The 142,261-nt window shown below is 41.0% G+C and overlaps 11 protein-coding genes, 1 long non-coding RNA gene and 1 other non-coding gene across 16 annotated transcripts; 8 read left to right on the top strand and 5 right to left on the bottom strand.

Moving 5' to 3' along the window:
• Window positions 1-17,659: 17,659 nt before the first annotated feature.
• On the top strand, window positions 17,660-19,313 carry LOC102715402 (WRKY transcription factor WRKY28-like). The gene is made up of 3 exons (XM_040525377.1): window positions 17,660-17,850; window positions 17,944-18,351; window positions 18,444-19,313. Exons 1-3 carry the CDS (start codon window positions 17,713-17,715, stop codon window positions 18,906-18,908), a joined length of 1,011 nt encoding a protein of 336 aa, XP_040381311.1. The 5' UTR covers window positions 17,660-17,712; the 3' UTR covers window positions 18,909-19,313.
• An 8,211-nt stretch (window positions 19,314-27,524) lies between these two features.
• Window positions 27,525-27,606, bottom strand: TRNAS-AGA. Its single transcript has one exon. It is a non-coding gene; the product is annotated as a tRNA-Ser (tRNA).
• Window positions 27,607-31,404: 3,798 nt separating this feature from the next.
• LOC102715124 (protein POLAR-like 1) lies at window positions 31,405-34,120 on the top strand. Its single transcript, XM_040525191.1, is given in 6 exon segments — window positions 31,405-31,450; window positions 32,074-32,148; window positions 32,151-32,591; window positions 32,820-33,295; window positions 33,368-33,669; window positions 33,794-34,120. Coding segments are annotated over 6 exon segments (1,341 nt in total). The 3' UTR covers window positions 33,795-34,120.
• A 4,263-nt stretch (window positions 34,121-38,383) lies between these two features.
• LOC121054760 lies at window positions 38,384-41,339 on the top strand. The gene is made up of 2 exons (XR_005812063.1): window positions 38,384-38,528; window positions 38,608-41,339. It is a non-coding gene; the product is annotated as an uncharacterized LOC121054760 (long non-coding RNA).
• A 3,722-nt stretch (window positions 41,340-45,061) lies between these two features.
• Window positions 45,062-50,602, top strand: LOC121054759. The gene is made up of 2 exons (XM_040525366.1): window positions 45,062-46,084; window positions 49,994-50,602. The coding sequence occupies exons 1-2, from the start codon at window positions 45,305-45,307 to the stop codon at window positions 50,000-50,002; spliced, it is 789 nt and encodes a 262-aa protein (XP_040381300.1). The 5' UTR covers window positions 45,062-45,304; the 3' UTR covers window positions 50,003-50,602.
• A 20,498-nt stretch (window positions 50,603-71,100) lies between these two features.
• LOC102714840 (lysosomal Pro-X carboxypeptidase) lies at window positions 71,101-76,996 on the top strand. Of its 2 annotated transcripts, none has more exons than XM_006657129.3 (10): window positions 71,101-71,593; window positions 71,720-71,900; window positions 72,414-72,547; window positions 74,654-74,766; window positions 75,358-75,481; window positions 75,620-75,775; window positions 75,851-76,003; window positions 76,109-76,188; window positions 76,305-76,354; window positions 76,439-76,996. In XM_006657129.3, exons 1-10 carry the CDS (start codon window positions 71,111-71,113, stop codon window positions 76,573-76,575), a joined length of 1,611 nt encoding a protein of 536 aa, XP_006657192.2. In that variant the 5' UTR covers window positions 71,101-71,110; the 3' UTR covers window positions 76,576-76,996. The 2 variants fall into 2 exon arrangements, with proteins under 2 accessions (XP_006657192.2, XP_040381558.1); XM_040525624.1 differs by having other exon boundaries at window positions 76,349-76,354; window positions 76,439-76,561.
• Window positions 76,997-77,173: 177 nt separating this feature from the next.
• On the bottom strand, window positions 77,174-82,382 carry LOC102714567 (two-component response regulator ORR25-like). Its single transcript, XM_015838170.2, has 7 exons — window positions 82,303-82,382; window positions 82,014-82,151; window positions 81,717-81,869; window positions 79,706-80,092; window positions 79,542-79,618; window positions 77,764-79,164; window positions 77,174-77,540 (listed from the first exon to the last, which is right to left on the bottom strand). Exons 2-7 carry the CDS (start codon window positions 82,138-82,140, stop codon window positions 77,484-77,486), a joined length of 2,202 nt encoding a protein of 733 aa, XP_015693656.1. The 5' UTR covers window positions 82,141-82,151; window positions 82,303-82,382; the 3' UTR covers window positions 77,174-77,483.
• A 4,393-nt stretch (window positions 82,383-86,775) lies between these two features.
• On the bottom strand, window positions 86,776-88,819 carry LOC102714300 (50S ribosomal protein L35, chloroplastic). The gene is made up of 3 exons (XM_006657127.2): window positions 88,454-88,819; window positions 88,239-88,355; window positions 86,776-87,027 (listed from the first exon to the last, which is right to left on the bottom strand). The coding sequence occupies exons 1-3, from the start codon at window positions 88,715-88,717 to the stop codon at window positions 86,950-86,952; spliced, it is 459 nt and encodes a 152-aa protein (XP_006657190.2). The 5' UTR covers window positions 88,718-88,819; the 3' UTR covers window positions 86,776-86,949.
• A 1,757-nt stretch (window positions 88,820-90,576) lies between these two features.
• Window positions 90,577-94,610, top strand: LOC102714653 (homogentisate geranylgeranyltransferase, chloroplastic). Its single transcript, XM_006656241.3, has 14 exons — window positions 90,577-90,848; window positions 90,957-91,013; window positions 91,712-91,754; window positions 92,037-92,220; window positions 92,313-92,396; window positions 92,543-92,617; window positions 92,716-92,799; window positions 92,905-92,994; window positions 93,097-93,198; window positions 93,438-93,533; window positions 93,619-93,690; window positions 93,789-93,884; window positions 93,987-94,091; window positions 94,181-94,610. Exons 1-14 carry the CDS (start codon window positions 90,767-90,769, stop codon window positions 94,220-94,222), a joined length of 1,212 nt encoding a protein of 403 aa, XP_006656304.1. The 5' UTR covers window positions 90,577-90,766; the 3' UTR covers window positions 94,223-94,610.
• Window positions 94,611-100,927: 6,317 nt separating this feature from the next.
• LOC102714022 lies at window positions 100,928-107,264 on the top strand. The gene is made up of 5 exons (XM_015837923.1): window positions 100,928-101,478; window positions 103,266-103,346; window positions 103,968-104,030; window positions 104,116-104,175; window positions 106,547-107,264. The coding sequence occupies exons 1-5, from the start codon at window positions 101,071-101,073 to the stop codon at window positions 106,712-106,714; spliced, it is 780 nt and encodes a 259-aa protein (XP_015693409.1). The 5' UTR covers window positions 100,928-101,070; the 3' UTR covers window positions 106,715-107,264.
• A 5,061-nt stretch (window positions 107,265-112,325) lies between these two features.
• On the top strand, window positions 112,326-115,043 carry LOC102714194 (homeobox protein knotted-1-like 11). Of its 3 annotated transcripts, none has more exons than XM_015838248.2 (6): window positions 112,326-112,738; window positions 113,233-113,353; window positions 113,825-114,015; window positions 114,091-114,222; window positions 114,309-114,445; window positions 114,542-115,043. In XM_015838248.2, the coding sequence occupies exons 1-6, from the start codon at window positions 112,415-112,417 to the stop codon at window positions 114,579-114,581; spliced, it is 945 nt and encodes a 314-aa protein (XP_015693734.2). In that variant the 5' UTR covers window positions 112,326-112,414; the 3' UTR covers window positions 114,582-115,043. The 3 variants fall into 3 exon arrangements, with proteins under 3 accessions (XP_015693734.2, XP_006656302.2, XP_006656303.2); XM_006656239.3 differs by having other exon boundaries at window positions 112,415-112,738; window positions 114,545-115,043; XM_006656240.3 differs by having other exon boundaries at window positions 112,415-112,738; window positions 114,553-115,031.
• Window positions 115,044-115,656: 613 nt separating this feature from the next.
• On the bottom strand, window positions 115,657-118,775 carry LOC102713916 (ATP synthase subunit O, mitochondrial). Its single transcript, XM_006656238.3, has 6 exons — window positions 118,594-118,775; window positions 118,279-118,332; window positions 117,555-117,798; window positions 116,667-116,779; window positions 116,159-116,245; window positions 115,657-116,077 (listed from the first exon to the last, which is right to left on the bottom strand). Exons 1-6 carry the CDS (start codon window positions 118,648-118,650, stop codon window positions 115,958-115,960), a joined length of 675 nt encoding a protein of 224 aa, XP_006656301.1. The 5' UTR covers window positions 118,651-118,775; the 3' UTR covers window positions 115,657-115,957.
• Window positions 118,776-122,430: 3,655 nt separating this feature from the next.
• On the bottom strand, window positions 122,431-127,800 carry LOC102713642. Its single transcript, XM_006656237.2, has 9 exons — window positions 125,247-127,800; window positions 125,006-125,154; window positions 124,866-124,934; window positions 124,636-124,788; window positions 124,399-124,562; window positions 124,130-124,277; window positions 123,431-123,553; window positions 123,245-123,332; window positions 122,431-123,119 (listed from the first exon to the last, which is right to left on the bottom strand). Exons 1-9 carry the CDS (start codon window positions 127,519-127,521, stop codon window positions 122,950-122,952), a joined length of 3,339 nt encoding a protein of 1,112 aa, XP_006656300.2. The 5' UTR covers window positions 127,522-127,800; the 3' UTR covers window positions 122,431-122,949.
• Between the last annotated feature and the right edge of the window lie 14,461 nt (window positions 127,801-142,261).

Genomic DNA, 142,261 nt, shown 5'->3' with positions numbered 1-142,261 from the left:
CCAACTGTACTGTACAGTGGTAGCAACGACAGCCACTACCACTCGGTCATTGACTCATTGTACGAGATTTGACGACGTGCGTGCATTCATTCACGTGATGATAATCGTTAAGCATCGAGATGAAACTTTTGAAAACAACTTTTTATGGAATATTCTCTAAAATCGTATTGGTAACTATTTGTAATAAGTTGGGAAAAGGGGCAAACAACACATCCTGCCAATTGGTAATTTTGAAACCTAAAATTGTACTGCTAAGCATGAAAAAAAAAACAACATATTACCAACAAAAATGTAATTTATAAATAAAACTTTTATATATGCGCTTAGTCATCAAAATATAAAAAAAACTTTAAAATTAAATTCAAATTTAATGGTGAAAATTCAAAATTTAACATATAAATATAAATTTTAGATAATGGTATTGTTTTTACTCGTTCCGCATATCCGACGCACTCGAATAACCTAATTATAAATTCGTTTCTGTGTAAATTTAAACTTATGATATTCACTAGTCAAATGTCAATTTTATGCCGCGAATGCGAAGGAAGAAGAGGAGGGAGGTGTCAGCGTACGGCCGACCTGAACTCAGGAATTGAATGGCCTACTCTACTCATGAACTGGTTTCGAATCTGTCGATGGCGACGGTAGCTTTTGACTTTGACACCGAAAAGTCACTCCCGCGCGCTTCTTGCTTGGTCGTCGGTTGACCCTGACCCGCGCTGGCTGCATGCGTTGACTTCCAGATAGTTCGTCGCGCACGTGGGCCATAGCGTTGACCCTTCTGCGAGAGATCGACGGCCAATCCAACGTTGAAACTTGAACACAAAGTGAGAATATGGGAAACGTTAACACTGCCGCTTTGCCGCAAGAACACAGTTTAAAACTTCGATCGCTATGCACTAGAAATTCAGTGTCTGCATGGGGAACGTTTGACATGGCTGCGCAATAAAGTCACGGAATATTTGCAAACAAAGAATAAAGAATAATATGTAAATAAAATTTTTATATATATTTTTTAGCGATTGAAAAATAGAGACTAAAAATAAAGCATAATAAAAAAATTTAAAGTTAAAAATTAAATTTTAGTTTACGACCATGAACAAAAACGATGCAACAACCGACGAAGTCAATACTCCATACTACTTCTCTAGGTTGTGAATATGTAATTGATCGATATAATATCAACCGTGCAGGTAGCAACGCAGCGTATGGTACGGTGCAGAGCGTCAAATTAGTCAGGTTTGAGAAAATTTATCATCGTTTGACCTAACTAATTTCGCTGGTCAATTATTTTTCTGCGTGATGCAGCAACTAGTTTATACTAGAATTATTTAAATGAACTGTTGCACCACTTAGGTCTTTAAGATTATGTGCCGAACTCGGTTTCTCGATCTGTCGGTGGTGGTTTACACAATTATTAAGGTACTCATTCGTTTTGAGCAAATTTAGTAGCATGCTAATTAATCAAATACTCTTAGAATAAGTTGATTTCTATAGCTTAAAATTTAAGTTCAAATAAGTTCATTTCCAGGCTATTGCTACTCCGTTTCCATATTAGTGTATTTTTGGTCATTTAATTTATTTTCCTATAAATAACTGCACCTACCCTATGATTCAAATTTCTTTCCATCCTCCTGCCAATTATTCTTCCACTCCCAACCACTTGTCACTAAGGGACATCTGGGTCAGTTTCTTCTCCTACTAATTTAGGGCATGATCAAAGATAAAGTTCACTAGGATAGTCTTATCCACGTCACAAACAATAACCTACTTTATAACAGTACGTGTGTAAAGGAAAGTCATGTATGTTTTTTATTAATACAATAAAATATTATTTTTACACTACTTTCTTATTTATCCACCTTCATACAACAAAATTTTCTTTAATAAAATGTCAAGAGTCGATCTTAAGCTGTTGTTATGCATAACAACGATTTTTCTCTCTACTTACCTCTCTTTTCTTCATATCACCAAATTTTTTTACATAACGATTAAGAGAATCAGCTAATAAACACATATGTATATGGCCTTATGCTTTAAGTGTTAGAAATGTACTTAGCTTGTGTTTTTGGTAGACGAAGATGAATCATTTTCCATTATTACAATAGTTATTTAATGGTAAAAATAATGCAAATAACTATTACAAGGTCAAAATCTATTTTAAAAATATCAGATGATAAATTCTATATAAAACTTTATGAAAAAACATATCATTTAGTAAAAACGATAAAAAAACTGACAAAAATCTGGATGAACGAACACAACCTTATTCAAGGACTTATGCAACATTATTTAACATTGGTACTCTATAAATTGATATGTTTTATCTATTTAATACTCCATACATCCTAAAACAAAACTATTTCTACCACTCACCATGTGTCCTAAAATGAAACTACTTGTCTACCCACATCGTCATTTCAGAAAATCGTGATCATTCTCAACTAATCAGATCATCTCTCCTATTAATACCTATTTTCTTAACCATTCGTATCTTGCACTAAAAATGGTTACATTTTAAACGGATGGAATATCTTTTATCTACTCCAATAAGGACTTATTTTCTATTAATAATAAATATTTTGGTCTTTTCTCTCACTATTAAATTAATTATAAGATAGGGTGAGTAGTTCCTCCATCGATCTTAAAATACATTGAATTGTAGGATTCAAAATTATATCAAAATATAACTTCTTCTCCGCTTACATCCTAACTTGTTTCAAATAATCACAATCATTCGTAACCCCATTCCTTAATTTCTCCTATATCTATGCTCAGTTAGTAGAAAACGTGATAAACGGCACCGGATTAGAGTACAGTATCATACATGTGAAGCACAGATTCCACGTGCTCGATTGGAGAGATGAGATCGTTAGCTACTCGTGAGAGATGAAAAAAGAATCTTCAAGTACTTATGTTTGGTAGCTGTAGCTGCTCTACTAGTGATTTGATATGTTTGGAAGTACTACTAACTCCTCTGAAAATAAGATCGTTTTTCAGTTTTTTATAATATTTTGATTCTTCGTCTTATTTGAATTTTTTTACGATTAATATTTTTATTCTTATTATATGATAAAATATGAATAGAACTTTACGTGCGACTAATTTTTTAAAGCTTTTTACAAATTTTTCAAATAAAACGAATGATCAAACATTGGATATAGAAAAACGAAAAATAAATTTATTATGTGACAGAGGTAGTATGCATTACACCTGCAGCAATTAGTTCTTGCTGTTCGTTTAATTTGATCGTACACATGCTACACGTACACAGCAATGAGAAGATATGGGTGTGTTTGGTTGCTCGCATCATCCAAGCCTGGCTCATCTCTCTCATATAGGATGAGTAGCTACAAAGATGCAGCCGTACTTGTTTGCACTTGTTTGGATGTTTGCATCGTTCTGGCCTGGACAACATGAGAATATGTTTGGTCGATTGGATAAGAAATACGGTTGAACAGAGATTATGTTTGGTTAGTTGCATCTATCAAATATATGGGATATATATATTTTTTGGTTGAGATGCCAACTCTCATATATATATATATATATATAACCATACAAAAGGATAAAAGAAAAAACAGAGATCTGTAGTAGGTTGGAGAATTTGGTGTAACTTACATGAAAATTACTTAAATATTTCCGAGATAAAAAAATATATGCACACTGACATGTCAGATAACAAAACCATTACTCGCTCTGTCAAAAAAACCAATCAACGATTTCCGTGTTTAACATTTGACCATCCGTCTTATTTGAAAATTTTTAGAAAATTAAAAAAATAGTTACACGTAAAATATTATTCATGATTTATCATCTAATAAAAAATATCAATTAAAAAAATTAAATAAAATGAAAAGTCAAAAATTATAGATAAAATAAAAATTAATTTATTTTAGGACGGAGGGAGCATATAAGTATACACAACTGTTTTGGTGTAAATTATTGCTATACTAACTCTATACTAACTCCATCATTAATTTTCACAGGATGGCTAGCAGAGTAGCAGTAGTAGTTGCCTCCAGCAACTGGTCGCCGCTGCTGCTTGCCGATATCTCCGCCACCGCCGCCGCCGCGAACGGCCACCGGCCGGCGGTGCCGTCTGCGGCAGCGTCGTCGACCTGTTCATCCCGACCGGCTGCCATGTTCTTGACATCCTCCGCCTGCATACCGCGAGCTGCTGTCTTTGGACATGGCAGAGTAGTACAGGATGCACAACGGCACAAGCTATAAAATGGAGGACGCGGTCTAGGCCGGTGATGAGCGGCGCGGCCGTGGTGTCCACGACGGGGCGGCGTCGACCGGTGACGGCGGATCCGACGCGGCGTCGAGCAGCTTCGGCGGTGGCGGATCCAGTGGTCGAGAGGTTGTGCTGCCTGCTGCAGTTGCCGAAGAAGTGGGGGATAGGGCTGCACGCATTCACCGGCGAGGGGATTCCGTTGGACGACGAGGTGGGGAACGATAAATCAGGGAGCAAATGGTGGGGAGGGAGGGGACGGGATGCGCGACCCCCTAGCGCCTGCTGCACCAGCGCGTCCCGCCGTTGCACCCGCTCGTCCCCGCGCCTGCACGAGCTCAGGAGCGTGGCTCTGAGGGTCTATTTGCATGAGCAGAACCAGGACGCGACATCGGTGCACGGCAACCAAACAACCCTCGCCTGCATGTGCGGATGCGTGCCACGCTCGATGCACGCAACCAAACATCGAGGCCGTATATGTAATGCTTGCATTATCGAAACGACGGGTATTATATACAATCGAGTATAATCACGTGAAACAATTTCATTAACTAATTAATTACTATTGCTAATCAAAAGTGATCTGGCATTAGTTTGACCTATCGATCGAGGGTCAAAGTCGTCAGAGGCTAGTCCACCGAGGAAAAACAGAAAACGCACATACGTACACGTACGCCATACGAACTACAAGGGACCATGATATCCAAACGGACTTTTCTCCGCGTGTCTACGTTCGTATAAACAGATAGAAATACCTCGTCAAAACAGTGTGCACATAAGCCGCCCTTTGTTTTTTTAAAAAAATTTGAAGTCACTGAAATTTATATTTAAGTCTAACCATTCGTTTTATTTAAAAATTTTATACAGACATGCAAAATAATAAGTAATACTTAAAGTTAAATTAAATTATAACAAGATAATTAATAATCATATAAACTTTTTAAATAAAATAAATAGACCCAAAAGTTAAGAGCACGTAAAAACGAACGGAGTACACTCGTCGTCGTCGACGACGACTTTGATTAATCGATCGATAAAAAATAACGTGTCAACGCTCGAGCTACTGAACAACAGAAGAAGCATGGGTGCACACGAGCGAGGGCAGCTGGAGAGAAGACGACGACGGCGACGAACGGCAGATCATCAGCAGTAGTGACCGCCGGAGATCTCGACGACGACGACGGAGGCGTACGTCGTCGCCGCCGGCCGTCGTGGGAAAAGTACGTGAGTACATCTATCGTGAATTCGATCGCCGTAGAAAAAAGAGTACGGGGACAGCGACGCGACGGAGAGGCAGGTCGTCGCCGGCGGTGTGAACGCGCGCCTCTGCTAGCCGGCCATTTTTTCCGCAATGGACGGACAAAATAATGCTACCCTCTATGCAATAATTTCACTGGTCATCGCCTGCAGGCTGGCTAGCTACCATGATGGTCGCCGGTGACACTGAAGCTATGCGTACGGTATAAAATAAAAGGACTTGCTGCATGATATTATTGTTCGAGAAGAAAATTGGACAGTGCTACGCAGAGTCTTAATTAATAATTTTGCGGAATGATATTATTCGAGACAAAAAAAAATTGGACAGCTGTCATAGTGTCTTAATTTTGTTAAATTAATATTACTTTTTTTAGGTTATAAGATGTTTTATTTTTCTATATTTATATGGATACTAATTAACCTGAATATATATATATGGAAAACTAAAATATGTATAAGTTGAAACAGAGAGGGTATATTATTCAAGACAAAATGGACAGCTGCTATATAGTATCTCGTGTGTATGAAATGGGCTAATAATATAAATAGTGTTTGGTTTTATTGTGAACATGTATGGTCCCTTCGAAGTATTAGTTAACTAATTAATGGGGAGCTAGATAAATAAATTGTACACGCGGATTGTATACATATAGCTATATATATTCTTACATAATTTTATCCTAACTGTTAATGAATAGTACTACCTTTGTCTCATACGGTTACCTTTATCTCATAATAACCACCGTAGTTATTGAAGTGAGATGGTAAATCAAGAGTGACATAATTGCCTCCTGTTAAATGAATGACGCTTGAGATTGGGATGACAGTGAAGGGTAACATTGGAAAAAAAACTAAGTGTCAAATGGTTGATGGGACAGTTAGTACCATAGGATTGTAAATTGTTTTGAGACAAAATTTAAATATAAAAATATACTTAGTTTGTGACAGTGGTAGTACTAATTGTATCCCAGAAAGCCAAATCAGCACAAAACAAGTTTATGTGTAGAGAGAACAGATAGATCGATTGAGTCAAAAATTTCATATGTAACAGAAAAGCCTATTGTCATATACTTAATTATGATCACTGATGTGGAGCCTCCTTTGTAATGTCTTCCTGCCTGCTACTGATGTGATACATATGTAATTGCTTAGAATAACGACTTGTTAGTGATAGGAAAAATCCAAAAAAAAAAAAGGTAACAAAGAAGAAACCAAACCAGTGGAAGAGGAAAGAGAGAAGTAGTTACTTTTTAAACATAAGTTGTTAGATTTTTCTGCTGATCACGTCGTCGACGAGGGTGAAATAGCCACTTATCGTGTGGCATGACTGGATCATACATCATAAATTCAGGGTGTGACTGGCTGACTTTTTCATTAAAAAACCCAAAAGATATATTTACAAACAAAGAGTAATTTATAAATACAAATTTTATATATGTACGGTTAGTGACCTAAAAACCAAAACTTTTCAGCGAAAAAATTTTTAAAATCAACTTTAAAATTAAAATCAGAAATTTAAATTTTGGCTTATAAATATGAACAAAAGCGAAAAGATATCCGTCAGTGCGCTTATTGATTGATGATCCGAGTCCTAGCTGGATTTCGTGATTTTGATAGTCCGGGCGATACATATATAATACTCGCCCACGACGAATTCCACGTTGAAAACGACAGTCCAACGCGAGCGACCAGCAGCTTCGATTAAATTTTGCGAAGAGGAAATCAAGAGAGCTAATTAATTAAGGTAGCCGCCGCCTGCTGCGTGCTAAGCTTGCTTGGTCAAGACATGGCCTGGCCGGGAGTGTGTTCTTCTTCTCCATATATCGATCGTCATTTTCTCCGTTTCTTCTTGCTTCCACGGCGCCATAGCTTTCTTTGGCTGACCTTCGGTTTAATTTAATTTAATTTCGTTTCATCCTGCAGATATATGTGTTATAGCTGGTGGTCCTAAACAAGCTGATTTAATTTACTCCAGTAATCGTGCTGCACTTGACTCAGGAGTGCGAGCTACACGTTTTTCTAGAACATGTACTTTTTGTACGAATTATTCAACTGCTTCCAATATACGGCCAAATCAAATAAGTATTCCATCCGATCAAGAATATTTATGTTTAGGACATGATTTTATAAATCTTTTAAAATTTTAACCATTAATTATTTCTTAAATGCAATATATATATATCGAAATATATTATTATAATGTAGTAAACTAATTTGATTTTATAAATTTATTCTAACAAAAAATGTATAACAAACTTTTAGACGTTTAACTGAATCTTATTCTAAAATAGTAAATATTATACGGCCAATTCTATCGAAACAGGAGTTTCAGATTTGATGCGTTAGGGTGGCAGCAGGGCGTTGGTGTTTATGTCAGTGGCCGTTTGGATTCAGGATTTTTTATAGTCCGACGTCACATCGAATGTTTATCATTAATAATGTTTATTATTAATTAGAAGTATTAAATATAGACGGATAATAAAACTAATTGCATAAATAAATGCTATTTCATTAGATAAATTTTTAAGCCTAATTAAGTCACGATTAGCAAATATTTATTGTAGCATCATATTCGCTAATCATAGACTAATTAGACTCAATAGATTCGTCTAGCGAAATAGCCCAGCATAATTAGACTCAATAGATTCGTCTCGCGAAATAGCCCAGAATATGGGTGAGTTTTATTAATAATCTATATTTAATCCTTCGAATTAATGTCCAAACATTCGATGTGACAGTGACTAAAGAAAGTTATAAGAATGGCCTTAGTCCTAGGCTTGGTTTGCATTTTTCCTGGCTTAAGATCCCCTGAGTCTAGCTATTAGTGTTGAAAAGTAATACCATACTCCGGAGTTAAAATGAGATACACAAATTTCCAACTTAAGCTACCAGTCATTGTTTCTATTTTACAACGATTATTAATTATATTCCGATTATACATTGTACAGAAATGATAGAGGATTTTTTACTGTTTTCATATTGATTTTTTTAATTACTGTATAATACCGACAACGACAAGAATAAAATACTTAACCATAACCCTTATGTGTATATTCAAGATAGTTGCTTGCTCATTTAATTTGCATCTTAATAATAGTTATATATTATGTTAATCTATATATGTGACTTTTGTACTTCTGATACGTTATTTCTAATGATCTATTTAGGTAATTTTGTTTCTGATAATTTCCCTTCTCCTATTGTATTTTCATCTTTTCCGTTCCAATTTTGTTTCTAAGAAAAACTATATTAATAAAAACAACTTAAAGCATTTTAATTTCCGAACGTCTTCGTCCCGAGCCGTACTACTGCAGTTTAATTGAGCCACAAGTGGTACAGGATTATTGGTCATCTTGGCTGTAGGTAAGATCTGAGTGGTTAGTAGGAAAAAAAGACTGGACTAGTACAAATAAAAGTACAAGTTGTTACTAATCATGGAACAGTATAGTTTAGAGAGAATATATTACATATTATTAGATTTGTTCCCGTTCCACATTTTACTACCGACTTGTTTAGTTTTATAACATATAATCGATTCTTGTTTAACTTTTATGATTTACCATAGCCGTCTAAGTATCTTTCATGAGTACTGTTTAATTTTTTTTAATGACAAATACCTTGAGGACAAAAACTTTCAAAATGTATCCAAATATTCTAAAATTTCATATTGTAATCGTAAAACATCGGCCATAAACTTAGAATTTGACGTATCGGATTTTTCTCCAAATTTTGGAAGTTTTGATTTAGTGGTATTTCAGTAACTGTAACAATAATTACCGATGCTAACTAGACGATGATATCACTATAGAAGTTAAATAAAAATCGGTGACATATCTTGGACTTTGTGGCGAACCGTGGAATTGGGCTAAAGTCATAATGTTTTTTTCTTGTATTTTAGCCGCTAATAAATGACTCGAATTTTTTAAGACAGACCCGATCCAGAGCTTACAGATTCTAGAAAAGCGCAACCAAATCGACCACTGACCACTTTGACCTTGTCCCATTGTCAATTCAATTGACCAGTCCCTTGTTTAGTTTTTAATTTTTTTTTCCAAAAATATCATATTAAATTTTTAGACTAAATATAGGTGAACTAAAAAATTAATTATACAGTTATGAAAGAAATATTGAGACGAATTTTTGAGTCTAATTAGTCCATGATTAGCCATAAGTGCTACAGTAACCAACATACGCTAATACAGGATTAATTAGTCTCAAAAGATTCGTCTCGCGGTTTCTAGACTAGCCGTGAAATTAATTTTTTCATTTGTGTCTGAAAACCCTTTGCAACATCCGGTCAAACGTTCAATGTGATATTTTTGCCAAAAAATTTTGGCGACTAAACACCACACACCACCTTACTAGTCAGGCAGTGCAGAACAAGAACCAGTAGTAGTAAGCACATTTAATTACAGTTTTACTGCCGCACGCACGTGCCTAATTCATTCGATCAAAATATGTTGAGTAATCCCTCCGTAGCTGAAAAAACCAGCTTTTTAGTTTCTGTGTCGAACAATTGATCATCCGTTTTATTTAAAAAAATTTAAGAAATTTTAAAAAAATTAGTCACACATAAAATGTTATTTATGTTTTATAATCTAATAAAAATAAAATTATTAATTGTAAACTTTTTAATAAGACAAAGAGCTAAACATTGAATTTAAAAACTAAAAAGTTGATTTGTCTTGGGGCGGAGGTGGTTAGTGGCAGGCGCGCAGATTTGTAATGGGATAAACCAAGAATGTAATATTTTGATCAAAGATTTGTGATTTTTAGAGCATGTTTCGTTGGGAGTAAACATTAGTATACATTTTTACTAAGGTGACTAGCATTAGTCCTGATACACTTTTATGACAAACAAAATAACAAATTAAGCTTATATAAAGTTTGGTAATAGAAAACAAAATTAGAAAAAAAAAAGAGTGAATGAGGTGTACAACGAATGACTAAAAGTAAGATAAGTAAAGTTATAGCAGTTTACAAACGCTATCCATCAAACCGCATCAAACACTTTTGCTTTGGGGGGGTTTAAATGAAAATGAAAATTTTTTAGTATGGCATCGGACGTTTGATCGGATATTGAAGGGGTTTTCGGACACGAATGAAAAAATGAATTTTGCGACTCACCTAAAAATCGTGAGACAAATCTTTTGAGCCTAATTAATCCGTTATTAGCGCTTGTGGGTTCTTCTGACTAATCTAGTTAGCTTCAAAAGATTCGTCTCACGGTTTCTCAGGTAACTGTTGCAATTAGTTTTTCGTTTTATCTATATTAATGCTTTATTTAAATATCAAAAAAATCCAATGTGATATTTTTTAAAAAAAAATTTTAAACTAAACTGGCCTTATTCGGGGAAACATGTGCAAGTACTAGAATGGCATCCGGAGGAACCTTTCTGGAAGCAACGAAACTCCAACAGTCACGTGACAGGGATGACCGCCCGCCCGTTCCTTCCCAGCGAGTTTCAATCCTGGCGTGCAGGGGGCGCACGTGAGTTTTGGCCGGTCATATCTTTCTTTCGTCTACTTATGTTTATAGTAAAATTTAAAATTAATTTTAAGTTTTTATTATATTATATTTTTATATTATATTTACATTGCTCTAAATATATATATATTATTTATAAATTAATTTTAAAATGTCAGCAAGATATTGGGTATTCCTTGATAACCCCGTCCACCGCACCACCAATCCACCACTAACAGCAACGATTTGACAACGAAGACCGTCCACCCACCACCCGCCGCCGCCGCGAGACGGTGAAGCCTAGTCAAGGTCCAGGACCGGCAAGTCGCTGGCCGGCCACTCGCGGAAGGAATCCCCTCGGTCCCACTTGCCCCCCGGCCGTCTCCTCGTCACCACGTATGCCCGCCTTCCTTGCATTTTTTTTCTTCCCGCGACCCGCTGCGTTGGATTAGAGATAAGGCTAATAACATAGTCAATAAGCTAGCTATAAATTTTTTTATAGTTTTTTTATAGCCCACTTATATAGCTCTTTATCTTTAATGTAGGATCCACATTTCTGTCTCACATGTTTTCTTGGTTTTGTGTGTGAGCTGGCTATAAGCTTATAGCCAGCTTCTTCTCTCTCCTCCATTGTCTCTTTCACATCAGTATTTAGTTGGCTTATAGCCTGCTATTATACTTTCTCTTATTAGGAAGAGATAGCGACATATGGCTGCGTTCGTTGCCCCTTCTTAATTAACCTATTCTCTCGTTTTCCGTGCGCACGCTTTTCAACTACTAAATGGTGTATTTTTAACAAAAATTTTCTATAAAAAGTTATTTTAAAAAATCATATTAATTTACTTTATATTTTTAATAATTAATAATTAATTAACCATGTACTAATCTATTACTATGTTTTCTATGCCGAGGTAAGTTAACTTACCTTCTCTCCAACGAACACGGCCATATTCACAAATCAAAAGTGTACTACCTCTTTTAACTTTTTTGGTCGCAACGTTTGACTATTTATCTTATTTAAAAATTTAATACAAATATAAAAAACATAAACCATGTTTAAAATTCTTTTGATAATAAAGTAAGACACAAGCAAAACAAATGATATTTTCATAATTTTTTAAATAAAACAAATGGTCAAACATTGCAACAAATATCTTACATTATGAAACGGAGGGAGTAATAAACATTATGGATGTGTTCTTCCGATCTAAAAGTAAGGCTGAAAAATATTTTTTTATAAAAATATCTTAAAATCTATTTTAATTTTAAATTTAAAATTTAGCTTATCAACATAATCATAAGCAAAAAGACAAGATTAATAAACTATAAATTGACTATACACGGCAAAATAAAAAAAAGGCAATGAAAAAATATGGTAGACTTCTTATGCCAGAACTAAATATATAGTACATGCTAATAAATAATACAACATATACAAAGGTGAGCACAAGAGATAGAACATAAAACTTATATAGACATAGATATATTGACTCTAATATGGACTTGCGGCTAATACATTTATAACGAGAAAGTTGGCTTGAGAATTAGACCAATTTCAATGCATGTTTCATGGGGGTGTCATGCACGTTAAATAGGGTGAATATCTGAAAAAATGCTGACTTGGCAGGGTCATCAAATGAGAGAGTTTCATGAGATGAGAGATGAGTTTCATCCTCACAGGACTCATCTGGCTCGGTTACCCAATTTACCGTCTCGTCTTGGTAACTATGTCATAAAATTCTTTACTGAGACTTGGCTTAGAGCAGGTATAATAACCGTCTCGTCTTGGTAACGATGTCATAAATTTTTTTATTGAGACTGGGCTTAGAGCAGGTACAATAGCAGGCTATAAGTCAGCTATAAGCATATTTTAAAGAGATAAGAGGAGAGAGAGGTGGACTACTAATTTTGTAGACAGCTACATACGGGTTCCGAGATAAAATATGTGTATAACATGTAGGGCCATATATTAATATTTTGTAGCTAACTATTGTATGCATTGGCTATTAGATTGATTAGAGATGAATTGGAGCTAGTAGTCGGCTATGCTATTGAACTTGCTCTTAGGCCAATCTTAATGGGAGTTTTATTGATAATAAATAGGGTGTTATAATAAATAGGATGTCATATAGACATTTTTGATGATGTGAGAAATTATTAACAGGGAGGGACATGAAATAAGTTTCATAGAGATGAAACATTCTTTTAGTGCAATATTAACTAGATAGTTTATGTTTTATATGTAACCTAAAAAATAAAAATAGATGAAACTATTGGTGTGTTGGCCGTAGTAAATCGCTCGGAGGGGGTCCACGCGACGTGACCGGCGCGCTGCCGCTGCGTGCGCAACCCACCACCACCACCACGTCGATCCGGTCGCGCGGCGACCGCGTCTTCCGTCTCGCTGGCTACTGGGAGTAGCTGCTGCCGCCACGTGGAGAGCGCACGTGTTCCACGCGAAGCCAACCGCTAGCTGCTGCGTTCCGACTTCCGTGCAGGCGCCGGCAACTGCGCTCGAAAGTGGTGGCCCCAGTGTTTCCAATACCTTGGATTTATTGGAGCTCAACTTGAAGTGAACACAGACACTGAGAGCAATTTTAATAGTATAGTCAACTAATAGCTCCAATTTATTTATAGTCAATCCAATAGTCAATGTATATAATAATTAGCTATAAAACATTAATACATGACCTCATGTCATACACATATTTTTCTTGGAGCCCGTGTGCAGGGCTATAAATTATTAGCGCACCTCTCTTCTCTCTCCCTTCTTATGTCTTTAAAATATGCTTATAGCTGGCTTATAGCATGCTATTGTACCCGCTTTGATTATGTCCCCTTTGGTACAAACTAATGTCATATTGCTTTGATTTATATTTATAAGCTATAATTTATATTTATAATATTATATATATATAGTAAGCTATAAGCCAGCTATAAGCATATTTTAAAGAGAAAAGAGAAAACAGAAAAAGAGAGGTGGACTACTAATTTGTAGCTAGCTGTATAGGGGCTCCAAGACAAAAAATATATATGGCATGTGGAACCATATATTGATGTTTTGTAGATAACTATTATATAAATTGTCTATTAAATTATTATAGATGAATTGTTGACAGTAGTTGTTATGCTATTAAACTTGCTCTTACTTACTCCCAGCGACAATGATCAGCAGCACAGCATGGTCAGTCGGTGACTACAGTACTACTCCTACCATACAAGTCCATATCCCCTCCAACTAAGTGCAGATCAGCAGATGCATATACCAAACGTGAGAAACGTGAAGATAATGCTGCACATAGATTCGACACACACACGGTAGACTACTGGAGTAGCAGCTGCATTTTTCTTGCTTAACCAAAGAAAAAATGTTCACTCGCAACAAGGGGGGCACCAGAATTACTCTGTTCGCATGGCGGCTGGCCGTGGCCGGCACACAGTTTTTCGGCGAGGCTGAGTTTACATGTGGCCGTAAGAGAGGTACAATAGTCGGCTATAAGTATATTTTAAAAAGATAAGAGAGAAGAGAGGTGGGCTACAAATTTATAGCCAGCTGCACGCAGACTCTAAGACAGAGTGTGTATATGATATGTGGGACCATGTAGTAATGTTTTGTAGACAACTATTGTATCAATAGGCTATTAGATTGACTATAAATGAATTGGAGCTAGTAGTTGGTTATACTAATGAACTTGCTCTAAGGTGTGGTGCACAATGCAAATTCAGGGCAGCACCTTTTTTGGTCCCCAGTTGACTAATTAAGTGTCTGCAAATTAGGTTAATCTCAATAGAAATTTTATGGACAATAAATAGAGTGTCATGTAGATATTTTTTATGATATGTCAAAATATTAATGAAGAGAGACGAAACGTTTTATGCACTGTTACCTGAACAGATTATGTCTTACATGTAACCTAGTAAACAATAATAGATGAAACTATGTATTGAGAGAGATGTTTTATTCTAGTTTCGAACTTTTTAGATGGCATATGGCCTTACAATCAATTTTGTGGTCAAGACACAGGAGTAGTAGAGTACAGTGGTACAATGCATCTTCTACAGGCACAGGAGTTTTTTTTTTTAGGGACTACAGGCACAGGAGTTGAGCAGAGTACAGAGCACAGTGGTACAATGAACCTTAGAAACTTAAATCTCTAGCTGCCTTCTCTTCTGATGCTAGGTTTCTGAAGTACAGACCAATTTTGCCAGTTTTGGTTTCGTCCTGTCGAATTCAAGAGCCATTTGAAGAGAAGAAACCTGTCGAAACCATCCAACCAGTTTTCGTGTGATCTGCCTCCTCAAAAGCCTGCCTTTTTCAGCATTTTCAACAAACTTTCAACTTACAGCCATACCAAACCACCGGCTAAAATGGTTAAACAAATTCCTTGTGGATAAAGTCCATGGCAGCTATTGACTAGTAGTAGTACAAATGCACAATCAATCTCCAGATAACCATGATGCAAGCATGCATGCATCTTCCAGGGAAAATTGAGCCAGATTCAGAGGAAAAGATCAACAAAACTGACCTGGTCTCCGTGGTTTCTCTCTTGCTGAGCCCTTTGCCCCGTTCTCTGCTGCCTCCATCGAACAATGCGACGAGATCAAGCCAAATCTGTTCTTGGCAACCTGCTGCGATCGAGTTCTTGTTTTTTTTTATATGTTGGGGCTACCGATTCTTTTCTCTCTTCTTGTCAATTGAAAGTCTCGGTGCGTGCTGGGTCCTGATCCAGTGACAATCTAGGAGAAACTGGAGGCGAAATCAAAATGCGAGGCTCTAACCCGTTCTTCTTCCATTCCTTCGTGGGAAATCCGTGATGGGATTCGCAACTCTCAGGCAATCCAGATGTTCCTTTGCACGGTTTGAAAGGTTAAAATCATCTCAAAATCATTTTAAACATGTGGCTGCTGAACACAGTAGCACCGGCTTTGTATTCATTAGTCCTAAACAGGGGAATTTTTTTATTGTTTTTTGAACTATTTTATTTTAAAACTAAACCTTCAAAAATTTTGTTTTTGATTTGAACATTTTAGTCATTTCACCCTGTTTTCCATGCCTAAATATCATTTGTCATTTCATGAGTAGTTAGCATGAGAGTATTTTTCTACTACATGGCTAAATAGCGTTGCCGTGCTAGCGGGATTGACGTGGCAGAAGAAAATTGTGGCACCATTCAAGTTGCACGCCAAGAGGGGTGCTGATGGCGTGACCAAAAAGTTCCTATGAAGAAGAAATAATTGTTGAAGAATTTAGTTTTAATTTTATAATAAAAGATTCAAAAATAAAAAAAATCTAAGCAGAGTTAACAATTAGTTGAGGGCACAAAATTTGGGGTACCAGTTAATCCGAAATTTTTGAATATTTGGCTCAAAATTATTTGTTTTTTGAAGATTGTTTGGCCAATCGTGAATAAATTTTGTTAAATTCATACAAAATATAAATTGTTTCATGATTAGGGTTGGCGGCGGGGGACGAATTTTTGGGAATTGAAACATGCTGCTAAAGTGTGCATAAAACAATGTCTTCTTAAAGAAAGCTAATTATACTGAACTAGCATATTTCTCAAAAACAAAATGAGAAGAACACAAAACACAAGCACTACAGTTAATTAACTAAAACAATAGCTGCCAGTGACCCCCAAAAGGTACTACTAAAGGGAGTCAACAAATCAATCCAAATTAGCTTAGCCTAAATTCTTATCTGGAGTGCCAAATTCTAACCCTCCTGGTTGTTGGCATGTGGTGTTTTTCCTTTACCCTGCTTGCAGATGCAGCCAGCCAGCCAGAAGACTCTTCTTCCCTCATCAGCTAGCACACCACAATCCAATCCAATGCTAGATCTAATCAAGAACACAGTTTAATACCATCACTACTAATTAATTAATCGCAAGTGACATCAGAGCAGGTACAATAGCAGACTATAAATCAGCTATAAACATATTCTAAGGAGAGAAGAGCAGATACAATAGCAGTCTATAAGCCAGCTATAAACATATTTTAAAAGGATAAGAGAAGAGAGAAAAGATGTAGACTACTAATTTGTAGCCAGCTGCACATAGACTCCAAGACAAAGTGTGTATATGACATTGTATGAATTGACTATTAAATTGACTATAGATAAATTGGAGCTATTAGTTGGCTATACTATTGAACTTGCTCTAAGAGATGAGAGAGAAGTGTAGTGAGCTATAGATTTATAGCCAACTGCAGTACGTACTCGAAGACATAATGTATGTATGATAGATATGATATAACAGTATATATTTTATAGGTTGGTATTATATGAATTGGATGGCTATCGTATTGAACTTGCTCCTATTGGCTACCTTTAGCCATATGCTGAAATGAAAACCACACTGATAATTTAAAAAGAGAAAAAAATAATTGATAGCTTTTCCTGATCAGAAATGGTACTAGTACCACTAGTAGGAATATTATTCTACTGGCAAGACCAAGACGGCGACAAAACCCAAGATGCTTCCTCCTCCGAGCCATCGTTCTCCAACCCGGTCTCTTCTTCCTCCTCCTGAATCCCTACCGAACTCACATGCGTCCTCGGTCCTCGATCTCCCCACCACCACCACCCTCTTTGCCTATATATTGCTCCCTCCTCGACGCCATGGCACCTTCACTAGCTCGTGCGCATTTCGGCTCTCGCTCGATCGCCGCCTTCTTTGTCTTGTTTATTTAGTAGTGTTCAATTGCGAGGTGCGGAGAAGAAGAGTTCTTGCGGCGGCGTGGTGGGGGGGAGGACATGGATTCTTGGATTGGGCAGTCATCCCTGAGCTTGGACCTCAACGTCGGTCTGCCGTCGACGGCGAGGAAAGCTCCGGCGGCGCCGATAAAGGTTCTTGTGGAGGAGAACTTCTTGGCGGTAAAGAAGGATCACGAGGTGTGTGGGCAGTTGTGACGTCGGAAGCCATGAACTGATTTGGGAGGAAGGCTTGAGTTTTTCCTTAATTGGTTGCTGGTCTTGTGTGTCCAGGTTGAGGCGCTGGAGGCGGAGCTCCGGCGAGCGGGCGAGGAGAACAAGAAGCTGAGCGAGATGCTGAGGGCGGTGGTGGCCAAGTACACCGAGCTGCAGGGCCAGGTCAACGACATGATGGCGGCTGCGGCGGCCGGCAACCACAACGCCGGCAACCACCAGTCGTCGTCGACGTCGGGGGGCGGCTCGGTCTCGCTGTCGAGGAAGCGCATCCGCAGCGCCGACACCCTCGACGACGCGCACCACCGCAAGCCCTCCCCGCCGTTCGTCGCCGCCGCGTACGTCTCCCCCGACCAGATGGAGTGCACGTCGGCGGCCGCCGCCGCCGCCAAGCGCATCGTCCGCGAGGACTGCAAGCCCAAGGTGTCCAAGCGCTTCGTCCACGCCGACCCCTCCGACCTCAGCCTCGTAAGCGACGAATCGCACTCAATTAATCTCCTCGTAATCATCATCTTGTTAATGGTGGTGAACTAAACCTTGGTGGTTTTTGGTTGGATCAGGTGGTGAAGGATGGGTATCAATGGCGGAAGTACGGGCAGAAGGTGACCAAGGACAACCCATGCCCGCGCGCCTACTTCAGGTGCTCGTTCGCGCCGGCGTGCCCGGTGAAGAAGAAGGTGCAGCGGAGCGCCGACGACAAGACCATACTGGTGGCCACCTACGAGGGCGAGCACAACCACGGCCAGCCGCCGCAGCACGACGGCAAGAGCTCCTCGTCGTCAGCCGCAGCCACCGCGAAGCAGCAGCAGCAGCCGACGCCGCCGAGCGAGGGCGCCATCCGGCTGCAGCACCGGCAGCAGCAGGAGCAGCAGGCGGCGGCGGCGGCCGGGCCGTCGACGGAGGTGGCGAGGAAGAACCTGGCGGAGCAGATGGCGGTGACGCTGACGAGGGACCCCGGGTTCAAGGCGGCGCTCGTCACCGCCCTCTCCGGCCGGATCCTCGAGCTCTCGCCATCCAAGAACTGATTTTTCATCATCGATCGCCGGAAATCAACCCGACGACGGATCAACTCGTCCAATTAGCAACGTTATTAGCTGAGATCGCATCGATCATGCATCGATCTGCATGCATATATATGAACAGGCGCACACGCGCGCGCTGCTCGGAGTTAGGTTAGAGATATGATTAACTTTATGTACATATAGTGTTTGATTCAATTAGCTCAATCTAGTGGCAGTATGATGCAATTGAGAAGCAAAACGATGTTCGTGACAATTGTGATTCAGTTAGTGCATTATATTCATAGAGATCTATTCAGAGTCCCTCAGATGTATGTGTAGAGCACTGATGTTATCGCATGCTTGTTGTTGCAATCAATTTAATGGGACGCGAGTAACCTTTGCCAGATTATGTAACTGACCAAACTGATGAATCAGGATAGATGGAATTTTTTTTATGTTTTAGACATTTTTAATAAATAATTTTATTACTAAATCTCAGGAAAAAAATATGTTTTCACCACATGAATTTTTTGGTCTCGCCACAATTCTGGCACCGTGACACTAGCGTGGTAGCATTGTCTTACCCAAACCTGTCACACTAGCGTGGTAGCATTGTCTTATCTAAGCCTATCACGCCAACCAACTTGTGTGGTGGTGTTATCTTCCCACGCCACTAACAATGGGGTAACCAAAAGTTTTATACGATGAAAATATTTTCGTTCGAGGTTTACTAATAAAATTATTTATTAAATAAGTTTAAAAAATAAAAAAATTGAGATGTTCCATCTTTTCGCGCAGACATAATAATCTATGCGTGACCAAACAGATGGACCATTCGATGTGATCTATGCGTGCCATAGAGGCCACAGATTTAAATCATGTTTTCGCTGTTCTATAAAAAAATCGATCGATGTGAATTTAGATAAAAAAAATCATTTGATGCGATTATTTTCCAACTCCAGTTTCATGGGTAGGATAAGGATAGGTAAGAGTAGCCGTTTTTGTTTACGTCCTCGTTGGACTAGTCGACGACAAGACGAAGACCAAAGACGGATCTGACGGCAAACTGTGATTATTGTTTGGTTTTTTGAAAAAAAAACAAAACACCAAGTTAAAAAAACCCGTAAATAAAATTTTTATATATGTTTTCTTATCTATAAATAAAGAATAAAAATAAACTAAAATCAAATCAAATATATATTTAAGATAAAAAAATTTAAATATTAATTTATAAATGTAATTACTAGTGATAAGAAGAGCCTTTTAAGTTAGGAAATTTGTTACCGTGTCATTATGATTTTGCAAAATAAAAGATATGTCACTGGTATACTTATGACATATGAGACACACATAAGTCAATTTATTGTGACAGTCTTTTAATTTTTCCTTAAGTTTTAAGAAACCAGTAAATTCGTACAGTGAGCTGTACCCGGCTGACATGGCATGGCAGCTCGAGAAAAGGTGGGCCCCACAGCTGGTCCGAGAGAGAGCTCGTCCCGGCGTTTATTAGTCAAACACGTGCGGGTGGCGGTCCGGTCAATGGTCAACCCGTCCACGCTGGGCTGGCTGCCCCAGTGCCTCCCCCCCCCCCCCCCCCCGCATGCAACCCCATCCGTCGCGCGCCCATATGAATTTCGGTTTTCTTTTCTTTTTTTCTTTCGTTTTTAAGGAAGCTTCGATCTCTCACCTTCCTGCCCCGGTTCGGATTCGGCTTGTTTATGCACATTTTCGTTCAGATTTGGAGTGGATGCAAAGTTTGCTCCAATAATTTCACCAGAAACTTCAGACCACAGATTTAGTTTCAGCTTTTGAATTTTTGGAGTATTTTTAAACTTTTTAAAATTTTAAGTTTCAAAAGTAAACTTTATCCGATGAATTTGATAACATTGTCTGGTCATGCAAGATGGTGATGCGCTAAAGAATATTCATATCTATAACTAAATATTAGTAGAGTTTATTTTTAAAATTAAAAATTAATAAGAATCTTCGATTCAGATCAGCTAATAGTTGGTACTTTAAGCAAGGCAAAAATGAGCCAAGAAAACATAGCCTAATTAATCCAGACAGAAATAAGTTAATCTGCAGCTCGCTTAATTAGCTTAATTAGGTGGGGTTTAGATTGAGAAAATTTTTGAGAGAAGTGTCACGTCAAATGTTTGACCGGATGTCGGAAGGGGTTTTCGGACACGAATAAAAAACGAATTTCACGGCTAGCCTAGAAACCGCGAGACGAATCTTTTGAGACTAAGTAATCCGTCATTAGCACATGTTGGTTACTGTAGCATTTATGGCTAATCATGGGTTAATTAGGCTCAAAAGATTCGTCTTAATATTTCTTCCATAACTATACAATTAGTTTTTTTGGTTTATCTATGTTTAATGCTTTATTTATATGTCCAAAAATTCGATACGATGTTTTTAGAAAAAAATTTTGGAAGGCCTTAGCTGCCTCGCGGTCGCTGTCCCAAGCTGGTCTTCTCCTGGCCAGCTACCACTACCAGTAGCTGCATGCGTCGATCCAGCGAGAAGCTTCTCCCGTCGTCGTCGTCGTCGCCGTCGCAGTCGCAGTGAGCTCGTCGCAATCCGGGGGATCCATCCATCCGAGCGGAGCTGCCGGCAGATCGATCCCTGCATGCATGCCCAGTGTGTGTGGTGGACTGAGCTGGTGTTTAGATTGAGAAAATTTTTACGAGAAGTGTCACGTTAAATATTTGATCGGATATCGGAAGAAGTTTTCGGACACGAATGAAAAAACGAATTTCACGACTAGACTGGAAACCACGAGACGAATCTTTTAAACCTAATTAATCCATCATTAGCACATGTTGGTTACTGTAACACTTATGACTAATCATAGGATAATTAGGCTCAAAAGATTCGTCCTAAGATTTCTTTTATAACTATGCAATTAGTTTTTTAATTCATCTATATTTAATGCTTTATTTAAGTGTCTAAAAATTCAATGTGATGTTTTTAAGAAAAATTTTAGAAACTAAACAAGCCCTGAATGTCTGAAACACACTTTCCGCTGTAACTTTCAGCTATTTTCTCCCTCCTGCAGCTGCTTGCCGTTCCTGCTTGACCATGATATGGCCGTAGTGAGTCGAACGTCACATCGGGCGACTGCGTCCATCCAGTCATCAACTGCTTCGTTAGCAAACGTTAGTAATCCCATCCGTTAATATAAGAATTTTTAGGGTTTAAATTGCATCATAATATAAATATTTCTGCATTGATAGTATCGATTTCACTCACTCCAATTATTTAAGAGTCAATCAGATGCTTGGAAGAAAAATCTAATCAATTCAAAATTAACCATTGAACTAACAATAATTTTGTAATATATAGTTAGTCTATTTAAATAAAAAATACTTATATTTTGAAACGCACTCAATACAAGCCTCGAGTTGGTCCGCGTGTGACAGTGGCAAGCAGGAAAAAACAATCGGACTTAGGGGGTGATTGTTCAAATGAAATATTTAAAAAAAATATAAATAAAAATTTTATATATGTATTGTTAGCGATATAAAAGTTAACGCTGGAAAATAAACTTCGGTAAAAAGATCCAAACTCAACTCTAAATTTAATATTGAAAATTAAAGTTTTAACTTATAATACTACCTCCGTCCCTAGATGTTTGATGCCATTGACTTTTTTATACACGTTTAACTATTCGTCTTATTTAAAAAATTTACATAATTATAATTATTTTATATCATTTTATTTATTGTTAAATATATTTTTATGCATGTATATAACTTTACATATTTGACAAAAAAATTTAAATAAGACAAAGAGTCAAACGTGTTAAAAAAGTTAACGGTGTCAAACATCAGGGACGTACTTATTAGGAGAAACGAAAAAGATAGAGAGATGCTACACATCACACATCCAAGTCATCCATGCAGAGATTGGAAATTTACCGGCTCTCAACTATTCCACGTCAACTGGCAAATTAGTAGTAGCGTTGATACGATCTTGGTAAATTAGTAGTACTCCTCCTGATCCGGAATCCGGATCAGTCAGAGAGAAGACCAGATTTATCCACTGCAAATCTTGGGACGAATCAAAGTGAGTGGAATAATGCATGTGCGATATAGCGAAAGATGTGTACGTTCCTTTCATGCATGACTGACCTAGCTAGCTACGAGCAGTAGAATAGTAGTATAATTAACCTAGCAATGAACTTTGGTAGTACCACTAACTTTGAAAGTTTGCAGAGTAAGAGTTCGTTTTGGTCACGCAGGTTAACTCATACCGCTGTAACGTAAATCGTGCAGTGGTTAGTAATACACTTTCCAATTAATTAGTGTAGAACTGGTGTATATGTTGCTTCTCCTTACTAATTCAGATTTTTCTCGTTTTTCACGTACACGCTTTACAGACAACTAAACGGTATGTTTTTTATAAAAATTTTCTGTAGAAAAATTAATTTAATAATCATATTAATCTATTTTATAATTTTTATGATTAATAATTAATTAATCATGTACTAATATATTATTGTGTTTTGTATGCCACGTAGCTAACCCTTGTGCCGAACGGTTCCTATGTGCTGGGAGTAGTTTCAGTGTATTGGTTACTGGCCAAATTTCTCTGATTTCTTTCATGTGACCATTGACCAGCAGGACAGAGCATGAAGGCTAGCACAGAAGGAAATGGAGTTACCCAATCCATGGGGAAATGGAATCACTAAGGCCTTATTTAGTTTCCAATTTTTTTTTCCAAAAACATCATATCAAATTTTTGGACATCTAAATATAGATAAACTAAAAAACTAACTATACAGTTACACAAGAAATCTTGAGACAAATTTTTTGAGCCTAATTAGTCCATGATTAGCCATAAGTGCTACAATAACTAACATGTGCTAATGACGGATTAATTAGGCTCAAAAGATTCGTCTCGCGGTTTCCAGTCTAGCCGTCAAATTCGTTTTTTCATTCGTGTCCGAAAACCACTTTCGACATCCGGTCAAACATTTGACGTGACACTTTCTTCTGAAGATTTTCTCAATCTAAACAACACGTGAAGCAACGTTTCACGTTTGGATTATTTAGGTCCGAGAATATTCTTGCATACATGCATATATGGATAGCCTGATACGGTTGCTTCTCCACTAGCTTAAGCTTAATTAGCTTGCGTACGTAGTTGCGTTTCAGTTGTTAGCTGCCAGAACTTCGCAGGATTTAGCTACGTTTTTGTTGTATTGACAGATAGTCCATCGGCTTATAACCAAGTACTAAATAGCGAATAGCGGGATGGTAGCGGATTAGGGTGTACGTAGGGATCGCAGATAACAGATGCTATAGCATGTGCTAAGTTCCAATAACGATATTTAACAATCACACTTATATTTCATCATGTATAAATGACTAATGACTTTCGTCTTTCTAACACATTACAAAGCAACTGACAAACAAATTAGTGATAAATCACAATACACTTATAACTGAAGAACATAAATAGACATTTATGTACACTTAAAAGTTAATGTCATTCCACCACGAGCCACAGCAGCCTCCACTCACCACTCCACGTCTAGTTGGTGCGCCGGTGTTGATCCATGCACAGCACAAGGGATGTAGTGCTCGTGAGTCATGACAATGTGATTAGATGTGAACACGAGAAGACAGGTATGAAGCGATAGGGTGAGATTAGGTTACATACATATTTTTCACTGTGATTATGGTCCGTTAAGTCATTTAGCAGATACTATTGCGGCCCACTAACTGCAATTATGGGCGCTAAGTTCTAAGCCGCTACATGTAACCCGTTACTTCATAACGGTAGCAGAAGTAAGCCGATACCGCAATTGTGCTGTTATAGTGGTCGCTACCACCGCTATTTAGTACCTTGCTTATAAGTCATGACAATTTTAATTTAAATTTTCAACTTTAAATGTCTAGGAGTGCTTTCGTCATGCATTTTATATTTTCCATTTCCATCTTTTATAAACCGCTAAGGTGGTTATCATTTGTATTTGTGAGAGAAAAAACAAAACGACATATTTATAAACGAAAAATAATTTATGAATAAAATTATTATATACATTTTTTAACGATCTAAAAGCAAATTCTAAAAAGTAATCTAAAAAGTAAGCTGCGATGAAAAACCCAAAATCAATTGTAAATTAAAATTTTTAAATTTTGGTTTATAAGAATAAAATGATGTTGTAAGAGTAAAACTACTAAAGTTACTCTAAAAATAATTTTCGGTTGCTTTGTCATTGTTTATAAGCAAGAAGAGGAAAAAAACAACTTTTTTTGAAAAAAATAAATTATTGACATCTTCGATAGATTTGCATGGCATCCATGCTTAGGTACCAGTGGTATACTTTACGTTAGAGCATCCACAATATGGATATAAGGTAGGTAGTAAGGAATAAAATAGTACTAAGCAGCTAATATCAGGTAATATGCTTACTACTTAGTCATAAGGAACAAATAAATGATTTCTCTCTTTTTTTCTCTTAAGCTAGTGATGGTGGAGTCCAGCTTACTAACCACTTTTATTCTTTCATCATTATGGCTACAACAACTAATACACACTAATATATAACCCACCCTTATTCACAAGGTTGGTAATAAATATCGGTGATGCCCTTACAATAGTAGCCGCTCGTGGAAAGTGAACAGCAGGGGTGGGTGATTCCCTGGTTGCTGACTCTGACCTGTGCTGAGTTCGTCTCTGGCAGGGCGGCGTCGCTGGTCGGTCGTTCTCTCGATCGATTCCTCCGTCGTCGCGGTCGCGGCCGGCGATGATCTGTTCGTAGATTTGCTTCCAGAGGGATCGCGGGATTCGCCGGCGGGCGGGCGGATCGGGGGCTCCGCACGTGCGTCGACGGCGAGGCGGTGAGCCCTGGAAAAAGAAGGAAGACTGTCCAGATGAGATTTTACGAGAAAAGTATTTTCTAATTTTATGAGAGCTATTTATAAAATATATAAACAATTGTGTTAGGCTGTTAGCTAATATAAAGTAAAGAGTAAATTTCACAAGGTACGTATAGATGGATCGAACTATCACGAAACAACAGGTTTATTGATATGTATCCCAAAACTACATATTTAACATCAATTTTATCACAAAACTATAACTTTTATAACTTAAAAATAATAACGGTAAAACTCTAAAGCACGTAGGTTTGTAGATAGTTTCACCACTTAATCTGCATTTTATACACAACACCTTAATTGTGTAATTTTCTGATAAATTTATCGCTAAATATGTAGTTTTGATATAATTTGGTTAAATTACCTATAGTTTGTAGATGAGATTTTAGGAGAAAACTATTTTGTAATTTTATGAGAGCTATTTATAAAATATATAAACAACTAAGTTAGCTAATATAAAGTAATGAGTACACTTCCCAAGATAGGTATAGATGGATCAAACTATCCTAAAAGAACGGGTTTATCTGTGTGTATCCCAAAACTGTATATTTAACGTCAATTTTATCGCAAAGCTAAATTAACATCAATTTTATTTCAAAACTATAACTTTTAGATAATAGTACAACTCTAAAGCACGTTGTTGGTAGATAGTTTCACCACTAAATCCATATTTTTCTAATAAATTTATGGTTAAATAGGTAGTTTTAAGATAATTTGGTCGCACATGTAGTTTTATGAATTTAATGTAAAGTAGAATGTTGTTTTAAAAAGATCAGATGAGAAACTTTTATATATCTTTTAAAAAAAACACTCTCGTTTAGATGTTTGAAAAACTTATCTAGGGTAATCTAAAATCCTTTGTTTGATTGAAAAGAAAAAAGATGGGTGTTTTGGTCGGGTACGTGGTGGCGGGATGGGGTGGTGGCGGGATGGGGATGCAGGAGAAATTTAACTTTTTGCCACTGTTACGAGTGGTCAAAACAGATTTATCACTCGTTGTCTATGATACGTGGACCCTCAAATCTATGATAGGTGGAATCAATGATAAATCTGTTATAAATATTTGTAAGAGTGACAAAAAAGTTAAATGGGTTAAATGTCCCAGATGCAGGGGTTGATGTTGAAGTTGAACACGTGAGTGTGACATGAATGGTACGCGAGGTGCTGCAGATGCAGCAAAAATCATAAAATGCACCGAGGAAAGGCCTCGTTAGGCACGTTCTGATGGCCCTCAACTGTGGGCTTTCTAAAGAAGGCCTTCAACTCTGGCTTTATGAACGCTTTATCCCTATTGGCACATTCTAAGAATTTTTCTTTTTTTTTCTTCATTCACACGCTTTCCAAGCTATTAAACGATATATTTTTTTTAAAAAAAATTATATGAAAGTTGTTTAAAAAAATCATATTAATCTATTTTTTAAGTTTACAAAAGCTAATACTCAATTAATCATGTGTTAATGGCTTTCTTCGTTTTACTTGCGCTGATTAGCCATGGTGACATAGTCAACTTCGAACACTCCCTATATCTTTCAGATTGACCGAGATAACACTCGTGCCTAAAAATTAACCATAAATACAATCATAAGTAACTTTACCAGTTGACTACGTTATTTTTTATTCTCCATATACATACCATGAAATGTGGTAGCTATTTTTTTATAGAGAGAAAACTTTAATAGTTTAGTTTACCATTTGTCAGAATAGTTTGAGCATGCCTAAAAAGGTTCGAGTCCAAGACAAAAAAAAACGTGGTCGGCAGGATTCGAACCTGCGCGGGCAAAGCCCACATGATTTCTAGTCATGCCCGATAACCACTCCGGCACGACCACCTGGCGATGCTTACGTTTTCCATCAGTTTTAATTAAATCGTGATTACTGAGGGCTGGTTCAAAGAAATTTCCATCCACAGAAAAGGAAAATGGAGAAACATAAATACACGTATACATCAATACTCGTGAGCTTTTAAGGGAACTTTGAGTGCATAAATTTTTTTTATATGTTTTGTCTTTACATTTTTTTGCTATACTTTATTACTACAAATTAACTAAGCACATTCGTCTTTTAGCTTTTGCTTATGATCATAAGTCAAAATTTGAATTTTTAATATTAAATTTAAAGTTAATTCTGAGGTTTTTTATCACAATTTATTTTTAACCTTAAATGTTGCATACACAAATTATTTTTATTTGTTTGACTTTTTCAACCAACAGGTCAAAAGATGATCCCGGTTTTCTTAGGAATTAAACCTTTAGAATCAAATCATTTATTTATTTTTTTCATTATCTAAAAAAAAAGGAATGGAGACTGCAACAGAACAAACAGGAAAAGGAGCAGAATCTGCATGCCCATGGTCTTATCCTCGTCGTCCAGGTAGCCAGTCGGTCCCTGTTCATCGACGACCATATTCCCTTCAGCTTCGTCTCATCCGCGAAGTAGGCTGCCACTCAGCTTCTTGTTGTCGCATCGCGAACGCTCCGGGGGGTCATCCTTTGTATTTTTTTATATAAAAAAAAGCGAAAGACAGGTATGTAAATGAAAAATAATTTAGAATAAAACTCTTATATACATGTTCTAAATATAAATATAAGGTTGAAAATAAACTATAAAAAACCCTAAAATTAATTACAAATTTACAGCTAAAAGTTTAAATTTTGGCTTATAAATATAAGTTGAATCGGAGAAGCGAAAATGCAAGGATTTCCATCTTCGTGTACGCATTGCCGTGGTGCACAGTAGAAAATTTCTCTAAATAATAATATTTAAATAAAAAATTGCAACATATATGTTAAGTGAGAAAAATTGTAAAAATATGATCATGCCAAACTTTGACTATCAGACACAGGAACCGAGAGGGTTCGACAGGGTTCATACCCGCACCCTCACATTTTTGCTTATGCTCATGCTTACATGATGGAATTTGAATTTTTCAACTTTAAATATATAGTTTATTTTAGAGTTTATCAGCATAAATTATTTTCTAGCTATTGCTTTTGTATCGCTAAAAAACATATATATAAAAAAATATTCAGAAATTATTTTTTATAAATATTTTTTTTGGTTTTTCATTAAAAAACAAACAATCACCCTTGATATAGGCTATATCTAGTGTGGGACATGTCGAACTTCACCAGTTTAACAGACACCCTGTCGAACTCAGCTTACTTCGCACCAGAGGTACCGAACGTTGTTAGTTCGACAAGTTGTTTATTTACCTCAAGAGGTACCTGTTTAACTGGGGTATGTCAACACGCATGTTCGAATGACCCAGTTCGAATGACCCTAATTTTACGATTTTCAATATCTTTTTATGAGTTTTCGTTTAAATGGTGTTTTCTTTAAAAAAAAACGGAGCAGAACCGCAAACGAATCAGAATCAGACCAACCGCTCACCAACACAAGGATGCTTCTCTGCTACAACTGGTGGTTGCCATGGTTAATGAGATTTAGAGACTTGCAGAACAGCATGGAAGATCCGGAGTGACCGACGACAAATTATCATCCTTTCTATGGTTGGTCCATCCCGTCCGTTTGCAGAAGCTTCTGCAGGGCTGGACCGGACCGGCCGCCGGCGGTCGGCAGGACGGCAACCCCGGCGGGTATTAGCCCCCATCTCGACGCCATACTGATGCGCAATAAGCCAATAATTACGAGCACTGTGCTAGTACTAATCTAAGAAGCATGATGGAGCATCAGCATTAAGTAAGATGAGCAGTTGCCATCAAGAAGAAGCGTCTCGTCCACCGTTGAGTGACACAACCCTGTTTCAGCATGGCCAGCTACTTTTAATTAGATTCCTGTAGCACTTATGGCTTATAAATGTAACCAACATATGCTAATGACGGATTAATTAGGCTCAAAAGATTCGTCTCGCGGTTTCTAGGCTAGCCGTAAAATTCATTTTTTCATTCGTATCCGAAAACCCCTTCCAACATCCGATCAAACATTTGGCGTAACACTTTTTGTAAAAATTTTCTAACGACGCAGAGAAAGAGCATCAACAGTTGCCGACGGACGGATAGTTAGCCGGTTGATGCCCAGCCGGCGACGATGGCGACGACTTGTTATTAATCCAGCATTCATTCGCCTCAGGTGTGTCCTGTGTCTTCGTCCCCCCGCCTGTTTCCGACTACAGTACTAAGGCTCGTTTTGCTTTTACATAAAAGCTAGCGATATATATTTACAAATAAAAAATAATTTATAAAAATAATTTTATATATGTATTTCTAGCGATCAAAAGTAAAGGCTAAAAAATAAATTCCGGTGAAAACCTCAAAATCAACTTCATTAAGATTGAAAATTTTAAGCTTAAAAGCATAGGCAGAAGCGAAAAAATTAAGGGTATGTATTACTGTAATATCAAATTAGTAATCCATATTACCTTTATGAACCAAACGTATATAATGGATATTAAAGTGGGTAATTACTATAAAATAACGAAGCACAATGACTCTTTACGCACTTAATAATCTTTAAAAAACATTTAACGGAGCTTACCATAGAAATATGGACTCTAGATTATAATAAACTATCACACTAATCTAATTATTTGTTTTGATATCTCTATAATCATAATTTCAATAAGCCTAAACTAAAATAAACGTGAACTAATACTCTTTGAAAAAAAAGAGAAACAACTTATTAGCAAGAAAAAAAATGTAAATAACATTTTTATATACGTGCCCATAATGATTGAAAAACAAATGCCATAAAATAAATCATGACATCAACTTCAAAATATAATATAGTTAAAATTTAAATTTTGACTTATAAATGTAACGTTGGGAGCTTTTGTAGAAAAAAACTTTACACCAAGAATATTTTCTTTTACAAAAATCCATCTTAAGCTATTTTTAACAACAAATATTTAACTAATTATGTACTCCCTCCATACTTTTTCTATGGCACCGTTGACTTTTTAAATCTACGTTTGACCGTTCGTCTTATTTAAAATTTATATCTAAACATGCAAAATTATAAAGCATACTTAAAAATTTTATAATAATAAATAATATTATAATAAAATAATTAATAATTAAATATTTTTTTAATAAGACGAAAGGTCAAACGTGTACTTAAAAGTCAACGACGTCATATAAAAAATATGGAGGGAGTACTTAGAGCAGGTACAATAGCAGGCTATAAGCTAGATGCAAACATATTTTAAGAAGATAAAAGAGAAGAGAGAATAGGAGCGGGCTACAGATTTATAGCCAGCTGTAACATAGACTCCAAGACATAATGCATGTATGGCGGGGGGACATAGTAGTATATATTTTGTAGATATTGTATGAATTGGCTATTAGATTGACTATAAATGAATTAAAGTTAATAGTTGACTATACTATCGAACTTGCTCTTAATGACCCGTCTTTTCACATGTCACAGTTAGAGCAACTCCAAGAGAATGATCATCTCACTTGCTATAACTAAATTTGGTAATTTTGCATAAAAATTATGCTCCAAGAGAATTGTTAAATGACTTGCCATGTCATTTGAATAGCTAAACTTGAGTTCTCAATGGCTAAATTTAGCAATTCATTCCTTCACTAACACAATTACTATCCGTGGGTTCCACGTGGGTGGGACCCTCTTGTCATCCTCCTATTGCTAGGATTTAAGAAGTGGGGATGGATAGTCTCTTGAAGATGCTATATGAATTTGAGTTGCCAAAACGTATAACTAAATTTTGATTTGGAGAGTTAAAATTTGGCCATTCTCTCCCCCGTGTCGAACGGCGCCGGCTTCTTATTATTCGTCTTCGTATTTGTCCGTCGGGCAACGCATCCACATTTGCCTACATGGCTCCATGTTTCCGTGGCTTGACGCGCTCGACTCGAGTGCTCGACAGTGGCAGGGGACCCCGGAAACACGAGGCTTGCTGCTTGCGTGCTTTGCTAGCCATCAGCTCTGATTGGCCAAACCCTCACCGGACTAATGGACCATCTTAATTAATTTTTTTCAGGCTCGGTGAAACCACAAATTTGGATAGAATAATTCCATGCATGGGGCCTGCAGCGAGAGATCGATGGATGGATGGATGGAATGGAACAGACAAACTTCCCACACCATCAAGCAGAATCCAATCCAGCATTCAAATCGCCAAATTGCAACCCATGACCTACATTTTTTAAAAAGAGAGAGAGAGACTAACAAATCTGATTCCTTTATTTTTTTTCCAGGTAATATAATTTACTCTGAGAATATAAAACCACGGATAGATATGTCTTGCACTCTTGTTCATCTTTTCATTTTTATATTTTTTTAAAATGGTGATATCATTTGTGATTCCCTCCAAGCCACTAATAATGCGGCCGTGCCGTCCCCACGGGCGCATCGCGGCCGTCGATCGGGGGACGGACGGCCAGATCGCGGGCCGGGTCGCTGTCGGGTGGGGCCCACGTTAGCGTCGCCACGACGACCACGATCCACGACGCCACCCGCTCCAATTTGAAAACCCGCTTCGGTTTTGCTTGGCTTCGCCTTCTCTCTCTCGCTCGCTGTGGAGGCGTCGCCTCTGCTTTTGTGCTGCTGCTCTGCTCCCCATCGGGCGGCGCGCGCGCCATGGAAGCGAGGGGGAGGAGGATCGTGGACTACCTCAACGACGGGGAGGAGCTCGGGATCGAGGGCGCGGCGGCGGTCACGCCGCGGTCCCCCGCGCTGGCGGCGGCGAGGTCGCTGCTGCCGCGGTTTGGGTGGGCCCGGGTGGCGAGTAGGATCGGGAGGAAGGGCGCGGGCGGGAAGGGGAAGGGGAAGGAGGTGGTGGTGGTGGAGGAGGTCGCGGTGGTGGAGACCGCCGCCGTCGCGTCCACCTCAGGTGAGTTGCCGATCGCGAGCGAGCTCGTCGCCGGTCTCATTCGCTCAATAAATCGCGGATTTTTTGGGGGGGTTTCTTGGGGATTGCCGCGTCGAATCGTCTTCACCTTGCGAGATCGATCGTGAGATTCCAATTTCGATAGCATAATAATAACAATGATCCGTAGCAATCGAGCGATTAATGGAGGTTGCGAATCCATTGATTTCTTCCCTCTTTTGTTGCCATCAGCGCGCGCGAGAGAGGGCCACACGACGGCGACGGCGACGACTCCCGACCTCGGCGTAGGCATGAGCCTAGTGTTCCTCCTCGCCAAGACCTCCGACGAGTTCAACAAGATGGCGAAGGTGCGGGCGGAGATGGAGACGCTCCTGCGAGAGATCAAAGACCAGGTCAGGCGGAGCAGCGAGGCTGTTGGTGGCGGCGATGGCGATGCGTCGAAGACGCACCGCAACCTCGAGTCCGCCGCCGCGTCGAGCTGTCTCACGGATACGAACGAGAACGAGAGGGCGAGCGGCGGCCACGTGGAGGATCACGCCACCTCGTCCAACATGGAGGAGGAAGCGAGCTGCGAGAAATCGGCGGAGCACGAGCGCTTCCCGAGGATGGATGTGCTGGAGGAGGAGTTCCACACCGAGCTGGAGCTTCTTCAGGTTAACTATGGCTCCGACGTCCGGTTGTTCTTGCCTGAAGAAGACGATGGAGAGGTACACATATATGCTTTCACTGTACTGCGAAATTAGCTGTTGCTAATTCGTGTTTCGATTGCAAATTCTCAGCCGATGGACGAGATCGCCGAATGCCGGCCGGAAGAAGAACTCGACGACGGCGATGCTGGGGGAGAAGACGAGGCGGCGGCGGAGGACGACGAAGACTACGAAGCAGAGTACAACGGCGTCTCCGCCGTGGAGCTGGAGAGAAGGCTGCACGAGCTCCTCCACCAGCGGAACCAGGAGCGGATCGAGGAGCTGGAGCTGGCGCTGAAGCGCGCGGAGAAGAAGCTCGTCGAGAAGGAAATGGAGGCGTCCATGTGGAAGGACACCGCCAAGCTCGCGCTGCGGCAGGACAGTAGCATGTCGTGGTAAGCAATCGATCCATCGACCGATCTCCTCTCGGACTCTCCACTGGATCAATCGCTGCAGAAAGATGCGTTCTTTGTGTCGCCTCCGGATGATTGAATCTGCTGTTTTTGTTGGTTTGTGCAGACAAGGTGATTGCAAAGCTGGCATGCTTCATGTGGCACAAATTTTCAGCATCAGCAGTTTTTTTTTTACATGATTGGTTACGTGCCAAGGAGAGTGTTTAGGATTATTGCTTCATCGCCACGTTTTTTTTTTGTAGAGTTTTACGCTGGTTATAGTAAAGTGTTCATACTGAAGTTTTAGTGTTAATTAGGCTGTTAGCGTTTCATATTTGGAGCAAATGCAGTTCGATTAGTCTGACTGATGTCCGGTTCTATGTTTGTTTGTGCCACGTGTTTCTTCGTATTTGAATTCAGATGGCAATTTGGTTGCCTGTTTTGCGTTTAGCCACTCTTTTTTTCCTTAGCACTCTCGCTCTGTTTATTTTTTCAGGATACTTTAGTTTGTGCTGATGCCGTTGAATTTATTTATGACATTTGATAAAAATAGTGTAAATATAAAAAGATATATATTATGCTTAAAGTTGTTTTAATGATAAGCCATTTCGCAGCAAAATAATGTTACTTAATTTTTAAAATGAAGTGGTTAAACATGATGTCAAATGTCAATAGTGTCACTGCTAAAAAGGGAAAGAATACATGTTTTCATTCGATTGTTGGTTTACTACAAGATTATGCTAAAACCTTTTTTTTTTTTTGGAATACTCATCCTTGATCTAGGTGATCTAAACAACGACTAAGCTAAACTGAGCACACAAGTATCGTTTTGATTACTCTCACTTATAACGTTGAATGTCGTAAGAAATTTCTTGTGAGCTACAAACGTGATCACACTGTTTATCACGTGGGTATTTTTACAGTATCTTGAATCTTGAGTACCAAATATTTAACGTAAAGCTAAGGTACACCGTAAGTGTAGTAAATTTTTATACCGAAAAAGCTAGTACCTCAAGATATTCTTTCAAATATGATAAAAAAAACTCTTACCATGTGTGTAGCATGAATCCAACTCAAATCTTGGATGCAGGGCATTCAACACTGTTGTGTGTACATCAACCTACTGGCTCTATTTTAAAATATAAGTATTTCTAGATTGTTTAGTATAATTAAGTCTCTCAGGAGATACTAAAAGATTTCTTTTTAGTCACTTCAACGATAATTTTTTGAAATTTGAATTGATTATATTCTTTTTCTAAACATTTCATCTACTCTATAATTATTGAAACGACCGGAATCATGGAAATTGGTGCAAAAATACTTATGTTATGATATATAATATCAATTATATAAATTTCTATATTTTGAAACAGAGGAAGTAGTGCGTACCATATGTTCATCTGGTTTATCTCAGATTTCAACATCAAAACAGATATATCAAGGATATTATCTTGGCAACGATCACTGCATAGGAAGGGTTACCAAAAATGTTAATGACCATATTGCGAATTTGGAAGGCAAGAGGTGATTGTTTGGCTTTTTTATGAAAAAAATAAACAATATTTTTACAAATAAAAAATAAATTGTTAATGAAACTTTTTATACATATTATTGATCTAAAATTTAAGCATGAAAAATAAACTACTGTGAAAAAAAACTCTAAATTTAGTATTGAAAATTTAAATTTTGACTTACCAGCTTAAGCAGAAACGAAAATACGGACCGAAGTAATGACCACAATTTCAACTCAAAGAGTTGGGAGCCTATGCAAGTCATACATACAACGTAAGCCATTTTTAGCGTCAGGAGATGCAAGCAGACGAGCAACTACCAAAATAATGTAAGTGATCCTCTCAATTTCAAGTTACCAGCAGGACCTAGATGTTACGTGGACGCTTAGGACATTCCCAACCCATAACATTAGATATGGTTTCTATAAACTTCCTATCATCAAGAAACTAGTACTTGACACTACTCTTCCAATGCAAACACCACAATTCCACATTTAAATTTAATGCTACTTATCTCACAAGATATTTTGGATGTTGTGTAGAAACCATGTCTCATGCAAGACATGGTTTTATTCTCTTTTCTCATTTATTCACTTGCCACATCATTTTTCATCCTATGTGGCAACTTATTTAATGTTATGGATACTATCCTAGTCATTGGGTTGGAAATGCCCTTATTGGTAAGATAACCTAAGAGCAAGTTCAATAGTATATACAACTACTAGCTTTAAATCATCTATAGTCAATATAGTAGCCAATTCATATAATAATTACCTACAAAGTATTAATACATGTTTCATATATGGGTCCGGATCCTCTGCAGTATTAATACAGAGGATCACTATATTAATGCAGAGGATCACTGTTCATGTGAGGGCTACAATGAATTAATGCAATGAATAGTGAACAGAACCCTGTAGCAACAGTAATTCCCAAACACTGTTTGCTACTGTAGTAATAACTGTAGCGGTAAATCTTAGTCATCTATTTTTGATCCAATGGTTGAGAGATGTACGAAATGCAAATTACAGTAGCACCTCGTAGCTAGCTATAAATTAGTAGCTCACTATTCTTATCTCTCATCTTTTATCTTAATAAAATATATCTATGGCTGACTTATAGCCCGCTACCTGCTCTAAGAGGAACGTATCTTTATTCATGGTCCAATTAGCCACAAATCTTTGCTCGTCCATGTGCTCAGTGTATCTTGGTCCTTGGACTTCTCTTTTGAAATTCGTCCCTTTTTCAAAATACTACGTATGGTTTAAAGTAGACTTATATTAGCAATGTTAATTCGTTGTGCCACAAATAAAACATGCAACTTTAGTTAACATCAAATTAATCGTTTAAAGGGTACTAATTATTCAATCTATAAACATAGATGGTCAGACAATTAGGAGACCTCTATCTATTTAAAAATATAAACACTTCAAGGTTAGTATAAATTAAAGTCAGCAAAGAAAATAAGAAATGTTTTATTGTCACTCATCTAGATGAGGAATAGATAATTGTGAGAAGATACGTAGATTAAGATGAACATAAATTTAGATGAAAATAATTGATAATACAACCAATACTTACGTGCTAGAAATGAATATATTAAATAATAGATTCTTTTATTATGGGACATGAGGAGTAACGGGAGAATTTATTATTTGCCACTATGATAATATGATAGGTAGTCCATTTGGCATTTGCAATCATGGTTCACTTTAAGCGACACATATTTACATATCAATGACAAAGAAATTTACACATCTATTTAGGCTTTGTTTAGTTCCCATTTTTTTTAAAAACATTAAATCAATTTTTTGAATAGATGCATGGAGCACTAAATATAGATAAAAAATTAATTGCACAGTTAGAGAGTAAATCACGAGATGAATCTTTTAAGCATAATTAGCCCATAATTAGTCATATATGCTACAATAGTCCATATGTGCTAATAACAGATTAATTAGACTCAATAGATTCGTCTCAGGGTTTCCACACAAGTTATGGAATTAGTTTTTTTATTCGTGTCCAAAATCTCTTCCGACATCGTTTAAATATTTGATGTGATATCTAAAAAATTTATTTCGCAAACTAGACAGATCTTTAATGGAATAAATAAATGAGTAACGAAGAGTAAATGCATACGCGGGAGTAGGTGGAAGTGTATGGGTGCATCGTCCATGCATGAAGTGGCAGTTAGGTGCACGTGGTGTAACCATAGGAGGCCACGAGTGCTATCTTTCCAAATTTTAACATTTTTTCAACTTTGAAACTAAGTCATTCCATAAACACACTTTTAAAATATGAATTTTTCGCTACACCATTCTAACTGATACAGGTAGTTGACCTAGTCAGTTTGGCTAACATGTGGAAGCGTAATTTGGTAGTGTAGGCTAACCTCACCAAAACATTTATATTTAGAATTAAGTTTCAATAAAATGTAGTTTTAAAAACAATAGGTTAAAAAATAATAAACTTCCTTTCATCTTGCCTCCTCCACCAGGCTAGGGGGTGTTTGTTCTAGGCTAAACTTTAGCCTCTAGTCACATTGTATACTTAGACATTTATAATAAATAGTAAATGTAGACTATTAATAAAACCCATCTATAATCTTGGACTAATTCATGAGACGAATCTAATGAGTCTAATTAATCTATGATTAGCCTATGTGATGCTACAGTAAATATTTGGTAATCATAGATAAATTAGGCTAAAAAAATCGTCTCACGTATTAGCTCTTATTTATAAAATTAGTTTTTTTATTAGTCTATGTTTAATACTTTAAATTAGTATCTAAATATTCGATGTGACATGAGCTAAAAAGTTTAACCCTCTCTAAACAACACCTAGATTAGTCATCCCCACCGTCAAGCGAGAGAATCCTCTTATATCGCGGAATTTTATGGCAGTTAACACGTACCATATTCGTAACAAAATATAATCATTTCTATATTGTTTAACATACATTAAAACATATGTTAAACGATTCTATTTTAGTCAGTGTTTAATATATGAGTTTTAAATTGATTAGATTCATTTTAAGTTGGTGTTTGACTCTTCATCCTTATTTAATTTTATTATTATTATTAAATAATAAATTATAAATAATATTTTACGTGTAACTATCTTTTTTTCTCATTTTCTTGGAATGATCAAACGTTCCATACGAAAACCAAAAAACCAAAGATCGATTTGTTTTGGACCGAGGGAGTACAAAGCCAGTGTCTCCAGCCAGAAGAGGAATCCGGTTCCGCCGCCGAAATCTCGCCTCCTCCTCTCCTTCGCTCCTCGTCCTCCTCGCCAGCCTCCGCTCTACTGAAGATCCATCCATGGTTGGATTGGTTTCTTCTGCTGATGGTGATCCCCAGCTCGCCCTCTCTCCTTCCTTCTCTCCGATCCATCCATTTTTTGTTGCGGATTTGTTTGCTGCTTTCAGGCCCTGTTCAGTTCCCCAAAAATGTTCGCGTTCGGCCGGCGGCGGCCGCCTCGGATCTCCCCGTCCCCGGGGGGGGGGGGGGGGGGGGCTGTGCATCCCGCCGCCTGCGCCGATCTCCATCCGCAGCGATGCGGGCGTCCTGCTGCTTCCGCCGCATCCGCATCCCCGCTCGCTCGCTCGCCGGTGAGCATCCGAACCTTCGCACATCCTCTTTCTCATCCCCTCTCCTCTTCACCATTAGTGATGGAGAGTCTCATGGCGAGTCTTTTACCCTGTGCCATTAAAAAAGTTGTTGGCTATATTGTTAGCCTTGCTCTAAAACGAACACAGCCGTGTAGTCGTCTCTCCTTCTCTCCTCGTCCTCCTCGCCAGCTCCGCAGCCTCCGCTCATCTGAGATGGAGAGTCGAGACACGGAAGACCCATCCATGGTTGGATTGGTTTCTTCTGTTGGTGATGATCCCCAACTCGCTCGCTCTCCTTCCTCCTCTTCGATCCATCCAGTTTTTGTTGCGGATTTGTTTGCTGCTGCGCGTTGGAGTACTGGAAAGATGGGTTTAAGCGTGAGGTCACCGCGCCGGTGTGGCGGCGGAGTCACGCGAGGCGAGCGCTCTGACGGGGCCATTCCTTCCCGCTCGCGATGGCTGATGATCGCATCGGGAACGGCGGGGGATGAGGAAGGATGACGTTGGCTCCGGCCGGCGGCGGCCGCCTCGGATCTCCGCTTTCTCGGGGGGCCATCCCCCGCCGCATCGCGCGCGCCGCGCCGGCACTGGCACGGAGGCCATCGCCTCATCGGCGGCCGCCGCGGGGGGGGGGGTGCGATTTCCCCGTCCGTCCCCTCGGCCTCAACTCGTCTCCTCACGAGTTCGCCCGCCCGCCGCCGCCGATCTCCATCCATCCCGCGAGCAGCGGTGCCGGAGTCCTGCTGCTTCCACCCGCTGCATCCTCACTCGCTCGTTCGCCGCCTCGCCGGTTCCGAACCTTCCGACATCCTCTTTCTCATCCCCTCTCTTGTTCACCATTAAACTTGCTCCTAGGGTTCAACTGAATCACATGCCCTGCGAACCATGAGGCGAGTGCTACGATCGGTCATTCTCTCTTGCTAGCGGTGGCTGATGATCGGAAGAAACCGGGGCTTGTTGAAGAGTGGCAAATAGTTAAATTCCCCGCAGCGATGAGGACTGAAGCTGTTTGGCTCCGGTGGCTCTCCCTAGTGGTGGTAGCTGCCTCGGATTTCCGCTTCCCGGGGCCATCCCCTATCACATGGGACATGCTGCACCACATTGGTGTGGAGGCCATTGCTTCGGTTGCCACCAATGGCGTGGCGTCTGTTGCGGCAGGGGATGGGGATTGTGGGGCGGTTTGCATAGCAGGGGATGGGGATTGTGGGGCGGTTTGCATGGCAGTTTCCTGCAGGGGGTTGGCTGGGCAACGCCAAATCTGAGCTGCCACCATTGATAGATTTTGTGCTATGTAGTCACAGTTTTACTACACATTGACACCCCCCACTTCCTCCTCCCCTTACCCTCCTTCCCTCTCTGCACACTTGCTGAGAGAGAACACTGGCGATCTTGTTGGCAATTACTACCTCCGTCTCATATCATATTGTAAGAAGGGAGTATATATAATCACATTTGCTTGAAACCGCGACCCATTTCAATAGTCGCAAATAGTTAGATGCCCCTGCGGTGATGGGATGAGGCCATTTGGCTCCGGAATGGCTGCGGCTGCCTCTGATCTCCGCTTCATTGGGGTATCCCCTGCAACATTACACATGCGGTGCCGCATTGAACTGGAGGCCATTGCTTTGGCAGCCGCGATGCCATGGTGCGTGCTGCGGTGGGATGACTGTGCAGTGGATGATTTTTTTCACTATTTAGTTCCTACCCAGGGGTTAGCCAGGCAATGTGAATCTGAGCTCCCGTTGATGAAATTTTTCACTATTTAGTTCCATTTTACTGTATATTGCCATCCACTTTCCCCTCCCCTCCCACTTCGTGCCCCTGCGCACGAGAGAGAGCTTTCGAGCTTGATCTGCAGGCAGTATGTATGCATATATATGTATGTGTGTGGGCATCTCGAGGAGAACTACTTTCAGGCTCGAACTGCTAAGAGCAAGTATAATAGCAGACTATAATGGCTCATTGACAATCCTACTTCCAACTGGTCGCTGCATCAGTTCTCCACCTCTAGGGTGCCGCCTCTGCTGTTCCATTGCCTTTGACTCATAGCAGCAAAGGCTGGGAACCTACGATGGAGTCTGTTGTGGCTTCTGCATCAGGATTCAGTGGGTAGATGCCAGATCTGATCTGAATATCTGATGGATGGATGTATTTTTTATGATGATGGTTTTGATTTTCTAGTTGCTACTCCTGCTGTCTCCGGCTCACTGCAGCCGTACCTCGACCTGCTTCTCCAAAGTGTTGGAAACCTAGAATGGGATGTGGATGAGGGGCGATGATGATCAGTTTTTTTTGTTTTTTGTTTTTTTTTTTGTGAAAAAGCATGCCTTTGAGCAACCAAGGCAGCAGAACATGCCATTAGACCCGACCCAATCATCTCCTGTAACCTATTCACTCACCAATGTTAGGTGACTCTTGCGCCTAGGATGGTCATTCTGTTGATGATAACCAGGGCAGATCCACTTACATTAAGATGAGTATATTGTGGAGCAAGATATGTGGGGGTTGGGTCTGTATGATTGATTAAAGGCGAATCTGAGCCCACTTTGGTCTCCTTTAGAGTAGAGGATTTTTTGGGAGTATTTTCTCGGGAAATGAACTAATTCCTGTGAATATCTTGAGTTCCAAAGGAGCCCCTTATACCTTCTCTGTGTGAATAGTGTTTCTCTGCCAGCATATTTCTGCTGCACTTCCTTTCCTGTTTGTTGCATTTGCATTTTTTTTCTTATTACTTAACAATGGAGTCGTCTATCCGCTCCTCCCACGTCGCATGAAGCACACAGCTACTGCATGTGGTTGGTGAACAAAAGGACTGGCTGAATCCTGTGCTTTGTGCTTGATCCACACTCCTAGGCCACCCCATTTTGCTTGCATTTTGCTAGTATTGTCTAAAGCAATTTTGGAGTTACTGCAATGTTGTAACTAAATGACCATGGCAATGACATTAAACCTTTTCTTAAAAACATGGCTTTTGAGCAATTGAGGCAGCTGTGGGTATCAAAGAACTGACTCTCTCCTCCCTTGTAGCCTTTTCATTTGTGGTCACTCTGATGACTGATGAGTGATAAACAGTGCAGCTCAACTTACATTACCAAGAGTAGATTGTGCAGCACGAGATGCGAAGGTTTGGTTTTGTATGGTGGAGGAAAGGCGAAGCTGAGTCCACTTAATGCTATTTCACTATTCATAGTGCTTCTGTGCTGGTATATTAAACATGGCATTTCTACGACATTCTTTGGCGCTAATTTCTGACTTAATAATAATGTATCAGTTTCTGGTGATAGAAAATGAGCTACTGGTCATCTAGAGCTGAAGTTAAGTACTAAGTACTCATTGGTGCTTACTACTCGCTACAACGGTGATTTTTTTAAACGGGAGCTCTGAATCATTTGTTCCCTTCTCGTTCTGATCGTATTTGGTGACCTGTTTAAATTTGAATGGTTTTGGATTTCTTGCTTTTTTTTCTTTTAACGTTTTACAGAAGGTTGGCTTGGCATCTTTGTGTAGTAGTGTCACAATTGTCCTACCTTACATGTCTGATTTGTTTGCATGGTATGGACATCAGCATTTGTCATGGGATAAAGGGGCCAAACAATACCTTTCATTTTTCTTTTTTCAAGTTAGTACATGTACAGATGTACTTTTCATCTATGCTGTGATAACCTGCCGTTTTTTTCCTTTCAGCTCAGTGCAGTAGGTTTCATGTCAACTGAACAAATGCCAACAGTTTCCTTTGTTGCCTGCAGTGCAATGTTTGAAATTATTATATTTTTCTGCTGAACACACTCTGTTTGTTCCATTATATGTTGTCCGTAGAATGGCAGTGATGAATCCTCTGCCCTTTGGTGGCGTTGAGAGATCTATTAACACCTCCTGAGTTGGTTCTTTGCAAAATTGATCAGCTAGCCTCCAAACTAGGAGGAGTTGCTCTGCACCCAGTTACCAGTTTATGGCTATGTGCTGGCGATTGTGGTGGAGGTGGATTTCTTATTACTTCTCTCATGAACAATCCCACTAATCCCATCAGATGGTTCATAAAAGAGATAGGAGAGAGGCGGGAGGTTATGCTCCAGATGGCAAGTTTGGTTTGCAAGTTATCTTAAGAATACCTTTTCGGTCAATGGTCGATGATGGCCTCGGAACAATTGTGCAATCTGTTCTCATTGCCAAAATGCGATGGGAAACTCCACGCATCTTCACGTCTGAATTAAGTTCTGATTTAATATCCCTGGGCTTGTAACTTGGGTGTTTTGCTTCCAAGTAGCAATGCAGCGTGGCTCCAGAAAGATGATTTCTGCCGCACTTATAATTCATACTTTTTGTGCAGCGTCTCTGTTTTTACCTGTAAATTTTACAATGTGCCCTCCGCCAGTCCGCACAGGTGATTCTGAGATATTTCCTGTTGAAAATCTGTTCAATTTGCTTGGTTTCAAATGGGTTGAAACTTTAGCATCAGATCTGATCAAATTCCATTCTTTTGAAGTAATATTTAGTGTTGTATCCATGTGCAAGGTTATGTTTTTTTCTTGCACTAATTATCTGTTTTCTGGGCAATATGCAAAAGATACTAATACTAATTTTGATCCAACTCAGGATGGCTGGTTTTGGTCCACAAGTGGATGACTAATGGGGTGTTTGTTTCTAGTGATTTATTTGTCTCTAGTCACATTGGATGATTGGACACTAATTTGAAGTATTAAACATAGACTAATAAAAAATCTAATTTCATAAATGAGAGTTAATCCGTGAGACGAATTTTTTTAAGCCTAATTAATTCATAATTAGCAAATATTTACTGTAGGCTAATCATGAATTAATTAGGCTCATTAGATTCGTCTCGCGAATTAGTTCAAGATTATAGATGTGTTTTATTAATAGTCTATGTTTAATACTTTAAATTAGTGTCTAAACATCTGATGTGATATGGGGCTAAAAAGTTTAGCCCAATCTAAACAAACCCTAAACCAGCTAGTCAACTACCACTGGAGAAGCTGGCCCAGATGGCTTGTGAGCCACTTGCCACGTGTCTACTGGTCGCACCCGTTGTGTACATCTTTATGGTCTTCGCAATGCATCCAAGTGTAAAGTGGCTGCGACATGCATCCTACCTGGCTTGAAATCGAGCCTCCTGTTTACGAGATAATTAACTTTTGCCACAGTTAGAAATGATGCTAATATATTTGACACTGGGTCCACATGTTATAGACATATGAGGATCTACATGTCATAGACAGCGAAGGTCAAATATGTTAGTTACTATTTCTAAGAGTGACAAAAAGTTAAATGTCAAAGACATGCATGCAAACAGGTGAAACAGATGTTTGTGTGCAAGTGAAATAGAGTATATAATTGGTTGATCCAATAGTAAACAGATGGTTAGATCTTGGATGCAACTGGGAATGAACATGAGAACTATATTGCAGGGATTGTTTACTGCTTGTCTTGTAGCAGCATTTATCGTTGAGTTTATGAGATTATTGCAGAAGTCATTCAATTGCACTTAGTTGAATGGCCAGAGGCAAAATCTGAGTGCTATGTCTAACTACCAACGTACCAGTAGTTGCTAAGATTTTGCCCTTCTATTTTATATATTTTTATTAGGAAAAAAATGAGCACACATTTTAATTTAGTTGAGTTAATGCGATGTTCATGTTCGCACGCTTTGTATTTTTTCTCACTTTTTTTGAAAACTTGCTATAGAAAAATTGCTTTAAAAATACCATATTAATCTATTTTTTATTTTTTATATTTAAAAATTAATTAATCATATACTAATTTATTACTTTTTTTGCATGATAATAACTAAAACTACCTAAAACAAACGAGGCCACGTTCGGTGGGGCGCCGGGGGGCTAAGTCATCTAGACCCCTCGTTTTTTTCGTGCGCACGCTTTTCGTACTGCTAACTGATGTATTTTTAAAAATTTTGTATAGAAAAGTTGTTATAAAAATCATATTAATCTATTTTATATTTTTAATAATTAATTAATTATGTATTAATCTATTACTACGTTTTTTTGTGATAGATAACTAACCCTCCTCACCCCTACTCCCGAACACGACCTAAATGTCACGTTCGACGCTAGTTATGTAATGCAGATTTTTTTCGTATGCACGTTTCTTGAACTGCTAAACGGTGTATATTTTACAAAAATTTCGATAGTAAAGTTGTTTTAAATAAATCATATTAGTTTATTTTATTTTTTATAATTAATAATTAATTAATCATGTAGTAATCTATTGCTACGTTTTTCGTGCTGAATAAGTTAACTTACCACACCTCACCATCGAAGGGACACATGTTCGGTGACTTGTCCTGAGACATTCTTGGTTACATTGAGTCATTGACAATTCACATTGAGTCATTGACAATTCACATGGGGCGCACACGTCAGGGACTTAATTTTTACCGAGAATATTACGGGGTCATGTCATCGAATCTGGGTCTCCGCCAAAGGCTCAGCCGTCTATACTCTATTGAACTCGGAACCAAATCATTTGCAGTCGACTCTAGATGAACTCGTCGCTGACATGTGGGCTCAACCTCCTTTGGGCCCATGTGTCAGCCACGACTGCACGAGACAGTAGACTAGAGGGATCCCGATCCATTGAACTCCTCTCCTCCTGTCGCCAGCTCCATAGCCTCCGCTCTTGTGAGATGGAGAGTGGAGACACCGAAGATCTATCCATGGTTGGATTGGTTGCTTCTGTTGGTGATGATCCCCAACTCGCTCTTTCTCCTTCCTCCTCTTCGATACATTCGGTTTTTGTTGCGGATTTGTTTGCTGTTGCGCGCTGGAGTACAGGAAATTGGAAAGATGGGTTTAAGTGTAAGGTCACCGCGCGGTCCGCGCCGGTGTGGTGGCGGAGCCGGAGCACGCGAGGCGAGTGCTCCGACGGGGCCATTCCTTCCCGCTCACGGTGGCTGATGATCGCATCGGGAACGGCGGGGGATGAGGAAGGATGCCGTTGGCGCCTCGGATCTCCGCTTTCTCGGGGGGCCATCCCCCGCCGCATCGCGCGTGCCCCGTCGGCTCTGGCATGGAGGCCCGTCGCCTCTTCGGCAGCCGCTGATGCCGCCGCGCTCGCGGCGCATGCGGCGGAGGGGGGGGGGGGGGGTTGGGGACCCTACGGCGTAACGGGCCTCTGGCTCCTCGCGCCGGCACTAGCCGATCTCCCCGTCCGTCCCCTCGGCCTCAACTCTCGTCTCCTCGCAATTTCGCCTGCCCGCCGGTGCCGGTGTCCTGCTGCTTCCTGCTGTTGTATCCTCGCTCGCTCGTTCGTCGCCTCGCCGGTGAGCATCCGAACCTTCGCACATCCTCTTTCTCATCCCCTCTCTCTTGCTCACCATTAAACTTGCTCTTAGTGTTCAAGTGAATCCCATGCCCCGCGAGCCATGAGGCGAGTGCTACGATCGGTCATTCTCTCTTGCTAGCGGTGGCTGATGATCGCATTCACTTGAAACCGGGGCTTGTTGAAGAGTGGCAAATACTTTCAGCCTTGCCTTGTCTAGAGTCACATGATGCTAATAAATCTAGGCATATATATAAATTATATATATTCATTAATGTATGAATTTAGACCAGGCTAAAGAATCTTACGATATAAAACGGAGACGGAGGTAGTAGATAAATTCCCTGCAGCGATGAGGACTGAAGCTGTTTGGCTCCGGTGCCTCTCCTTGTGGCGGTAGCTGCCTCCGGATTTCCGCTTCCTGGGGCCATCCCCTACCACATAGGACATGCCACACCACATTGGTGTGGAGGCCATTGCTTCGGTAGCCACCAATGGTGCGGCGTCTGTTGTGGCAGGGGATGGGGATCGTGGGGCGGTTTGCACTTGCAGTTTCCTGCAGGGGGTTGGCCGGGCAATGCGAAATCTGAGCTGCCACTATTCACCATTGATGGATTTTGTGCTATGTAGTTACAGTTTTACTACACATTGACACCCCCCACTTCCTCCTCCCCTTACCCTCCTTCCCTCTCGGCACGATTGCGTGAGAGAGAACACTGGCGATCTTGTTGGCAATTAATTGGCAGTACATATGTGCTCTTCTTATGTACTAGGACGGAGGGAGTATATATAATCACATTCGCTTGAAACCGTGACCCGTTTCAAGAGTCGCAAATAGTTAAATGCCCCTGCGGTGACGGGATGAGGCCATTTGGCTCCGGAATGTCTGTGGCCGCCTCTGATCTCCGCTTCATTGGGTATGCCCCGCAACATCACACATGCGGTGCCGCATTGAACTGAAGGCCATTGCTTTGGCAGCCGCGATGCCATGGTGCCTGTTGCGCAGTTGATGATTTTTTTTTCACTATTTAGTTCCTACCCAGGGTTTAGCCAGGCAATGTGAATCTGAGCTCCCGTTGATGATTTTTTTCACTGCTTAGTTCCATTTCACTGTATACTGCCATCCACTTCCCCCTCCCCTCCCCTTCGTGCCCCTGTGCACGTGAGAGAGAGCTTTCGATGTATGCATTATGTATTGTTTTCTGGTCTGTGTGTGGGCATCTCGAGGAGAACTACTTTCAAGCTCGAACTGCTAAGAGGAGGTATAATAGCAGACTATAATGGCTCATTGACAAGCCTACTTCCAACTGGTCGCTGTATCGGTTCTCCACCTCAAGGAGCGGTGTAATGTCCAATTGTCCACATGCGAGGGTGGTAGATATGCAATCTTTTCCTCCATGCCTCCCCTGACCGCTGAACTAGCCGACTCGGCTCTTGTCTCCTCGTCGTCCTCGCCGCCTCCGCTCTACTGATCACTGAGTTGTGGTACGGTGGAGAGAAAGAGTTGGATTGATTTCACTCATCAGCTGGTGATGATTGCGTTGTCTCCCTCCCTCCCTCTCCCAATCCATCCAGTTTTTTTTTTGCTGCGGATTCGTTGGATGCGCAGCGGTCCAGTGGAGTACTGGAAGAGATTTTTGCTATTATGCCATTCTCAACGGAGATACCTGGAATTGAAAGGTGAATTTATGCGTATCATCGCGCGAGTGGGCGGGGCATGCGAGGCGAGCGCTCCGCCCGGCCATCCCCTCCAGCTCGCCGCGGCGACGACGACGACGACGAGTCGACGACGCAGTTGTCTCCGGCGCGTCTCCCTAGTGGCGGCGGGCTCGCATCTCCGCTTTCATTGGGCCATCCCTCGCGGCGCCCCGGAGGCCACCGGTTCGGTTGCCGCCGATGCCCGCGGCGCCTACAGCGGCGACAGCGGGGGATGGGACCAGTGCGGCGGTATCCACGTCTGCTTCCTTCCCGGGGATCGCTCAGACAATGCTACATCTGAGGCGCCAACCATGGATGGTTTTTTTCACCATTTGGTCGCTATTTCACTGCACATTGCAACCCCCCATCTTCCTCTTCTTCCCTTTCCCATCACCGCGCGCTTGCGCTCGCGAGAAAGCTCGTGAGATCGATCTAAACCCAAAACCCTCAACTATATCGGCGCTTCTGCGCTGAAATTCCTCCAAGGGTGTCTGTTTCGAGTTCGAGCTGAGCTTTTGCCATCCTTACTTCCAACCGGTTGCTGCCTCAGTTCCCCATCTCTAGGGTGCCGCCTCTGCTGCTCTATTGCCTTGGATTCATTAGCAGCAAAGGCTGGGTACCCTACGGTGGCGTCTTGTGCGGCTTCCGCGTCAGGATTTGGTGTGTACATGCGAGATCTGATCTGGATGCTGATGTCTGAATCGGTTTCTCTAGATTGTCGGAAACATGGAATGCGATGCGGATGAGGGGCGATGATGATAAACCTTTTCTAACAACCATGTCTTTGAACAATCGAGGCAGCTGACGGTGTGAATTAAACCTAATCCTATCATCCCGTGTAACCTCTCCACTCACTAATGGTAGATGTTTCTTGCACCTTGGACGGTCATTCTGAGAGATGATAACCAGGGCAGATCCATTTACATTAGTATGAGTATATTGTGCAGCAAGAGATGTAAAAGTTGGGTTTTTGTATGGTGGTGGAAAGGCGAAACTGAGCCGGCACAATCAGTGATCAGTCTCTGGTGTTGGAAAATTAGCTACAAGCTCATCTAAAGCTGAAGTACTGAGTACTCATTGTCTGCTTACTACTCTCTGGCACTGCCATGGTGATTTTTGGAATGGAAACACCGAATCATTTGTTCCCTTCTTACTGTCATTGTATCATGTTAACTTGTTCAAAATTATACTATTTCCTTTCAATCAATCCTCTTTTGTTTCGTTATATTTTGGCCCGCGACTGATTGATGACGGCATCCGAAGAATCGTTTCACCTTTGTCATTGTCAACAGTTCAACATACGATGGGAATGCTCTTTTTTTTTCCTGGTCTGGAATTTTAAGTTCCAATCTTATATTGCTGGGCTTGTAGCTTGGGTGATAGCCAAGCAGCAATGCAGAGTTGTTCTGCCTCCAGAAAGGTGACTTCTACTGTACTTTTACTTTCTTCTTTTGCAGTATCTCGTTTCGTCTGTAAATTCTACAATTTGCCTGCCTCATGTGATTCGCAGATAGTTCTGGTTAAAGATTTGTTCAAACCACACAATTTCATGGGAATTGAATTAATTCCTGTAATATCCTGTGTTTCAAAGGAGCCCTCAATACTTCTCTGCAAGTGGTCTTTCTCTGTTGAATGGCTGTGATGAATTTGCTGCCCTTTGTTGGTGTTGGGAGGGAGATCTATTAGCACCTCCTGAGTTGATTCCTTGAAAAATTAATCGTTTAGTTGCCAAACTAGGATGGCTTGCTGTGCAGCAAGTTACCAGTTTTCAGCTATTTGGTGGTGGTGGGGCTGAGGTTTTTTATTGCTTCTGTCATGAACAATTCCATTTGATGGTTCATGCTGAGAGAGAGAGAGAGAGAGATTATATCGCAGTGTTCTGCTATGGCGGCAAACTCCGCATCCGTATTGGATGTAGAGGAGGCCGAGTTTTAATCCATTATTGAAAAAAAAATCGGCAGGCTTCAACTTTGGTGATTCATAATGGGGGTCAAATCCGAGCCGTTCCATATTATTTTTCTAATTTGCAGCGTGTGAGTTCTTCGTTTGTTTGTTGGAGTTGCTGTATCTGCGGTTCTATGGTTTTTGTCTGAAAGTTCTACCATCACTTGCTGCTACTTTTGGGATAAATTACTCCAGAAGCTAGGTAAGTTTATTTTCTTTTCTTTCAAACAACTCACTTCTTTGTTTTGTTATTATTTTTGCCTGTCAGACTGATTGATGATGGTGTCTGAAGAAGAATGGTGCCAATTGTTGTCATTGTGAACGTTAAGGTGGGAAAACTTATGTTCTTGTTTTCTCGTCTGAGTAATTTTGTTGGGCTTGCAGCAATGGTTCTGGCTCCAGAAAGGTGATTTCTACTGTACTTTTTACTTTTGCAGCATCTCGTTTTCGCCTTGCCTCTTACTACTATGTGATTCGCAGATAGTTGCGGTTGAAAATCTGTTCAAACCGCATATATTCGAATTTGTTTATAGCTTGTGCTTCAGATCTGATCAAATTTCAATGTATTTAATTAGTATGTGTATTATGTTAGTAAAATACGTGATACTAAAATGGGAGTGCTATGTTTTTTACTGGCGGAATGCGGACATTGAACCTACTATGGGTTCCGTTCCAACGTAGTCATGGGCTGGTTTTGAGTGGGCTGGCCAGGCTGGCCCGCTAGTCCACTGCCATTGGACAAGCCGGCCCAGGTGGCCTGCGAGCCACCCCATCCGGACACGTGGGACGTGCACTCGCCACGTGCACGTTCCCCTTCTGAGAGCCGTACAGTACAGGTACTCCTACATGGCTACGGCCACCGCTTCTCCCTCCCGAGTTCTCGTGCTAAGTTGGTCTTTAGATTAAGAAAATTTTTTGAAAGAAGAGTCACGTCAAATCTTCGACTATCATAAGGGTTTTTATAAAAAACGAATTTCGCGGCTAGCCTGAAAACCGCGAGACGAATTTTTGAGCCTAATTAATCTATCATTAGCACATATTGGTTACTGTAGCACTTATGGCTAATTAGGCTCAAAAGGTTCGTCTCAAGATTTCTTTCATAACTATGTAATTAGGTTTTTGATTATCTATGTTTAATATTTTATTTAGGTGTCTACAAATCGGATGTGATGTTTTTTTTAAAATAATTAGGAACTAAACAAGGCCTAAACAAACCTTTCCCCCGGTGCGGCGATGGTACACTGGGTCTCGTCGTCTCGACGAGAAATTGGACATTATGCCACTTCCTCCGCCGAAATGCCACTTCCAATTTCTCGTTTTGACGATGCCATAATAGCAATTTTCTCTCCCTTTGAGGTGTCTCCTCCTCTCCTCTCCCTCCTCGCCTCACTTGACTCCTCTGCTAGGCCGCCGCGGGTGGGCGCCGGAGAGCCCCGGAAGTGGGGCACGCTGCTCGCCGCACCTGCGGTGGCCTATGGCATGGCAGGATCGATCGATCGACCTCGGGACCTTCTGTGGGGGGGAAGGTGGTGGTGAGGTTGTACGCGCGGCGGCGTGTTCGGCCCTCCGATCCAGCGGTGCCACCTCCTGCCACCGCCTGGCGACGAGACGGGCACGCAGCGGCTTGGATGCTCCCCCGAGTAGCCGCCGCTGTGGAGAGCTCGGCGGTGCCAGTGGCGGGCGGGGGGTTGGGAACCGCTGGGGGCGGGGGTTCCGTTGCGGGTGGTGGGCTGCCATGGCGAGATCTGATGCCGCCGCGGCATGGGTTCCTACTCCGCTTCTGTTGCATTTGTGATTTGGGTTGGTATGCTCGCCATCACCACCACCACCACCACCCTCCCAGTTTCGCTTCCCTCTGCTCTCTTCTCTCCTCACTGTGTACGCTCGCGTGCGTGCGCGTACAGCGAGATCTGAGCCGTGGTGGTAATTGGTATTATAGCTATTTAAGTTTTCAGTTGCATTTTTTCGATTTGGTTTGGTATGCTCACCATTACCACCACCAGCTTTGCCTTAGAGCAAGTTCAATAGTATAGCCAACCAACAGCAGAGGCGGCACCCTAGAGGTGGAGAACTGACTGGAAATAGGCTTGTCAATGAGCCATCCAGAGTTCCCGTCTCTGACTCAGAGAAAATTGCATAACTACTACAGGGTGAGCCAGAAGGCCAGAACACAATGGGGACACTTGATTTAACTATTTGCCACTCTTTGAGAGATCTGTTTAGGGCCTGTTTGGAGGAATTTCACGGGAATTTTGTACGAATTTCCTATAAACTTCTTGGTTACCCAAAGGAGCACTTGATCTTTCTGCATTCTTGCAGAGTAGCCACCCAGTCGTGTTCAAGGCACCTGCGGGGCCGCTCCACCACGCCCGCTGCTGCCTGGATGCTCTTTCATGGCCAGTGCGGTGGTAGTGGGGGCCGGGGACCGTAGACACAGACTGGTGGTGTCTGATGTGGCTTCCGTGCCATGGTGAGAGCAGGTACAATAGTAGGCTATAATACTTACTCTGATGGGTAGGGTTTGGTCGTGAGACCTCGAGGTCTGGACTCCTGTCAGTGATGAGTGGCTGTTTTGGTCATGCTGTCTCGATTCTGCGAAGTTCGCCGTTACCACTGGCTTGAGCTCTCCTCGTCATTCAGCTGTTGCTGTACTGATCATATATATATATATACATATACACACACGGACATATACTGCTGCTGCTGCTGATGATGATGATGATGATGATTCTGCTGCTGATGATCCAGTCTATAGTGGGTTGAGTGGGGGAGGAGGTGCCTGCCTGGGATTGACGGTGGGAGTGCCATGGTATGTTGCTAATAGTCGTGGTGAAAACACCTAACAGCCATTGGGAGCTCCCTCCCTGCCCGGGTTCTGTGGCATCCTCTCTCATCCCTCTATACCCACACCTTCTCTCTTTGCACGTACGCACGGCGCAGAACTGCAGATATACATGCATGGATTTCTCCTCTAACCCAAAACCCTCAACTATATCGGCGCTTCTGCGCTGAAGTTCCTCCAAAGGTATCTGTTTCGAGTTCGAGCTGAGCTTTGAGCTTTTGACATCCGTACTTCCAACCAGTTGCTGCCTCAGTTCCCCATCTCTTGGGTGCCGCGTCTGCTGCTCCATTGCCTTGGATTCATTAGCAGCAAAGGCTGGGTACCCTATGGTGGTGTCTTGTGCAGCTTCCGCGTCAGGATTTGGTGGGTACATGCGAGATCTGATCTGATCTGGATGCTCATGTCTGGACTGGTTTCTCTAGATTGTCGGAAACATGGAATGCGATGAGGATGAGGGGCGATGATGATCAACCTTTTCTGACAACCATGTCTTTGAACAATTGACGCACCTGACGGTGTGAATTAAACCTGATCCTATCATCCATTGTAACCTATCCACTCACTAGTGTTAGACGGTTCTTGCACCTTGGATGGTCATTCGGAGAGATGATAACCAGGGCAGATCCACTTACATTAGCATGAGTAGATTGTGCAGCAAGAGATGTGAAAGTTGGGATTTGTATGGTGGTGGAAAGGCGAAACTGAGCCCGCACAATCAGTGATCTGTCTCTGGTGTTGGAAAATTAGCTACAAGCTCATCTAAAGCTGAAGTACTGAGTACTCATTGTCTGCTCACTACTCTCTGGCACTGCCATGGTGTTTTGGAATGAAAACACCGAATCATTTGTTCCCTTCTGCCGGGTATGTTGCTAATAGATGCTGCTGCTGATGAGTGCTGCTGCTGATGATGATGATCTAGTCTATACAGTTGGTTGAGTGGGGGAGGAGGTGCCTGCCCGGGATTGATGCTGGGAGTGCCATGGTATGTTGCTAATAGACGTGGTGAAAACATCTAACAGCCATTGGGAGCTCCCTCTCTGCCGGGTTCTGCGGCATCCTCTCATCCCTCTATATCCACACCTTCTCTCTTTGCCTTGACCTTAGGCCCTGTTTAGTTCCCAAAAATTTTCGGACATGCTGTCTCAATTCGGACATGGAGCTGCTGGTGTTTTCTGTTACCACTGGCTTGAGCTCCCCTCGTCATTACACACATATACCGCTGCTGCTGCTGCTGATATGATGATGATGATGATCCAGTCTATACAGTGGGTTGGGTGGGGGGAGGGGGTGCCTGCCTGGGATTGATGCTGGGAGTGCCATGGTGTGTTGCAAGTTGTGAAAACATCTAACAGCCATTGGGAGCTCCCTCTATACTCACACCTTCTCTCTTTGTGTTAACCTTAGTTACTAATAACAGAAAATTGTTCTCCAAAAAAATTGAGGTTCCGAATGGCGGCGATGAGGAAGGATGCCATGGCTCTAGTGCCTCTCCTGAGCGTGGTGGCCACTTGGATGTCCGCTCTCTTGGGGCCATCCCTCCCGCATCTTCCTCGCCTTGCCTCCATTGGTGTGGAGGCCATCGCTTCGGCAGCCGCTGATGTCGTGGCATGTGCGGCATCAGGGGATGGGGACCTTGCAGTGGTATCTGAGTCGACTTTCTGCCTGGGGGCTAGTTCATGCAGCATCAAATCTGAGTTGCCATTGATGATTTTTCCACTATTTGGTCGTGATTTTTACTTTACATTGTCATCCCTCTTCCTCCTCCACCCTTTGCTCTCCGCGTGCTTGTGCGAGAGAGCTGGTGTACGTACGTACTCTGCTTACTCTGGTGTAGTATATATGTTTGGTTTTCACATCTGTGTTCTTGATTATTGTCCACGCCTCCCAGACCCAAAACCCAAAACCAAATCGGTGCATAAACTTCTGTGCCAAAGAGCTGAGCTTTGACAGCTCTACTTTGAAGCGCTGGCTGTGACAGTTCCCCACCTCTAGGGTGCTGCCCCTGCTGCTCCATTGCCTTGGATGCATAGTAGGTAGTAGCAAAGGCTGGGAACCTATGGTGGAGTCTGGTGTGGCTTCTAAGTCAGGATTTGGTGGGTTGATGCGAGATCTGATATACTCATGATGGATGGATGTCACGGTGATGATGCTTTTTATTTGCTTGTTGCTCATCTTTTTATATGGTATGCTCTGCTCTCTGTTTTCCTCTGGGGATTCCAAACTTGAGAAAACCTGGCGGAAGCGCATGGTGCTGTCGAATAATTGCTAGTTCACTCTTGTTTGTATTGTGCGAATGAACAACAGTGATTTGCATAAGCATGGTTTGCTGTTGGGACATTCAAGATGACCATATGATGTCAATGTACTTGGACTGGCTTATATAGAATGTTGAGACATGGAATGGAATGTGGATGAGGGGCAATGATGATCAACCTTTTCTGACAAAGCTGCCTTTAAACAATTAAGGCAGCTGTGGGTGGATCTGATCCTATCATCTCTTGTAGTCTATTCAGTCACGCACTAATGTTAGGTGGTTGTTGCGCCTAGGATGGTCATTCTGACAAATGATAACCAGGGCACTTGCATTATGCTGAGTAGATTGTGGAGCGAGACGTGGGGGTTGGGTCTGCATGATCCAGTAAAGGCAAATCTGAGCCCATTCCTCTAAATCAGAGGACTTTCATGGCAATCTAAATAATTCCTATGGATATCCTGCATTCCAAATGTGATGCTTTTTCTCTGAATGGTGTTTCTTTGCTGGCATATTTCTCCTTCATGTTCTTCCTGTTTGTTGCATTTGCAATTTTTTTCTATCTAATAACATTTTAACCAAATGATGATGGTGTTAAACCTATTCTGAAAAGCTGCAGGTATCAAATAACCATGTCTGAATAGATGAATAGCTTGTGATATTTATTTGAGGGTATAAATGAATAAATTAGCTTTTATAAAGTCTGAAAGATGGATTTAAAGCAATGTTCTAAGAAATTCACAGATAGAATGCTTTTGCAAAATTGCACAGTTTGGTTGTTTGGAAGCGTGTGCATTAATCCATTCATAAGTAGATTATGCAGTAAGAAATCTGCAAATTGTGTTGTATGGAGGAAAGGCGAAACTGAGCTTTCTCAATTCTGTTTCACTATTCGTAGTGCTTCTGTGCTAGTAAATTTATAGGCCATCTCTGACATGCTTTGAAGCTACAGTAGTTCCAAACTTAGTAATAAGCGATCAGTTTCTTGCGTCTAAAATTAGCTACATGCTCATCCAAAGCTGAAATTAACTAGTCTAGTCACTGCTGCTCTCTACTCACTGCATGATGAATTTTTGAAGTGATAACTGTGAATCATTTGTTCCCTTCTCATTCTCATTGTATCTGTCGATCTGTTTACAATTGAATTATTTAGCAGTGATTCAAGATTTCTTGCTTTGTTTCTATGAACATTTCACTGAATGTTTACTTGAAATCTTTCTATAGTAGTGCTACAATTGTCCCACTTCACATGTCTGATTTGTTTGTGTGCAATTGACATAAACCTGTCATGGGACAACGGGGCCAAACAAGACTTACATTTTCCCTGTTTGAAGTTAGTACATGTACTTTTGGTCTGTGCTGTCATAGCTGGGCTGCAAGTTTTTATTTTTGTCTTTTCAGCTCAGTGCAGTCATGCCTTTCATGTCAACTGAACAAATGCAAACAGTTCCTTTTTTCTGCTTGTAGTATGGTGCTTCAAATTAATTTTTCAGTAAAGCACTTTCTGTTTGCTCTATAGTATTTCATTTGTTTGTTTTTTGTCGAATGGCTGTGATGAATTTGTTGCATTCGGTGCTTGGAGATCTATTAACATCTCTGAGTTGGTTCCTTGCAAAGTTGATCAGGGTGTCACCAAACAAGGAGGGCTTGCTCTGTAGAAGTTACCAGTTTGAGCCTGTGAGGTTATTTGCTGCCTGAGAGAGAGGGAGATTTGCTCTTCCAAATAACTTTTTTTTTCTTGCCCCCTAATGCTTCAAGATGCCTTTTGGTTCACCGATTTGATGAGTCCTTTGTACAATTGTCATTTGTTGTCAACATACAATGAGATAACTCAACAGTTTTCTTGCATAAGATCAGCTCACTTGAATGCATCCTAGTGAATAATGTTCAGGAGTATGTCCCGGAATCTTGTCTGGGGTTGGAAAGAACAAAGTTACAGAACAAAGTTACTTCTCTAGAGCCTGATGTGGCAGGTTGACGTTTGTTTCGTGATGCTTTACTTATGTTCTCTCAACCTTTCATAGTGCCTGTGGTTCTGGTGTGACTTTGTTGAAGAGCTGGTGGGACCGGGCCCAAACTGGCACGCTTATTGTGATTACCAATGCTCATAATAGTACTGCTGAAAGAGCCGAGTAAATTCATCAATGGCGACTTCTACCTTTTGACTGGGTTATCCTGCATTATTCAGCTGCACACTATCTCTGTGTCTTGAGAGAGATGTTCCCTAACAGCACGAATGTGTTGTCCTTGTTCCCGTTTTCTGGTTTTGCTGGGCCTGTAGCTTGGGTTATGGTCTGCGAAGTAGCAATGATGTATCAGCATCTTAAGTGACTGAGTTGACACCACCACCTGTGAATATATCAACGCTTTCGATGCATAATAGGAGATAGGACCTCCAGTGCTGGAAGATGAGAGCCAGCTTGTTTAGATTAAAACTATATCTTCATGTAATTCGAAAATTCCGGATTATCCGAGCTTGGCGCAGTAGGTCATATTAATATTATCTGATAAGTCATCGACCTGTGGTTCATCACTATTATCCCTTGATGCACCAATTTTGATATTCCTTTTCTCTTTTCTAAAAGGAAAGAACTGTATCAATTATCAATATACTATATGTCAATATACTGCCACCACGCTTCATCTGCTCTCTTTAGTTAAATATCCATGCTGTATGGTTTATTTTGGTTTGCATTGCCCCAAGAATGCCAATGCTCATATACGGTGGTGTTTACAATAACTGTGATTGCAGCATTGGATGTTTAATTCGTGTGATAAGTAGAAGGATTAGATTATAAAAAATTGAAATAACTATAGAAGGATTAGATTAGAAACTTTTATGAAAAAAACTTCTTATAAAATGAGCCAGTTAGCAGCTTATGAAACATTCCATGAATTTCCAACATCCACAATTGATTGAATGAGCAATTTTCGCGGGTACATTTTTAATGAGATTTTTTGGATTTTCGTGGTACATATTCCAAGCTCCTAAACATTGATTTTATATATATAACTATTATTTGTAAAAGTTTCTTTAGTTTTTAAGGAAAAATTTTAACTTTATATATCTATAAAAATCAGATAACCTAAGTAAAAAATTGAACTTTATAGTAGTAAAATAATTTATTTACCGAATATCTATAAAAATCAGATGACTTTTTTTCGTCGGAGGTCTGAGATTGTCTATGGTTTCGTTGTGTTACTTCGATGCCAGACTAGTTTTTTTTAGCACTACAAACTTGTGTTAAATCTAGCCCAACATGAACTTGAAAAATCCAGGACGTTGAGCTCAAAACTGTTGCCTCAATCATAGATCAACGACAGAGAGCAAGTTCAATAAAAAGACTAACTACTTTTCCAAAATTATTTTTTATGCAGTGGCCTTGCTTACTTAGGCCTTGTTTAGTTCTCAAAATTTTTTTCCAAAAAATCCTATCGAATTTTTGGACACCTAAATAAAGCATTAAACATAGATGAACCAAAAAACTAATTGCACGGTTATGGAAGAAATCTTGAGATGAACTTTGAGCCTAATTAGCCCATGATTAGTCATAAGTGCTATAGTAACCAACATATGCTAATGACGGATTAATTAGGCTCAAAAGATTCGTCTCGCGGTTTCTAGGCTAGCCGTGAAATTCGTTTTTTCATTTGTGTCCGAAAACCCCTTTGGACATCTGGTCAAACATTTGACGCGACATTTCTCCCAAAAATTTTCTCAATCTAAACACCACCATAGATTCTCCTCTTTTTCGTACAGATGCATCCCAAACTGTTAAATATTGTATTTTTTCAAAATTTTCTATAGAAAAGTTACTTTAAATGCCATATTAATCTATTTTTAATTTTTTATAATTAATAATTAATTAATCATGTACTAATCTATTACCACGTCCGTTTCATATCTTTAGAGCAACTTTAATAGTATAGCCAACGGTTGGCTCTAACTTGTCTATAGTCAATTTAATAGTCAATTCATACAATAGTATAGACTATACAACTAACATCCGGTCCTACCTGTCATACATACATGTTTCTTGGAGTTCGTGTTGCGGTTGGCTACTCTCTCTATCCCAAAATAAACCATTTCACTTTTTACCTATAATTTTTGATTCTTCGTCTTATTTAAATTTTTTTGTGATTGATATTTTTGTTTTTATTAGATGATAAATCATGAATAGTACTTTACATGTGACTAATGTTTTTCTAATTTTCTAAAATAATTTCAAATAAGATGGGTGGTCAAACGTTGGACACGGAAACCGGAAAATTGATTTTTTTGAGACAGAAGGAGTATAAATTAGTAGCCTGCCCTTTTCTCTCCAATCTTGTGTTCTTAGGCCCTGTTTAGATCCTTCAAATTCAAAATGGCAAAAGTTTTGCTATTTTGGAGCACTTTTTGGTAAAATGGATCTAAACACTAGGGTAAGAAAATGACAACATTGTATTTGACATTTGGTAGTCTATAGTAGCAAATTTCGTCAAAAAGCGCATAGGGATGCGGACCACCTCTCACTTTTACCCTAAAAATGACAACTTTTGCATGCCTCTAAATACCAAATTGTAAAAATATAATGCCAAAATTTTTGTCACCAAAACTTTTATCATTTACCATCTACTATTCTAAATAGATCTAAACATGCCCTTAAAATATACTTATAGTCCTGCTATGTAACTGCTCTTAGAGAGACTCTCTAGCCTTTCTGGCCAGGGCTGACGTCACCGCCCCGTCTCCCCTCCCGAACCACCACAAAACCCTCGCCGCCTGGGTCGAGCGCTCCTCACTCATCATTAGTTTAAGTGTGAGGCCACCGCGAGCGGCGGCGGCGGCGGCCGGCGTTCGAGCTCGTCTCTCCGTCCGTCCTGCTCGGGGCGGCCGATGATCGCACCACCCGGACGAGACCCGCGGCCCTCTCGGAGCAGCGGCGGCGATGAGGAGGCCCGGCCCTTGGCGCGGGCCCGTCTCCCCGAGCGTTGGCCGCGCGCATCGGAAACCACCCTCGCCTTCCCGGGGCCACCCCTCCCCGTCCGCGCCGCGATGGGGCGCATCGGATCGGAGGCTCCCGTACGGAGCAGCCGCCGTGGCGTCGGTGGATCTGGCGGCGTTGGGGGGTTGGGGACCGTGGGGGGCGGGGCGTGGCGATGGCGCGGGTTCCCGTTCCGGAGCGTGTCGGCCAAGGTGAGATCTGAGCCGCCTCTCCAGTCTCCATGGATTTTATTTTTTCGATTTCGTTTTTGTCATGCTTCGATTTGGAATGCTCACCACCTCCTCCTCCTCCCCCCTCTCTCTCTCTCACACACAAGAGGGAGATCCTATGGATCAAGCACAAGATCCTGTGGAATTCATGGTGTGTTGTGCATGTGTGTATATATGCTCCCAAACCCTAACACTAAGAGCAAGGCTACTAATATACTACCTCCGTTTCATAATGTTATGTAAGATGTTGGATTATCCAACAAGCTCGGCTTACAGCCTGCTATTGTACTTGCTCTAAACCTAAACCACACGAGGCTTGCCGATGACCCATCCTCCGAGAGGCCGCAGCATCCAGATTCCCATCTCTAAGGGGCCGCCACCTCTGCAGTGCAGAGAGGGGACTGGGAACCCTAGAGTGGCGTCAGGAGCGGCTCTTGATCTCGGGAGTTTTGGTCGTCGTCGTTGTGAGCCTGTGTCAAAAAAAGCTCGAAGCTTGTGAGCTGACTTGCTCTGCTCGACTCGGTGTGATGCATCTCAACTGTCGGAGAAGGCATAGAGATGCCAATAGAGTCCCAAGCAGGGGCGGTGTTTGTGATCGCATCAGCATTCTGTATTTGAGGCAGGTACTGTATGTGATCTGGAATGAGCGTGATGGGCGATGATGATCGACCGTGCTGAAATAAGCATGCTTTCAAGCAATTGAGGCTGCTGTGGGTATTAAATTGGATCCTACCTCTGCCTCTCCAAGCCTTTGTAATCATGCGCTAATGTCAGTGGCTCTGTCCCTGGATGGTCATTCGTTTCGAATGATAACCTGGGTAACTCCACTAACACTAGAACAGGTTGATCTGGTAATAAGGGATGGTGGAGGTAGGGTCATATGATTGATCAAAGGCGAAGCTGAGCCCAATTAATGTAGTTCTACTTAGAGCAAGTCTAAGAGCGAGTACAATAAGGGCAGTCACAATGGAAGAAACTGACACGGTTGCCATAGTATAAAAAGGGGGTGTTTAGTTGGGGAAATGAAAATTTTTGGGCATCACATCAGATGCTTGACTGATGTCGGAAGGGATTTTTGGACACGAATGAAAAAACGAATTTCACGGCTCGCCTAGAAACCGTGGGATGAATCTTTTGAGCCTAATTAATCCGTCATTAGCGCATGTGGCCAATTTTGCACAAAAAATGTCCTCCAAGAGAATGGCCATTTGACTTGTCATGTTATTTCAATGGCTAAATTGAAGTTCTCAATGGCCAAATCTGGCAACTCATCCCCCACTAGCAAAATTGCTATCCGTGGGTCCCACGTGGGTGAGACCTCTTGTCATTCTCCCCTTGCCAGGATTTGGAGAGTGGGGATGGAGAGTCTCTTGGAGATGCTCTATGAATTCGAGTTGCTAAAACTAAAATGAATGGCTAAATTTCGATTTGGAGAGTCAAAATTTAGCTATTCTCTTGGAGATGCTCTCAACATTTAACTGGCTGACAGCCTGCTATTATACTTGCTCTAAGTAGGAGCGAAAAGATGAGGGTGTCTAATAAAGCTATGCAACAGTACAATATGTGATGTGGAGGCAATGGCATCTTCTTTTTATTTGATGTAAATACTCTGTTTTGAATTTGCTGTGATGAGTGATAGCCATGTTTTGAAGTAAAGGACTGGCTGATCATTATTTGTGCTGTTCCATACTTTTATGCGTCGATATTTCGCCTTTTGTTTTTCTTCTCTTGAATGGCTGTGATGATTTGGCTGCCCCCTTGGAGATCATTTGGCATCTTTTGGGTTCCTCGGTAATTTGTTCAATTTAGCTGCCACACTAGGAGGCCTTGCTCCCAAGCAAGTTACCAGTTGCAGCTATTTGTTGTTAAGTACATGTTACAACGAATGATTCCACTCATTTGTTCATGTACAGAGTGACGGAGGGAGTACTATTTACATTTTGCTGGAACCATAGGCATTTGTAACTGTTGGTAGTTGACAGTTGGGTTAATCTGAGCCATTCAAGTGAATTTCCTTTGTTTTCAACCATGTGTTTTACTTTATTCAAGGGGTATTCAGCATGATCTGCAGCATGCCATCATCTATCCTACTTCTAACCTCTAAACATGTGGTCTTGCTTTTTCTTAGTACCTCTTGTGATGGCAATGATGTTTTAGTCTCATTCAGAGGTACACTCATCAAATTGGTTTATCATTGAAGAGCACAACACAAAACATCAATAATTGAAGGATGCCAATGAAGAACTTGGCATCATATTAAAAGCAAATAAACAGACACCAAAGTTGAGTCCAAGCCAGTCTCCCACCATGTCAGGCTCACTTCCCAACACATCAACACGGAAGTGGCCCACAAGCATGCGAATCTGGTTTACAGTTTTGCAGGCAACCATTTGAATGCTGAAAGTTACGTGGGATGGCAATGGTATGGCTACTTTTAATTGCTTTGTCCGTTTTCAAATAATTGTTACCATTGATTTGTATCCTTCAAACTTTGACTAATAATATTGCTGAAAACATTTAGTTACATCACATAGGAATCACTTTACTATTATTGTATGCATCTATTGACACCCCAACTGCAAGTTATAGTTTGAATAGTGAAAGCCAATTGTGACTGTTATTTGAAAGTTGAGGGAGGATTCAAAGTTGAGGGACCATTGAAAGTTTCCAAATCTTTTTGCACTCCATATATTTGTCTGAAGGATTGAAATAGTTGGTTGAGGCAGTGTAGTGTGAAGAGACAGAAGCAACACATCACTTATCCAATGTATCTCTTATGATGTCACATGTCGGGAGTTCTATTTCGTAGTATTTATGATTATTTAGCCAACACTCAGCCTCCTGTTTTCAGACATGCATGCAAACAGGTGAAACAGATGTTTGTGTGCAAGGAAAGTGAAATAGAATGTATAATTTGTTGATCCAATAGTAAACATATGGTTGGATCTTGGATGCAACTGGGAATGCACATGAGAACTATATTGCAGGTCTTGTAGCAGCACTTATCTTTGAGTTGATGAGGTTATTGCACAAGTTATTCAATTGCACTTATTTGAATGGCCAGAAGCAAAATCTGAGTGCTCATTTTACTTATGTCTAACTACCAACGTACCAGTAGCTGCCAAGATTTTGCCCTTCTATTTTATATATTTTTATTAGGAAAGAAGTGAGCACATATGCCAATTCATTTAGTTGAGTTAATGCGATATTCACACACTTTGTATTTTGTCTCACTTTTTTTTCAGTCTCCCAGTTTTATTCTTTTTTATATGGCAACTGCTGCTACTAGCATTGATGTATACTGAAATGTAAGTTTGTATTGTTTGCTTGCAGTAAAAGTTAATAATAACCTAGTGTTCTTCTGATATTTTAGTTCATGGCATAGCTAGTTAAACACATGTTCTTGTTGGTTCTTCAAATTTCTGTTTGAGTGCATCTTTAATTTCTTCGCTTTGCACTGTAGTATTCATTTCTGGTATTGTGAAATACTTTTCCTCTCTTCTGCTTCATTTATTTGTTGACATCGTCTGACATCCCTCGTCAGCCTGTGGCTAAGTATGTTTCTTTTTCTGGAAGCTTGTGGCAAAATTTGGAGGTTTGCTCCATGATATGAACCAGTTTTGCCTCTGATTGTTGTTGATGATGCTACATGTTGGCATGAACATGTATGAATGTAATTATTCATTTGGGGAGGCACCGTTAGTGGTGCATGCTATAATGAGCGGTTGTAATTTGTGCAAACGGTTGTATTCCTGTTTAGTTATCAGGGTTACTATTTTCTTAACCATTCTCTCATTTACTCCCTACAGTATTCATACGTGATTTTTTATCTTACGTTGGTCTTGCAAAAAAGATTTACTGATGCGGCAATGCAATTAGCATTTTAACATTGTGTTGGCTTATCTAGTTACTTTTTGCTTATCCACTTAGTGTGTATCGCACCTATCATTATCAAATGGAAGCATGGTTGATCTTTAGATATATTAAAGGATGAACTATGCGGCTTATCTAGTAGAAAAAAGTTGGCCATTAATGCTCACGTGAGGTTAAACATTGTGTAGGCTACGTGCCCTTGTATAGAGCATCATTAATAAGATTGACAGTAAATTCAGTATAGTAATTTTGGAATTTTAAAGCAAAACACAGCAAAGTTACCATTTATTTTTATTTACTTTTGCCCCTCAAGTTGTTTAGATAAGAATATCACTGCACACTATATGGTAGTGTTTAAGATAGCTGAGTTTGAAGGATTGGGTGTCCATTTTTTGTGACAGCTATTGGATGGGTATAAGTGACTGAATTAACTAGTACAAAAAAAAATCTTATTTTAGAAAGATAATGGGGATTTTTATATAGAAAAGCTTACATGATACCAATTATGAGCTTGGGAAGTGCCGGACAAAATCCAAAATCAACAGTTGGGTTGAACAGAGATTTTTCTGGGCATGTTTCTAATGAGAACTTTTAGATCATTGCGGGTGTGTTTCTCAAGCTCCTAAATGGTGAATTTTGTGTAATAATCTATTTAAATGGTTGTCTAATCTTTCTAAAGCAAAATTTCAACTCTGTAATAGTTAAATTATTCAGTTATATATTTAAATAGCTATCACAAAAATCAGATAATTCTAATTCTTCAATCGAGGTTATGCCAAACACCACCTAAGGCTTTGTTATATTCTTTCCGCAGCAGATTGCGGTTTGTACATGTTAGCAAAATAAAATTAGGAAGCCTCGCTCCCAGCAACTTACCAGTTGCACCTATTTGTTGTTAGTACATGTTAGATGATTCTACTCAATTGTTCGTGTAGCGAGTGATGGATGGAGTACTTACATGTTGCCAGAACCATGGCATTTCTAACTGTTGGTAATTGGCAGTTAGGTTAATCTGATCCATTTGTGTGTGTTTCCTTTGTTTTCAACCATGTTCCCCCAAACAGTCAGTTTCTTATGGTTGTAATAATGGACATTTGTAACTGTTGGCTGTGATGATTTGGCTGCCCTTGGGAGACTGTTTGACATCTTCGTTGCTCCTTGGTAATATGTTCAATTAGCTCTAATGATAGGAGGCCTTGCTCCCCAGCAAGTTATCAACTGCAGCTATTCATTGTTAATACATGTTATAATGAATTATTCTACTCATTTTTTACATGTACATTGGGACACAGGGAGTATCTACACGTTACCAGAACTACGGGCATTTGTAACTGTGTAGATCCGTGTTTGGTATTTTTCTGTTTCGTGATAAATTAGTAATGTTATACAGCTGGTTTTGTTGGATTCACAAAACTCATTTTGACATTAATTTATGCAGCTGAATTTGTACTTGCATGCTGCCCTCATCCTATCCAGCAGAAGGCAATAATCTTTCATCTTGTTAACTGAGTTCTCAAGTATTAATGCCAAGGGATAAAATGCATTGAACATTGTCACATGCTTGTGCTGATTTCTTATCATAGATTTCTTATGCTAAGGGATAATATTAATGCCAAGGCCATAATTTTGTGAGCCATAGTTCCAAAGACCAAAAAGAAGCCCTTCTTTTGTGTCTTATTTATCTTCTGTCTTTATCAGCACTTCAACACAAATTATTTCCTTCTGTTTTATTGCTGTTGTCTTCTATCAACAACCGACATTTTATAGTCTTATATTAATTTGACAAGCTTGTCTTGTGATGGCATCCTTTTCCCCATTTCAATAAGCTGTTGGTAATTGTTGTACCTGTACATGGATAAACGGGGTACGTTATACTAGTACATTAGTACTCCCATAGGCAGCATCTGTAGTCTAACTTGTTTATTGTGGCATAATTGGTTATGACAGTACTTGCTAATAAGATGCTTGTTTTCCTAAAATTAAGAAATGGAACCCTACTATGGGGGTAGTGATTGTCAACTGTGCATGAAACAAGCTGCTTGTCGAGCACATGTTGGCTGTGTGTATCAAATTAGAAATACTACTTTCTTGGGAACTTTTGGCCCCAGGAATTCTTGCAGACTGGAGGTTCATTCTGTGGAATGAAACGCTAGCGCGGCATGAATTGAATTGGTTTCATTTTGGTGGCAAAAGTTTTTTGTTATTAATATTGGAGCCTCTAAAGTCAGAAATGCAATTATAGTGCTTACAAAGTGGCCCAGTTTGTTTGGGCTCTAGAGTATGCCTTTTGGCTGCACTGGCTGGCTGCTTGGGCTTTATCTGAAAATTGAAATGATAGATATTCTGGAAGCACACAATTGAGCCTCTTTATGCATTTTTTATCTTCATTGTTGGTCAGAGTTTCAGCACATGTTCCTTCTGTATTATTGCCGTTTTCTTCTCGCACCAACAGTCCACTTTGTTTCATCAAGTTCCGGCAAACTGTCCTTTTTGGGGTTTGTTTTTCTTGAATTGATCTTCTAGCTGTTTGAATTGGTTACTTCACTTAAGTGATTTCACAATGCTAATGGTTAATAGATTGAATTGTGAGCAATGCATGTCACAGTTTTGGGATTTGTTTTTCTTGTAGATACTGTTTTGTTAAATTTGGACTCACTAAAGATAAAAGTTTGAGCTAATCAAAACACTTTATTCTATGTCAGCTCTTACAACTGCCAAGTTCTTTTATATTCTATTAAGCATAATTTCGGATGAACTTCTGAATATTCCAGGATACTTTTTTTTTTCACTTTGCGACTAGCAATTTCTGTAGACATCGTAATCTTTACATTATATGCAAATTTGATCCCTCTTACCTTTGAAAGGCGTGTTTGATGTTTGGTTCCCAATCAGTACACTTGTGGCAGCTAATCATTATTCTTAGAACCACATGAGTTTGTCTGTACAACAAACTATTGGAGTGTTTGTTTATAGGGGCTAAACTTTAGCCCCTAGTCATATCGGATGTTTGGACACTTATTATAAATAGCAATATAGTCTGTTAATAAAATCCATCCATAATTTTAGGCTAATTCATGATACAAATCTAATGAGCCTAATTAATCCATGATTAGCCTATGTGATACTACAGTAAATATTTGCTAATTTTGGATTAACTAGGCTCAAAAAATTTGTCTCGCGGATTACCACTCATTTATGAAATTAGTTTTTTTATTAGTCTATGTTTAATACTTTAAATTAGTGTTTAAACATCCGATGTGGGGCTAAAAAATTTAGTTTGATGTAAACAATCCCTGAGGCTTACTCTTGCATGGATGACTCTGCATCGTGGGTCTGCGTCCTTATCGCTATCATATTTCATCAGTTTGTGCGGGTAAAAGCGCATCACTCATTTGATCCACTATTCTGCTGTACTGATGCATCGTGCAAGCCACTGGTGCAACACGGCATGGCGCCATTGTCTGCTTTCATGTCCACATGATCAGTTGGGCTATCCGGCGATTTCCAGATCTCTGGGCAGGAGTGCCTAGATTTCCACATCTTGGGCACGAGTGTATGGCTCACACCGGTGACTCTGAACTGGCAAGGTCAGTTTGAGTATTCTTTTAGTCGGTGAAATGAAAATTTTCATGTGTCACATCAGACGTTTGATTGGATGTTGAAAGATATTTTTGGATAAGAATGAAAACACGAATTTCATGGCTGGCACGGAAACCGCAAGATGGATCTTTTGAGCCTAATTAATCCGTCATTAGCGTACGTGGGTTACTGTAGCACTTATGGCTAATTATGTATTAATTAGCCTTAAAAGATTCGTCTCATGATTTTTTACATAACTATGCAATTAGTTTTTCGATTTATCTATGTTTAATACTCTACTTATGTGTCCAAAGATTTAATGTGATGTTTTTTGGCGAAAATTTTTAGAAACTAAACGGGGCCCTATCTTGTTGCCTGGTGACCGACGCTGTCACTGTCACTGCGTCAACTGGTAGTGACGAAAACTGCAGCAACTATCAGTGGGGTCTGGGAGGAGTCATGGCCATGAATTAATAACGTAATTCCAAAATATAATTATTTCTATGTATTTCTTGAAATGAATCTAGAGATACCAGATAAAATATGTGTATTTGTCTTAGAATACAAATTGTTTTGTCTGTTTTCTTGAAATAAATCTGGACGTACCCGATGATCTTGGTTTTGGCCTTCGTATTACAAACATGCGGTTGCAGGCTTGCTGTAGTCTTCAGACAGGACAGAACAAGATGCACCTTGTAGCACGGGAGTGCTGTACGGTAGCAGTTAATGGCGTGCGACTTGTCACCGTCTTCGTTGGGACACGAGGAGATTTCATTTCTGACGGACTGACGCTAGAGCACGGGAGGGGAACCCATGGAACGGCACCAAAACATTTTGCTTTCGAGAACTTGAGATAGACCTGTTTAATTTTCAAATTTTTTTCTTAAAAACAATGATTAAATCTTTGAACATTTAAATAAAATATTAAATATAGATGAAAAAAAACTAATTGCATAGTTAGGGGAGAAATCACGAGATAAATCTTTTGAACCTAATTTAATTAGACTCAAACGATTCATCTCGTGGTTTTTAAGATCTATGAAATTCTTTTTTTATTTATGTCTGAAAACTCTTTCATATCTCATCATATGTTCAATGTGACTAGTAAATGTTTTTTTTGGCTAACTAAACGGAGCCAACATAGCAACAAACACTACTCTCTGCATCTCTAGGTCAAAGGTTGAGATCATTGAGACCAGTTGTGGGCCCAATCAAAGCCCACGGGTCCACGGCCACATGATGGGCTCAAACATTAGCCCCATCCGCCTGTCTCGTCGCCAGATTCCGTTATTAGTGCTGGATGGCCGTCTACAGAAATGTCTCTGTCTGATCTGTGCTCGAGAAGTTTATTTTTCAAATTCCTATTTTGAAATTGGAATACATTGTATTGTTACATGACAAGGGCTAGATTTTATGCAGGAAAAGGAGTTTAGCTGTTCCATTTGATCCCATTCAAGCTAGGTGGTGAGGCCATTATGGCTCTCACTCTACTGAAAACCAAACACGATCCTTATTGAAAAGACAGTGCGTCAAACACGTGAGAGACAAGATGATGAACTTTGTGCTAGCAAGCAATCAGCCTAATTTAATTATGGTTCTTCATATGTTTCCATATAAGTTCGTACTAAAACCACACACTACAACACGCACTGGATGCAATATTCCAACCGCCTTTACTTGGACCCATCGCTGAATATGACAACTGCATTTACTTGGGAAGATCATATACCCAAATAACTCCTTTTAATTGTTTTCTTCCCCTCCCAATTTGGGGGGGATTCTTTTAAACCACATGTACTTCATTCACCATGGACAAGTGCTTGCTTGCACCCAAGCAATTTATCTGTCCATGTCCCAATTGTCACTCTGGAAGGGAAGTTTCTATCTTGTTGATTGGTTTTAGGGCATCCGGTTGCGGATTTTTTTTATGTTGTAAACATTTTTAATAAATAATTTTATTATTAAACCTCGAAGAAAAATATTTTTATCGTACGAATCTTTTGTCCACACCAATGTTGGTGATGTAGCTAAAAGGTTCATACGGCGAAAATATTTTTCTTCAAGGTTTAGTAATAAAATTATTTATTAAAATGATTTAAAAAATAAAAAATTCCCGTTTGCGTTAGAAATGATGCCGCCGGTCAATTCTGCAGCGGCACCTTGTGTGGACGATATCCGGACTTGTCTAGTGCTAGTAGCGAGTTCGTTTCTTTAATAAAGGAAAGTGGGGTCCATACGACCATGCTTCAGAATAATTTCTCACCCATAATTTATTCGCTTTTGTTTATACTTATAAGCTAAAATTTAAATTTTTAATCTTAAATTTAAATTTGATTTTTGATTTTTTTACTGTAATTTATTTTCTACTCTTAGCTTTTATGTCGCTATATATATATAATTTCAAAATTATTTTTTGTTTGTAAGTACGTCGTTTGACTATTTTCATGAAAACCAAACAATCACCTTTTCAACCTTTCGATCTTTCAAGACTATAAAACGTAAAATATTTATACTTTCTTATAAGAATTAGTTTATTCTCTGTATAACTCATCCCAAGTTTTGTGTTTGTAAAAAAAAATCCATCCAAGTTTCGTCTATGCCACATGAGGTACAGGAGTGAACCTTTTAAGATCAACTACGACGATGAGTTCTCTTCTCCCATTTTCTAGAATATAAACTTGTTTTGAGCTAGACATAGAGGTTAGGAAAGTTTATGCAATTAATAGGGGAAGTGTTATGATTAATTTTAAAATATGCGATTCAAAAGAGAGTGCTAGTGTATAAGTTATTACTTTTTGGGACAAAATTTAAAATACCATAATTTGTTATATTTTTTTGAACGATATAATTTGTTATATTTTGATACGTGGTGCATGTGCCAACACGAGTCCCCGACATTATCCAAAACCCAAATGACCAATATGGCGGATCCATGATATCCTAGAGCTCAGGGCGTGACACACTATAATCCACGGTTGTCGGGCCCTAACTCCACCAATACAAATGACATATTCGGTCGAATTTTCGACCTTGTCCATATCGCTGGACAATAAAATTCACGAAAACAACGTTAAAAAAGTCATGTCCTCTACTATTATATTAGAGTTTTTTTCCATCTTTGAGAGTACCACGAGAGGTAAAATTTAGTACTTTCTAGTACGTACTTAAGGTACTAAGATGTACCAAATTTTATATAGAAAATAGTGATACTTCCTTAAAAATGGTAAAATTGCTCATTATATTATTATAGTCACTAGAGATTTGCTCCGATCCAACAAGAAGTATCTCGAGATACTAGTACCTTAAGATACCAAATTATTTCCCATTATTAAATCTAGCTGAGTAGAATGTGTACTGTGTTAAATCCAATGATAAAAATAAGGTAGTTTTTATTGAGCCGAAACAAATCTCAGCATATAAACTCATGGAATATGACAACAACATAGTAGTAAACGATCATTTTACACGTACAAGTACTAGGAACTGGATTCTCTACGATCTATCGTAGAGGATATCGTCGCTGACACGTGGATCCGATGCAGAGGGATCCCAATCCCACGTACCACACGCCCTCCTTCCTTTTTATTAAACCCCACACGAGCAAGTGGCCCGAGAGCGGGAGAGGGACGGCGGAGCAGCAAAAATGGCATTACTCCGCCCTCCTCTCGCTGCCGCCGTCGCAGCTCTCCTGCTGCTCGCGGCCTCTGCGGCTGCAGCAGTAGCTGCTGGCACCGTCTTCCCGGGAGACCCTCCCCTGCAGCTGCGAGCTCAGGCGGCGCGGCGGCCTGCGAGCTCCGGCGGCGGCAGGTATGCTGTGTCGGCCGCCGCCGCCGCCGCGGCCGGGAGGAACGAGACGGCGGCGGCGGCGGCCAAGCCGTTCACGGCTCGCTACTTCCCGCAGGAGCTGGACCACTTCACCTTCACGCCCAACTCGTCGGCGCTCTTCTACCAGAAGTACCTCGTCAACGACACCTTCTGGCGGAGGAGCTCCGGCGCCGGCGGCGACACGGCCGGGCCGATCTTCGTGTACACCGGCAACGAGGGCGACATCGAGTGGTTCGCCACCAACACCGGCTTCATGTTCGACATCGCGCCCAGGTTCGGCGCCATGCTCGTCTTCATCGAGGCAAGCACCACATCACGAATCCACAATTAACGCCGGCGTGCTTAGTGACAGTGAAGACGAAGCACTAATCACGCTTTATCTAGTGGGTTAATTAAGTTAATTACTCTTGAGGCTGTGATCGAGCAGCACCGGTTCTACGGCGAGTCGAAGCCGTTCGGCAACGACTCGAACAGCTCCGCCGAGAAGCTGGGGTACCTGACGTCGACGCAGGCGCTCGCCGACTTCGCCGTCCTCATCACCAGCCTCAAGCAGAACCTCTCCGCCGTCGCCGCCCCCGTCGTCGTCTTCGGTGGCTCCTATGGCGGCAGTAAGTCACTCCTAAGTCCTAACTATATTGCTAGGAAGTAGTTTTTTAAGCACAACAGGCGCATGTCTACTCGTTAATTGCTACTATGTCATCTAAATAGTTATTAAAAATATAAAAAAATTTAACAAGATAGATTAATATAAATTATATTGCTGTACAAGCAAGTTTAAATTCAGGTTATAAATATATGTATACTAGTTTTGTTTGTTTTTTTGCTACCGATAATTTACCCTTCTTAAAAAATATCTCTATATATCACAAATTTATAAAAAAGTTAGTATTTAAGATATTCAAAATAACTGATGTACTAAATTTTACGCTAGAGACATTCTGATATTTTTTATGTTCCTAATCATGTGTCATGTGTTCCTCGTCGGTGTCTCCATGTGTTCTGCCTGTCTGACATTGGTCGTAGTGGGGTTTTGTTTCTATTAGGATTGAAGAACGTAAGATGATTGGACCATTTCTTTAAAAAAAAACATTTTTTGTTGTTGTTTTGCTTGTTGTCTGTAGTGTTGGCTTCATGGTTCAGGCTAAAGTATCCTCATGTCACCATTGGCGCTGTCGCCTCCTCTGCGCCAATCCTGCAGTTTGACTACATAACTTCATGGAGTAGTTTCTACGATGCCGTCTCGCAAGATTACAAGGTACCAATATATAACTAATTGTGCGTTTTCTACGGCAAAATGTTTATGTCTAAGGGCAGATTTGGAATGCGTTAGGGCACACTGATTGTTTGAGCTACAGAATAGTGAAATAAGTCATGTAAAAAGCTTTTCTAATTATGCTGCTGTTTATTAATGTTTTATAAATGTCAACGCTGAAAAATAGATGTCGGTAAATACAGATTTAAATTAGCTTTTAAACTAACTTTTAAAATATAATTTTTGCCATGAATGATAAGAGAATAATCATAAGAAAAGGGGTTGGTTAGATGTCCAAGGTCTACTGCTGACCGGTACCGGTTTGTCTGAAAACTGACGAAAGAAAACATCTTAGATGTGGCCCACTGTTCATTGGGCTTGGTACGCACCACCTCTGTCCTAAAATAAATTATTACTTTTAGTTTTTTAATATAATGTTTGACTCTTAGTCTTATTTAAATTTTTTATAATTAATATTTTTATTTTTATTACATGATAAAATATGAATACTATTTTTTTTCAATTTTTTATAAAACTTTCAAATATTTTTTATAATTTTTTTAAATAAGGCGTATGATCAAACGTAAACCGAGAAATGATTTTTTACGGGATAAAAACGTCACCTTTTGACCTATCAGCCACGTTTAGTTAACGAATTTTGTTAGTATCATGTCAGACGTTTGACCGGATATCTAAAGAGTTTTCGAACATGAATGAAAAAACGAATTTCATAGTTCGTTTGGAAACCGCGAAATGAATCTTTTGAGTCTAATTAATCCATCATTTCATCATTAGCATATGTGGCTAGTCATGGACTAATTAGGCTCAAACGTTTCGTCTCACGATTTTTCCCTAACTATGCAACTAGTTTTTTATCTATGTTTAATGCAACTAGTTTTTTTTCATCTATGTTTAATGCGCTCAAAGTTTCGATGTGATGTTTTTGAAAGAAAAAATTAGATAATAAACATGGCCTGTGTAGGTACTCCATCTACCGTAACTGACAGTACGTGTTGCCTACTACTACCTCCGTCCCATAATAACCTCTTTTTTCGTTTTTCCGTGCCCAATGTTTGACCATTCGTCTTATTTAAAAAATTTTTACGATTAAAATTTTTATTATTACTAGATGATAAAATATGAATAGTACTTTATACATGACTAATTTTTTTAGGTTTTTGCACTAATTTTTCAAATAAGACGAATGGTCAAACGTTGGACACAGAAAAACGAAAAATAGGATTATTATGGGAAGGAGATAGTATCCTCGTATGCTAGGTCACAACTCACAAGCCACACCGGTAAGCATGCCAGGTTGCCAGCCATGTTACAATTTGGCTACATGTAAATCTTTCTGTTTCTCGTCTTTATAAGCTAAAATTTAAGTTTTTAACTTTAAATTTAGATTTAAAGTAGATCTTACAGTTTTTACATTTTAGCTTATTTTTCAGTCTTGACACAAAATAGTTTTAATTTATAAATATGTCATTTGTTTTTATATGAATAAGCCAAACAATCACCCTTAGGCATTTCCGGGTAGTTAATTAGTTAGTTGATGGAGTTGTGATGGCATGTTGCTATTAGCCTCTGCACTGTTCATGAACATTCAGCTCAAATGCACGTTTGAAATGGCGACGTGGTTGAGGTAGACGAGGCCATGAAGAGCATCCCGGTTTAATTAGCTAGATTGCGACGCTTCATCACGCGGTCACGCCATAGACTTGCCGAGTCAAGACTCAAAGTGTATATGGATTCTGAATTTTTACTCGCCTCTCAAACCGACTGGCCGCAGATCATCTCATCTCATCTCAATTTGTCAAAAATTTATGTCGTGGAGGCAGCCAGCCAGCCAGCCAGCCAGCCAGCCATTGTTTCAATAATCTAGATGAGGTCATGAGACTTATGAGTTAACATCCAATGACTCACCCTATTTAATCAGCAAGATTGTAGCTGTTTCAGAGCTGGAAGTCTACCGATGGCGCAAATTCAACATCTTTTTCCCTTCTTTTTCTTCTTCTTCTTCTTTTTGCGAGGAAAATTCGACAGCTTTGTGTGACTGGGCATCGATTAATCTTTTAAACTTACTGTATACTGTAACTGGTATTGCAGTCTGAAAGCCTCAATTGCTTCAGTGTTATCAAGGCAGCTTGGGATTTGATGGATGAGAGGGGATCCACTGATGCAGGGCTCTTACAGCTCAGCAAAATCTTCAGAGCCTGCAAGTAAGTTTGTTGTTGTTTACCAGACATTAAGCAATTGAGTAATTTTACAGTCCTTGAGTAGGTACTGAAAGATACTAAAATTTTAGTGTAAAATTTGGTATTTTCTAGTACCTAGGTACCAATTTTGGTACCTCTGGTTACCTTCTCAAGGACTATAAAATTGCTCTAAGCAATTATTGTGTTCTGATGTTTGCAGTGCTATTAGACTTTTACATTAGTCAATATTATACGCAACAAATGATAAAAGAACCACAAATTCTAAAGAAGAATAATATACACAAGAAAACTGAAGTACTTTGTGCTTCATAGTCGTGATCTGTAATGTTTAGCCTACTAATTGCATAGACCTTTATCTCTTTTTTGTTTGATCGAAAGAACGCAATAAGGATTGCTTAATGTATTAATAGAGAAGTCAGCACAAACAACAGGTTCATATTTTAAAAAATGACATAGACCTTATCATTTACATGTATGACAGGCACATCATTCTTTAATTAAAGGTCATATTATCAATTTCTGAATAAATGAAGAATGGTATGATTGAGTCTATACTAACATGAGTTCATGATACTGATGTCACTTAACTTTTAGGACCGTGAAATCGGTTTACTCGTTCAGAAACTGGTTGTGGACAGCATTTGTGTACACAGCCATGGTGGACTATCCAACCCCGGCCAATTTCCTCATGAATCTGCCTGCCTACCCTGTCAAGGAGGTAGCCATTTGTACTTATGTTCTGCAACCAAATTGATAACCAAGTGTTTCAGAAGAACAAAACTGAACTAATGCAGAAACTGGACCTGTTCTTCTCATGGAATCAGTCACCAGTAAAGTTCTCATGAAATTTCCACAGATGTGCAAGATCATCGACGGCTTCCCGGCAGGAGCCGACATTGTCGACAAAGCTTTCGCAGCGGCGAGCCTGTACTACAATTACACAGGAGACCAGACATGCTTCGAGCTAGAGGATGGAGGAGACCCCCATGGCCTCAGTGGCTGGGGGTGGCAGGTGATACATTGCCACTGACAATTCTGATACAGATAATTGTTGTGTTCTTTATTTTCTGAAGCAGTTTCTGTGCAGGCCTGCACAGAGATGGTCATGCCGATGACGATCTCAAACGAGAGCATGTTCCCTCCATTCACCTTCACTTATGAGGGCAAATCTGATGACTGTTTCCAGAGTTACGGTGTTCGTCCGAGGCCACACTGGATCACTACTGAATATGGTGGAAATGTGAGTGTTCTTTCAAGTTCAGAGTGTTATATATGAACTGGTAGTAGTAAATTTGAATGGTTTGCAAGTGTTCCACCTGGTGTTGTGGTCCACATTTTAATGCAGAAAATTGACCTGGTGCTGAAGAGGTTTGGTAGCAACATCATCTTCTCCAATGGAATGCGAGACCCGTGGAGTCGAGGCGGGTAAGCCTGAAAGATTTCACCATATGATCAGCCATGTTAAAAGTTTTGGTCATTCAGATACCTTTTCTGTTATAGTAAGCTATAATGTATTTTTTCCCCTATTGCATTGCAATCAGAGTTCTCAAGAACATATCATCTAGCATCTTTGCCCTTGTCACAGAGAAAGGTAAAACAGGATTTTGCAGATAACATGTAAAGCCAAAATATTTTTCGGACAGTACTAGTGCTGATATATGATTGATTTCTACAGGAGCTCATCATTTGGACTTTAGATCAGCAACCAAAGATGATCCAGATTGGGTTGTAGAACAACGACGACAAGAAGTTGAGATCATACAGGGATGGATAGATCAGTACAATAAGGACATTGCACAGATGTCAAAGTGAGAAGATGCAGTTGCTGTGACAAACAAGGGAGACAAACATGAGACTGTCTACACAGTAATCAAATGCCTTTTGGCTCCATGCTATACTGTGTGTGTAGGAATTTTCTTTCCTGTGCAGGTTGTTAGACAAACAAAATTTAACTTAAGATAACATACAGTCCAAACTCAATAAGTTAAATAACTCAGAATCAGAAACTGTGACACCCAAACATTCTTACACAATCATGAATAAGTGTACCATTCATTGTCAGTGTTTACACAGACTATATATGCGTGTGTGTGTGTGTGCAGGAATTTTCTTTCCTGCAGGTTGTTAGACAAACAAAATTTAACTTAAGATAACATACAGTGCAAACTCAATAAGTTAAATGACTCAGAATAAGAAATTGTGACACCCAAACATTCTTACACAGTCATGAATAAGTGTACCATTCATTGTCAGTGTTTATTTCTTCTGCATTGTCTCTTCCATTTATTTTCCAGTATAAGACCTCAAGAAACAGGGTTCTATCTCTACAGTCATTGGTCATGCATGCAAAACAATGGCCATCTCTATAATTCCAACAAAAGAGTAATATTGGCAGATAAATAATGGATCAAGCACACCATTTCGAAAAATTCATGAAAATTATTCCATTTTATCATCTAAAACATAAAGGAAAACAGGTTCAACCTGACATAACTCTATTTTTTATGATCTAAAAGACCACAGCGAAGCTGAAAGCTATTGTTGGTATAGATGGAGTTCCCTATGACTACTCTAGATGCAAATGAACTTTTTCTGAAGATGAACTGCTTCTAACTAGCCTATTACAGAAGGCACAATATCGCACAAACAATGTGCAATACTCATGGATTAATTAGCAGCTAGCCTACACAGATACAGAACACCTCTCACATAGTCAGGGGCTAAGGAACAAACTCCTGGCCTTCGTCCACAACAGCACCATCACCTTTTGCAAAATCCTGCAGTAAGAAAATAAGTTTGATTTAAATGCACTTGACAGTGGATGCAAGTGTTAAACCTGAAGATGCTAGAGATAATGAGAGAAACCAAAACGAAGTATATTTATAGATGTCTTATGCTCAACATTATACTATGCATGAACCAACAGCATGAACCAAGCAGTGTAGAGAAAGCGAGAACAAAATGAGTTGCCATACTGCAGAAAGAATGAAAGTATCTTACATGATTAAACAGCCCAGCAACAATGTCATCCAAAGTGCCTGTCCCTTCTGGACCATTTGTTCTTGTGAGGAAACCATTGTTGTCATCGAGTTGATCAAAAATATCTTGCTGATCAATTGTGTCACTGAGCACAGGGAAAATGCCATTCGTATCTCCACCATTCAGCATCTGAGTTGGCATGGCAAAGCTGTCTACTTGAAGGCCAGGAAATGTAGAACTGATGCTTGAATCACTTGGTATTGTAGGACTGATGCTTGAATTACTGCCAAGTGTGAAGCTTCGATGCAGCATTTCTGTTGAGCTCGTGTTGTTTCCGATGTTGAATGGCCCCATCTGCTCGTTGAAATCTGTGACCGATGTGCTGTCGCTCATGATTGTTGACATTGGACCATGCAATTCATTTCCAAACATCAGTACCTGGCCACTGGAGGTTGCAAAGTTTGAAAGCTGGTTGATATTGGGAATGCTCGTCTGCGACGGGCCTAGAGATGTTCCATCCTTATGATAAAGACCATGAAACATTGATGGCGCTGTAGTTTGCCAGGATTTGCTACAGTTTCCAAGGTCTGGAAAATGGTGAGTATTGCCAACTGTGCTCAAGAGATTTGTAGAAGGTGGATTCATCTGAACCAAAGGATGGTTATTTAAATCAGGGTACTGCACTGGAAACTGATCTGCAGGAGCCAAAAACCTACAATTTGACTGCACTGGAAGCTGATTTGCAGGAGCCAAAAACCCACCATTTGACTGCACTGGACACTGATTTGCAGGCACCAAAACCCCACCATTTAACTGCACTGGAAACCGACTTGCAGGTGCCAAAAACTCACCATTTGACTGCTCTGGACACTGGTTTGCAAGTGCCGAAAACCCACAATTTGACTGCACTGAAAACTGATTTGCATGTGCCAAGAATCCACAGTTTGTCTCCCACAGCTTCTTACAGAACATGTCAGCATATGAGTTAGAAGAATAGTTTGTATCCAACACCGAGCCATTTGATATGTTTGCAAGTGAGCTTCCAGATGGCCCAGAAGGGAAGCAATTTCTTGCATGTGGCAGCCTACTATTTGATGAGTACCGCAGTGGCTCAGACACAGCATGGCTGAGTGGGCTTCCACCATGGCCAACTGTCCTCATGCCCAGGCTGCTCTTGCTATTTCTAAGCTGAACTGACTGAGTGGGCAGCAAGCCATGTGTTCCCATTGCAGATGCAGAATTCATCCTTGCAAATGGATTGCTCGAGTTTGAGGAGGCAATGGCTGGTGACAGATGGTATCTTCCATGTTCATGGTAATTCTTTAGACACTGCAGTTCATTCATATACCTCCATCTTGCAGGAAATTGATCGGGACTCATGCCTGTGTAATCACTGATCCTTTTCAGGTATAACCGATATTTCTGAAACAAAGAAAGGCAAACACACAGATGAGCTGCGTCCATACTCATGAGAAGACATTCGATATATGCAGAGAGACGAATTGAAGGTAAAATGGAACCAGGTTTTTCTCTGGTTCCTAAAATTAATAATTGGAAGTGTTTTATTGCCAGAATAACTCTATAAATCACTGTCTAAAAAAATAACTCTAGAAAATATAGAGCATAATACCAGATCTTACCCTACACTTCCACAAAGGAAAATTCTTAAACAGTTTAGTAAACAGATCTAATGAAAGATATCAAAGGCTTATGTATGGAAGGCATTCAACTAGAAACAGTAATACAAATACCTCTCATAATACAAAGCAGAGAAATTAAAAATAATTGTAGATATAAACCTGAAGATGACTTGCAATATTCTCTCTAGTCATGTAGTTCACTTTCATGATCTGCAATATCTTCTTCGGAACAGCGTCTACATTATCAAAATATTTGTTTCTTACAGAAAATTGAAAAACAAAAGGTTATGTTTATTACTGAGGAATAAAACATGAACTCTTACTATCAACGCCAAGCTGATTGACGGCTTCGACAAAATCCCTGTGCAGATCAGCTGTCCAGACGACCCTTGTTCTCTTCTGTGTTGAAAATTCCATGTTTTCTTTGTTCCCATCATAATTATCTCCATCACTTCTCTTCTTCCTTGAATACTTCCTCCTGGTCCGTGTTGCACCAACCCGCCCACCCTCAGCATTCCCTGATTGCACTTTCTGATCAGCACTGTCATTGTCACCACGATTGTGGCTCCTTAGGTCAGGCTTCCTCTTCCTCACCACATGTTGCCATATGTTCTTGATGTCCTTGAGTTGCACTGGTTTCACCAAGTAGTCACATGCCCCATGGGTCACACCCTTCATCATAGTTTCCAGCTCCCCATTTGCGGATTGCACTGCACAGAATATAGTCAGCACTCAGAATTGGCACATAAGAGTTCATGAAATCAATAAAGTTGCCGTCATAAAGTGTTGCCTATAGATCCAGATCAGAAAAATTATAGCGTACATGATGCTAATTCTATATATTTAGATAATGAAAAAAGCTCGTCCCCACGACTTTTCATTAAAAAGAAGAAGCCACAACCAAACCAGACAAAAAGACTCATACAGACTCACCTCCTATGGATCAATCCTTAACCCGTTTTTTGAGGCCCCTATCCCATACAAGAGGGCCCACCCTCCATAGATCGATTCTTAACATGTGTTTTCAAGAGGCCAGCCACTGACTTTTTTTTACCTAAACCTAAAATTCGCTCCTATGGGAAGTCGAACCCAAAACTTGGAGGTGCTACTTGAGCACTATATTGGGGTCATCTTTAGGGTTGTAAAACAAAAAAACCAAACGATATATTTGCAAACAGAAAATAATTTGTGAATAAAATATTTATATACATGTTCATAGTGATCTAAAAACAAAGTTGGAAAATAAACTTCAGTGAAAAAAACCTCAAAATCAACTCCAAATTTAAAGTTAAAAATTCAAAATTTTGGGTTATGCTTATAACCCAAAACCAAAAGATGGGGGCTAGCGAATGAGAAAAACTAAACCTAAAACTCACTCCCATGGGAAGTTGAACTCGGGGCATGAAGGTGCTACTTGAGCATTGTAACTACTAGGCTACATGCCTTTTTGCATATCTTTAGATAATGATGGTGTTAATTATATGGATATTGTCCTTTCAATATATTTGAGGAAACATGTTTTCCCTATCTTTTATCGTAAGCAATTTTTTTGTGGGGAATTGTAAGCAAATATTTAACACATGTTGGACATTGTCACGCATAGTTCAGGTCAGTTTTATTTTTGACGGTTTCAAATGAGAAGTTTTCTTATTCCGCGCATTCAATAGAAAGAATAGGACAAAACTCGCCACATGAATGCGGATCCGACAATAACATCAATGTAAGAACAACTATAATGCGTCATAAAACGACAACAAAATACCCCATCCAAGTAAATTTCAATTATTTGAGGTATTGCACATGTTTTTCCTATCTTTTGTCATAAGAAAATATTTCACACGTGCTGGACACTGACATGCTATGTTCAGTTTTATTTTTGATGGTTTTAAATGAGATATTTTTTTATTATTTGCGCATTCAAGAATAGGACAATACTTGTAACATGATTGCAGATTCGACACTAACACCAACAAAAGACAACTACAAATAGACCATAAAATGACAAACGGAATATTCCACCCACGTAAACTACGTTAGATGTTTGGATAATTGTTGATGAATCTATATACCAAGCACGATAATAGATACATGACCACGTTTTTCTAACCTACGGCCTATCAGCCCAAGTATGAATGAAGTCAATAAATTTACAGGATCTCAAGTGCTATCCAATGTAGAACATATCATTCAATATATCTGCTTGAAAGTAACACTCCTCACCTCTTTAGGTTCCTACTTTGATACCTTCAAGAGCAAAAAGTGCCGACAAATGCCAAGAATGGAATGCCACATCATGTACGGAAATGGAAAGCGGGGGATAAGCAAGGGATTTACTGATCACGGGGAGATCCATCTCGAGGCCGATGAGCTCGAGCAGCCTGAAGCCGTCCATCTCCAGCATGTGCACGTCGCTGATCACCAGGTCGAAATCCTCCGTCCTCTCCCTGAGCATCCGCAGCGCCGTCTCCGCATCCCTCGTCGTCGTCGCTGCATCAGATCGCACCAAATCAAACAAAAACAGAGAACACGAACAAGAGGCAGCCCAGAATCCAGCAAAAAAAAGACATTTTTTTAATAAAACTCGGGTAAACATAGGTGGTAAGAACGCCAAGAACACACTCAGTCACTCACCGTGGTACTTGCAACGGCGCAGCAAAGTCTCGAGCAGCATGAGGCAGACGGGGTTGTCGTCGACGGCGAGCACGCGCATCCCCTCCGGGAACTTGCCGGCGGCCTCCGTCCCGTGCGTCTCCGCCATGTTCTTCTTCCCTTCGATCCCCTTGGCAAAAAAGCCAAAACTCGATCAGCGCCCAAGAATCCCCCCACCAAGAACCCCTCTAACCAATCCAAGAACACCAAGAAACCCTCAAACCAATCCAAGAACACCAAGAAACCCCCTAAGAACCCCCAAAGATCCCACCTTTTCCGACGGATTCACTCGAGTGCTCGCTCAGAACAGCACAAGAACCGGCAGCTCGAGCTCAGAGCAAGATCATGGGGTGGTGCATGCAGCAGCGAGGGGGGAGGGGTTCGCTGCTTATATGGGCGAGGGATGGAGCGGATTGGGACGGCAGACGGGGTCGAATTCATGCACTCCATCGCTGCGAAATTTGGAAGGTGTTTAGGCCCCGTGCGCGTGCGAATCCCTCGCTCTAACTCCTTGCTGCCGTTGCAAGTTCGTTCTGCTGCTGACACCTCACTGGTTGCTGCTCTCCTGGACTGTTCGTTCTTCCCACTTTGTGAGATCAGATACTGTCAGAGGAATTAACACATGTGTGCCAAACAATGGTAAATAGTCAAATATTTTTTTTGGCTGGTTTCCAATCAATTCACTGAGGATGCACTTGGTGTATATTATTTAAAGCTTTTGTTGTATTTACTGGATAATAAATATTGTTCATGCCATGGGGGTGAGATATTCAAAAGGCTTCTGATCTATGGTCAAACCATGTATCCCGTGGTTGTGACATGTTAAACGATAGCTTATTAGTGACCGACTTTTGGAGTCATTTGTTGATCTTAGGTAGATCCTTCATGATGCTTTTTCGCTATATCTTTTCTCAGCCCTAATATCCTTAGGTGTCTCTCTTGTTGGCTACAAGATTTATTTTTTCTTATAAATATTACGAGATTGGTTGCATGTATCTCCAATAAATCTTGGATTTAAGTCAAATCACTTTCTATAAGTTTCAATAGCGTGTTGATATTATTTGACAATTTTGTGTGCTCTATCTGGCGAATATATAGGAATGATTTTCCATAAAAGTGGAAGCATGTTGTTGTAATTTAGTGGTTTCGTGCTGTCATTGTTGTATAATAAAGATTAAATTTCACAAAATCTAAGGCATCTATTGTGTAAAACCATAGTTATTGGGATTCGCTTCATGTAACCACAATATGTTGGGCTAAAATGTATTGACATTATGTAATAAAATACTCACATTTCATTGTTACACATGGGACTGCTTAGATATCTATTCACATATTAATATGATTCTACATGCATGTCCCTTCTATTCACTCGCCTTTCTCACTTGCATTTATGATTGCAAAAACATAAACACCGTGCCAACCATTGACATATACACAAATAGTTGTCTATCAACAACCAATAATTGTCAAAAGTATCATAAATATGTGTATATAATTAAAAAATGTCTCATACGATTTTTTCATGACTATTATGTAGCCAAATTAACGATCTAAGTTTGAGCCTGGGTTTTCTTGAAACATGTTGCCCCATAACTGTGGTTTGTTATAATAAATTACAATACCTTGGTATTACTTTACGGTGTCCCAAAACCTAGGATTTCCTAAAAATTTCCTCCGTAATAAATTTGACAATACAGTTTTGGGTTTCTCTAGTTAATCTTGGGATTCAAGAGGAACTGCTTTCTATAAGTTTTGATATGTTATCGTTATTTTCTGATGGCTTTACATGTTCTATTTAGCAAATCTTTGGTTTGAATAGAATTACCCTCCATAGAAGTAGTACTGTTGTAGCTTGTTGTTATTTTTTTTGTGTGTGTGTGATAGCATTGTTGTATAATAAATATTGCTAGTGCGTTTCGACTTTCTCCAACGAATCTTGGGATTCCAGCGTAATGACTTTCCATAAGTTTGTCAATAACATATCGTTATATTTGACCCTTGAGGCTTGCTCTCTTCAGTGAATATCTTATTAAAGCGAAATTATTTTTCATAGAATATTGGCATGTTGTAATTTGATGGTTTTGCATTGGCATCGATGTACAAATAAAGAGTAAAATTTACAAAATCCTAGGTTTTAGGCCATCCATAACAGAAAACCCCAGTTATTGTGAATTTGTGATTTGTTTCAACGAACCCCATGTTTTGGGGCAACATGTTTCGAGAAACCATAGATTCGTGTAAAAATGCAAATTATATTGTTGTACGTTGTATTATTTAGGCATATATTCACATTAATATGATCTAAATATGCATCCCTTCATCTAATTCATTTCCTTTCTCAGCACATTGTATGATTGCAAAAAGCGTAACAAAATCACCGGCCGTTAACACACAAATGGTAGTACTATTGGACGTAGACTCTATGACATTCTAAGTTTGTAACTGGGGTTTTTTTTTTAAAACATGTTGCCCCATAACTTGGGTTTTGTTAAAAGGAATTATAAACCCAATTATTATGATACAAATCCCCCATTCCATACCTAGGTTTTATGAAATTTAATACATAATAAACGTTGCTACTGTGGTTTTGGGTTTCTCCATCGAATCTTGGGATTCGAGCATAATGACTTTTAGAAATTTTGATAGCCTATAGTTATTACTTGACCGTTTTGCATTATATTTAGCAAGTCTCTTATTCGAATAGAATTACTTTCCATAGTAGTAGGAGCTTATTGTTGTAATTTAATGGTTTTACGATGGCATCATTGTATAATAAATTTTCTAGTACGGTGTCAGGTTTCTCCGATGTATCTCAAGATTTGAATGGAATGACTTTCCATAAGTTTTCTTTACAACCCACATTATGATTTGACAATTTTAAATTTTCTATTTAGAGAATATATGATTCGAATGGAATTATTGTGAACACGCGTGTACGCATTGGTAGAGCACTAGAGCATCCTTTAGATGGGACGTTCGCTGGGGTTCGAATGGGTTTTGCATGCCCTCACGAGCGCTTGTAGACACTTGCTCCCCGCATGAGGTTGAATGTGTCTAATCTCCACCACATTTGGGGGGATTTTGTTGACTTATTTGAATGTCTGAGTCATCTTGTATCTGTTGATCAAGTTGTTGATTCGTATGGAATTACTTTGCGTAGAAATAGGGGCATGGAGCTACTATTTAATGGTTCTATCGTAAGCTTGTTGTATAATAAACGTTACTAGTGAGGTTTTAAATTTCCTTAGCGAATCTCAGATTCGAGAGGAACAACTTACCATATATTCTACTTCTTTCATTTCATATCGTAAGACTATGTGATTCTACTTAGATTTATTAATGAATCAATCATTCAGTTTTGTATTTCGGTCAGATTCATTAGTATCCATATGAATTTAGGTAGAAAGGAAGTAGTAGGTTTATAAATGTTACAAAGATTTTTGTAAGCTTCTTTAAGAAATAACAAGTGAAATAACTTTAGCTACTCCCTCCGTTATATATTATAAGATTTTTTGGTCTTACATAAGTTTATACATGGATCAATGTATATGTTTTACGTATGTGAATATTTATTAGCATCCATAAATTTAGGCAACAATAGAAAATCTTATAATATGGAACAGAGATTCTCTAGTATTTAGCGGTTTTGCGATGATTTTATTATACAATAATAGTTATGCATGAGCTATTTCATTTTTCCTTCACCAACAATTAAATTAAATTTTTCTGTGGTGGGACCCACCAACAATTAAATAAAAATATCATAATGGTCTATCCTCTCTTATTTTAATGTTATTATTTGTTAGCTATATACATGGGTGCTGAGATAAGCACATGGGTATATTCCATGAGAACTACTCCGTATTTGATTATAATCAGACCTTGGCAAAACTCAACTTGGCGCAAGTATAGCTTGCCATATAAAGTGTGGCCAACGATTTGATAACATTATTTGGCTAGAAATTTGTGTGCAAGACATTTGAGCACATAGAGTAATAAAATATGACTTACTTACCATAATTGCAACAACTTACTAAACAGTAACTTAGTAAACCATTACACATCTAAGTTTTGGCATGATAATATGTGGCGTACCACCAAACAAGCCCTAGAGAATGCTATACTATTCTAGGGGAAAAACGCATATATGTCAAACACAAGTTGTTTATATTCTCTGTTTATTTGTTAGTCCAATAAGAGCGCTCAGATGTCCATTTTAGTGAGTCCACAATTTCACAGAGAAGAGCTCCAACAAACGGCTGATTTTTCACTTCTCAAGTCTTTTACAGTTTAATACTTCCGTTCCAAAAAAAAAAAAAAACTACTACATTTTAGCATCTTTTATTTGTCACACGGAACTTTATTTCTTTAACAATTATTATATTAGAGTTTAGTAAAATGGAGACACATGTATCTGGATTTCGAAAGGTAAAATACATTTTAATCTTTGTAGCTTTGTATTGATATGTGTAAGATGGATTAAAAATAAAGTTTTTTTGGGGGACAGAGTGAGTATCTTGTGTTATCTAGTCACTAGTATAATTGGAGCTGTTCTTTTGCGGTTTATTTCAGCTGCGCTTGCATGGTCGATCAATCGTGTCTGTACTCCTTAATACTCTTTCAAGGCCAGATTGGAGAAACACTAGCTGCTTTCAGAGTAAACCACAAAAGAACACAGTAGTTGCTTTCAATATATGCACGAATTCTCCTTGTCAAAAAAGAAAAAAAAACTTGCAAAGAATTGGAAATAACAAGTCCGTGCAAATGCAACTCATTTTTGAACATGTTGGCATGAATAGCTGTTTATGTTTGCTTGGTATGACTTGAGATATTCAGAAAAGAAATACAAAGAAGATACACAAAAATTACAAGTTGACGAAATGAAACAGAAGCAGATCGCAAAACCTAGGAGATCTCATTCTGCATTCCTGTTCACTTTGAGGTAGGGCAGTGCACCCGTCACGTTGTTGTAGTCGCTCTTGTTAACTTGGACCTGAGAGAAAGATATGAATGTTCTCTTAGAGGACATGTAAGCTGGGTTTTGCAGCACACAACAAGTTCTAGATTTCCAGTGAAGTTGCCCTTGATTTACAGTAAAAGCAACTTGGACTATACATCATTGCATACCCAACAATTTATCCAAAGAAATTACATACTCAATAAGTAACTGTTTTCCCTGACAATAAAAATATACAATAGTGTTTCTTTTCACGTGCTTAATTATCCAAAATTGGTGATATAAGCAGACCAGATTTTGTGAAGGTCCTACAAGAAAAGTTGCCTATCTCAAATTGAGTGCAAGGTAAGCTTTAAGGGTCCAAGAGGTAAGAAATGGAAAGAATGAAATTCATGGGTGAAAAGCTAAAGCTCTATAAAATAAAATGGGCACTCAGTAACAGAAAAGGTGCGGGAAAATAGTGGACTTACATTTCGATAAAATACTCAAATGCAAAATATGTATGATGCATTTGCACATTATTATTAAAATAGAAAAATGTAAGGACCCATTTGCAATTGCTGGCATGTGTGCACTTAATTATAACACTCAACCCAATATTACAACAAAATTGTGCATGTTAATTATGTTGATATATCCGTCAAATGGCAAAGACAGTCGACAATATTTTAACTTTCCAAGAAAAACCCAAAGAGCATGGCATATTTTCATTTAGCCATTTTAAATTTGCTAATGTTAGGTGGTAGTACTTGCCACAGGAGTACATAAAGAAGTGACTTCTAATGACAGCTTGTTGTAAGAACTAATAGTAGACCATGGACTCTGAAAAAAAATGGTTCAATTCACTAGTCATTTACCATGAACTGCCGAGCTGGGTGCATTTGAATTATTGAATGTATCAACTTGCATATTGCTTGGAATGTCACAAATGAAACACTCCAAATTCGGTGCATTCCAAAGCACATGGGCTAAACCACACTCACTCTCACAGTCTCCCGGTTTCACAAAAATAAAAATGCTTAGCAATTTCAAACATTCGAACAGCATGGTCAGCACCAGCCACCAGGCGTGCAAACAATCCCAGCGTGGGTGTGTGACGGCAATTGCGCACATCAAGAGTTCACAGTGCCATTCAATTCAAAATAAGCAGAAGAACACCCTAGATAGGCTAGATGACTAGCAGGCCAAAATTTTGAGCTACACTGTATTGGGACTGCGGGGTGGGGGAATGAAGAGAAGAAGCATACCATCTTGGAGAGCCTCTTCCTGCGCTTGGTGTTCTTCTTGCCGAGCAGGTGCTGCTTCCCGGCGCGCCGCCGCACGATCTTCCCCCTCCCCGTCACCCGGAACCGCTTCGCCGACGCCTTGCAACAACAGCAGGCGCAGATTCCACAGAAAATCAGCGCAACTCAACGCTACAAACAGCGCGAAACTACCACCCGACGAGACCGGGCACCATTACCTTGTGCGTCTTCATCTTGTACCCCTTCCCCGCCGCGACGACGGCGGAGGCGGACGACGGCCTGCGCCGGAGCGGGGACGCCGCCACCGCCGCCGCTGCGGGGGAGACGGCCGCGACGGCAGCCAGCGGCGCGCCGAAGAACGACTTGGCGGGGAACGCGAGGGCGGCGCCCTGGAGCTTCCTGGCGGCCGCGGCGGCGGGCCCGGCCCCCTGCGGCAGCGGAGGCGGGAGCGCGACGCGCGCCAGGGAGAGGGACATGGCCATGGCTCGCCTCACCTCACTCCCGCTTCGGCTTCGCGGTGGTGGTGGATTGGATGGATAGGCCAAGCGCGAGCCGCGAGCGCAATGGAATGGAGAGAGGATAGCGTCGCCCCGCGTGGTAGCGCGAGGTGGGCCGTGGGCCGCGCGTGCGCGGGAGAAAACGAGAAGTAAAAAAGTCTGCCTTAACTCCCTCAATTATAGGGCGAGCCCGATTCCTATCACCTAACCGTAAAACCGGTTACGAAGACTCTCTCACTAACGATACCGGATCCACTAACCTCCTTTTATGGTTAGAATGATAGTTTTATGTTACGTGCCACTATGTTCGGGTAGTCACCAAAGGATGATGGTTTTATCCTACATGATACGTACCTATGCGATGGTACGGTGAGTTGGTGACTATTCAGTCAACAAAAAAATTTAGAAATTATTGGGACCCGTCTATCAGTTAAACAAAAAAGAGTAGATCCTGCATGTTCCCTTTGTTCTCTCTTCCTTAGTCCCTCTTTCTTTCTCTAGCCGTCGATCCTATAGGTGGTGATAACTTTCTCTTTTTTATCTGTCATCCTGGCCCTTCTGCTTGACGATGCGGTGGATTTAGAAGTGAGAGAGTAAAGATGGTCATTGTTTTGCATAGGTGTTAGGGCGCACGGAGCCCAAGCTCGACCTCGAGCTCCATGACAACAAACTTAGAAAGGAAGATAAATAGGGATGTGAAGGAATAGAGGCGGTGACGATGGCAGCTTAACGAAGTGGGTGTAGAGATGAGGGAGCACAAATGGTGGTGGCTTGGTGCAGGTAGCAAGTTGCATGAAGCTCTAACCCGATGCCAACGGAGAGCAAGGTGAAGAGGGAGTTCACATAGCGACTTGGCGCGGGTGGCATAGTAGCTTCCCATCGCTGTCTTGGAGGAAGGTGAGGCCAGAGGCGACCTACATGCTCACCTCGGTCGTCACTTATATCTCATAACTAGGGCCTTTGTCGTTGTTGTCATTGATCTATAATGCACCTATGATGGTTTAACCGCCACCACTGTCCATACCAGCGAATGGATGAGGGATTTGAGGGCTCCGTTGGTGGTGAATGAGTTCCAACATCGGTGTCACCATCATGCCAATGACATTACCCAAACTCCACCAATATCAAGGAAGGGCATGAATCTTCTCCTTGCCTTTGCTATCGCTTCTTCCTACACATGTCGTCTCCGATCCTTATTGCATACTACCGCCCGTCACCCACGCCAACTTGGGTGACAGAGGGGGAGAGAGGGTAATAGTGGACGTAGAAGATGAGAGATTGAGAGGCCATCACTTACCTATGAACCATGCATCTATTTTTTTTTACTTTCTTTGATGGCTGGGCTACCACGTGAATAGTTGAGAGGGTCGTTTTACACTTATTTTAATATTGGGAAAGTCTTTCATACTGGATTTTATATATGACAGATAATAATCGGACTCCACATTTGTGGTGTCAAAATGGAATTTGTTTTTTCAAATGCTAAACCAGCGAGTTTTCCAAATCCAAAAAAGTTCACTTTTTTTTTAAAAAAAGTCCCATGCACGCGTAAAACGCTGGCTCCATCCCCTTGGCGCTTGCCGTGGCTGCAGAGTGGCAGGTTCGTCCAACGCGTGAGCTGTACTACACACACGTCTCATACAAAAATGCAATTGGAAAAAGAAAAAAAACGAAGCAGTGCACACAACTAGCCTTGCCCTCTGCCTGCGTCAACACCATTGCTGGCTAGCTCATCGAGCTAGCTGGGTTCAGTTACATGCACGCCATGCACGCACGCATGCATTAATCAGCAGCAAGCTGAGCTAAGCGTCCCCACCACCCCCCACCCTGGTCGTTCTCGTTCTCACTCCCCCACTCCACACCACACCACATTTCCGTCGATCGATCGATCCGGCCACCATCATCTTCATCCTTGGCATCAACCCTCGATCGATCCGGGTTGATTCCTAGGTTTTCTTGTTCTTCTTCCTCCTCCTCCCGCGTCGGCCGCTTGACTCGCCGTATCTTCCACCGATCGATATATATCGCAGACCGATGCAGGCCTCGCCGGCGGCGGCGGCGGCGCCGGCGTGCTCGGCTATCCGGCCGGCGCAGCAGACCGTGCGAGCCCAGACAGGCAAACTAGCTAGCTGCCTCATGACAACTACTATTTCGGTGTTTTGTTAATCTTGCGTTCTTCGTTAACTTCGGTTTGATTTGTGGATTTCGGTGTTGGGTGGTGCAGATAGGAGGGGATTGGAGTGCAGGGCTCGGTTTGGAACGAGGAAATTATCCTGGGCCGGTACACAACCATCTGTGTTTCATCTTTTTCTCTTTCTTTTCAATAAAAATCAGCATTGCAGACTTCCCTGTTTGTACCTAGATCAAAGCCAGCACGATATTTAGGACTTAAAATTTCAACTGTGTACGCATGAAAATTGCAGGATGAAACATGTAGTCAAGTTTTGCACTATGGTGAAAAAAAAAAGTACCTTTAGTTTTTGGGAAGAGGAATTTTGTGGTTTAAACTGAGTGTTAGACGTTATAGGGTTCCAATTTTTGGGGGAAGAGTTTCAGGATCTTTGTGATCTTTTTCATTGTATACCAACTTCTATATTTGGACGAAAGGAATTCATTGTGTGCCAAATGTTCTAAGTTTGAAGGATACCAGCGAACAAAGTTAGATCTCTGATTATATAGCTATTGGACAGTACTGTTCAATATGTCCTCAGTTTTTCAGCAACGGAGTTCTAGAAGAACTGGAATGTCTATATTTCTGAAATGAAGGTTGTCCTAATTAACAAGTCAGAGTTGTATCCTTTTCGGTAACTGTATTTTTTTCCTTTTCTTTTTGGAGAAAAATACCTTGTTGATGAAAATGGTTGATTATTAAGATATGTTACTGTGTAATTACCCCCTGAAACGTAAGTTGTTCGAAAATAATTTTGTCCAAATAGACTAAATGTTCTAAACGCTTGCCGCCCATTCTGCACGTTACAGGTAAATTGTCAGCGGAAAATTCTGCAGTTCACCTGTGTTCAAGGCAAGTACTCTCCTCAGTCTTGTGGTTTATTAATATGACTTTTCTACCATCCTTGAGAAGTATCTTAAGGATACCAAAATTTTAATGCAAAATTCTATTATCTTAAGGTACATTGCTGCACTTTAAGTTACTAAATTTTTACACTGAAAAATATCGTATCTTGAGATACTTTTCAAGGATGTTGAAAAAGCTATTATTAATATGTTTTCAATTTGTTTGCTTCCAAGCAACAGTGCCACAACTTTCACAAATAAAACTAAATGCAATTTTAAATGCTACTAGTCTAACAGGAAACTTAAGGAGGCAAAGAAGGCAACATTCTTCAGTCCTCCAAGTTAGATGCTATGCCATTACTGGCGATCAGCATGAATCGATCGCCATTCAGTTTGAAGAAATTTTGGAAGAAGTTTCCAAGAAACTGGGAGCTTTTTATCGGTTTTGCCGACCCCACACAATTTTTGGCACTGTGAGCTTTGGCACATATCATTCAAAATTGTATTGCTGTTTTGGATGCACACTGCCTGATTCATTGCTTATTATTCTTGGATTATTTGACAGATAATAGGAATCACTTCAGTTTCTCTCCTTCCAATGAGAAGCCTAGATGATTTTACTACGAAAGTATTATGGGGATTTCTTGAGGTATCACAAATTTTGTAATGAATGTAATGCTCAAGAGATGTTTCAAATTGTTGTTTCTGGTGAATCCTGCGCTCAATAGACGCTTAAAATTATCTTCTTAATGATCTACCGACATACAACCACCATGTATTTTTCCTTATGTGCAGGCATTATCCTCAGCTTTATGTATGAATGTCTATGTTGTTGGCCTGAATCAACTATATGACATTCAGATTGATAAGGTAGTAACTTTTTTCCTTGTTGCTGGAAAACAAATTTCTTCTATAATACGATATGTACTAATAGTATCATTGCGACTAAATCATACTTCTTTTTGGAGGTCAATAAACCCAGCCTTCCATTGGCGTCTGGAGAGTTTTCAGTGGCAACTGGAGCAGTGTTAGTACTCACGTCCTTGATCATGGTATATTAGGTTCAACGCAGAGATAAAAGAACCAATCATTCTAGTTTGAATAAAGCAGGTTTTATGTCTATACACCTTGCTCACATTGTGCTTCTTTTTTGCCAGAGCATTGCCATTGGAATCAGATCCAAATCAGCTCCTTTGCTGTGTGCTTTGCTTATCAGTTTCTTTCTTGGAAGTGCGTACTCTGTTGATGTAAGTAGTTCTTGCCGAGCTCTGTAAAGTGAAAATGGATTTCCATGATTCCATCTAACTTATCACTGCTTATATTTCCAATTCATCACACTCTTTTTTCAGGCTCCATTACTCCGGTGGAAACGGAACGCGTTTCTCGCTGCATTCTGTATACTATTTGTAAGAGCAGTCTTAGTTCAGCTAGCATTCTTTGCACATATGCAGGTAGTACACAACGCTTTTTATTAAAGCAATTTTACTATTCTTTAAAAGATATGTCGAGGTACCATATTTTATAACGTAAAACTCGTAAGTATCTAGACTATCGAGAAATACCATAATTCTACACTAAAAATTTGATACCATAAAGTATTTTCTGAAGGACTATAAAGTTCCCCTTTTATTACATATATCAAGTGCAATTTCCTGGTTTCCCCTGGTTAGATTTTTTTTGTGTGTAACAGCAACATGTTCTGAAGAGACCCTTGGCACCAACAAAGCCGGTGGTTTTCGCGACATTGTTCATGTGTTGCTTCTCTGCAGTCATTGCATTATTCAAGGTAAATGTCCAATCATGTTGACTGCCAAAATACTAGCACATTCATCTCTTCAAATATCACCAATGGTCATTTTTTGAATTTTCAGGATATTCCTGATATTGATGGTGACAGACATTTTGGCGTCCAGTCCTTGAGCGTACGTCTGGGTCCAGAAAGAGTGAGAACAGATTCAATTCAACTTCTGAAAAAACTAATGGTTGTACATGTCCTTCTAAATTTTAAAATGGTGCAAAATCCTCTGTTTATCTGGTTTAGGTGTATTGGCTCTGCATAAACATACTATTAACAGCATATGGAGCTGCCATTTTGGCAGGAGCATCATCCACAAAACTATCCCAAATGATCATCACCGTGAGTGATCTCTTAACTTTCTCTCAAAAAAGAAAAAGGGATCATTTTTTTTTCCTTTTTCTGTTTGGAAGATCATAAGTCTTTTGCTGTTTGATTGACCAGGTTTTCGGCCATGGCATGTTAGCCTTTGCACTTTGGCAGAGAGCACAGGAATGTGACGTTGAGAACAAGGCGTGGATCACATCATTTTACATGTTCATTTGGAAGGTGATTAATGATAATGTTCTGGTCATATTTTGTCAGACAATCATACTTTGGTCATATTAATAATTTCCATTGTTCATATTCTCCTGCAGCTGTTCTACGCTGAGTATTTCCTTATACCATTTGTGCAGTAAGCACTAATATATACACAAGGGCAAGAATTTTCTAACCATGCGTACAAGCAATTATATGAGACCTATTGCTGATGATGGTTTGTATCCAATGTGCTGCAATATGCAAATGTGGATAAAGGCAATTATGAGCATGCACTTTTTAGATCTTTATAACTGCTGCCCTTTGAGCAAATGTTGTTTGGAGAAACCAGATCTTGTCATTGGTATTTTGCTGGGGTGTCTCTCGTCTGGCTGTTGAGTTACATGTCCAGGGGGAAATGCCTATCGGCGTGTTTTGTTCAGAAGTTGAAATTAGCTTGTTAGCCTAGTGCAAAATGAGAAAGAGCAATTTTACAGTCCAATAAAAGGTACCTCGCGGTTCCAAGTTGTTTCTGACCGTTGGATCTAATAGCGCACATCCTACTCAGCTAGATCCAATGATAAAAAATGATTTGGTACCTCGAGTTACTTTTTGTTGGACCGAAGCAAATATCAATGAGAAATATGATTGATATGATTAGCTAAGAATTAAATATTAGAAATTTAAAAATAATTTATTTGATTTTTTTAAAAGAAAATTCTATATAGACAATTTTCACACGAAACACACCATTTAGTGGTTTGGTTACTTTATCACACGCCCTGTAACATTATGGCATCCCAGTATTCATGGGTCAAAAGATGGCATAACCACAAGCCTGAGTAAGGTGGCTTAAGAGAGATTCTATATACTTATGATTGGTGAATCATAGGTTGAGTATTCAGTGTAAACAAATTTTCAGCTTTGTTGGCTTCAACTCAGAAACAAAGTACTCCTTGGTTAGCAGAAAACATAAACATTAGAATGAATTCGTGTGAAAGGGAATGGACAAGGCCCAATTCGTGTAAAGCTACCCATGCCGTTCTAGTTGGGCCTGGCCCATACATAGGCCCTTCTACTACTATCTTGGCATGTGGGCCTACTGAACACTCCAATTGGGCCATTGCCGTGCTGGCACGTCCCTCTCAATAGAGTAGACTAGAACGGCAGTTGCTCCATCCCAAATTTTTCGACTTGGCCAACGTTGGAAGCAAAAGCAAAATCATGGAGTAAAATACAACTGCGTCAGTTATATATCCTGGCAAGTGGCAATCTGCATTAGTATTAGTACTGTCACACTCACAAGAAGTCACAGCAGTGACACAGTTCTTATCTTCCTACATCCACATGTAAATATGTCTTCACTTGGTCATTCTTCTCTTTTGCCGTAGAAATCGTCGGGTGATCGTCTGTCTTTTTCATAAAAAACGCTAACCGGCGTATTTATAAATAAAATTTTTTTATATGTATTCTTAGCGATTTAAAAGATAATAAAAAATAAATTTGGTGAAAACCCTAAAATCAATTTAAAATTTAAAATTGAAAATTTAAATTTTCGCTTATAAGCACAGATAGAAACGAATTGATACGAGTGCATAGCAGCATCACGTACGGAGGCTGGTGCATTTAGTGATCGGCATCCGATTTAAGCAGCCAGGTTTTCAAACATTAGAAGCGACAGTATCTTAGATTTGCTCGTCACTGTTCTTTGGAGCACGTACATACATACGAACAAGCACATGTGGTCATGATGAATTAATGTCTAAGCTCCCACAATTTTCAAAACATGTGTTGTACATACAATAATTTCCGAGCTTGTGCCGTTGATTGTGCATGCACTGTACATATGCATCTATCCTTGGTCATAAAAACTTGAGTTTAAATTCATGTGGTTGGATTTTCATCGTTCCCTATTTTTCATCCTTAATTTTAATTTAAACCCTTGAAGGTAGACGTATAAAACTCAATACAATATGGAAGATGGGTCAACGGATCTAGGTGTGATCCTTAGAAACAGTGAAAAGTCATATATATACATCATATTTCTAGCCTACTCATGAGAAAAACATTGTTGCGTTTGTTTAAGTAGATTTTTCCTAAATTATTATCTCTTAACTTTTACACACATACCTCCCGAAATATTAAACGGCCCGTTTTGTATAAAAGATTTCTATACAAAAGTCCATTATCTCCCTTTTGCAAAATAGATTTTTAACTTCTTAGTATTTACTTTTATTGTTATACGATTAAAGAGTTATCAAAAATAAGATATTCTTTCATTATTCATCCTTTATCGAGTAAAAGAACACATCCATTATATCATAGCAAATCTAAGCTGACTGTAATCTCGTTGGTCATGTTTAATGGAAGTTCCCTTTCCCCGCCAAAAAAAAAGCGTCATTCACCAGTTTCTTTAGAGCTTCGATTATTTTTCTGCAACTTATTAGACAGCTCAATACTTACGAGCAATATTAATTTATAGATAAACTAATTAAATGCATGTCTGTTACAAACAGATTATTGAAAATAGCAAATTTAAGTTTTGTTAAAAAATATCTTTAATAAGTCAAAACAAAATCGCATGTGTGTTATAAATTAAATACACAAAATAATCTTTCGTATGAAAAACAAAGAAAAATACCATGCTTACTACACAAGAACAAAAACAGTTAGAGAATTAATACGCATTAATACATGTTACGCTGATATAATGGTATGTGACACCATCACTAATATTTTTAAATTAGTATAGATATAGCTTTGTATGTCTATATGGGTTATCTCTTCGTTTTTTAAGGGAAAAACCAAAAGTCATATTTGCATGTAGAAAATAGTTTATGAATAAAAGTATAAAATTTTTGTTCGTAGTGATCTAAAAGCATAACTAAAAATACACTATGATAAAAAAAGACTAAAAGTTTAAATTTTAGCTTATGAATATAAGTAAAAAGTAAAAGACGGGTCTAATTTTCCGGCAAGCGGCAAGTCCTGAGCCAGTAAAAAACAGTTGCTTCGATGGGCAACGTTGCTGTCAAGAGCGCCTAGCTGTGCGTGGAGAATACCCTCCACGTACGTACGCGCGCTCTGCACTCTGCGCTCTGCGGTGCTGGACACCACACGCTGCGCTATATCACAGCAGCACGGCACGCACAGTGGGTACACATGGCTACGTACGTATTCAAAGCTAAGCGCGCGGGCAAAAACGAGGAGACGATATATATGGCTCATGTACCGCACATTTCGGCACGCACGGTATGATGCCCCACGTGAGAAAGGAACCCACTCGTCAGTCTCATATCGACCCCTCCGTTTTCAGATACACCGTCCGTTCGAAACATCTGTCACTACACATATGGTTCATATTCATGGGTGATTATTTGAACAACATGCACGTAAGCGAAAAATAATTTATAAATAAAACTGCTATATACGTATACTTAGTAATCTAAAAGTCAACGATCGAAAATAAATTTTGGTGAAAAACCATACGATCAACTCGAAATTTAAGGTTGAAAGTTTAAATTTTGGCTTATAAGTATAAGCATACATGAAAAGATTAGGGTGAGACTTAACTATTTGTCTTGTCCGCAAAACAAAATTATAAATATTATGTATCATCAAAGAGTGTCCACCTTAAATATAAACTTTAAGTTTTTGTTAGTAATTTAATAATTTTAAAAAGTATTAGTGGTTCAAGTTGAAATAGGGTTGGTTAATCGTGACTATTTAGGAATGGAGTGAGTAATTGGTAGGGGACTATTCGTTTGTATTTAAAACTGCTCAAATTTTTACTATATCGTTTTAGAGTAAAATAACATAGGCAGCAACGAGGTGTGATTTGGTAGTGATGGAAGTTGATTTTATGGTACGTAGTAAGAGCATTTACAACAACTTATCTAAATTTCATCATCTATATTGTCATTTAAATGACCATTCAAAATATACTCTCTATTTATATTCATATCAGTCCAATAGAGCATCCATATTGCATCATCCATATATATTTTATTAATATTTTACAACCATCTTATGTTATGTTATTATTGCTCTCTCGTTTTATGATCGAATATTGAGATATGGATGATACATAGAGAACATATATATTTCGAGTTTCTCATTCTAATATGGATGATGCATTTATTTTTAGATAATGGGATACATGATCTATTGGAATTTTTTTCTCATATCACCTATTTTATGATGGATAATAGGCTAGATGATCTAGATGATCCGCTATGTTTGCTCCAAAGGGGTATATAAAATGTAAAATTCATATCTATGTGGACAGATACACCAACACCTGAGCTAGTCAGCTAGATATATTCACTGTGGACCTTACATGATACATTAAATCAAGATTAGGATCCAAAATGCATGTTACATTTTCATGGACCTCGATGATACCCTGTCCAAGCTAAAGAAACGACCATATGTTTAACTATTTCAAAAATATAAATAGTTAAACGGTACTGCCTCTTACCTGTAAGTTCGAGAAAGTTTCATAAATCATACTCTGACCATCTAAATAGTAATTACCGATCAAGGTAAAACATTAGTGTGTCAGAGTAGTTACTTAAAAACGGATTAAAAATATATAGGTAGACAAAAGAAATATACTTGTAAAAAAATTACACCGTCCCATTACTATGGTGTTATAGATCATGTATCGCCATCCTGGTTCATTATAGACAATACCAATGTTCTTCTAAATACCTCACGAATATGGATAAAGCTTGCGGAGTATCATGTATCAATTTCTAGATATAAACAAGCCTTATGTGTATAGATATAGTCTGGAGGAAATAAAAGATGATTGATGCATAACCACTTGTGTATTATCATTTTCTTTTTAGAATCTTCTCATCGTTTACATAGGTTGAAAGCACCTAGAATTGGTTTAAACATCAATATAATAAAGTCCAAGAAAATAATCTTGAAAAAACTAAAAACATTTTTGAACTTTGATAATAGTGTCATATGTAGTTCAAAAGAATCAACTTATTTTCATGAAGAGTAAAAAAAAGGAAATGTTTTGAAACAGTGGAGTGTATCAAATAGTTTACTCCCTCCGTTCCAGAATAAGGCAAACTTTAGGTATACGTGTCCAACATTTGACTATCCATCTTATTTAAAAATTTTCTAAAGTTTTTTTAAAAAAATTAGTCACACATAAAGTACTATTTATAATTTATAATCTAATAAAAATAAAAATATTAATCATAATTTTTTTCAAATAAGACGAAGAGTTAAACATTATAGGTAAAAAATGAAAGATTGGTTTATTTTGGGACGGAGTAAGTTGGTGGTAAAATGAGCCAAAAATAGTTTAGGGGCATAACTGGTTGGATGGAGTAAAATAGTTTTTTTAGTTGAAAAGCCAATTATAAGACCATGATAAAACCTTAAATTTAACTTTAAATTAAGTTATAAAATTTAAATTTAACTATGACTAATAATCCACCAAACAAAAAATTAAATTAGAAAGATGAACGTAGGGACTCATTGTTTGGCAATTTCAGATAGCCAAAATTTAAATTTTAAGGCTTAACTTTGTACTTATAGCTTATTTTACATGATTTACTTTTAGAATAATAAAAATATGTATATAAAAGTTTTATTCATAGATTATTTTTAATCAGAAATATATCGTATCACTTATACTTATTGCAAGTAAAATAATGAGAATTGTTATTTTAAACAGAGATAACGGTAAATAGAACTAATACATACGTTCTCTATACTCCTTTAAAAGGAGCAATTGTGGTGGCAACTACCAACCACTGGCAACTCTTATTTTATCTTCAGAAGGTGGCTATAAGCCCACATATCATCCATCCCCATGAACTTTCTACTTTATATATAAAGAAAAAAGATATTTTACAATGCAATATATTATAGATAATATGTAAATAATAAAAATAATAATGAGTTAACAATAATTTTTTAAATTAAAATCCCGTCACAAATATTCGTACAAATCCCATATGAAAAATGGAGCGCCTTTACCCTTATCCGCAGCCATCTGTACAGGACAAGCGAGGCGCGTGCGTGCGTGCGTGCGTGCAGCAGCGCCCATGCCTCCCGCGATCCACACCACCACCACCACCACCACTCCACTCGCTTCACGATCTTCGTTTTCTCCGTTCCAGTCGAGTCGCCCAGCGAGATGGATGGCTGCACAAGCAAGCAACCGGGTCACTACCCAAGTCGACAGCAACAGAAGCCGCAGTTATATCCGAGAGGGGGAGGAAAAAAAAAAGAAAAGAATTTGACGAAGGAAAAAAAAAACGACCGCCGACTCGGCGCACGTCGCCGGAAAACGATTTTTTCTCCTCCCACACAAACAGAAAAAAAAATCCAGTTGTTTTTTTTGGCCACCACCGGCAGCCGCTTTTATAGCACACACACCCGTCATCACACGGAAACCCAGGCGCCACCTCCTCTCCCCCAGCTTCTCCATCCTCCTGGTACCTTGCGTCCTACGCCACGATTTTACCAAACTACCCCTCGATGGTACGTCAATGACATGTGGGCCCCATGAAGGGTAGCGTAGTGTTTTCCTGTCCGGCACAGTACGCGGAAGGGAGGGATGGCCTGCGGGGCCCCACCTGCGTCTAAGGTTGGCGTCCCACGCGCGCGGCTCACCCAGTCACTGACATGTGGGGGTGGGCGTGGCGGGGCCCAGGTGGAAGTGGGCGTGGGTGCGGGTGCGGGTGGAAGTGTCGCGGCGCGTCGTGTGGCATGTTGGTGGTGGTGAGTAGGGGGGAGGAGGAGGGAGGAATGGATTATTTTATTGGCAATATGTGGCCTTTATTCCGCTCGTTTAAAAGCCCGGACGCCACGCCGTGGGCTCGGTTCGCCTCCACGCCCCCCCGTCATTTTTTTCCCTTCCACCATTCCCACATCTCCCTCGCCTTCCTCCTCTCGCGTCGTCCTCGTCCACGCCTCCTCCGGTTGCGGTTCTAGGGTTGGTTCGTTGGTGTCGCCTTCGAAGGGGGTGGGTTCCTCCATGACCGCAGCCGACGCCGAGGCGTGCGCGGTCGCCGCGGCGGCCGACATCATCTGCTCGCTCCGCGCGGCAGACCTCGACGGGTGGACGCCGCCATGGAGAACGGCTGCTGCGAAGGGGAAGGAGGTGGTGGTGGTGGGGGAGGAGGAGGAGCTGGCGTGGCCGACGGTGGCGCGGGGGAAGCGGTCGCGGTCACGTCGCCGCTCGCCTTCTGGTTCGGGGTCGGCGGCGACGAAGGGGAGGTGGGCCCGGGGTAGCCCGGCTTCTCCCCTGGACTACAGCGGCGCGTCGACGAGCGGCGGCGAGGACGGGGCCTTCTGCTCGCCGCCGGTGACGGTGACGGCGGCGGCGGCTGCGACGACAACGACGACTGCGCCCGCGGAGACGCCTACCCCATCTCCGGCCAAGGTACGTACTACGCCCCCCGCGCGCGTGCATCCCTGTGTTCCTCCTGTTTGTTCCTTCCCCCGCACAGCTCGCTCTCTGCCCGCAGTCTCCTCGCGGTTGGCTGCTTGCTTTCCGTTCCTCCCCTGGTGTTGACGAAACTGCCCCCTCCGTGTCAGCAACAAACGAGAGGAGGGTGGATGACTTCTCGATGAAACATCGCTTTTCTCTCTCTCACATCTCTCGCTCACTCACCTCACCTCACCGGCTTTTCGTTCGCGTGACCTTTTCTTAATCCCACCTTCGCTGCCTCCCCTTTCACCTCCACCCTTTTCACCCAGGTCATTCCGGTAAAAACGCCATGGCCATTTACTGCAACCCACCCACAGATCTCTCCTCGTCGTCTTCCTCTCTGAACAACTTCGGGATCCCCACTCCATGCTGCTCTCGAGCTCTGCGTACTACTACCACCACCACTAGCAGCACCATGACTCCACGAGTACTTTGTACAGTTCACACTTTGACACTGGAAAATTCGGCGAATTACTTTTCGGTGGATTTGTGTACTAGTATGTCATAGCGTGTCTGTTTGGTGCGGTTGACTCCTACTCCTAACCTTGGAGAGGGGGCAGCCGCGGCAATTCACAATAGTAGGTGGGTTCCGGTTCGGCTCCCACTCAAAAGTCTCCAACCACGAGCCGTGGCTTCCGCCTTTTACCCAAACTGCCCTCGCATCGTATGCGCGCAGAAGGGTGTAACCCACGCGGGCGATCCGGTCATTGCACCCACCCTTATCCCATGGTGCGTGCCGGTTCGTTCGTTGGCGTGGGAGAGGGGGAGGGCCCCGCCGCCGCGCGGAGGAGTCGGGGGAGTCAAACCGGCGCGGCGCTCGCTCGGGTGAGTGAGAAGAAAGAGAGATAGAGAGAGACAGAGGTGGCGCCGCGCCACGTGGCGATGGGTGTATTGGCCGTCTCGCGCGCGCCGTGTGGCCACGGCGCGGGACACGCATGCAGATGCAGGTGTGTGCGCGGCACGTCGTGGCCACTTGGCTGGCGCCACGTGGGCGCGTGGCGTTTCAGGTTCTTTCTTTCCTCCCTCGCGGACGTGTCCGGCGGGGGTGGGCCCACCGCACGCTGTGGAGCGACGCTTTTGTGTGGTGCTTTTCCCCTGCGAGGAATGGAACTTTGGGGGGTCCACCTGTCATTGTCTTGTACAGGTGAGGTGAGGTGAGAGTGAGAGGCCCATGCTTCCATTACAAGACAGCGTTGAAGGTCCAATGTCTTTCAATTTCATGGACTAGTGGAGGCTTCAGAGTTTAAGACCGATGAGCAGAAATTAGGGGTACAGCTTCGGTTCATTAATCGCAGATATGATGGTGGCAGATGAGCAGTTCGTGCGTGCGTGTTTCTGCTCTCTCTCCTACCATGTCGAAGTGTGCTTCATGCGAGTAGGCAACGGAGCAGTTTGTGCAATCTTGGTAGGAGTTAGTTAGGCGATGTTTTGCAATGAGTGCAAGATTAAGCTAACACGGGCTATCTCATCTCATTCCTTCCTACTACCTGGAAAACGATTATTTTTTTTGGTGGAACATGCGTTGCCTGTTGCTTTCCTTTTCTACGGTCGCCTCCTTAATGTTGCAGCGTTGGTTGGACTGTAGTTGGTTGGCTCTAGTGGCCCGTGTTGCTTGATCCTCCTACCGGCAGCACGTAGCTACTTCCAGTACAGTATTCGCTGGGTGTGTGATGATGAGTACTACTAGTAGCAGTATAACTGTATAACTAATGGCGTGCAATGCTTTCCCTCACTTGCAGGTGGGCCCTGCCGGACGGCGCCAGCTGATCCTACCGACCCCGCCGCCCCGGCCTGCCGGACAGCGACCACGGAAGAAGATGGTAAGCTACTACACTTCTCTCGGTGTCACACACGTCCCTAGCAGTTAGCACAGTAAAAGCACATTTTGTTAAGCCGTAGTGACGAGTGGTACTACAAGAAACAGGCAGGTTTGTTTCACAGTTAAATGGCACGGTAGATACAGCAGCTACTGCAGCCGCAGCTTTGGGTCTGGGCTTTGAACGAAGTTACCAAGTTACAGCGTACAGCATCTTGTCCCCCATCATTCGCGCGGTTGTACAGGTCCGGCAAAAGAAAGTCTTTGGCCTAGTCACAGTAGGGCTCAGAGCCGTAGAGCCAGTGACTCACCCGGTGGCATGCAGGAGACATGTTCAAATGACCGGAGTTTTTTTATGTTTTCTAGTAGGAGAGTCGGTCACCCAGTCTGGAATAAAGCGGCTGGTGCGGCCACTGCCACCGGAAAGAGAGGGTGGTGAGGGCGGCAAAAGTGGTATCCTAAGGACAAAGGCTGCCCGCCCAAAAAGATCCACGCTCATCATCACCATATGGTCCTGTGACGAACGAGATCAAATTTTGATGACAGTAGAAAAGAAGATCCACGTTTGTTTCTTGGCTTTATCATGGCTTGATTTGGCCTAAACTTGATTTGGTCTGATATGCAGAGGTTGCCGGAGATCCAGCAGCTGGTGCGGTCGCTGACGGTGGAGAACGATGGCCTTCGCGAGGTAATTAGTTCTTCCACTTACAGGATTATGCTGTTATCTGCTTAAATTCTTATCGGCTTCTTGTATATATTCTCATCTGAAACAGGAGATGGTAGCGTTGCAGAGAGCTTGCACGGTGTTGTTCAAGGAAAACAGCAAACTAGAGGTGAGTGGCATATGCTATATCTACCAGATCTTCTCCTCTTTTCTCTTTCGTGCGCATGTGGCGTGCAGGCGCTTCCAGGTTGGGCACTCTGAGTGCGCAATCATCATAAAACCCAAATAAAATTATGCCTGCTCAGTTGGTATAACTTAAAGCATAAGTGATAAAACTTTCCAACTTGCTAAAACTAGAGCTTCCTGAGCCTCCCGATGGAGCGCGCACTGGTGGTCCCCTAGCATTGTGAATGGCTGGCCTTTCGATATTTTCTCGTCCTTGGTGTGTGCTTTACTTCGTCGTCCTAGGCTTCGGGCTTCCTAGGAGAAGAGTGCTACGGTTTGTGTGGATTGATTTGGTTTGGTGGCAATCTTCATTTCACATCCCTCCCTCAACCACCGTTTGTCCTTTGAAAAACGGATGGCACCCAGTGCTGATGATAAGCTTTTCGCAGGTTTAGATGTCGATTTCCATGCTTGCTTTTTTTTGACCATACAAGAACCGCCCGGGCCCGGGGTTAGCTTTGCCGCATGAGCACGTATTTGTTTGCGCGCGGTGAAAGGTGTGGTGTCACTGTACGTTGGGCCGGACAAGATGCTTGGCCCACTTGCAGTGTCTTTTGAGCTGCTTAGACCATGCACAATAGTAGGCTATAAGCCAGCTATAAGCATATTTTAAAGAGATAAGAGGGGAGAGAGAAGAGAGGTGAGCTACTAATTTGTAGCCAGCTGCACGCGGACTCCAAGACACAAGACACCGTCTGTATATGACATGTGGGACTATGTACTAATGCTTTGTAGGTAACTATTGTATGAATTGGCTATTAGATTACTTATAGATGAATTGGAGCTGGTAGTTGGCTATACTATTGAACTTGCTCTTAGAAGAAGACTACCATGGAAGTGGCAAGTATAGCCAAGGGGCCGGTGAAATAATCGGTCATTCGAGTGTTAGTGTTAAGCCACACGGACGCGTGTCGTGTGGTCAAAGGATGTGATTCTGATGGGAGTGACACCTTAGCCAAGTGCCAACAAGGTATGGGACCTGGAGGTGGTGATAGACGTTCGTTATCTTATCTGAAACTGGATCGTGCATTGTCCGGACTTGACCATGCGTCTGGAGTTAATTTAGGGTAAGTTGAAGTTTACCAGTCTTAGAGGAAGCTCTTATCAGTTAGGCTGGGTGGAGCCTGCATGTGGCAGCTTCTTGCTTCTGGAACTGTCTCAACACATGCGCTGCTAGCTCCTATCTTTAATTCTCGATATGGAAGCTCTGGTTGGCTTCTACTAGTAGTACAATATTGGTAGGTATCTTCTACTGCATCTCAAGAGTCATGGTTAGTGACAAGGTCGTGTGCTCTATATATTTAGGAACTGACTATAGTTTGCCACTGTAAGGTGGTAGCCGAGCTGTCAATTTAACGGTAGTTTGGTCTGCAGTTAAAGGTATAGGAGTATCAATGAGGCTTAGCTGGTTGCCTTCTTGACTTTCTCATTCGGTAAGAATTGCAAGCAAGTGGGAGCTTGAATTCGTATCCTGTTTATCCCTCTCAAAGTTCTCAACCACCTCTTCTCCCATCAAGCCCCTTGCACGTTTGGACGGACTAGGAAAGTGACATCCTCCAAAATACCCTTTGGCATTTGGCAAGGTAGAGTTGGTGATAGATGCAGTTCAGCTACTTCACTTGTCTGTGCAATATACAAGCTGCAGTTACAAGGTGTTCTAGTCGACTGTTCATGCATGCTTCGTTTTCAACCGGCCGTACATTGTCTGTGGAATCTTTCCCCCAATAAAGAACGCCGTGTTGCCAGGCCACCTTATAATCTATGCCCACCAACCCGGATCCTGGACATGCTAATCCCGTGGCCTTCTTTAATGCCCTGTGTTCTTGCGTGCCATACTGCCACTTCACTAGTTCTGTGCTCCACAATCACATTAAAAATACGGATACTGTACTAGCATAGCCAGAATGGCCGGGTAAGCTACCCCATCTCATTTGGTTCGGGTAACATGTACTGTACCAATGTTTGTTGTGTAGTGTTGTCTCTACATCTCTTGTGTGTCTCGTACCATAAGGGACATCATCTTGCTAGGTCCAGCCATTGTAAATTTGTAATGGCAAATATCGTGGATCTGCTAAGTCCTGTTTGTTGTTTGTGCATTGGTCTGTGTTAGCTCATTGGCCATTTTCTCTCCATTTGGCCAAATAGGAACTAGCTAGGTAGATTGTGACCACAACCCGAATTCCCCTTACAAAATTGTTATGTTAGGCTCATTGATTCAGTAAAGCCTTCTGCTGTCATCTGAAAAAGAGTTAAGACCACCCCCCCCCTTTTTTTTTTAAATGTACATAAAAGAACTTCTTTTCTTCATTGTGCAGACAAGGTTAGAGGAATCAAGCAAGCGAAATGGAATAAAATCCGAGGGGCAGCAAGCTTTGCCGCAGCATGATCAGCACGCTGCTAATCAGGATGATCAAAATGGCTTCGTGCTGCCTGACCTCAACCTTCCAGCGCAGGACATGGCTGATGGAACAACAGCTCCTTGATGCATGAAGGGCTCCAGATTATTACCACCGCGTCGCTAACCAGACAAATGCTTAACTGTATATAGAGGAAGCTGGCTACAAGGGGCTCTGATTTCTCATGCAAGACAAAGCTAAATATGAGGGGATATACTTACCTGCTTGTTTGATAAATTGTTCAGATTTAGAGTTTAGCACCACTGTGATACCGATCCTACTGTCGGACTAATGCCGTTTTAGGAGCAGAACGGAGGATCAGTTTTACCTTTCCTTGTCTGATAAAGTTATATACTAGTTTTTATTTACCCTGGCTTTGTGTCTCAATGAGGCAGAGGGAGATTTACTTGTAGTAATACAAGTTCCAGACAGTGTAGCTTGGTTGTTCATCTAAACGATGTAAGTTAGGAAAAACTCTCTCGGTGTTCTTTTGTTTATTCTGTTAAATGTTGCAACTTGAGAATTTTGGTGTTTGTCGAAGTTTTTTTATTTCTCTGTTTTTTTCACATAGCTAGTTACAAATTGGATGCAACTGTAACAGCACATTCATATGAGTAAGGATATAATAACAGTTACTCCGTCCGTTTTACCGTTTTAGAATGTAAGACTTTTTAGTTTTACCTAGATTTATATGAATGTTAATGAATATATATATATATATATATATATATATATATATATATATATATATATATATGGGGCTAAAAAGTGCGGAAGGAAAAAAAAAAGAGAACATGTTGCATACACTAAGCAAAGTGGCGTCCATATCCTCACCCGATCAACCAGGTTCAAGGCCCAATTGTACCCATAAAGAGGAAAAGAGCTCAAGTCCGTCGTCATAGAACACCAGCCCAACATCCTCTAAAATGGGAAAGAAAAAGAGGGAAAACAATGCATTACCCTCCCCCAAGTTGGCTGTGTTAGTCTCGGGTTAATTTACCCTGCACATAAAAGGTATTAATAGATTAGTACATAATTAATTAATTAACCAGTTATAAAAAAATATAAAATATATTAACATGATATTTAAAAACAACTTTTCTATATAAAGTTTTTGCAAAAAACATATTGTTTAGCAGTTCAGGAAACATGTACATGAAAAACGAAGGAGTCTGGGTTATTACTGAGAGAGAACGGCCGTAGTCAATCCTCAATTATAATCCAAGTCTAAATTTCCTCCCCTATATTTAAATGTATTATGCTTTGATTTTTGGACATGAAGTTTGACCATTTCTCTTATCCAAATACTTTTGAAATCATTATTTATGTTATTGTAACTTGTTTTTATCCCTAAAGGTACTTTAGCCGCATTATGTATTTTTAAAAATTTACACTAATTATTTAAAGATGAATAGTCGAATATCGAGTATAAAAGTCAAAACGGCATACGTTAAAAAGTGGCCGAAGTACTTATCCAAGAAGGTAATTAATTTGGTTAAGTTAGACGCCATGCTGTGGTTTTGTGATCGATGAGGGATAATCAGACTCACATAACAGCTGAGAGATGTAATATAGTTCGTTTTTCCTTTTTCGAATCAAAATCTGGCCAGCCTGATGTCATCATCCTGGCATGTATCATGTATGGTATGTGACTTTGTGGGCTCGTGTTTGTTCCTAGTCACTGCAGCATTTCGGGCCCACATAGTCAGCGCAGCAGCATTTCAGGCCCACTTCACTAGCAAGCCGAAATAATTGGCAGCCCTTTTTTAGCACTTTTGCATCAAGGCCCCTGGAATTTTTTGAATTTTTAATTTTATTTATTAAATAATTTATAGATTTAATTTTGCATTTCAAAAATTTACAAAACTAACCTCCTGCCGCCCTCGAAGAGGGCGAAAAGGTGACGTGGCAAGCGGCCACTCGGTCGCGACGAACGACTGAAAACAGCGGCACGAAAAATTTTGCATTTAGGCCCTTTCTGCTCTCTGTAAGGACGGCAAGGACCTAAATGCAAAATTTGTCGTGCCACCCGGTAATTTTTCGATTGAACCACGGTTATATACATATATGTATAACGTATGTAATTATTAGATCACAAATAGTTCCTTGGCTTAGTGGTTACTATCTCTCTTCTATTTACGAGACCCAAGGCCGAATCCTCACAAGAGCATATTTTCTTCGTATTTTTGCCAGTCCGAGAAAAAATCAAATAAAATAGGCAAAATTTGCTACGGGGCATCGAAAAACGCGTAATTAGCCGGTGGACATTGTAAGATCACGAATTTGCTGCAGGGCACCACAAAAATATGGTAATTAGCTATAGGGCACTCCGGCCAATTTTTTATTATTTTCAGAGTAAAAAATTCTAAAAATGACGATATTGCCCTCAGTGTCCAACCCGTTATACTAACTAGGTTCGATCAAACCAGACCCAGTCGGTTTCGGCGCCGCACCACACCTGAACCGTAGTCTATAGGGCAAGTGAGCAGGCGGCGATGGCGGCGAACCAGCTGCGGCGAGGGCGCATAACGGGTTGGCTACCGAGGGCAATCTCGTCATTTTTAAAAATTTTGACTCCAAAAATAATAAAAAATAGGCCGGAGTGCCCTATAGCTAATTACCACATTTTTGTGGTGTCCTACAGCAAATTCGTGATCTTACGGTGTCCACCGGCTAATTACACGTTTTTTCGATGCCCTATAGCAAATTTTGCCAATAAAATATGCTGCTATCGAGACTCAACCTCTAACTCGACCTCTAGTCTCATAAATAGAAGAGTGGGTCAATGACCACTGAGTTATAATAGTAATTGGGATCAAACAATTACATATGTTATACATATCTAACCGCGGTTCGATCAAAAATTCTCGTTTAATAGAAAAATTCTCAGGCGGCACGACAAATTTTGCATTTAAACCCTTTCCGCCCTCGACCGGTTGTTACAACCGAGTGACCGTTTGTCACGTCACCTTTCCGTCCTCTTATAGGGCGGCAGGAGGTTAGTTTTGTGATTTTTTAAAATAAAAAATTAAATTAGTAAATTATTTAATAAATAAAATTTAAAATTCAAAAAGTATACTGTACAGTACCGCTACCGATGGTACCGGTCCGTATATTTTGCAGAAGCAACCCTTTATAAGACAACCACGCCAAACAGTTTAATAGAAGATCTAACTACTATCTCTTAAATCTTACTATTTCGATGTCACTAAGAGCCAGTAATAACATATAACTAACTTATACAATAATTATACATAAACATATACTATATCATCAATATATAATCCACATATCATACATACATAATGTTTTAGAACTTATGTAGCTGGTTGTGAATATGTAAACAATTTTTTTTCTCTAGCTCTCTCCTTCAGATAAAACATAAATTTGACGTGACAATTTTTTTAGCTCACCTATATCGCTAATTATTAATTCGGCCAAATGGTTCATCATTACCCATCATCACAAGCGATCTCCACAGAAATGGTGGCCGACGTGTCCGCCTCCTGTTGGACAGCAGGACGTTTATTGTGCAAAACTGGTGGGGCCCACGCGCCTGGTCCATACTTCATTTCTCGTCGCTGTCCTGCCTTTTTTCCCGGACACGGAAAATATCACGTTTCCATTCCCACTACCATCCACTGTGCCTTTTACCCTCAAAGTAGATAAGAGGCAAAGATTCAGAGCAACTTGTTAAAAGGAATAAAAGTGGACAGCTCCACACTTTCAAAAGTTTGCTGCTCTTAGCGTCTCCTAATTATAATTAAAATTATAAAATTTGAGTTTACTGTTGATTTTGATTCCTTTTCACCTTGTTTGTTTTTCAATCCTTGGTTTTCAAACCGTGAACAGTGAATAGTACCGGCATAATTTTTTTCCATAAATATTTCCCGTTTTGGCTATTTTTCTGTTATTTATGTCATAACTCAAATCAAATAGAGTATGGAAGAGGCTACACGTATGATTTTTTTTCTTTCGATCTTGGTACAATCAAACATACACGCGTGAAGAATATAAGAGAAACATAACAACTTATAGACCTAAGGCCTAATTAGAAGAGAAAAAAATTCATGTACAAATAGAGTACAAAAATTGCCATACGTATAGCAGTATTGATAGAGTATGAAACTGGGCCCTTTGCATGCACATCTCTAATCTAATGATCTTAACAGCATAACCTGTTTCTTCAGAAGAAAACACAACCGTACCTTGGTTTTGCGAGGTTGTTCGTCCTGAAAACACAGGCTGTTTTCTAAGACATGGACGCCACCATTAAGTTTGAGAACGAAATAAAATAAGAAGTCTGATACCGTAGCTCCCTAACGCCCAGCAACCATGCATCAATAGGTTGGTTAACTGCAAATTTCAGCGCTTAATTGGGTAATCATCATCATCGTACTATATATATATATATATATATATATATATATATATATATATCATTATCTGTATTATTTATTGAGAAAATGATGCATAGTTTTCCGATAGGAGTATGAGATTTTACTACATAAACCACCAGGTAGTTCAGAGCCACTGCAGAATCCTTTTAAAAAAAAAACGAACTGCAGAATCCTTTTTGAAATGCAAGAATGTTACGGATTCATATTGGAACACGAGAATTTTAAATATAATTTATACGAAATAGTGCAATTGAAATAAAAGAACTCTTCAAAACAGCAGCGTTCGGAAGTAGGCCACTAGGCCTTCAAAAAATTTCCCATAGCACGAATTTATCTAGAATTCGTCCTATTCAAGCCGGTTACTAGAAATTCCAATGTTATTTAAAAGAGTAATAATGGCAAATTTACTTGGATTTGTCAAATTTAGGGCATTAGTAGAAAAAAGAAATTCCATTTGAAATTTAGCCCCGCTTTGATTTGTAGGAAAACATTGAAAACTCGGAGGATTCCAAACCTATAAGAAAATTTTCTAAAGACATTTGAAAGAAAGCATCGATCTCAATAATTCCTTTAAAATTCATGTGGAATAGATAGTTCTATAAGGATTTTGCAAAGAACTAAGCAAAGAACTCCAGCCTCTTTAAAAATATCTTTTAAGCCTATCTCTGATAAGATTTGCATGTTTTTTATACGAACTATTCAAACAACCATTCATGTCTTTTCATGATTTATAATCATCTGTTTTGTGCATATAATCCTGTTTCAATAATGTATTATAAGGAACCCTTTAGTAAAATAAAAAAATTTTGGCTAGTCTTTTTTATTTTTGGTCATGTGGTAGGGACACACATGAATAGTGAAATTTTATCTTATGCTCCATTTGATCTAAAATAGAAGCATTCTTAGAATTTAAATCCTATATTAAAATATAGAATTTTGATATCATTCACAATTATACTTATTTCATCAATCACTTCACTCGTTATCCTCATCCACCCTCCGACTCCATAGCTTCCTTATTTATTAAGATATAATATTTTCCTCTTAATATTAATCATCTCTAAAACAATATCTATATTTTAAAACTGATAGAGTACATAATACTCGTAATAAATATAAAAAATAAATTAAATTGAAATGCAAAACCATAACGGTGTCGCACACACGTACGGTGCAATTCACTCCTGCAAATGAGTCACGTGCACGCGCAACTGAAACAGAAAAAAGAAAAGAAAAGAAAATGAAATCGAAGGGGCTCCTCCTATTCCTATCGCTCCTCTACTACCCCCCTCCCTCCCCAACTGCTTTAAGTCATCGTCCTCCTCCTCCTCCTCCTCCCCCATCAACTGCTGCGTGAGGCGCGGGAGAGCGCGCGCGCGGCGCCCCCATGGCGTTCCACTACCCGGACCACGCGCTGGCGATGGACGCTGCTGCGGCGGCGGCGGCGGCGGAGGCGAGCGCTGGGTTTGGGTCGGGAGGGGTTGGGATTGGCGTCGGGGGAGGGGCGGGGTGGGAGAGGGAGAAGGCGGCCATCGCGGCGCACCCGCTGTACGAGCGCCTCCTGGAGGCGCACGTGGCGTGCCTCCGCGTGGCCACCCCCGTGGACCAGCTCCCGCGCATCGACGCGCAGATAGCGGCGCGGCCGCCGCCGCTGGCCGCCGCCACGGCGGCCGGGGCGCCCTCCGGCGGCGAGGAGCTCGACCTCTTCATGGTAAGGCTGATGATGATTCCTCCTCCTTATGTGTTCGTGGTTGGGTTTCCCGATCAAATTCTCGCCGTGTGTGAGTTGCTTGTGCTGATTGGATACTTCAATTGACACGTTAAATATTCTGGATGAGCGATATCGAAATTTGGGGCTGGGAGGGAGATGAAATTGGCTAGTAGCATAATTGGAAGTGAAATTTGGATTTTTCGAACGGGTTGGATACTTCAATTGACACGTTAAATATTCCAGATTAATTTTGCAGGAGTAGCAATGGTGCCAATCGTCGTTGTTAACATATAGCTTTGAATTGAAGAAACTACTTATCTCTCATTCCTAGATGGTTGTTTGCATCCCTAGTTAGCTGTACATGTCCAAGAAGTCATAACTTATACTTCCATTAGCTAAAAAAAATATCGTTTCTAGCATAAATTTATGCCCGCTAAGTTTATGAGCAGTGGTTCTTTTGCTTGGAAGTCATTTTTCTCTTTTTTCTCTTGCAGACCCATTATGTATTGCTCCTTTGTTCGTTCAAGGAACAACTACAGCAGCATGTGCGCGTTCATGCAATGGAAGCAGTGATGGCTTGCTGGGAACTTGAACAAACTTTGCAAAGCCTTACAGGTAGGGCAGAAGTTTTCTAATGATATTAGCTCAACATGTGGACAGGGGACTCCTGATTTTAGGAAGAGAAATTTGCAGTTATTTATTTCTCTGTTTATTCATACTGATGGTCACAAGTATCGTAAAAGCAATGATGTGATGTGCACCATCGTGCTATCCTTTCATCCATTTTTTTCCTTCTCCGATATAATCTTGATCGCAAAGTTTACACCTTTGTAGGTAACTTAATCCACTCTTTCAACCATTGTAATCACATAGCATCTAACTAGATTACATCCAACAACCAAATAGGATGGAGATATAACCTATGGTGGGAAGGTACCTGCAGAAAAAAAAACGAGTGTTCTATTTGAGAGAAATTATAGTGATAGACCTAGGGCCACTCTCCTAATGCCAAAGGAAATACAAAAGTTTAATTTGACCAATATTAGCTTGTGTTTTGCCAATTCTGAGCTCTGACTCTTACTGCAGGGGCATCTCCTGGTGAAGGATCTGGAGCAACTATGTCTGATGACGAAGACAATCAGGTTGATAGTGAGAGCAACATGTTTGATGGAAATGATGGGTCAGATGGTATGGGCTTTGGCCCCTTAATGCTGACGGAGGGTGAGAGATCATTAGTTGAACGTGTAAGGCAAGAACTGAAACATGAGCTTAAACAGGTAAAATTATGTCCTAAGTAAATATTCAGTTGTTTTCATGTTGTATAAACTCTAAACAAAATTTCAAACTTCCAGGGATACAGAGAAAAACTTGTGGATATTAGGGAAGAGATTCTCCGAAAGCGAAGAGCTGGAAAACTCCCGGGAGATACAGCGTCTACTTTGAAAGCTTGGTGGCAGGCTCACTCTAAATGGCCATACCCAACTGTATGTGTCAGCTCATAGATACCATTATCAGGGTTTACTGCATTTCTTTTTCTACCAATGCTGATCATATTTCTTAACCCTTTTAGGAGGAGGACAAGGCTCGCTTGGTGCAGGAAACAGGACTGCAGCTAAAGCAAATCAATAATTGGTTCATCAACCAACGTAAGCGGAACTGGCACAGCAATCCTGCTTCATCCTCATCAGACAAAAGCAAGAGAAAAAGGTATTGTGTCGTGGACTTCTAATAGAACTTCCTTTTACAGCTTGACATATTTTTGGTTTCCATTTCCTGTCTCTGTTTGTTTATGCCTGGAAAAAGAAGCAATGCAGGTGATGGCAAGGCCGAGCAATCTTGGTAGAACGTGGTTGGAGAAGAAGTATATATGTAAATAATGCATCCATTGTGAAGAATGCCTATATATTTATTGCTCCCAAGATGACCATTCGGGCAGAAGGTTCCTGGGGCCAATTCATACAAAAGAAATTATGTAATGTTATAAATTAATCATTTTAATGTTATAATTAGTCATGTCAGACTAAAGAGTGTATATGTAGTGTGACTTACCAGAGAGTAGCTTCCATGTTTGTTGTTGGCTAGTGTGCATTTGTAGTTGGGACGTGCTGGCTGCCTATGGACAGCACGGTGCAATCGTTGTGTATGTGTTTGTAATGCGTGGTGAAGCATATCTTGTCAACCCGTGGAATGGGAGTGTTCCGCGAGCCCCATATGCTGCTGTAATGCTGTATATTGATCATGCTGTATTATACCGTCACACCCTCAGGTTCGTGTTGTTACAAATTATAAACTATATTATCCCTAATGAGCATCTCCTTTGAATTAATAATGGCCAGGCAGATAGCAGACAGATTTTTTTTTTGGATATTTGAATTGGAATCTTAAATTGGGATTCCTCATCCTTTTTATTTCTGTGATGATCCTGAGGTCAAAATGGTTGATTGTTTAGAGGAAGCCTGATCCATCAACTCCAGAAGATTTTTTGGCGAGTATGAACGACAACTACGAGCGTGGAATGCCGTGTTGGATGCACTGCTCAAGTAGCTGTCACCGAGGGTGACTTGTAGTTAAATTGGGTTCAGGGAAATTTTCGACCTAATCCCTGTAGCACCATCAAACTTTTGCTGCTGCTAAAATTAAGGTGGTCTGAAAAATGAATTTAGTGTCTTTCTACGGCACCTATACCTGGCTGGATAGCAGTTTTTAAGAGGCGCTCTCTCCATACCAGAAAAAGCAAATCAACTTATAGGGATAAACCTGGACACCTACTTGTCTATATTTGTTCATATTCATTTTAAGAAGATTCCTTATTAGGACCGAGGATGAATTTCTTTGCACCGCATAACTCAAATCTTGCTCTGTTGAGAGGCACTCGCTTGGGACTCTTGGAAAATGTATCGTCAGGGCTCGTAATCACATGGAAAACGGCAAGGAAAATAATTAACTTCTTTCCCGTCCGGTGATTATATTCAGTTCCGAACTAAAAGAAAACAATGCCAGTCACTTGAAAATTACAAACTAGCCAGAATTTCCCTTCATGTGGTGCAGAACTTCCTTAGTAGCAAAGAAATCGACATGAAATTGTTCGGCAGGCTTCTAGCCCACAAGATAAAACAGAGTGTTGTTCTCTTGTAATGATTATTTCAAGACCAGATCAAAGTAACAGACATGAGGATGCCTTTCAGCAGCGCAACAGCTGCACCTCGATGCAAAAGGAAGTTAGAAGTCAAGAGGTTGCCTCAAGAACATCTCCATTTGCTTCGCCCTAGTCCTGATCGACATGTCAAACACCTTCTGCCCAAATTCAATCACAAGCCCTCCCATGATGCTGTAGTCAATCTAGAGGCAATGCATAATTGCGGTAAGTCCTTTGAAATATCACTTTAGGCTACATAGACAAATAATGGACCAAGTGGTTACCTTCTGTTCAAGCAAGATAGTTTTGTTCTTCCCCAGAATATCTTGCAAGACATCCTTAAGTTCTTTCTCCTCCCTTTCGGGGAGTGGCTAACAGCAGAAAACAGAACTCAGCAACAAAAATCAGCTAACACAGCACAAGGAACTACAGTAGCACATTGACCAATTGAAGTAAGCTAGCTTCAAAACACTCTATAATCTGGTTATTCAACACTATGTTTTATTGTTATTAACGCGTGATTGATCAATATTTTATACTGTATCTGAAGATATATCTTCAAGTTGGTTGACCTTGATGGAGTTTGTCAATTTATACCTCATTAGAATTTACCTAGCGAAGGCAAAGAAGGAGAAGAGTGAAAAGTGTCTTGAATTTCTAGGATTAAATATATTTGGGAAAGAGTTGAAAGGCTAAATTGACTTATATTTGAAACCAAAGGGTGTAATAGAACAACCAGAACACTGTCAGGACAAAAATAAAAGGCATCAAAGGCTTCCAACATCAACTTACAATAATTGTCCTGACAACGACCTTCACCTCCCCCCTATGTGCCATGGTCAAATCAACAAATCTCTCCGCAATGCGTTCAATATGTTTCAGTCTCCCATTGTCAGCCAGCACAGCTTGACAAACCAAAGAAAAGTTAGCCACTAATTATAAACAGGTAATCTACACTTACACTTCACATATAGCTCTAGTACTATTTAAAGTACATGTACAACTTTATTTTAGAATTTTTTGTGACATTTATTAGATTGTGTGCACAGAATGATACGAGCCCCTGGTAATGATACCTAATGACCTATGTGCATGCATTAAAAACAAGATAGCCACATTATCAAAAGGTTAAATGGCAAAGTATCATAGCAGATCAAACTAAAACTATAAATTGTTGGTTCCATGTCTTCTATTTAATAATATATGTAAGTTCATGTATTTCAAGATTATAGGATAGTGTTGATCAGAAAGATAACTATCTTTTCAAATAAGAACATAGCATTATTGTAACAGATCAAACTAAAGCTACAGATATGGCTGGTTCACAATGGTGGTGAATCTACCTCCTACCCCACCACCAACTCCCTCCTATTTTTTTGAAAGGAAAAATAATTGAGACCTATATATCAAACCATTTTTATTAACTCTATTTTAATAACATACTAATGATATTTTTTAATAAAATTCCATTGCAACGCATGGATGATATACTAGTAAACCACTAGTGCCATTGGAATAAAAAATACTAAAAAATAATTTGACGCATCTGGGCTTGTCCTCAGCAATGCCAATACTGCGTAAAGCTACCTCTGTAACAGAGTTGGTTATTCGAGTGTAACAAAGTTATCATGAACTACAATAAACTTCATTAGATATAATATGTGTGGATGGGAAGCATACCCAAGAAATTATTTGTGACATCTGAAAAACCAGCTTGAGAGAAAATTTCAGTTATAGCCTTCACCCTGGTTTCTTTTGGCACAGACAAGTCCTTAATGAACTGAGAAAACAACGGACTCTTCTTGGATGCCTCTACAATATCCCGGATCTCAGATTCAACTTTGTCCAACACATTTGCTTTGGCTGCTGTAAGGAACAGAGCACTAGCATAGTTGCCAGTGCCACCATACAGAGCTTGTGGAACCTATTGTGACATAATAAAAACAACAAGATTAATAGGAGCATCTAACGGCAAAATAGACACTGCTTCAACTGCCTAAAGCAATCACATTAACTGAAATGGAGAAGTACAAATCCACAACAGGCAGAAATCATGTAGAGATAAGAAGACCAAGAAGTGGTATCATACAGAAGCGCATCCACGTGAACATATAACTAAATGTACCATGAACAAATTTTCCTTTCCTGAAAGTCACTATGATTACCGCATCAACTACATTACCCGACAGAGAGAGGATTCACAGGCATAACCCCACAACGGCGAATAAGGTATACAGACGAATCCTTTTCCCAGCCATCGCAAACAAATTGCATTTTCTCATGTCACATAACCAGGCTAATCAGAGACGTTTTCATGCGCCTAGCAGGCTAGCAGTATTAAACAACTACATCGGCATCACACGAGAAATGTAAGCAATCCAACGAGATGCCCGTTTCAGGTTACCTTGATATCCTTTCCGGTCGGCTTAGCCACCTGCGACGCGAGGCCCCTTGAACCCTGCATGATCAGAACCAACCAACACATCAATCTCACACACCACCAACCCAACCAAACGAACACGAGCAAGGCAAGGCGATCCAGACATGCGCCACCCAACCCCCCAAAAACAAAATCCCCCAAAACACCAACCGAAAAAAACGGATGATCCAGATCGAGCGAGGGATTCATGCACCCCACGCATCCAAATCGACAAAGGAGCCGCCTCTCCTAAGCATCCAACAAAGCGAAGAGCGCGAGGGGGGAGGGGGACCGGGAGACCTGTGCGAGGTGGGCGCGGAGGAGGGGGAGGCCGGATCTGAGGTACCGCGCCGCCATTCCGGTCTCTCGGTTCGTGGCCCCGGCGGCGGTGGACGGCGAAGGGCGAAGGCGAAACCCTCGGTGCGGCGGTAGGAGGAGGAGGAGGAGGAGATCGAGGTGAGGTGAGGCGAGGCGAGGAGGCTGCGCTGGTCTCGTGGAGGAAAAAAAAATGCGGAGGCGATGCGGAAGAGGAGACCTGGGCCAGGGCAACCGCCACCGAAGCGGCTGGTTTTTGGGCCGGGCCCAGTTAGGCCCAGTGTTACACTTCAAGGAAACTATTCGTGGGCCTCACTTAGATGGGGCCCAGAATTCGCAGGAGTTGCTTGAAGCTAGCAATCGAATCGGGCAGTCGCTGGCTTGGTCGCTGTTGGCTACTGCTCCTTCCGTTTCTATTTAATTATTCGTCACTTTGAGGGTGTGTTTGATCGGAGGAAATTGTCAGAAGAGGATGGGAGTTTGAAGGGTATGGATCGTTCGTTAATCGTGTTGTTTGGATAGTGGGTGCGGGAGTTTTGGGAGGGATTAGAGCATCTCCAGTAGCACATCTATCACATCCTCCATTCTAGAAATAGAGAAGGGAGAATAAAATTTAAACTCCAGCAGAACATCTATCTAATCATCTATTTTTGGATGTCATCCATGTTAGGAGAGAAAAACTTCATATTTGGATGTTCTCTCTCCATCCTCCAAAGAGATATGGAGGATATCATATATAGATGATCTACTCGAGTACAAAGAGATATAAAAAGGATAAAATTATTTTAGATGATCATCCAAATAAAGATATGGATGTCCAAATTTAGATGAGCTGCTGGGATACTCTCAGGAGAGGCTTTACGCGCAAATTCCCATATTTTCAATGCATGGGGACGGGTGGCAATTGGGAGGGAATTATTAGAATATATTTGAGTTGTAGGCCATTACTTGAAATCCAATTATCACCTAAAATCCTTTTTATTCTCATCTATACTTTCAAACAAGGGCCTGGGAGTAAACATAAAAGGAAAAAAGTCCATTTTACTGCCCTAAACTAATTGATTGGATTACTTAGGCATGTTTCTTTCGACTTTGAATTATTATAATCTAGATTATTGGGAGTAAACTGAAAGAAACAAACAACTTATTAAAGTAACTTCTTATAATTTGGAGTCTAGCTTATTATAATCTAATAAACTCATTTAGGTGAGCTTTTTCCAGATTATTGATTGAAAAGTTACCCGCCATGCCACCCCACTCCCTTTTTAGACTTGCAAACCCTATTATCTAGGCTCTAATAATCTAGGAAAGAAACAACTCACAGTTTATTCTAGTACAGATTATAACAATCTAGTTTATAGTAATCTGACTTAATAATCTAGATTATAATAATCTTAAGCTAAAAGAAACATGGCCTTAACCCCTTAAGCTTTTTTTGGCTCATTTTATCCCTTGTATAATATTGGAAATAGTTCACTTTACTACGTCATAACATTTATCTTCGATGTTATTGTTAATACAAGTTGTATTTTAAGTTGAATTTTTTTAGAGTCCTGAGTGACGCTATTATCAAAGTTTAAAATATTTTCTTTGTGACTATTTGTTTGAACTTTCAAATATCGATGTTTAAATCAACATAAGATAATTCCAACATATGTATACAGTGTGAAGAAATTCTAAAAGATTAGCGAGACTTAGTTGTAACACCTTTGTCATCCTATCATAATTTTAGTGCAATTTATAACTAATATGGGGAGAAATAAAAAAAAGTAGATTAGAAATTAAAATGAACCGTTTTCAAAGTTCGGGATGTAGGATGAGAACAAAATTAGTCTAGGGAACTAAGTGCTTTGATAAAATAGTTTAGGGTAGTAAAATGAACTTTATTTTCAAAACAAAATTCCCATGAACAATCCGTCCATTAACTCCCTCGTCTAAACCCTCAATCGGTCAGTCCTCTTCTCAAAATTTACGAAACATGCCCTGAAATTTTCTTTTCAACTTTTGTAAATACCTGTCATTACACGGTTCCTAAGATGCCGATTCCCATTATTCCCATTGTGGGTTTAAGATAATACTCTCTTCTCTCCGATTTTTTTTGTTTAACGTAGTTGATTTTTTTATCTACGTTTAATCATTTGTCTTATTCAAAAAATTTATATGATTATTGACTATTTTATTTTGATTTGGTTTATTACTAAAGTAACTTTAAGTATGATTTATAATGTTGTATATTTGGATAAAATTTTCAAAAAAAAACAGAGGGAGTATACAATTCACATATCTATTTAGCTTATAGATTACATATCATATACAACTATTGGCACTTTGGTTTGTAAACCCTGGATTAGCCTTGACTATGAATTCTAAAAGGAATAAGCATGTTTCTATGCACTATAGATGGACGATCTCCGTTTTCCTAAGCTGTGTATGGGACGCACGGGCATGTGTATTTTTATATGAAAATATGCATCATGTACATTCTCCCTTGGCGCCGATGATCCGATCGGCCATCTTGGGGGAATGGACGCATGATCGGATCGGCGATGGATGGATGGATGGATGAACACCAAGGAAGCTCTGCTCGACAGACAGGATCCCCGGTTGCAGGGGAAAGGTCAGGGAGGGGGAGGGGGGATGCAACTGGCGGCGTTCGTTGCGACTCGCGAGACTGGATCTGAGGGGGTGTTTTTGTAGGGGCTAAACTTTAGCCCCTAGTCACATCAGATGTTTGGACACTTATTTAATAGTAAACGTAGTATATAAATAAAACCCATTCATAATCTTGGACTAATTCGCGAGACGAATCTAATGAGCCTAATTAATCCATGATTAACGTATGTGATGCTACAGTAAACATTTGCTAATATGGATTAATTAGGCTCAAAAAATTCGTCTCGCGGATTAGTTCACATTTATGAAATTAGTTTTTTGATTAGTCTATGTTTAATACTTTAAATTAGTGTCCAAACATCCGATATGACATAAGGCTAAAAAGTTTAACCCCATCTATACAACCCTTCAATCATCTCACGGGCTCGCGCTGCCACTCCTTTCACCACCCTTAAAACTCCCTTCCAAAATAGACAAATTTCTAAGTTTTTTGATAGAATTTTTGACTCTTCGTCTTATTTGAATTTTTTAAGATTAATATTTTTATTGTTATCACATGATAAAACATAACTAGTGCTTTACGTGTGACTATTTTCTTTTAACTTTTTTATAAACTTTTCAAATAAGACGAAAATAACCCAAAAATTCTCCTTTTTTTTTTTGGTACGGAGTAGTACAACTAATCTACGGTATCTACTGCTGCCGCTGCCGCTGCCGCCTACGGCGTGCGTCGTGGGGGGATTGGAGAGGGCAAAGGGTACGACCCACGTCGCCGTGGAGCAAGTGTAGGCGTAGCGCCCACTTGGTTTGGTTGTGTTCCGGAGCGGTTAAACTGTTGCGCGTGATGGCGCACGCGTCGCGCGCATACGCGTTCCCCCATACCAAAACGGGAGCGAATCCATCCGCCGCTTCAGGTCACGACGTGCGCGCCGCGTCCGGGTAACGCCAACCGCAAAGGGAGATGGAGGCGAGACACCACGCCCACTGCGTTCCAGATTTCCAGTCCACAACGAAGAACAGTTTCCACCTGACCCACAAGACGACAACCGTTGCAGATTCTAGGTGACGAGTGACTGCTACCATCATGTCATACAAGCAGCGACAAGAAAGCACAAAATCATCAATATACCCGTCTATCTTCAAGTGCCAACAAAATCATAGTACTACATTGTAGCAACTTTTACAGGAGTGATAACAAATTGGTATATCTCACATATCACCAAAAAAAAAAAACAAGCAGCTCTTGTTACAAGCAAGGACCTCACTCTGTGTTCCATGACTTGCAATGACCAACCAAGCTTAATTACCCTTCAACATCAGTTTACATTCAGACCGACCGACCGACCGAACGACGACCTCCAAATAACTCAATTATTACCCAGGAAAGGGGGACAAAAAGAAAAAGGAAAAAACATATTGGGCTCCCTATAACTGACACTAGACTAACTTATTAAACTCACCTCTAAGCAAAAAGTATAAATGAAAGAATATGGATCTGAGACGTCCATTGCGATACTTCTAGACATACGGGCTGGTAACTTTTTTGATTACAAGATATGAAACAATGAAGAGGTATGAACAGATAGATCCTAGGGACACAATGAAGGCATATTTATATCAGTGGTGAGTTCCTAAATACGCGATCTGGCAATAGAGAACTTATCCGCCGATGCCCCAGAAGTTTGCTGACTGCCGTTCCATCACAATCTCCCACCCAAGCTGTTGACCTCAGGCTTGCACCTTCTGGGATGCAGCCATGGAACGTAACCTACCAGCAATCTCCGTAAAGGTTGGCCGTTCAGATGGTTCTGTTGACCAACATTGCTCCATCAATGATCTCCACTCCGGATCACAAGAGTCGGGTACCGGTGGTCGCAGAGTGTTGCTCACGATGCCACCTGCAAAGAGTAGAAAATTTTAAATCAAGCCTGGCTATTTAATCATCTTGTCTATCTATATTGCACGTATAATTCCTATATCAGATAAGAATCGTGTAAATCTGAAGTGGGAAATCTAAACCAACCTATAATAACACCATAATGCAGATCTGCATATGGTTCTTCTCCTGTCAAGAGTTCCCAGAGAACAATCCCAAAGGAGAACACATCAACCTGAGTGCACCATGGCAACATTGATGTTAGTTTATTTTAGACATGAATGTAGCAGGCCAAATCATAACGACACAATCAATATAACTGGGTTAGCAAACCTTTTCAGAGACCAAGCTGCTACTTCCATTCAGAAGCTCTGGTGCCATCCAAGGAAGAGTTCCCCTCACACCACCAGAGATGAGGGTCTGACACTTCACTTTTGAAAGTCCAAGATCACCAACCTACATCATCGAAGAAAATTATTTTAAAAAGCGAAATATAATGGGGAAAGGACACCAGTCGCCAGAATTATATTTTCAAAAGGTCACTTTGCTGGCACAAGAACATGCAATTTGCTGAAAGTTTGCATCAGTGATATCAATCCTGCCACATATCAGATTGTATGTCATGCCACCCATTTGTGTTTTACTAACATAGAACAACTATGAGAGCTGCTCCATCATCTATCATGCATATCTCATGCTCGTTCAAGTTGCAGTGGAAAGTAACCTGAGTGACAGTAGGTTCCAACGAAGCAGAGGTAAATTTCCAGTGCTAACAGCAATTATGTAGCAGGCAAACTAGATATATATCTGATCAGCACAGCAACCACCAAATGTTAATAAGAAACAAATCTACAAGAATGTGGGAGCATGGTGCTAAAATTTCTCATGAGTGCTCAGTTTAGAAGGACAATATAGGCCATACAGGCTAATAGTCTAATATCAAGTACCATGAATACAATAGATAAGGGAAGATATGGTTATTTAGCAAAGTCGTGTGGCAATATAATAGAACAAGTGGAGCCTGATGATTACCTTGCATATCGGGCGTTGAGGATCCCTTAAATTAACAAGTAAATTGTCACTTTTCAGGTCAAAGTGCACTATATTTTTGTTATGCAAGTACTCCATTCCAAAAGCTGTATCCATGGCAATTATTAATCTCTTACGACGATCAAGGGTCCTGCACAGATAATTTGATTCCATCAACTCCACACAAGACCTCATTTTATGTGCATTAGGATGTAATATATTAAAAACAGAAGATGACTTATAAAGCATAGGCTGGGTATAAAGGGGCATACTTGGCATTCTTCAGCAAAGCTGTTCTGAGTGAGCCATTAACCATGTATTCAGTAACCGTGGCAATTGATCCCCCAGGTCCATCAAGAACAACACCATAAAAGGCCACAACATTTGGGTGGTGTAGATCAGCAAGTTTAGATGCTTCATTCCAGAAGTCATACCGCTGCAACAATTAAGGATATATCAATATAAAAATAGCATAGCCAAACACAACAATCTGAAGTATGAGAACAGACCATCTTGTCTTGCTCCGATGGCTTCCCAGCAAAACATCTGTCATTGATTCTTTTTATAGCAACATCAGATCCCCTCCATTTACCATGATATACGGTTCCAAATGTTCCAGAACCAAGTTCTTGGAGCTCTTCAAGGTCATTGTTCTTTATAATCTGCAACATAAATATGTGACTGGTAACAGATCTATCAAAGATTCACATGATTAAAAGCCATATTTCATGAAAGTAACCTGCAGACGTCCAAGATCATCCGTAGCTGGAAAACCTGAAATCCAATCTGCTGGTCTGCTCTTGTTAACCTGCATCATTCTCTTGTTTAGTATTAGTATGAAATAAATAAGGATACAACTGAGCAAGTTTATAAATTAACCTCATTGCCGTGAGCTTCGGCATCCACTTTACTAGCGACAGCACCAACACCGTCATTCAGCACAGGAGGCTGGGGATCTGATGACTTGGTATTAGATGTAACTAAACTGTCCTCGACACTTACCAAGTCTGGGCTGGTCATATCATCACCTGGATTGATGTGATACGAGGGAATAAGATTCAAAACTTACAAGTACATATAATAACAAGGCTTTATCAAGAAGTATGGATTAAGCAATTACCTTTGGCGAATCGAACATGCTCTGTATGTGCATCCTTGTGATCTGATTGTTGGTGGATAGCAACTTCTTCAGCCGGAATATTCAGATCTGGCCCTTTGCAATTCAATAAAGAGTTGTGAGAATGGGGATCCTTTGGGCTGATGTTATCCCTGCTTGCTACCCTCTTAGGTCTCGGTGGCAAAGCATGTGTATTTGCTACTACTTTCCAAGGGTCCTCATTGTTAAATTGTTGGCCTTGTAAGCCAGACTCTTGGATTTGGTCGACATTTGGAGCATGGTTGGCCAATGCTGCTGCAGGCACCTGAGCATTAGCATTTGGAGGAGCAACTACTTCATGTGGAACATCTTTACGCTCACTTAATGGATTGACAGCGGCATTTGCATACACAAGATCAACACCATAAGCTGATGGAGGCACCCCACCAGGCCCAACTGCAGCGACAACATAACTCGAATATGGCCCCCCAATGCTCATCATATGTGGCATATGGCTCACATTGGTGTGCTGAACATTGTGCAAATAAGAGCTGGCTATGGAAGGTGATGGTGCTGGTTCAGTTGGAAGGACTACCTTGGGTTCGCTGACATCAAAAAAGGTGTTGGTATTGCTTTCCCTGACTTCTCTTGCTCGAGAATCTGGAAACCCCTGAGTGTGTTCAGGTACACCATTCTCAGAAGGCATCACTTGCTTTCTTTGTTCGGTAGAGCCAGAACTGGCCTCACTGGGGCTCACACGGAGCGAATCCATCATCCTGTCCACATTAGCCATATAGGTCGGCACAGCAGCAGGTGCCCCTGGAGACACATTATCTCGACGCGTCGGTCCATCCTCACGATGCCTTGCATTGCCACTTAGACTACCCTCACCTGTAAGTGGATTATTTGGACTATTTTGCTTAACGGGATATTGTGCCATTCCTTGGCTTGAAGGCAATTGCTGCGGCGGCGGTGGTGGCTGCTGCATAATGTGTTGATGAGAGCTCGCAATATCAGAATGAGCCGAACCTGGAGAAACTACTCTGTCCTTCTCATTTGGAATCACAGGGATCTGGCTAAATCCATAGGTTGCAGGCAGCTGCTGTGGTGAAAGTTGTTGCTGCTGCTGCTGCTGATGCACATAAACATGCTGATGTAAGCCAGATGGGTCAATGAGCACCGTGTTCGGAATCCCTTCAACCTGTTGTGCATACATCATCTCCCTCTCATGCGGCACTGGATGCATATGGGTGTAGCCATAAGCCCCCATCGGAACTGGCACCGCCCGCTCTGGCATCATGATCCTTGCCACATCTTCTGGACGCAGGCTCATGTATACTGGCACCGTCTCGGGGGCAGGCCCTCCCTGCATTTCGCTACCATACTCAGTCACCACTGGATCTGAGTGAGCATGAGGAAGTGCCTTCAAGCACATGTTGCAGTCTTCCAGCCTTCCCCCATTTCCTGGCACTACCTGATTCAAACCCTGCATGGCCTCCCTATGATCGTTCATGAACACAGGTGGCAATGGTGGTAGCTGCGACAGCGGCTGCCGGTACCTTGATGCCTCCGGATGCGGGTTCGCCTGTGGAGCCCTCACTTCAGCAGCACTCTCCTGCGGCTTTGCAGGAACAGGAGCCGGGGCAGCATTGCTGAAGACATCAACAAGCGGTGGCGGCGGCGCCACACTAAACGCCGATCTCGCGGCATCATTTGAGCAAGTAGAGGTGGGGGAGAGGGCCGTCGGAGAGCCGCCGCCACCGCCACCGGAAGGCACCGGTGGAGGCGGCCCGCCGTCCGAGTTCTGCGTCGACGAGAGGCTCGCGACGCTGTCCTTGCGCACAATACCGTTCACCGCCTCCAGATACCGAAGCCCAGCATCGTAGCCCCCGCCCTCCGCCTCCTCCCCGCCGGCGCCCCCCGCCGCGTCGGAGATGGGGAAGATGAACACCCTCAGCTTGGGGCTAGCGCCCGCCAGCTTATCATACTCCTCGATCATATTGTCGAGATCCTCCGGCGAGGACACCGAGATGAGCGCGTCCAGCCCCTCGTCGGGGAGCTGGTACTTCACCGCGAAGTGCGGGCCCGTGGCGCCCCCGTACGCCTCGGCGAGCCGCGCGAGCAGGTCCCCGAGCGCCACCCCGCGGGGCACCGACACGATCCGGGTGTCGCCGCCGGCGTACCGCAGCGTCCCGTCCCCCGGCCGCGGGAGGATGCGGCCGCCGAGGCTGCACAGCAGCTTCATCCGCTCCCCTCCCCCGCCCCCGCCGCCGCCCGCTTCCTCGGCAGCCCCAGCCATCGGCGGCGGCGCGGGCCCGTCTTCCACCACCTCCTCCCTCCCCCTCCCCTTCCCCCTCCCCCTCCCCTCCCCCTCCCCCTCGCCCTGGATCTAGCCTAGGGTTTAGGAAGGCGCGAATCGGGAGCCCTACCCTCTGCGCGATTGCGAGCGCGCGGATCCGAGGAGGGAGGGAGGGAGGGAGGGAGCGAGCCGCTCGATGCCGCCCCTCTCCTCAGCTCATGTGCCGCGCCGCTGCTGCTCGCTCGCAATTTCTTTGAGGTGGAGGGGGAGGGGTAGGGGAAGGAGGACTGGACTGGACTTGGGACGGTTCGTTTGCACTCAAAAACCCTTGGCTCGCTTCGGTTGCTCGTTTTCTTTTCTTTTTATTTTATTTTCTATTTCTATTTCGTTTTTTTTATTGTTGTTGTTGAATAGTTTTTTGGGTGTCCCTTTTCGGCGTCGGTTTTTCTTAGGTTAGTTTGGAGGTTTCTGTTTGGTTTTGTGGGGGTTTCTTGGCCCTGTTTTGGTTTTTTGCTTTTGGGTGGTTTTGAGAATTTGGTGTTTCTTATAGGTTGGGAAATTTGTGTTTAGGGTTGTAGTTTTGTGCTTCTGGGTTGGGGTCAGGTTTAATCTATTTTCTTTAAGAAAAAAATGATGCGGTATATGCTACGGCACGTACACGGGAGAGATTTGTGCATCAATATATTACTATATGCTATTAATGGCGGTTTTTCTATAGAATATATTGATGATGAATAGAGATAGAGGGATGACATAATAGATATTGCATTTATCATATAGCAACACGTGTAAAATGGTTTGAGTGTGTAATAGAACTATGCACAAGAAACAATGATCTCACTAGGGATGGAATCCATGAAAGATGAAGGTGGCTACAAGTCAATGTGTCAACATAGCCAGATCCTGATGTGTTTAGATATGTGATACTAGTAAGATTATTTTGAGATAATAGCTCTTCTATGAAAATCTACTATTATGATATTTGGATTTTATACTTTCAATTGGTTTTATGTTCTACTCATTTCAATACAGTCTGTGTTGGCATTCAATTTCATTAACAACATAGAGTATAAAACTAGACATCCCGTGCAAGAGAAATATTTAAAATAAACCACCTAGATATCCCATCTTGAAATTACCATGTCAATAAAAAAAAGATAAGTAAAATTTGCAATAGATTTTGGTGGGACAAGAATATAATGTTGTAAATTGCTATAAGTTAACTACATTTGTATATCTAGAAACAAGGATAGAGTTTTAGAGCGAACATAGGGTCAGTCTAATAGATGAACGTCCATGGGCCCGCTAACTAACACGAACATCGTTGCATACACTAAACCTTTATATATAAGAATTATTTTATGTTTTATGTTTATCCATATAAAGTTTCAACTTTATAATAGAACGTTTATATTTTATTTTTAACATATAAAGTATCTAGTAGAAAAGTATCTACATTAAAATTTTCATCTATAAGATGTACCTACAAAGATTATATACTAAAAGTTTAAAACAAATATTTTTTATATAGAAAGTATGTATACATAAAGTTTATATATAGAATATTTATACATAGAAAATTATGTTCACACGAGTATATAGATGTGCGGACGTTCTTCTGCTAGCTTTTTCCACGTAGATACACCCGAAACTGATCTGACTATTTGAAAATATACTCATCCACATGTTATATTTAAGCCTACAACGGATGCTTTTCGTCGTCACGTAGAAATGAAATACTAATAACCTATATAACATGGATAAACCACGGCCACTTTCTGCTTTGTCATGTATCAGTTGTAAGTTGTAACACCATCGAAATGCATGTACAAACCAGACACACTGCATGCACAAACCAGCTTCAAAAAATTTACTATATGCACAACCTATTGAATACATCATTGCAGGGATTAGAAGTTAAAACTATAGGCTTCATCGTAAACAGATTATTTAGAAACAAAAAATAGTTTTCGGTTTAAACTTTTATATGCATGTATGCATAGCGATTTGAAAGCAATGTTCTACAAAAAAGCACGATGAAAAACTACAAAACCAACTCCAAAATTAAATTAAAATTTTAAAATTTACCTATAAGAAGTTGCTACCACAAAACTATTGTAGTCTAGCAATCCATGTGGGTATATAACATTACAACTATTATTCTTTTATTGAGTAGTATTTTCCTCAGCCACAGTGGTGGCTCCATGGTTGCCTGTACATAAGAGTAAGTTTAATAGTATAGCTAACTAATAGCTCCAATTCATCTATAGTCAATCTAATAGCCAGCTCATACAATAGTTATCTACAAAATATCAATATATGGTCCCACATGTCATACACATTTTGTTGTCTTAATCTGTGTGCAGCTGGCTATAAATTAGTAGTTCACCTCTCTTCTCTCTTCTATTTTTAAAATATGCTTATAGTTGGCTTATAGTCCGCTATTCTAGCTGCTCTAACGAAATCCACAGATCTAGCTAGCAGTCACACAGGAAGAAAATAGCAGAGCCTTGACCTTAGGTGGCATAGATTTACTGGCACCCCCTCGTTAAAAAGACAACTGGGCCTACAGGAATGCACCCCCATCAGAATCTTAAAGTAGTTCAGTTCATTAATAGGGTGCTTTAGGATGTAATTGGAGCACCTGATTCTCCCTCCTAGTACAAGACAGAAGAGGGAGTGCTTTAGCCTTTAGCATCCTACTGCAGAAGTAATACTAGCATCCTAGGAGAGTATGGCATTCTCTTTTCACCGGTAGAACACATGATTCTCCGAGCTTTCTGTATAAATTTAATTATTTCAGGTGACATTTATGCTTCAAATTATTTATGTACAATTTCTCAAATACTTAGTTTTAAATAGAAAATATATTGATATGCATAGAATTTTTTTCCTTTGGAAATATTGCTATATTATCATAAACATATTTTATTTTATGAACGTAATATAAAACATATGGTCTAAGTTTCTCTCTCGGTTCCAAACTATAAGCATTTGTGATGGTAGCAAAATGTAAGTATTTCTAACCCTATATCATTCACACCTCGTTCTTTTTTTTTTTTCAATTTGCCCCGTCTACCCTCGCACCCTCATTTATTAAGGGTCATTATATTCTTTTTAGCATTAATCTATGCTAAATAAACTAGATATACTTATATTTTAGAACGGCAACATCAAGAGTTTACCAACTATTGGCCTACTAAACATCGAATTTTTATTACCAAAGCAAGTATTTATTTTGTTCAGAACCACAATACCATTACATGCTAAAATAAATTTTCTTTTCATGTAAACACAATGTTAGCATGAGTGTGGATTAATCCTTCAGCTGGGCCCGACAGAAAGAAAGATGAAACCTAGAACTGTCCAACTAGAACGGCAAAGCGAGCGTTAATTAACAAAATGGAGGAAGGGTGGGGGGAGTCGCCATGGGGTGGCGCTGCGTGGGGACACCGGAGAGCCCGTGTCCCCAATCAGGGGTGTTGGTGTCCGCCCCAACATCTCCATTGGGGAGGAGGATACCCCCACTTTATCAAGTCCTTTGCCAGCTTCCTCACAGGTGGTGTAATCATCAGCATTGATCGTCTTTAACCAACCCTAGTAGCCAATACTCAAATGCAGTACCTGCTATCTATGTGGAGAGATCAGAGGACCAGTGAGAGAGACTAGCTGGAGAAATTTGAGCAAGGGGCAGGTGATTAGCAGCTAGGAGTCTTGGGCTTGAAGATTAACCGGCATGGTTGAGTTGATCTTGGATTACAAAAGGCATTTTGCTTTAGAGTTGTTTTTTTTCTTGTTTACATGCATATCTCACTTTGAAATGAATATGGTAACCTAACTATGTGAAACAAATCTCCAAAATATAATGCATAAATGTCTACTTTTATTAGTCTGTAAGACTTACATATACATATTGTTCTAGTGCTTGAAATACTTTAAAATATATTATAGTTAAAGTTTCGAAAGTTTGAGCATATTCTGCCTGAAGCAATAGAAATTATGAAAGCGAATGGAGTACGTGAAAGACTATGCTTCTTATTAAAGTTACTCCATATTATAGGTAAAACCGTAATTGAGATTTTGGTTCAAAGGACAAACATCTATTTCAAAGACAATTTCATTTCGACAGACAGACCGGTTACCTTGCATACTATGATCTGTGACCCAACATTTCCATTTCTAAGAGGCCAAGAGTTTTCCATGCTCTAGGTATGGGCCTCTAGCCCAATTGATTGTTGAATAATTAAACCACCTCACAAGTGAGATTTATTTATTTATTTTTGCTTTGTGAGATTGTTTGCTGTTGTGCATGGAATAAAGAGGGATCGATGTGATGTGTGATGGTGAAAGAGTGAAGCAAGGATTTCGTCCCACGTTGAAGCCTTAAACAAAGGCAAGAGGGATGTCCAAGTTAGCTGATCCAGGAGAAAAGTTCTTCCCTTAAACCGTGATATTTTAGACTAATGCTGGTGAAAGAAAACAAAAAATTAAAACTAAGGCCTTGTTTAGTTCCTAAATTTTTTTAAAAAAACATCACATCGAATTTTTGGATACCTAAATAAAGCATTAAACATAGATAAACCAAAAAACTAATTGCACAGTTATGAAAGAAATTTTGAGACGAATCTTTTGAGCCTAATTAGTCTGTGATTAGCCATAAGTGCTACAGTAACTAACATGTGCTAATGACAGATTAATTAGGCTCAAAAGATTCGTCTCGCGGTTTATAGGCTAGCCGTGAAATACGTTTTTTTATTCGTGTCCGAAAACCCCTTTCGACATCCAGTCAAACGTTCGATGTGATGTTTTTGCTAAAAATTTTAGCAACTAAACACCATCTAAGTCTATATATTAAACATCTTGATGCATTCAGTTTTGGATGCACCTGAATTTTTACTCGTCTCCGACGCACACGGCAAGCTGTCTGTGCGTGTTCTTGTTGTCACGTAGCCTGGGGCCAGGAGAGAGCATAGTCATCAGTCCGTCTCACTGTCACACACTGTGTTGCTTAAGATTCCTTGTACCTTGCACTTTATTGGAATCCACAGGTCCAGTTAAGTGACAGTCAAAATGGTAACAGTATGAGCTAGCTGTAACCTGTGCCCCTGACTGGAAATAATGTATATACGTATTCATGAAAAAATTCAAAATGGTATATTTATAAAAGAAAATTAATTTACGAATATAAATTTTATATATGTATTTTTAGCCGTCTAAAAGTGACGGTAATATACACTTCGGTAAAAAAAATCCTAAAATCAACTCTAGTTTTAATGTTGAAAAAATAAATTTTGTATTATAAGAATAAACAGAGACAAAAAGACGTAGTTGTATGGCTCGGTTTTGGGAGCTTAAAATCCCATGAAGCTGGTCTTTCCAATTTTTAGTTTCTAGTTTATTGTTTTGATTTTAAAATTACAAATTAATAAAACTAATGATTATATGATAAAGCTGCTAGAAACTATCGCGAAAGGTGCGAAAGGGTATGTAGCCTAGTGATTAGCACCTGAGGTCCTGGGTTCGACTTCTTGTTGGAACGATTATTCTAGGGTTCGTGCTTTCACTTCTCATGGCATGGGAGAGTGTGCGTGGGTTGGTAGCCAAAAAAAAATCTCGTGAAAGGCCGTCAAGCAGCAAAACTGCGTCAAGTATTCAGTGTGCTCCTTGATTTTTCTGTTATCTCTTTTACCATTTTGGTCGTTTGAATTTACTCCCTCACATAGATCGTTTTCACATTGTTTGCCTTTGGAAATGGCCATGGCAATTAAACAAACCATATTTGACGCATAATCCGATAAAACAAATAATTTGTTCAGTCCCAAAGCACATGATGTGATGAAGTTTGGGAAGGCAGGCACTCGCACGGATCTCCCTATGGCATTCCGAGCCGCTCATCCAAATTACATTATTCATATTATTATTTGAATAGTCATTCAAAATAAATTCTATATTCATATCAGTTATCATTCCAACGAAATATACATATTACATCATTTACATATTTTATTAATATTTTACAACCATCTTATCTTATGTTGTTTCTTGGTTAGAGCGCGAGGCACACTAGAGAACACATGAGGTCATCAAAGATGAAGCCGGACCATAAATCTTGAAATAGAAAGGACATGAATTCACAGGATTTTTTGTCGAAATCATTAATGTGATGTATAGCAAAATCATGTACTTATATACCTATAGTTGTCCATACGGGCCAAGGCCCGATGTCACGCCCAGAAATTTACACCAAATTTCTGAACAATAGCATGTATTAAATCTCGGTCTAGGCATCAGCCCGAGTACACACTATGACAAATTAATACACAGTTCCACGACTTAAAAACAAATAAAAACAATTATCTATCGAAATGCAGCGGAAAGAGGAAAACAAGACTAGACCATCTAATCTTCAGCTTCAGCTTGCGAAGACGGCTCCACACCACAGGCACTCTCGACGGCGGACTGAACCTTACTTCAACCTTCGGAACAACCTTCTTCTGACACCGGCTCTGGCGCTTGCTCTGGTGGGGGAAAATTAAGCAAGGCTGAGTACAAACCACCGTACTCAACAAGTAACACCCAAGAGAGGGAGAATAATGAATGCAACAGGGTATCAAGGATAGGCTAAGGTTAACTTGCACAAAAGCTGCAGTAATTTAGCAAAACAGTAGATAAAATAGACTGAAATAAAAGTAAAGTAACATTTAAAATAAACATCCACTGTCCAACGTTACACCACGCTGCAACAGGCCCAAACCACTGTCGAACGTTACACCACGTAGCGACAGGGTCAACCCTCTGTCCAACGTTAAACCACGTTGCGACAGACCCAAACCACTGCCAACGTTACACCACATTGCGCAGGGTCAAACCAATTCCAAGATTAATAAAATTATTAAAGGGGGTTCAACTAATCCCAGTGAGTCTGTCGGTTCGCCCAATAACCGCGGGCACGGCTATTCGAATAGTTTTACTCTGCAGAGGTGTACAACTTTACCCACAAGACATGGCTGCCAAGCATGTTACCATGCCCCAACGTATCACCACGATACCTCAGTACGGAAACCATGATAAGACCTTTCACCTAGCCCTCCCTAGACAATCGCACCACACTTCAGGTTTCACCCCCTCCTTTACACCAATTCGGGCAGTCCCCTCTTGTGCCTTGGTAGATCCGAAAGCAGGAGAAGCTTTCGTTACACCACGATTGCCCGTCCATACTCCATCACGCCTACCCTTGCCTGGGTACGTCGAATAGGGACAAGCTAGATTACGAGTCTCACCGTTGCCCATTCTGGCTTGTGGTTAGTACGTGTAAGACCTTCAGGGTTTCCTGAGAACCGGTCCTTAATTGCTATGGGTGCGACTCTCAAAACCATGCACCCACAGCCCACCATAAGCAATATTTTAGTTGTATTAATCCATCTCGGGAAATGAATAATGATAACAACCATTGAAGGTGTACCAAAGTGCAACAATAATTAAATAATAATTGGTGAGCTAGTTGAACTAAGCATGGCTAAGCATTGACTAATCCTAATTCTAGTCAAATTAACCCTGGGATGACAATAATAAATGAGAATCAACGGATATATAAGTAATTGCCCAATAGATAAATACAATAAATAGATTTGCATAAAACAATGCATGTTTGAATGTGAAAGCGGGGGATTTTATAAACATAGGTTCAATATGATCAATGAAGGGTGCCACTTGCCTTGCTTAGACCCACGAGGAACTTCGGCGACGACTTCGAGAACGAACGGCGCTGCGACGGGGTCAAAACCTACGACAAACAAGGCAAAACAAACAAAACAGGCTAAAAAACTACTGAAACAGAGAAAGAAACTATTTTTAATGGATTCTTGGCATTTTTCTGGATTTAATGAAACTTGACTGGACCTAAACGGAGACTAGATGAATTACTTATGAATTTTAGAAGTTTTCTGGGTTTTTTAGCTAAACAGAAAAGTCCTAAATCAATTATTGCGCAATTAATGGGGCTGCTGACGTCAGCGAGGAGAGAGGAACTGACGGCTGACAGGTGGGGACCACCTGTCAGTGGGAGAGAGAGGGGAATGGGCGGCTGACACGCGGGCCCGGGGAGGAGAGAGAGGAGGCGGCTGGCGGGGTGGCGACGGGCGGGTGGGACCCGTCGGTCGGCGACCGTGGAACAGAGAGGAGGGGAGCGGGGTCTGGCCGGGAGAGGGAGAGGGGCGGCGACGTCCGACGGCGGTGGACGGCGACCGGCGGAGGACGGCGCCCGGCGACGAGCGGCGCGAACCGGCGGGCGGCGGCGAACGGCGACGGCAGCCGGGAAGCGGCGGAGACGGCGAGGGCCGAGGAGAAAGGGGAGGTGGCGATGGCGAACGGCACGGCAACAACGGCGTGACGACGACGATGAGAAGGCGACAAGGGGGCGACGCGGCGGACGGCGACCGGCACTTACCGATTGCACGGGGAGGTCGGCAGCGGCGGCGAAGAGGGAAGAAAAAGAGAGAGAGGAGCGGAGCGCTCACCAGTGGCGACGGGGAGCGGCAGCAGGTCGGCGAGGATGAGGCAGAGGTGGAGACGCGGACGAGCGACGGCTTGCGACGTTCGGGGGCGAGATCGGCCGACGGCGTCGAGACGACGGGGCACGGCGGCGGAAGGGACGAAGGGGCGGCGACGAAGCTCGGCGACCACCGGTGGCGACGAAGGCCGGCGGGAGGTCAGCGAAGACGAGGCGGAGGTGGTGACGCGGGTGGGCGGCGACGTCCAACGGCCGACGGGGAAATCGGCAGCTGACGGCGACGGAGGGGAGCTTCGGGCGGAGAGGGAGCGCGCGGCGCTAGGGATGTCCACCGGCGACGACGGGGGCGGCAATCCGACGGCGACGGCGGCGCGGAGATGGTGACGCAGCGGGACGGCGACGACCAGCGGCTGGCGGCGAGATTGCGCGGCGGCGGCGAACGGCGGCAGCGAGGCGGCGACTCGAGCGACGACGGAAAGCGAGCGACGGCGCGCGGCGGCTCGGGATTTATAGGGTGGCGGCACCGGCTAGGGCGGGCGGACGTTGGAGACCGAGTCGGCGACGGCGCGGTCTCGGCGGCGGCGGTTGCGGCGGCGGCGGTTGCGGCGCGGCGCGGCGGAGGACTCGGGGCGGCGGCGGACTCGGCTGGCGCGACGTGGCGCGGGCGCGGGCTGGCGCGGAGACGGGGTTTCGGTCGCTGACAGGTGGGCCCCACCTGTCAGTGGCGCGAGAGAGAGGAGGGAGGCGGCGCAGACTCGCGGCGAGCGCGGGCGCGGACGCGCGAGCGAGCTGGGCCGAGGCGGCCCGGCCGGGAGGAGGCGCGCGCGCGCGGGGACGGAGCGGAAGGCCGGCTCGGCTGGGCCGACCGGGCGAGGAAAGGTGGGCCGGCTCGGCTGGGCCGGCCCGGGAAGGAGGAGAGGAAAAAGAAAAAGGAAAAAGAAAGGAAGGGAGGAAAATTGGACTTCGGCCCAATTTGGGAAGGAAGGGAAAAAGAAAGGAAAAAGGAGGGAAAAAGAGAAACCCCATTTTTGCCGAATTTGAAATTATTTTGTTTGGCCAAATTTTATACTTCTGCAATTTAAATATAAATCCTGTTAATCATTTAAAATGCTTTCGGGACATTTTTAGAATATCCGAAAAGCTTCCAATTAACTAAATTAATTTATTACACTGAGTTTTCTCCTGAACTTTAATTAATAAATTATTTTTAATGCATTATTTAATTATTTCTTGGCTAGGGTAAAACTCAGGGCGTGACACCCGACAACCCCGCCGGTGTTGGGCCTAAGCCGCCCTAGCCTGATGGTTGGGCCATGCTTGGGCCGCACCCTCGGCACGTTGGGCCGGGTCGGCATGGCCCGCTTCTACTAAAAAAATAGTTAGGGACCGAAAATAGACTTAATTTATTCATAAAAGGTCTAGCCAAAAAGAAAAGTATGTAAAATAGACTTATTCTAACTATATATATAACAGCCCAAATAAGAGGGGGGAGAAATAGACTTATAACAGCCTAGAGAAGTGAGGAACAAAATATAGACTTATTTACTAAAGAAGCACGGTGGAACATCGTGCCTTCGGGTTGAGCCGAGTAGTATTGGGCCATGCCCGGGCTGCCGATGTGGCTAGTGGGCTAGCACGGCATGCCCGGCAGGTTGATTGAGCTGTGCCGGCCCGACGCATTCCAGCACGGGCCCAACCATGTCTAGGCCGTGCCGGGCCAGGCAGCCCATTTGGCCAACTATACTTATACCCTAAGACACCCTCTTATATAGGAGAGGTGACGTGTGATACGAACGAGCATTCCATGACGCTCTCCAATCGGGCTAGGCAATACTTGTTTTATATTTGAAGATACATTTTCTTGTATAATTGTTTATGGCATTCTAGCCTAGGCAAGTCCATGTATATGACGTATCCCATATTTGCTAACTTTAATAGTCAACTATATTCTCTTAAATCTTTTTTTATCTTTTCGATGTTCCATGCGCCGAACTACATTGATGTGGTTTCACTAAGGCCCTGTTTTGTTTCTAATTGTGGATTTTAGATTTTCAAAGACACACTTACTAAGCTATTAAACAATAAGTTTTGCACAAAAACATATTAAAAAGCTCTTTATCCACTATTTTTAAAGTAATTGTTCAACTTCACAGGAGTTAATTAATCGTTTATACTCTCAGGTAGCTATCATAATAGCCAAATAATCAATTGATTCAAACAACGTCTAAAACCTATCGGGTGGACATACCGTAGTACGCTAGCTCAACTAAGCTCCAGCCTCCAGATGGTCTGGGAACACTAGAATTTAGCCTCAGAAAAATCTAGGCTCTTAGGGCTTGTTTGGATTAAGAGACTATTAGTACTCTGGACTAAAAACTAATAGTCCTTGTGACCTTTTTTTAGTCTCTCCTGTTTGGGAAGAGGGACTAATAGTCCCTATTTACAGTATAAAAGTACTAAACTGCCCCTCTTACACATACCGCTGCCGCCCATTCCCTGTTCCTGTCCGGCGGCTACGCTAGCTGTTGTCGAGCGGTGGCAAAATTGTACTCTTCAGCACAAAATTCAGCTCAAATTCAGTAAAATTTCAGCACATATAAATTGTACTATTCAACGGAACATATAAATTTCAGCACATATACTCTTCAGCACATATAAATTTCAGCACATTTCAACCAAAAAGAACAAAACAGAACATCCCGAGCTCGGCGTAGCCATCAGCTTGGGAGTTGAGGTCAAAGCCGCTGGCGTCCATCCCGAGCTCACCACCCGCTCCACCGGCTCCCTTTCCACCAGCGCCGCCAGATCCACTAGAAACCTCCACCATGGAAAGACGTTGCTCCTTGGGAGAAGAAATGTGGTATCAGAGATTGGGAGAAGAAGTCCATCGTATCGTCGTCAGCTCCAACCATCGTCTATGCCGGCAAGAAGCGCCGCCGGACAGATTGAAAACGGCGCCCCCGACGGAGCGGGAAGCGACTACTTGGCGGTGGACGGAAACGGTGTGCCGGCAGCCAGGCGGCCGGGATCCCACTCGGCGCCAACGGACGGGGGCGGCAGTGGCGGTGCGCATCGGTGGAGTCGATGGAGAAGAGGGGATTTGTGAGGGTTGAGTGAGTCGGGCGGAGAAGAGGGCAGAGAAGAAGGGCAACGCATATAAAGATGCAGAAAAAGTTCCTAACAGTCCCTCCCCAGTGACTACTAATTTTTGAGAGACTACATAAAAAAAAAGTTCCAAAAAATTCCTTCTGTTTAGAACAAAAGAGACTTTTTCCTAAAAGTCAATGGACTTTTTTTTATCCAAACAAGGTCTTAGGCCCTGTTCGGCAGGTAAGATAAGTTATGTTATCTTCCTCGTTTTCCGCGCGCATGTTTCCCAAACTGCTAAATGGTGTATTTTTTATAAAAAATTTCTATAGGAAAGTTGTTTTAAAAAATCGTATTAGTCTATTTTATATTTTTTTAATAATTAATTAATCAAATATTAATTTATTATTATGTTTTTCAAACAGAATAAGTTATCTTTTCCGCATTCATAACGAACTCAGCCTTAGTCTAGTTGGAACTTGGAAGCGAAACGGAGAGAGAGAGAGAGAGGCCACATGGGGCATGTGCCCATCCGTGCCCAGCAATCCAGCTCGCCGGTCACCCAGGTGGCTTTGCACAATGCACCCCACCCCACCTCCTGCGGCCGCCCCCCCGCGCGGTCTCGCCACTTCTGCTGCTTCTTTCACAGGTTTTTGCCGGTACTCGCGCGCGCCCCGGTACTCGCGTCGCCCCGCCCCGCCCCGCCCACCACCCTTCCGCCTCCGCGTCGCGTCACCACCTCGCCACGCACAGCGTTATTCTACGCGTATAATCATCTCCCCTGCATTGCTAACCCATCCCATGTCGGCACCCCGTTCAGGTTCAGCTGCGATTTCCTCTCCTCACCCTCTCTCTCTCTCTCCTTTTCTGTGGGTTTCCTCGCTCTGCTCACGTGGATGATGTACTAGTATGGATCTTTGACCGATGGACGCTGTGCGTTTTGTTCGGGGACTTGTCCTTTCAGGTTTTTGTATGGATCTAGCGTAAGATGATCCAGGAGCACTTGTACTTGTTGCTGTGTGCACATATATTGGACTGCACATTTGATTATTTGCATGGGCAGAAAGGAATCAGGCAACAGTTTAAGAAACAGCACCGATACTTTGCCAGAGGGCTTTAGCTGAAGATTGGATACTCTGATCTCATGCAAACAGCGATGTATGCACCGCACGTGAGGTCAATGGGATGCGAGATTGATGTCATGTGGCAAGGCCAGAAAAGAAAGAAAACGCTAGAGCTCATCGTTTGATCATTTTATGAAAAAACAAATAATATATTTGTAAACCAAAAATAATTTATAAATAAAATTTTTATATACATATTTTAGCAATCTAGAAGTCAAGTCTAACAAATAAACTACGGTGAAAAAAACCATAAAATCAAATTCAAATTCAAATTTAAAATATAAAATTTAAATAAAGACAGTGTTATAGAGCCGCTTGGCTGCTAGCTGAGGCACCCCGGTCGACATGGCGACTACATGAGCGAAATTTACTCCGTTCGAGCCTTTTAGGTTAATGTCCGATGCGGTTGGGCAGCTGCCATATACGGATGTTCCTAGCTGCAAGCACGACTGCATTTAATTGGACTGGTACTCCTCCCATGCCTGCTGCCGCACCAGGCATCTCCTCACCTAATTTGCTTTTGGTTAGGGCTGCACATTTGCTGCAACCTTCCCTTCAAACTCTTGTCCCTTTTCTTGGCATGAATTCGCTCCCCCTACTTGGCTTCATTTGCTTGGTTGGTTTGGTCTTCTGGCACTTTTTTTTTCTTTGGAGAAAAATGGCCATGAATGTTCCTGGATCATGCTAGGCCACTCTGTCTACAATGCCGGGTAGTGAGGCTGGTCGGCTCAATAAGCATAGCCCGTCAAATGGCCCAGTCACGAGATGACGGCGAGAGTCAGTGGGCCTCTGTGTGTGCAGAGCCTTCGTGATCAGTCTGCAAATGGGCCGTCACCATCAAAGGACGTGGGTTTGGCCCTTGAAGATCTTGCTCGTCTGTGACGCTACTAGGCCCAAAAGGATATAGTCAGTTGCAGCTGGCAGGCATAGGCCGCGTGAGGGAGGAGTTAGTTATCGGACGAAAAAAAACATAGTAAATACATGATTATTATTAATCATAAAAAATTATAAAATAAATTAATATGATTTGTAAAGTAACTTTTATAAAAATTTTATAAAAAATATACTATTTATTAGTTTGAAAAATGTATACTGATCTCTAAAAAACATGGTATCTTAGAGCATCTCCAAGAGAATGCTAATACTTTGCTATCCAAAAACTTGTATTGGATTCATCTAAGAAAGATTGGGCATAAAAATTACACACTCCTCCAATAAAAATCTAAAAATGAATAACTTGTATTAGAAATCCATATTTTTGTCCCAAATTTAAGGTACAGTTGAGGTAATTTTAGGTATGAGTAAATATTAGAAATGTATTTAATAACTTGTTATGGATATATTTTCCACTTCAATTCCCAAAATTTGATTTTAAAGATCTCGAAGATGTTCTTATAGTGTTTGTAAATCTTTACCAACACTATGCTATGTTATGCTAAGTTAATAGAAAAAACTTGGATATTCTCGTGAAGTTGTTTCTCGTTATACTAAGTTAATCAAAGGCATATGCCACTTAAACTTTGGCGCTTAAACAAACAGCCCCTAATCTGCGCCCCTCAATCGAATTGGTGACACTCGTGAGTCGTGACAAACAGATCTGACAAAAATCAACTCGGAATTGATCGGCGGGAGCTGGAGCAAGCGACGCCTCGTGCCGTACGTAGACTTCGCAGTAGCAGCAGCAGCAGCAGCAGCAGCTCGCCACATGTGGACGGACGCGCCCAAATCGAGTGGCGAGTACCGCGCATTTGACCGTCCAAGTGCCCACTCGATCCACACACCCTGCTGCGGTCACGACTATCACGTTTGCAAAAGGTGTGGTGGTCAGACCGTGCGGTGGGTGGCGAACTGGCGATGGCATATTGGCATCGGCAAAGCATGCTGGCGAGGGCAAACGGCTAGCTCCACTCGCTCGCCATCGCACGCATCAGATCCCCAAATCCATCTTCTTTGTTTGACCAGCACGTATCGCTCATATGCTAAAATTTTAAATTAGAATTAAAACATATCTTTAATTTTT

The sequence above is a fragment of the Oryza brachyantha genome, chromosome 6 (assembly GCF_000231095.2).
Source record: "Oryza brachyantha chromosome 6, ObraRS2, whole genome shotgun sequence".
In the NCBI taxonomy this organism is placed as follows: domain Eukaryota; kingdom Viridiplantae; phylum Streptophyta; class Magnoliopsida; order Poales; family Poaceae; genus Oryza; species Oryza brachyantha.
Note: the sequence above shows the minus strand (reverse complement) of the source record. Positions and strands in the feature narration are given on the sequence as shown.

Excerpts from the sequence above, each read along its gene's own strand:
- LOC102715402 (XM_040525377.1), top strand. The coding sequence starts at position 17,713 with ATGGATTCTTGGATTGGGCAGTCATCCCTGAGCTTGGACCTCAACGTC. Across the intron at positions 17,851-17,943 it reads CGGTAAAGAAGGATCACGAG|GTTGAGGCGCTGGAGGCGGA; the intron begins GTGTGTGGGCAG and ends TTGTGTGTCCAG. Across the intron at positions 18,352-18,443 it reads ACCCCTCCGACCTCAGCCTC|GTGGTGAAGGATGGGTATCA; the intron begins GTAAGCGACGAA and ends TGGTTGGATCAG.
- LOC121054759 (XM_040525366.1), top strand. The coding sequence starts at position 45,305 with ATGAACTCGTCGCTGACATGTGGGCTCAACCTCCTTTGGGCCCATGTG.
- LOC102714840 (XM_006657129.3), top strand. The coding sequence starts at position 71,111 with ATGGCATTACTCCGCCCTCCTCTCGCTGCCGCCGTCGCAGCTCTCCTG. Across the intron at positions 71,901-72,413 it reads CGGTGGCTCCTATGGCGGCA|TGTTGGCTTCATGGTTCAGG; the intron begins GTAAGTCACTCC and ends TGTTGTCTGTAG. Across the intron at positions 75,776-75,850 it reads TCAGTGGCTGGGGGTGGCAG|GCCTGCACAGAGATGGTCAT; the intron begins GTGATACATTGC and ends GTTTCTGTGCAG.
- LOC102714567 (XM_015838170.2), bottom strand. The coding sequence starts at position 82,140 with ATGGCGGAGACGCACGGGACGGAGGCCGCCGGCAAGTTCCCGGAGGGG. Across the intron at positions 80,093-81,716 it reads GATGGATCTCCCCGTGATCA|TGCAATCCGCAAATGGGGAG; the intron begins GTAAATCCCTTG and ends TATTCTGTGCAG. Across the intron at positions 79,619-79,705 it reads CAATCAGCTTGGCGTTGATA|ACGCTGTTCCGAAGAAGATA; the intron begins GTAAGAGTTCAT and ends TTGATAATGTAG.
- LOC102714300 (XM_006657127.2), bottom strand. The coding sequence starts at position 88,717 with ATGGCCATGTCCCTCTCCCTGGCGCGCGTCGCGCTCCCGCCTCCGCTG. Across the intron at positions 88,356-88,453 it reads ACAAGATGAAGACGCACAAG|GCGTCGGCGAAGCGGTTCCG; the intron begins GTAATGGTGCCC and ends TGTTGTTGCAAG. Across the intron at positions 87,028-88,238 it reads GGAAGAGGCTCTCCAAGATG|GTCCAAGTTAACAAGAGCGA; the intron begins GTATGCTTCTTC and ends TCTTTCTCTCAG.
- LOC102714653 (XM_006656241.3), top strand. The coding sequence starts at position 90,767 with ATGCAGGCCTCGCCGGCGGCGGCGGCGGCGCCGGCGTGCTCGGCTATC. Across the intron at positions 91,755-92,036 it reads GCAGTTCACCTGTGTTCAAG|TCTAACAGGAAACTTAAGGA; the intron begins GCAAGTACTCTC and ends AAATGCTACTAG. Across the intron at positions 92,221-92,312 it reads CCCACACAATTTTTGGCACT|ATAATAGGAATCACTTCAGT; the intron begins GTGAGCTTTGGC and ends ATTATTTGACAG.
- LOC102714022 (XM_015837923.1), top strand. The coding sequence starts at position 101,071 with ATGACCGCAGCCGACGCCGAGGCGTGCGCGGTCGCCGCGGCGGCCGAC. Across the intron at positions 103,347-103,967 it reads AGCGACCACGGAAGAAGATG|AGGTTGCCGGAGATCCAGCA; the intron begins GTAAGCTACTAC and ends TCTGATATGCAG. Across the intron at positions 104,031-104,115 it reads AGAACGATGGCCTTCGCGAG|GAGATGGTAGCGTTGCAGAG; the intron begins GTAATTAGTTCT and ends CATCTGAAACAG.
- LOC102714194 (XM_015838248.2), top strand. The coding sequence starts at position 112,415 with ATGGCGTTCCACTACCCGGACCACGCGCTGGCGATGGACGCTGCTGCG. Across the intron at positions 113,354-113,824 it reads AACTTTGCAAAGCCTTACAG|GGGCATCTCCTGGTGAAGGA; the intron begins GTAGGGCAGAAG and ends CTCTTACTGCAG. Across the intron at positions 114,016-114,090 it reads TGAAACATGAGCTTAAACAG|GGATACAGAGAAAAACTTGT; the intron begins GTAAAATTATGT and ends TCAAACTTCCAG.
- LOC102713916 (XM_006656238.3), bottom strand. The coding sequence starts at position 118,650 with ATGGCGGCGCGGTACCTCAGATCCGGCCTCCCCCTCCTCCGCGCCCAC. Across the intron at positions 118,333-118,593 it reads TCCGCGCCCACCTCGCACAG|GGTTCAAGGGGCCTCGCGTC; the intron begins GTCTCCCGGTCC and ends CTGATCATGCAG. Across the intron at positions 116,246-116,666 it reads TCGTTGTCAGGACAATTATT|CCACTCCCCGAAAGGGAGGA; the intron begins GTAAGTTGATGT and ends TTCTGCTGTTAG.
- LOC102713642 (XM_006656237.2), bottom strand. The coding sequence starts at position 127,521 with ATGGCTGGGGCTGCCGAGGAAGCGGGCGGCGGCGGGGGCGGGGGAGGG. Across the intron at positions 124,935-125,005 it reads CCGAAGCTCACGGCAATGAG|GTTAACAAGAGCAGACCAGC; the intron begins GTTAATTTATAA and ends AGAATGATGCAG. Across the intron at positions 123,333-123,430 it reads GCAGCTTGGTCTCTGAAAAG|GTTGATGTGTTCTCCTTTGG; the intron begins GTTTGCTAACCC and ends TGGTGCACTCAG.